Source organism: Musa acuminata, chromosome BXJ1-10 (genome assembly GCF_036884655.1).
Source record: "Musa acuminata AAA Group cultivar baxijiao chromosome BXJ1-10, Cavendish_Baxijiao_AAA, whole genome shotgun sequence".
NCBI lineage: Eukaryota > Viridiplantae > Streptophyta > Magnoliopsida > Zingiberales > Musaceae > Musa > Musa acuminata.
Genome location: NC_088336.1, coordinates 14,953,586 through 15,096,791, shown reverse-complemented (window position 1 = coordinate 15,096,791; position 143,206 = coordinate 14,953,586). Strand labels below are relative to the sequence as shown.

The 143,206-nt window shown below is 38.9% G+C and overlaps 12 protein-coding genes across 19 annotated transcripts; 5 read left to right on the top strand and 7 right to left on the bottom strand.

Moving 5' to 3' along the window:
* The first annotated feature begins 28,252 nt into the window (after positions 1-28,252).
* On the top strand, positions 28,253-35,933 carry LOC135595213 (RHOMBOID-like protein 1). The gene is made up of 5 exons (XM_065085838.1): positions 28,253-32,630; positions 34,203-34,366; positions 34,461-34,720; positions 35,019-35,145; positions 35,574-35,933. Exons 1-5 carry the CDS (start codon positions 32,477-32,479, stop codon positions 35,694-35,696), a joined length of 828 nt encoding a protein of 275 aa, XP_064941910.1. The 5' UTR covers positions 28,253-32,476; the 3' UTR covers positions 35,697-35,933.
* A 352-nt stretch (positions 35,934-36,285) lies between these two features.
* LOC135595212 (elicitor-responsive protein 1-like) lies at positions 36,286-38,294 on the bottom strand. Of its 2 annotated transcripts, none has more exons than XM_065085836.1 (5): positions 37,738-38,294; positions 37,601-37,666; positions 37,282-37,441; positions 36,618-36,753; positions 36,286-36,518 (listed from the first exon to the last, which is right to left on the bottom strand). In XM_065085836.1, the coding sequence occupies exons 1-5, from the start codon at positions 37,802-37,804 to the stop codon at positions 36,462-36,464; spliced, it is 486 nt and encodes a 161-aa protein (XP_064941908.1). In that variant the 5' UTR covers positions 37,805-38,294; the 3' UTR covers positions 36,286-36,461. The 2 variants fall into 2 exon arrangements, with proteins under 2 accessions (XP_064941908.1, XP_064941909.1); XM_065085837.1 differs by having other exon boundaries at positions 37,282-37,426; positions 37,738-38,286.
* A 1,043-nt stretch (positions 38,295-39,337) lies between these two features.
* On the bottom strand, positions 39,338-41,672 carry LOC103999927 (uncharacterized). Its single transcript, XM_009421830.3, has 2 exons — positions 40,674-41,672; positions 39,338-40,497 (listed from the first exon to the last, which is right to left on the bottom strand). Exon 2 carries the CDS (start codon positions 40,457-40,459, stop codon positions 39,776-39,778), a length of 684 nt encoding a protein of 227 aa, XP_009420105.2. The 5' UTR covers positions 40,460-40,497; positions 40,674-41,672; the 3' UTR covers positions 39,338-39,775.
* Positions 41,673-41,821: 149 nt separating this feature from the next.
* LOC103999920 (CAX-interacting protein 4-like) lies at positions 41,822-43,275 on the bottom strand. The gene has a single exon (XM_009421823.3). The coding sequence runs from the start codon at positions 43,073-43,075 to the stop codon at positions 42,074-42,076; it is 1,002 nt and encodes a 333-aa protein (XP_009420098.1). The 5' UTR covers positions 43,076-43,275; the 3' UTR covers positions 41,822-42,073.
* A 136-nt stretch (positions 43,276-43,411) lies between these two features.
* On the bottom strand, positions 43,412-46,459 carry LOC135595211 (mitochondrial import inner membrane translocase subunit Tim9-like). Its single transcript, XM_065085835.1, has 2 exons — positions 46,250-46,459; positions 43,412-43,826 (listed from the first exon to the last, which is right to left on the bottom strand). The coding sequence occupies exons 1-2, from the start codon at positions 46,342-46,344 to the stop codon at positions 43,640-43,642; spliced, it is 282 nt and encodes a 93-aa protein (XP_064941907.1). The 5' UTR covers positions 46,345-46,459; the 3' UTR covers positions 43,412-43,639.
* An 809-nt stretch (positions 46,460-47,268) lies between these two features.
* Positions 47,269-53,661, top strand: LOC135595210 (uncharacterized). Its single transcript, XM_065085834.1, has 11 exons — positions 47,269-47,397; positions 47,534-47,604; positions 47,702-47,759; positions 49,159-49,265; positions 49,525-49,570; positions 51,049-51,183; positions 51,399-51,488; positions 51,577-51,699; positions 51,774-51,857; positions 52,014-52,078; positions 53,158-53,661. The coding sequence occupies exons 1-11, from the start codon at positions 47,347-47,349 to the stop codon at positions 53,342-53,344; spliced, it is 1,017 nt and encodes a 338-aa protein (XP_064941906.1). The 5' UTR covers positions 47,269-47,346; the 3' UTR covers positions 53,345-53,661.
* A 4,293-nt stretch (positions 53,662-57,954) lies between these two features.
* LOC135595209 (protein ESMERALDA 1-like) lies at positions 57,955-79,063 on the top strand. Of its 3 annotated transcripts, none has more exons than XM_065085832.1 (10): positions 57,955-58,759; positions 69,746-69,815; positions 70,769-70,836; positions 70,949-71,037; positions 74,054-74,251; positions 75,329-75,533; positions 75,620-75,787; positions 77,195-77,362; positions 77,455-77,645; positions 77,725-78,319. In XM_065085832.1, exons 1-10 carry the CDS (start codon positions 57,962-57,964, stop codon positions 77,726-77,728), a joined length of 1,959 nt encoding a protein of 652 aa, XP_064941904.1. In that variant the 5' UTR covers positions 57,955-57,961; the 3' UTR covers positions 77,729-78,319. The 3 variants fall into 3 exon arrangements, with proteins under 3 accessions (XP_064941904.1, XP_064941903.1, XP_064941905.1); XM_065085831.1 differs by lacking the exon at positions 77,725-78,319 and adding an exon at positions 78,338-79,063 and having other exon boundaries at positions 57,963-58,759; XM_065085833.1 differs by lacking the exons at positions 57,955-58,759; positions 77,725-78,319 and adding exons at positions 67,613-68,261; positions 78,338-79,063.
* Positions 79,064-81,803: 2,740 nt separating this feature from the next.
* LOC135595208 (probable protein phosphatase 2C 23) lies at positions 81,804-85,748 on the top strand. The gene is made up of 4 exons (XM_065085829.1): positions 81,804-83,597; positions 83,711-83,824; positions 85,027-85,291; positions 85,378-85,748. Exons 1-4 carry the CDS (start codon positions 82,023-82,025, stop codon positions 85,497-85,499), a joined length of 2,076 nt encoding a protein of 691 aa, XP_064941901.1. The 5' UTR covers positions 81,804-82,022; the 3' UTR covers positions 85,500-85,748.
* Positions 85,749-88,883: 3,135 nt separating this feature from the next.
* Positions 88,884-93,267, top strand: LOC135581513 (large ribosomal subunit protein eL36x-like). 2 transcript variants are annotated; one of them, XM_065085827.1, is made up of 4 exons: positions 88,884-88,968; positions 89,249-89,383; positions 90,197-90,396; positions 93,043-93,267. In XM_065085827.1, exons 2-4 carry the CDS (start codon positions 89,282-89,284, stop codon positions 93,071-93,073), a joined length of 333 nt encoding a protein of 110 aa, XP_064941899.1. In that variant the 5' UTR covers positions 88,884-88,968; positions 89,249-89,281; the 3' UTR covers positions 93,074-93,267. The 2 variants fall into 2 exon arrangements, with proteins under 2 accessions (XP_064941899.1, XP_064941900.1); XM_065085828.1 differs by having other exon boundaries at positions 88,888-88,968; positions 89,246-89,383.
* A 3,745-nt stretch (positions 93,268-97,012) lies between these two features.
* LOC135595206 (dof zinc finger protein DOF5.1-like) lies at positions 97,013-99,069 on the bottom strand. 3 transcript variants are annotated; one of them, XM_065085824.1, is made up of 2 exons: positions 98,467-99,069; positions 97,013-98,276 (listed from the first exon to the last, which is right to left on the bottom strand). In XM_065085824.1, exons 1-2 carry the CDS (start codon positions 98,515-98,517, stop codon positions 97,326-97,328), a joined length of 1,002 nt encoding a protein of 333 aa, XP_064941896.1. In that variant the 5' UTR covers positions 98,518-99,069; the 3' UTR covers positions 97,013-97,325. The 3 variants fall into 3 exon arrangements, with proteins under 3 accessions (XP_064941896.1, XP_064941897.1, XP_064941898.1); XM_065085825.1 differs by having other exon boundaries at positions 97,013-98,270; XM_065085826.1 differs by having other exon boundaries at positions 97,013-98,245.
* Positions 99,070-102,529: 3,460 nt separating this feature from the next.
* LOC103999913 (uncharacterized) lies at positions 102,530-104,535 on the bottom strand. Of its 2 annotated transcripts, XM_065085823.1 has the most exons (2): positions 102,959-104,535; positions 102,530-102,864 (listed from the first exon to the last, which is right to left on the bottom strand). In XM_065085823.1, the coding sequence occupies exons 1-2, from the start codon at positions 103,772-103,774 to the stop codon at positions 102,826-102,828; spliced, it is 855 nt and encodes a 284-aa protein (XP_064941895.1). In that variant the 5' UTR covers positions 103,775-104,535; the 3' UTR covers positions 102,530-102,825. The 2 variants fall into 2 exon arrangements, with proteins under 2 accessions (XP_064941895.1, XP_018674310.1); XM_018818765.2 differs by having other exon boundaries at positions 102,530-104,533.
* An 18,264-nt stretch (positions 104,536-122,799) lies between these two features.
* LOC103999912 (actin-depolymerizing factor 7) lies at positions 122,800-124,195 on the bottom strand. The gene is made up of 3 exons (XM_009421813.2): positions 124,056-124,195; positions 123,342-123,607; positions 122,800-123,252 (listed from the first exon to the last, which is right to left on the bottom strand). The coding sequence occupies exons 1-3, from the start codon at positions 124,056-124,058 to the stop codon at positions 123,102-123,104; spliced, it is 420 nt and encodes a 139-aa protein (XP_009420088.1). The 5' UTR covers positions 124,059-124,195; the 3' UTR covers positions 122,800-123,101.
* Between the last annotated feature and the right edge of the window lie 19,011 nt (positions 124,196-143,206).

Here is a 143,206-nt window from a genome sequence, read left to right as displayed (position 1 = left end):
GTTCAGCGAGTCTTTGGCAAGTAGCCGAACCTTCTCGGTAATCTCCGCAAACCTCCGACGATCTCTCCGGTGGTCTTCCAAAAACTTCAGCAAGTCCCCGATTTCTTCTCGGTTGGTTCTGGCAGCACTTCCGATGAATCTTTGGACTCTCGGCGGACTCTCGAACACCCATCGAACTTAGCTCCGGTAAACTTGCTTTATGTCTTCAAGCTATTGTAGTTAATCCTGCATATGTAAAACATACTTCGATCTAGACAATTAATCCTAAGCATCTAATCAAGTTATCCAGCATGTCATTGGTCCCTCGACGCTTCATCCGATTCTTCGGTGCATCGTCCTCTCCTATGGCCTATTGCCCAATCGGCCAGTTGACTCTGCAACTCCAATATCCTTAGTGCAATGTCCGCTCTTCTTAGCTCGATGCCTGAATCCACGGCTCGAAGCCTTCTATCGATACGTCGACCGATCCACTGGCCCGACGTCCAATCTTCTGACATGTTCCTCCGGCCCAATATGATTTTCCTGCTTTAGTTGTCTCATCCTAATTGAAGCATCCTGCGTCACTTAAAACGTGGATTAAAACATAAACACATATTGATTGGTTTCATCATCAAAATCCGAGATTCAACAATCTCCCCCTTTTTGATGATGACAACCAATCGACGACGGAGTTAATCTTAACTCCCGGAGTTTAAACAAACTCCCCCTATCAATATACCATATTGATAGAAACTCTTGGATTCAAAAATTCAAGCAACATGTCATGATAAAATTATGACATATAATCAACATACTTCTCCCCCTTTGTCATCAACAAAAGGGAGAAGTATCATAATCAAGTGTTTGTAATATACAAATTCAACTCATTGCATGAAAAACATAATATCCATTTTTATAATCATGTAAGTTTGCTATCATCATAGATATACATGATAGTACGATAGTAAGTTTACAATATACAAGCTAGAAAAAAAAATTTCAACATTTTAAGACACGCAAGCTAGCAATTTTGATATGTTCAAGAAAGCAACTCTTGCTTCTTGAAATATAAGTTTTGCTAGATGTGCAAGTTAACTTTTGTTTCGTAAGATAAGTAAGATAGCACTCCTTGGTGATGTTCAAGATAGCAATTTCTTCTCTTTTGAGAAGTATAATTTTTACTTTTTTTTTTAATTGTGAGAGCTAGCAAATTAGCTTTCTAGCATGTTTTGCTCCCCCTTTTTCATTGTCAAAAAGAAAGGAAGACCCTTTACGTTAATTTCTAAATTATGACAAAGGTAAATAGCATAGATAAAAATTTAAGTCTTGAATGTCAAAACAATTATTTTATCATGAATATTTTATTGCGTGCATCATTATCATACGTTAAAGTATTATATACATAATACCAAATCATCATATATATTTTCAAAATATATAAACTCATCATTATATGCATGATTCCAAATCATCATTCATATTATTTCAATCATTGTTTCAATCATCACTATAACTCATCATGCGCAAAATGTAAAATCATCTAACATGATACAAACATTTATTTTCAAAATATTTATCACTATTTTCATATATGATAATAAAGTATTCATGATACCGAACATTAAATCAGCATTTTTAAGTATTTATCACTTCATGATTGTTGGTACCAAACATTTATCATTTAAAGCATTCATGATACACATCATATGCAATACATCACATACATCATCATAATAAAAATCATATGCATCATTCCAAATCATTATGGTATTAATCTGTCAAATTGCATCCTACCATGATCATAACTTTTCCCCATTTTATCATTATAAACAATAAAGAATAAGGGTAGAATAAAATAGTATAAAATATTTCAATTATTTCAAGGCATGCAAGCCATAAATCCAACGGCATCATGTCATGAAAGATAAGACCTCTTAAATTATAAAAGGCATGATTCATTTTATCAAATCTCTTTTTTTTATAAATAACAAAAATTGTAGGTGTACAAAGAAGAGATCGTGATTAAAAAAAATCTCAAGTAGTAAATCCAAGAAATCAAGATCATGATTTGAATACAAACTCATTCAAATTCAAATCATCAAATTCATCAAAATCTCAACATTACTTTCAAGAGATTCAAAATGGTATACATAAATTTATCATAATAATCATCAAGATCAATAAGATAGAGAAAAATAATTTTTAAAAAAATATTTTTCTCTTTTTAGTTGTTTTAATTCATATGCTTTTATTTCATTTATGCCAAATAAAAATATGTATCATGTTTAAAACTGAAAGTGTAAGATTTATTATGACAAAGATCAATAAGGCACTTTCATTATGGTAAAAATCAATAATCCATAAATCGTAAGATTCATCATGTATATTTTTAAATTATAAAATCATTAAACATGATTTTAAATCAATATGCTCAAGTTTTTTTTTGTATGAAAACATACATCATATTTAAAACCGAAAATGTAACGGTTCATCATGATAAAAATCGATAATCCATAAATTACTTAAAAATCACCATGCATAATTTTGAAATTTATTAAACATGATCATTATGCATGACATTAAAACATGGTTTCAAAATTTTTAATATTTTCATTACATAATTTCATCATTACGCATCATCATATTTTCAAATTCGGACATGCACAATTTCAAAATCATACATTTCATTTTTCATGCATGATACAAATAAATCAATCATCATTATGAGCATATCATACATGATATTCAAGCATTCATGATACATTATTTTGGCAACATGATCATAGCTTTTCAATTTATGGTATCTAAATGTCAAAGTTTATTACATCCTATCATGCATGATCATTAACTTCTCATTTGTATTTCATTTATAATTTCATTTCATCACATTAGGAATATCAAGAAGAATTAATTGGGTGATGAGATAAATATTTCATGAATACACGAAATTATATAAAAATCATATCATGAGTGTTTCATGCATTCATATCATCATATAGAGAATATCAAAAAGAATTTTGGTGATGAGATACATAAATAGTAAACATAAATTTTGAATATCAAGAGATATATTATGATTCTTTTTTAATAACTCAAATAGTGAAAAGAAAGAATCATAATAGATAATCTTGATTTATAAAATAAATTTTCAAGTTATAATTTTCAAAAATCAAGATAAAAATCGTGGTTAGATGAAACTCATTCAAATCAACAAAATCATCAAAATCACTTTTAAGATGATCAAATAGATTCATTAAAGTCAATAAGATAGAGAAAAAAGAATTTTTAAGAAAAATACTTTTCTCTTTTTAGTTGTTTCAATTTATGTGATTGATTTTATATTAGCATGCTCAAATATTTGTTCTTATGTTAAAACCATGCCTCAACGTTTAAGATCGAAAAATAAATTTCATCATGAAAGCCATCAAGATCAATAAATTACAAAAATTATCATGTATAACTTTAAAATCTCATGCATAAAATCGTCAAATCATAGTATCAAAATTTCAATATTTTCATTACAACTTTATGCATCATTAAGTATACAATCGTCAAGCATGACACTTACATTATTTCATATAAGCATGCCTATTTCATTTATGTCAAATCAAAACATACATCATCAACTTTTTTTAACCAAAAAAAGCCACTTTTATAATCGTGAAAATCGATAATCCATAAATCATAAAAATCAATATACATCATTTCGAAAGAAAACTCATTAAGCATGATCATTATGCATTATTTTAAATCAAACATGATGTCATTTATTTTTAAAATATTCATCATGATAGGACATACAAGGTAAAGAAATCATTAAACATAAAAGATATTTATCAATCATGGTTTCATTGAGCATAAGGTATTTTCAACCAAAATCATTTTGTTATTTGTTGTAGTCATGCATTTTTCTTTTTAGGTGAATCTATCTTTTCATGCTTAGTTTTCCATACAAAAGTCATGCATCATCATTAAGCATCATATTAAATTTCTTAATATTTTCATTAAGACATCAAGCATGGTTTCAATCAAAATCGAAAATCATCAATGTACACATTTTTTCTTCTTAAGAAAAACATACATATAATCATTAGATTTAAATTTAATATTTTATTTCATTAACACAAAACATGTAATTTAAAAAAAAATTATTCAAAAAAAATAAAATGCATCATGGAAAACATCAAGTAATTTCAAAATAAATTAAGGGGGTTTCGATTACCTCATCATTGAATGTCGTTGAGGTGTAGTTTGCCACCTAGCCTTTCTTGATTTTCTCCTCGTCTTTAGAGGAGCTTGATTCATCCCAATTTTTGTTCTTTTCTTACGTTCAAAACAAGTAGTTTCGTTCTTTTTGTTCTTTAATTTTTGTTTCATTTGTAGTTTAAGTTCACCATCACTTGAGCTTATGCTCGAGTGGTCTTCAAATGTTCTATTTCCCAAATTCTTTCTGTCCTTTAGAAAGTTGTTCTCGAGTTTCTTTTTTGCTACATTGTTCATTTCGTAGGTCATTAGAGACCCAATAAGTACTTCGAGAGGAAATGTTTTAAGGTCCTTGGCCTCTTGAATGACCGTAACTTTTGGATCCTAACTCTTTAAAAGGGATCTTAAAATTTTAGTTACTAGTTCAAAGTTATAAATACTTTTACCAAGAGCTTTGAGTCCATTGATGACATCCGTGAAACGGGTGTACATGTCTCCGATGGACTCACTTAGTTTCATCCGGAAAAGTTCATAAGAATGCACAAAAATGTTGATTTTGGACTCTTTCACTCGACTAGTGCCTTCATGAGTGACCTCAAGAGTTCTCCAAATATCAAAAGCTGAATCACAAATCAAAACACGATTAAATTAATTTTTGTCAAGTGCATAATATAAGGCATTCATAGCCTTTGCATTTAGAGAAAACATCTTCTTCTCCAAATTATTCCAATGGTTTATTGGAAGAGAAGACATTTCAAATCCATTTTCGACTATATCCCATAAATTTAAATTCAAAGAAAGTAAGAAAACTCTCATTCGAGTTTTCTAATAAGTGTAGTCCGTCCCATTGAAAAAGAGAGTGCAAATGAGAGAGTACCCCTCTTGAAGGTCGTAAAGAGTCATTTCTCTTAGGTGTTCAACCAACTGAGAAATAACGAAGCTCTAATACCAATTGTTAGGATCGGAGCGGCACTAAGAGGGGGGGGGGTGAATTAGTGTAGCAAATTAAAACTTATAAGTTTGAAAATGATTTCGTAAATGCGTAGAGATTTCGATTTGATAAAGAATGACTTGGTAAAAGTAGCTCGAGTAAAGTAAGAAGATAAAAACCAAAAGCTTACTACTATGTAAATAATGATTTCAGAAAGGTAAGTACTCACACATTCAAGGAACATATCAATTTAAAGTGGTTTGGTCAAATGACCTATATCCACTTGCGAAGCCTTCTTCGATGAGGCTTCCAACTTCCACTAGCAAATCACTTTGAAGGGAAAGGACAAATACCCCTCTTACAACCTTTTACAAGTGGTTCACACTCTTACAAATTTTCAAAGAGAAAGAGGGAGGTGAACACTTAAGACATTGAAAACAAGACTTGCTAAAGACTTTGCTAAGGCTTTATCTCAATCTCTAACTTCTCAAAAGTTGTTCTCTTTGCTAAGAATTGAGGGGTATTTACAGGCCCCAAGAGGATTCAAATTTGGGTCCAAATTTGAATTACTTTTGGGTTTCCTAGAGCTGGCGGTGCCACCACCTGTCAGTGGTGGTGCCACCGCCTATCAGTGACAGTGTACTGACGGTGCCACCACCCAGTCCGGCGGTGCCACCATCGGACCTCTCGGGTGCTGGGCGATGCCACCCCCCAATCTAGCAGTTTGCTGGCGGTGCCACCGTTGGAACTCTCAGGTTCTGGGCGGTGCCACCGTCTAGACTATTTCAGCTCACTAGTTGGACTCCAAACTTGGGCTCAATTGGCCCCTAACCGGGTTATAGGATTAACCCTTAATCCTAACCCTAATTACATGCAAACTACGAAATTAATATATAGTCCTAAGCAAGTTTTTAACTGACAACGTCGAGTTTCCCTCCGACGAGCTTTTCGGTGAACTTCCGACGGACTTCCGATACACCCTCAGATTTCTTCCGACGGACTCCCGGTCTTGTGGCAAGTTCAGCGAGTCTTTGGCAAGTAGTCGAACCTTCTCGGTGATCTCCGCGAACCTCATACGATCTCTCTGGTGGACTTTCGAAAACTTCGATAAGTCCCCGATTTCTTCTCGGTTGGTTCCAGCAGCACTTCAAACGAATCTTCGAACTCTCGACAGACTCTTGAACACCCATCGAACTTGACTCTAGTAAATTTGCTTTATGCCTTCAAGCTATCATAGTTAATCTTGCACATGTAAAACACACTTCGATCTAGACAATTAATCCTAAGCATCTGATCAAGTTGTTCGGCATGTCATTGGTCCCTCGACGCTTCGTCCGATTCTTCGGCGCATCATCCTCTCCTATGGCCTATTGCCCAATCGGCTAGTTGACTCCGCAACTCCGATATCCTTAGCGCAATGTCCGCTCTTCTTGGCCTGATGCCCAAATCCACGGCTCGAAGCCTTCTGTCGATACGTCGACCGATCCACCGGCCCGACGTCCAATCTTCTGACATGTTCCTCCAGCCCAACATGATTTTCCTGCTTTAATTGTCTCATCCTGATCGAAGCATCCTGCGTCACTCAAAACGCGAATTAAAACATAAACATATATTTATTGGCTTCATCATCAAAATCCGAGATTCAATAGACTCGACCACAGAGGCAGAGTATATTGTTGCGGTAGAGACAGCAAAGGAGGAAGTTTTAATGAAAAAATTCATCATAGATCTATGAGTTGTGCTAGGTAGTGAGGAGTTGATTCTCTTGTACTGCAACAACTATGGGGTGATTACTAAAATGAAGGAACCCGGGTCTCATTAGAAATGTTCTGAGGAGGTTCTAGCTTATTAGAGATATAGTGGCCCGAGGAGATCTAGTAGTGGAAAGAGTTCTATCTGAAGATAGCATCGCAGATCCACTGACAAAATTGTTTTCTTATATTGTCTTTGAGCATCACAGGGGTCTGATCGGGATCAGACACATAAGTGATTGACTTTAGGTCAAGTAAGAGATTGCTAGTCATAGGTGCCCTGTAAACCAATCACATGAGTGATGGCATGTGTGACATGACACACAATCTTTTTGCTTATTATTATTATGATATTTTCTCACTTTATATTGCATAAATATATTATGATGTCCATGGATCTATGCAATGAGAATCAAATCGTAATGAGATCACAATAATAAGACTGATTTGTCTTTAAACATAGATCTTAAATAATTCTGATCATAGGTTAGTCAAGAGGGATATCAAGATAATCAGATAGATTGGTGTGCTGTATACCCGTCCATATGATGGAGGCGATTAGTCTCATAGTTGCTCATGTAGGGACACTAGGGCTACAGTGCGGGTGCTCATTGGAGAACGAGTTCACTGATTGATATGCTCATAGAATGTTGGATGGTTGATGATACCTTATTGTCAGATAGTGATTCCATCATCTCAATAATTCAGGGGCTTATTGGATATCCATTAAGATAGGGGCTTCGACGAATATCTCATATCCGAAACTTTACTTGTCATAACACCTACTATATATATGACCCTCTCGGCCCAATATCGAGCCGGTCGTGAATCATGCCTATCAGAATTTCTTCTAGCTTAGTGAATTATTATATCCATAATAATTCACTCGACTCATCGACTATGAACGTACCAGGCAACTATGTCGTAGTTCCCAAACGATGCAGGAGAATCCAATCCTTTAGACCTATTTGTCCTTAGTTACCACATACCTATAATCCCTCATCCATCTAATCTCCCAAAGACCATAAACGGGACATATTGTTGTCAGGCTCATATAGTTTCTTCTCGAGTCTCGCTCTAATCGGATTCTCTTGGAGAACTCTTTCTCTCTCAATTCGAATAACCTTGGCCAAGTATTTGTCTGAGCAAGAACACATGAGATATTTCTCTCAAAATACCAAGAGTGGATGATCCTCTATCGACACTCAATAATCCTCATAAGATTGACTAACACTCCTGATGATCGACTATACTAGATCTAGAACTTCCAAACATACAAGTATGGTATTAAAGAGTAGAGTACTCATATAGGACATCCTTGGTGTCTCAAGTCTAAGAACCAAGTACATCACTAGGATGATGGAATCAATGTCTAACAATGAGGTATCATCAGCCATCCAACATTTCATGAATGGATCAATCAATGAACTCATTCTCCAATGAGCATATACACTATAGCCCTACTTTCCTCACACAAGCAACTATGAGACCGATCGTCTCCATCATATGGAGCGGTATACATCACACCTGTTTGTCTAGTTATTTCGATGTCCCTCTCAAGTAACCTATGACTAGGATTATTTAGGGTTTGTGTTTAAAGGTGAATCAGTCTCATTATTGTGATCTCATCACGATCCCTTTCTCATTGCAAAAATCCATATATATATATATATATATATATATATATATATATATATGCAACAAGCAATATAAAATAAAAAAATATAATAATAATAGTAAGTAAAAATATTGTATATTATGTTACACATGTCATCACTCACATGATTGGCTTGCAGGACACCTATGGCTAGCATGAAGACTCGAGGGTAGCACATCGAATGAGTGGAGTTAAAAAAGACTCGCTCTTGAGCCAAGCACCTCGACGTGAAGCCTTGAGTATTGCACCTAAGTAGAGCCCATGTACTCTCTAGCCACGCACCTAGACATGAAGACCTGAGGGCTACATGTAGGCTGAGCCTATGTGCTCCCTAGGCATCCACCTCAGCATGAAGACACAAGAGTAGCACCCAAGATGAGTGGAGTTAAAAAGGACTCGCTCCTGAGCTAAGCACCTCGGCTTGAAGCCCCGAGGGCTGCACCTAGATTGAGCCTATGCACTCCCTAGCCATGCACATTGGCATAAAGACCCAAGGGATGCACTTAGGCTGAGTTGACATGCTTCCAAGCCATACACTTGGCATGAAGACCCAGGACCGTAACTCGATTGGACCAATGCGCTCCCAACACCCTAGCCAACAAACTTCCATCAGAGCAAGTACCTAACAAAAGAGCATGCAAGTGCACCCTCCAGAGAAAGGCCCCGAAGGACGCCCTTCCGAGGGGGTGCAAATGATAGGGATGATTTTACCCTATGCCAACTCATCTACTACAAAGGCCGACACCTAAGCAGGGCTCCAAGTCACCAGCCCCAAAATGGCACTGTAGTGCATCCCAATGTGTCCCACATCAATGATTGGTAATAACCGCTCTACCTTATCAAGATCAAAAACCAAAATGATTAAGTGATTAACCTGATCATATCCTAAGCCAACCAGTAAGAAAGCCCAGGGATCATGTATAAAAAGGAACCTATCAAATCATGCCGAGGGGGGCTTTCTATACATTGACTCAATCATATAGCTTATATTGTTATCTTCTCCCCTTCGCTGACTTAAGTATCGGAGGGGTCGCACTAGGCAACCCTCGACGCTAGCCTATCATGTAGGATCATCGATCATCGAAAGACACTTAGATGACCCAACTCTCAAGGAAGAATATTGCAACCAAGAAGATCCCAGTCCGCCTACCCAACCATCCTAAATCAGGTCTTCATCAACAGAATGGCTTCTGACCAGACAACCTATGTATTCTCACCTCATCAAGTCTCGCAAGTAAATCAAGAGGAGGTGAACCAACACTTTAAACAAGAACAATACTCAAAGCACCCTGTCGGTCCATCCATCGACCAAGAACACTTCACCGAGTGAGAACGTGCCCAAAAGAAACCCGTTCAATTCGGAGGAATAAATGGGAGTTCAACCAGAACGGCCTAAGCAGGGAGAAAGAGAAGAGGGAAACCTTCGCCACCGTTGCCGACCTCTACCACCGTCCTGGGGTTTCCGTTTCGTCTGCATTCTCACTGCAACTCCCTGCCTCATGCGCTAATATTACAGAAAACCCTTTTCATTGTTTATTACATTATGCCAGGAGAACATCCGATCCCAACGTTTGGTCCAAACTGAATCAGATTTATCAGATCAGACCATATAACAGCAAATGATCCGAAATAAATAAATATATATATATATAGGATTATTTTTATGAAAAATTATTTTTCATTTTTTCTACCAAAGATGGCCATGCCCATATTTTTTTTATCCCAAATGGTACCTCTATTTTTAATAATATTAAAAAATACCCTCATTAGCTCATAATTTTTCCGTCAATTTTGGAGACACCTTATGGCCTGATCTATATGGTGAATTGATCTAAATCGTTAGACTGTCATAGTGTTTTTATTTTGTTGATTTACAGTATTTTTTTAATAGTGTCAAAGTATTTTTAATGAGATATTGAAAAGATTATAAAATTATTAAAAAAATATTATAAGTAACATTGTATTGTATCTCCTTAGTTGTGATTATTCGAAGACCATTATGATATTATATTTTTAGGTTTGTAGTTGGTTTAATTGAGGTTATGAATTTATTTAGGTTATTTATAGTATTTTTATTGTTATGATCAAAATATGATAATATGTTATTTTTTATCCCTGTTTAGGTGATGTTGTTTGTAGACTATTATAAATACCTATTTTGAATCTTAGTCTGATATATTTTATAATATCTTTTGATGTTATTTGACTCCATTACAGCATTTTTTAATAGTATTATAATATTTTTATTAAGATACTAAAAATATGGTAAAAAAATTTAAAAACATGATAAATGACACATATTGTGTCTTTTTTGTTGTTATTACTCATAGACCATTCCAAATTTTTAGGCTTAAAGTTACCTTGAATGAGGTTATGAGTTCATTTATATCATTTATAATGTTTTCAAATATGTTTCTAAATATTTTTATTATGTTGATCAAAATATATCTTTTTTTTTTTAACTCATCCACAAAAGGTAATTTCGGTATTATTTGAAACAAATGCACCTTTTGAACAAATTTAAAAATTCAGAAAAATCGCCCTAATTAATAGTGAATTTTTGATTAAAAAACCATGTTAGTTTTAATAAGTTATAATGAATAAAATTGAATGAAGTTTTAATAAGATTAATTATAAACATTGTAACTACTCCAATCTTAAGTAATTTTGCCCAAAATATGCCAAGAAAACGTTCTTATTTGCTCCAATTTTAAGTATTTTTTATCCAAAATATATTTACTATTATTTATCTGTGCATTATTATTATCATCATTTAAATGGGGATTAACCCTTTTTTAACAGTTCCAGAATAATCGATAATTAAGCACCGCTATTATTATTGTTAAAATCCTTCACTAAGGCTTTGTTTTCTCAGTTTCGGAAGTAGTAATACTTGAATTATGTCTAAAATAACTATTAATGTCACAGGATTTCTCCTATATTTATACTGTTGCAATCTCTTCATTTACAACATAATCCAATAATTACAAAATAGGTTATAGCTGATGTGGGCTCACTAATTAAAGCAATAGCATATAACCTTTCAGTTGCTTATTGTTATTTGAAGCCCGTCAATTAATGAGTACTTAGAATTAACCACTTAATTATCAAGTAATTAACTAATTAATCGGTACTGCCTTCATTGCAGCCGTTCAAGGACGTGGTCTTTGTACCCGTCCCATGTTGATGGCAGGATGGAGATCACCTGTATAGCCCTCCGCAGAAAACATGAGCTAACTTCCAGCAAAAAGGCCCTTGTGTGGTAGGGACTGCACAAGCGTTGCGCCCCATCTGAATCAGTAGAACAGGGAGTCTGTGTTCGCTGGCTCGGTGGAGACATGTCTTCTTCTTTCTTCAAGAACCCCTTCGCTTCCCTCCCGCCCGGCCGTCTATCTCTCTACCCCTTTCTTCTCCCCACCGTCGCAGCGAACGATTGGATGAACGGTTGATCGGTCCTTTCCGACTATCTTCCTTCCCTCGAATTTAGCAGATTCGATAATTCTGAGAGACATGGGGAGGGAGGCCGCCTCGTCGGAGATCGACAACACCGTAGGCCACCTGGAGCCGAACCCGGATGTGACGCCGGACCCTCCTCCGACGCCGCTAACGCGGCCGCCGTACCGGAGGTGGACCCCCTGGCTGGTGCCGGCGATCGTCGTGGCTAACCTGGCCCTGTTCGCCGTCACCATGTACGTGAACGATTGCCCCAAGAAGAACAACTACTTGGGGAACTGCGTCGGTCTCTTCCTCGGGAGGTTCGCCTTCCAGCCTCTGAAGGAGAATCCCCTCTTCGGGCCGTCGTCCTCAACGTGAGTGCTTTTGTTCTATTCTTCTTGTATTGCGTTTGACATCATTAATTGCGTTGCAATTGTGGTTTGCCATGCTCGAACGGAGGTAAATTTGGGTTTTTGAGCGCTATGGCATTGTATGTTCGTGATGGATGGAAATCTCTCTCCATTTCATGTCTATTATTTTAATTTCATAAAGTCGTTGATTGCGCATGTTATGATTTCCATTTGTTTAGATTTAATTAAAGCTGTGGTTCATGTAGACATGATTTGATTTTGATACCTAGAAGAGAAAAGAATGTCTTTGATGTAATTTTCCGAGAGGGGTGGAAGGAATACATAAGCTGGAGCTATAGCTCTCTGGCGAGGAAATGTGATGATTACACTGATTTGGAAGTTGGAAATGGCAAAATCGCTCACTTTGGATTCTGCAGCAGTTGGTTGAAGGTGCAAAAATCTCTAACATCCTTTTGGAAATTGTGCAATCGACACTGGAATTGAGACCTTTGCTTGTAAATAAGAATCTTACGCTTGTTTGCTTGTGATAGTGCCATGAATACCGTCGATTGATGAATCGATCAAGTTGGTTCACTACAGACTTATCCTAATGTCTCCTCCTCGCTGATGTGGAGTGCTGACATAGTAGATCAACAAGGGAGGTCCGCTAAGGGGATGATTCGCCAGGGGTGATTTGGCCTTGGAACGTAGAGGCCGGGTTGAGGAGCAAGGATCTCCCTTACTATGGGGTCATCTCCTGGCTATCGGTAGTCCTACACAACAGGTCTATGCCAAGGGCTTCCCGACTCTACCCCTCTGATACTTAAGTCAATGCAAGGCGGAGGAGGAGAAAGACAATAGTGTAAGTTGTGTAAATGAAGAAGTAGAGAGAAGAAAGGCTATTGCCTACCTACCTTAACTTGGCCTGGGGTGTGGCTTTTATACTTGAGCACGGAGTGGTCTAGTCATGCGTTAGCCAAGACCCCCCTTACTCTGAATGTGGAAGCATTAATGGGGGCAGCTTATTATCAATCGTTAATACAGACGCATGGCTCAAGATATCAACCAAGAGGTGTCTAGGGAAGTTGAGGCGTACTGTCATTAATGATCGTCGGTTCCCATGTCTTTATTATTTGTTAGTCCACGTGGTGAAGGGAGCTAGAGGGTGCCAATATTATCCTTATCATTTGTCCCCCTTGGAAGGTGTGTTTCGGGGCTCCACAAGGGGTCTCGAAGTATGTCATTTTGCCTGTATTATTGCTTGCTTACATGAGCACTATTTTTGCTATGAGTTCTTTGGTGAGCCTGTGGTGGTTGGTGTGAGGTCCGTTGAGGCGGATGGCACTCTGGGGGCATTTGTAGGAGTGACGAATGTTGACCTAAGGGGTTTGGCTCGGTCGCTTTTGAGCAGGAGGATGGATTCGCTATAGGGCTTGGCTCGACCGCATTTAAGTGGGAGGTTAGACTTGTCATGAGGTTTGGTTCAACCGCTTTTAAGCGGGAGGATGGATCCGTCATGGGGTTCAGCTCGATCACTTTTAAGTTGGAGGATGGATCCATCATGGGGTTCGACTTGATCGCTTTTGAGCGAGATGATGGATCCGCTATAGGGCTTGAATTAATCGCGTTTAAGCAGGAGGTTTGGCTCAATCACTTTTAAGTGGGAGGTTGGACATGTCATGGGGTTTAGCTCGACCACTTTTAAGCAGGAGGATGGATCCATCATAGGGTTTGGCTTGATCGCTTTTGAGCGGGAGGATGGATCCGCTATGGGGCTTGGCTCATCCGCGTTTAAGTTGGAGGTTGGACCTGTCATAAGGTTTAGCTCGACCACTTTTAAGCGAGAGGATGGACCCTCTATAAGGTTTGGCTTAACCATCATAGCGGGTCTTTTGGCCAAGGTTTACGACTCAAGAGCGGGTCTGCTATAGCGGGTCTTCTGGCCGAGGTGCATGACTCGATAGCGGGTCTGCTGTAGCAGGTTTTCTAGCCTAGATGCATGACTCGGGAGCGGGTTTGCTCGGTTGAGGTGTAGGCCTCGGTTCTTCTTGCCAAGGTGCATGGCTCGGGAGCAGGTTTGCTCAGTCGAGGTGCAGGCATCGGGACTTCTTTCCAAGGTGCATGGCTTGAGAGTGGGTTTGCTCGGCCAAGGTACATGACTCGGGTGTTCATTCGCCTTAGCGAGTTTTCTAACCGAGGTGCATGAGTCGAGAGCGGGTTTGCTAAATCGAAGAGCGGGCCTTGGGTCTTCTTGTTGAGGTGCATGGCTTAGGAGCGGGTTTGCTCGACTGAGGTGCATGACTCGGGTGCTCATCCGCCATAGTGGGTTTTCTAGCTGAGGTGCATGTCTCGGGAGTGGGTTTGCTCAACTGAGGTGCAGGCCTCAGGTCTTCTTGCCGAGGTTCATGGCTCGGTAGCAGGTTTCCTCGACCAAGGTGCATGGCTCAAGAGCGGGTTTGTCAACTAAGGTGCAGGCCTCGGGTCTTCTTACCGAGTTATACAGCTCGGGAGTGGGTTTACTCAGTCGAGATGCAGGCCTTGAGTCTTCTTGCTGAAGTGCATGGCTCGGGAGTGGGTTTGCTTAGCCGAGGTGCAGGCCTTAGGTCTTCTTGCCAAGGTGCACGGCTCGGGAGTGAGTTTGCTCGGCCAAGGTGTAGGCCTCGGGTCTTCTTACTGAGGTGCACAGTTCGAGAGCGGTTTTGCTCTGTTGAGGTGCATGACTTGGGAGCTCGTCCGCCATAGTGGGTTTTCTAGCCAAGGTGCAAGGCTCGAGAGCTAGTTTGCTTGGCCAAGGTGTGGGCCTCGTGTCTTCTTACTAAGGTTCACAACTTGGGAGAGGGTTTGCTCGACTAAGGTGCAGGCCTCGAGTCTTCTTATCGAGGTGCACGGCTCGGAAGCAAGTTTGCTCGGTTGAGGTTGAGGCCTCGGGTCTTCTTATCAAGGTGCATGACTCGAGAGCGGGTTTGCTCGGCTGAGGTGTAGGCCTCGGGTCTTTTGGCTAAGGTGCATGGCTCGAGAGTGGGTTTACTCGGCCAAGGTGCAGGCCTAAGAACTTCTTGCTAAGGTGCGTGGCTCGGGAGTGGGTTTGCTTAATTGAGTGCAGGCCTCAAATCTTCTTGCCAAGGTGCATAACTCAGGAGTTGGTTTGCTTAACCGAGGTGCAAGCCTTGGGTCTTTTGGCCGAGGTGCATGGCTCAGGAGCAAGTCTGCTCAGTCGAGGTGCATGACTCAGTTACATGTTCGTCGTAGCTAGAGTATCTTCTTTTGGGCCTGCCCCTCCTACTACTTTCAGAGGTAGGCACTTGATTCAACCGTCGTAGCGGGAGGTTAGATCCACCATGATACCTGACCGGTGGTGGATAATGCTGCAGCAGGTGTCATTTGTTGCTACTAAGGCACTTCGCCTAGGACATGATGCACCGTCTTGCCTTCAGGATTTGTATTGCATGCGGTACTCATTCATAGAGGGATCTTTCTACTACCTTGAGGCTTGATGTGCTTAGGGGGTCATGCTCCTCTTTAGGTTCCGCTTGCGTATGGCGATTGGAGGCACAACTTCCATGGCGGGTCTGTATTCAGCCACCTTAGGCTGGGAAATGGATCAGCCTTAGTGGCTTCTACCACTGCATTTTGTTAACAGTGGACACCGAGGTGCAGGGCTGTTGAGGTTCGAGTCGCTGAGCTACTCCTGGAGTTGGTGCTGGCTCATCTGTAAGCAAAGGAGGTCGAGCAAATGCTCAAGGGGGCGCTACTGAGGATGAGGTGGGGGCGCATGGCTGTTGAGGCTTGGGTCTGGCTTCACCTATGAGCAAAGGAAGTCAAGCAATGGCTTGTGAGACCCGAAGGGCGTTGTTGAGGATGAGGCGATGGCGCACAACTGCTGAGGCCTGGGTCTGGCTCACTTGTGAGTAAAGAAAGTCAAGTAGAGGCTTGCGGAGGTCCGGAGGGCATTGCTGAGGATGAGGCGGTGGCGTAGGGCCGCTGAGGCTAAGCAAAGAAGGCCGAGTGGAGGCTCGCAGAGGCCTGAAGGGCACTATCGAGGATGAGGTGGTGGCACAGGGTTGCTGAGGCGGAGCAAAGGAGGCCGGGTGGAGGGTCGCGGAGGCCTAGAGAGCATTGTCGAGGAGGCCAGGTGGAGGCTTACGGAGGCTCAGAGGGCGCTGCTAAGGATGGGGCGATGGTGCAGGGCTGCTGAGGCTTAGGTTCCTAAGCTGTCCCTAGTGCTGGAGCTAGCTCACCTATAAGCAAAGGAAGCCAACCAGAGGCTCGGAGGGCACTATCGAGGTTGAGGCAGGGGTGCAGCATTGCTGAGGCTTGGGTCCCTAGGGTATCCCTAGTGTTGGAGTTGGCTCACTTGTGAGCAAAGGAAGTCAAGAAGAGGCTCGCGGAGGCCTGGAGGGTGCTACCGAGGTTGAGGCGAGTACGTAGGGTCACTGAGGCCTGGGTCTTAGGGTTGTACCTAGCACTAGAGCTAGCTCACCTGTGAGCAAAGGAAGCCGAGCAGAGGCTTGAGGAGGCCCAGTGTGCACTGCCGAGGACGAGGTGACACACCATAGTAAGGGGGTTGAGGAGCTTGTTGGGAAATCTTTGGGGCGACATCACAAACGCAGCGGAAGAACAAGAAAAACAAAATCCCCTATTCCCAAAGAGATGTTCGTCATCGTGCAAAGATTGGTGCGCAAAATCCGTGAAACTTAAAACTGCGTATAGAGTAGATTGTGTTACCTAGGGAGATCGTATATCCTTGTTTCCTTATAGATCTTTAGGAGAGGGTGAAGGAGGTCAAGCGTCCTCCTCTCTAGCGATGATCCACACAGTAGGGCTACGACGACGCTTCTCAAAACTCTAGGCCTGCTCTAAGATGGAGAGGGGGAGGAGAATAGGAGAGGCAAGCAAACACTCTAGCCTATGAGGCTCTGAATCCCTCTTATTTATAGAGGTCCCCTATTAAAACCTAATGGATCCTCCCCTAGTGGGTATTGGATCTGCATCCAATTACCCAAGCCTTTTAGATTAGTGGATCTCTATCTAATAATCTCTCATGGGCTCTTATTGGATCTCGTCCATGGGATCCAATAATTCAGGGGCTTATTGGATATCCAATAAGATAGAGGCTCCGGCGGATATCTCATATCCGAACCTCTACTCATCGCAATGCCTACCATATGTGTGTGACCCTATAGGCCCAATATCAAGCTGGTCGTGAGTCATACCTGTCAGAACTCATTCTAACTTAGTGAATTATTATCTCTGTAATAATTCACTTGACTCATCGACTACGGACGTACTAGGCCACTATGCCAAAGTCCCCAGACGATACAGGGGAATCCAATCCATTGGACTTGTCTGTCCTCAGTTACCATATATCTATAGTCCTTCATCCATCTAATATCCTAAAGATCGTATATCGAGCATGGTGCTGTCAGACCCATACGATTTCTACTCGAGTCTCGCTCTAATCAGATTCTCTTAGAGAACTCTTTCTCTCTTAACTCGAATGACCCTGGTTAGGGATTTTTCTGAGCAAGAACACATGAGATATTCCTCTCATGATGTCGAGAGTGGATGATCCTTTATCGATACTCAATAGCCCTCGTAAGGTCGACTGCCACTCCCAATGACTAGTTGTACTATATCTAGGACATCCAAACCTATAAATCTAGTATCAAAGAGCGGAGCACTCATACAAGACATCCTTGGTGTCTCAAGTCTAAGGACCAAATATACCACTAGGACTATGGAATCGTTATTTGATAATAAGGCATCAGCAACCATCCAACATTCCAAAAGTGAATCAATTAGTGAACTCATTCTCCAATTAGCACCTGTACTGTATCCCTAGTGTCCACACACAAGCAGCTATGAGACCAACTGTATCCATCATATGGATGGGTATACAACATACTAGTATGTCCGGTTATCACGATGTCCCTCTCGAGTAACCTATGACTGAGATTATTTAGGATCTACGTTTAAAGGTGAATCGGTCTCATTATTGTGATATCATCACGATCCGATTCTCATTGCATGGATCCAAGAACATCACAATATATACATGCATATATGCAATAATCAATATAAAGTGATAAATGTCAAAATATAATAAGCAAAAAGATTCTGTGTCAAGTCACACGTGTCATCACTCACGTGATTGGCTTCTTGGGCATCTATGACTAGCAATCTCCCACTTGACCTCAAGTCAATCACCTATGTGTCTGATCCCCATCAGACCTCTATGACGCTCAAAGACAATCTGAGACAACGACTTTGTTAGTGGATCTGCAATGTTATCTTCGGATGGAACTCTTTCCACTGCTACATCTCATCAGGTTACGATCTCTCTGATAAGGTGGAACCTCCTCAAAACATGCTTAGATTTTTTATTAGACCTGTGTTCCTTCGTTTGAGCAATCGCCTCATTATTGTCGCAATATAAGGAAATTGGCTCCTCGCTATCTGGCACGACTCCCAAATCTGTGATGAACTTCTTCACCCAGACTCCCTCCTTTGCTGCATCTGATGCAGCAATGTACTCTACCTCTGTGGTCGAGTCAGCAGTAGTATCTTGCTTGGAACTCTTCTAGCACACTACTCCTCCATTCAATGTGTACACATACCCCGAATTCGACTTGCTATCATCGACATCAGACTAAAAACTCGAGTCTGTGTAGCATTCAACCTTAAGGCTACTACCTCCATATACTAGTAAAAGATCCTTAGTCCTTCTCAAGTACTTAAGAATACACTCTACTGCTTTCTAGTGCTCCAAGCCTAGATCCACTTGATACCTGCTTATGACACTAAGAGCATGCTCTATATTAGGCCTAGTACATAGCATGACATACATAATAGACTCTATCGCTAAGGCATAAGGTATCATATCTATGTTTACCCTTTCTTCTGGAGTCTTTTGGGGACATACTCCTAGAAAGCGATATCCCATGTCTCATCGGTATGAGACCTTTCTTGGAGTTATCCATGCCAAACCTTTTGACAATGGTTTCTATGTACCTAGACTGGGATAAGTCAAGCATCCTCTTGGATCTGTCTCTATAGATTCGAATCCCCAAGATATAGGATGCTTACTCTAAGTCCTTCATTGAGAAGTGTCTAGATAACCAAGCCTTTACTGCGAATAGCATTCTTACATCATTCCCAATTATCAGAATGTCATCCACATATAACACCAAAAAGGTGATAGAGCTCCCACTTACCTTCTTGTACATACAAGGCTCATCTTCGTTCTTAACGAAGTTATAAAATCTGATTGCCTCATCAAATCTTATGTTCCAACTTCGGGAAGCTTGCTTTAGTCCATAAATGGATCTAAGCAACCTGCATATCTTATTTGGGCAGTTCTTGGACACGAATCTCTCAGGTTATATAATATACACCTCCTCCTCGAGGTTGCCATTGAGGAATGCAGTTTTCACATCCATCTGCCAGATCTCATAATCATAGTGTGCTACAATAGCCAATAAAATTCGGATGGATTTTAGTATTGCTACTAGTGAGAAGGATTTGTTATAGTCAACACATTATCTTTAACGATACCCCTTAGTATCTAGCTTTGCTTTATAGGTCTCTACCTTTCCATCTACTTCGATCTTTTTCTTAAAAATCCACTTACAATCGATGGGTACAATACCCTCGGGCGCATCAACTAGGTTCCAAACCTTGTTGGAGTACATGGAATCCATCTCAGAATTCATGGCTTCTTGCCACTTCCCGGAGTCTATACTTATAATAGCCTCCTCATAGGTCTGAGGATCAATATCCTCAACATCCTCTCCTCTAATATGTCCCACATATCTCTCAGGAGGATGGGATACTCTGCCAGACCTACGTAAAGTTGAAACTTGTGTATTAGATACCTGAATAGACTCGGGCTATAGAGTGGTGCTTGAGCTTGGTTCTCTAACCTCGCTCAACTCTTTCATACTCCCACTATCTCCGCCAAGAATATATTCCTTCTCAAGGAACACTGCTCTCTTAGCTACAAAAACCTTTTGGTCCTCGAGATGATAGAAATAATACCCACAAGTTTCCTTGGGGTATCCCACAAACTTGCACTGCTTTGTCCTCGATTCTAACTTATCAGGGTTGTCTTTTAATGTGAGTAGGGCAGCCCCAAATCTTAACAACCTTAAGATTATGCTTCTTTCCTTTTCATATCTTATATGGTGTAGACACTACCGACTTAGTTGGAACTCTGTTCAGAAGGTAAGCTGTGGTCTCTAGGGCATATCCCCAGAATGAGATGGGTAGGTCAGCAAAACTCATCATGGACCATACCATGTCTAATAGCATACAATTTCTCCTTTCAGAGACACCATTGAGCTGAGGTGTATAAGGAGGTGCCCATTGGGATAATATCTCATAGACCTTGAGGAACTGAGTAAACTCTGTACTTAAGTACTCACCTCCTCGATCTGATCGAAGAGTCTTGATACTCTTTCCAGTCTAGTTCTCCACCTCATTCTTATACTCTCTGAATTTCTCAAAGGCCTCGGACTTGTACTTCATTAAGTACACATATCCATACCTTGAGAAATCATTAATAAAGGTAATGAAGTAGGAGTAACCACTAATGGCATGAGTTGACATAGATCCACATACATCACTATGTATGCGTTCCAATAGCTTAGTGGCTCTCTCTCCAATTCCACTAAATGGAGAGTTGGTCAGTTTCCACGAAGGCAAGACTCGCAAGTTGCATATAACTCATAGTCAAATGGATCTAGATATCCATCATTTAGCAACTTTTGAATCATTTCTTCATGGATGTGACCTAGCCTATAATGCCACAGGTATGCACTATTCATCTCATCTCGTTTTCTCTTGGACGTACTTACATTAATGATATGTGGAGTAGTGTCTAGCATAAATAAACCATTATTCAATGTTCCTTTCGTGATGATCTCATCATCTAATAATATCGAACAACCATTATTCTCATAAACTAATTTATATCCACTAACTGTCAAACATGAAATGGAGATAATATTTTTGATAATAGAAGGAATAAAATAACATGCATGTAATGCAATAAAAGCTTCACCAGGCAGATGTAGGGCGACCTCGCCAATAGCTACTACAGCAACTTTTGCTCCATTACCTATCTTGAGGTCCATCTCGCCACTCTCTAGTCGCCTAGGCCTTGCCAGAACCTGCAATGAATTGCATATATGATAAGCAATATCGGTATCCAATACCTATGTGTTATCATAAGAGTCTGACAAATGGAGACTGATCATGAATGTACCTGAAGCTTCACCAAGCTTTTGTTTCGCCCTTTCTGCAAGGTACTCTTTGCAGTTCCTTTTCTAGTGCCCGTCTTTGCCACAGTGGAAGCACTGGCCTTTGTCCTTTGCTGGGTCTTTCTTAGCAACCTTTGTTTTACCTGGTTTGCCTTTGCCCTTTCCCTTCTTAAGGGACTTTTCTGCTTTCCTTTTTTTTCTGGTCTCACTAGTGTATAAAACTGGCTTCTCTTTCTTAATAGTACTCTCTGCCTCCCTCAACATATTGAGGAGCTTTGGGAGAGTCACCTCAAGCTTGTTCATATTAAAATTCATTATGAATTGTGAAAAGGAATCTGGTAGGGACTGAAGCATAATGTCCACACACATGTTATTCTCTAGGACCATTCCTAGACCTGTGAGTTTCTCCATCTACTTAATCATCTTTAGGACATGGTTCTGAACCGATGTCCTCTTAGTCATCCTAGTGTGGAAGAGGCTCTTGGATATCTCATATCGCTGAGTCCTTCCCTGTTCCTCAAACAATTTACGGACATGTAGGAGAATGGATCTAGCATCCATCTTTTCATGTTGTCTCTGTAACTCAGGAGTCATAGAGCCCAACATATAGCATGGAGCAAGAGTGGAGTCATCAATGTACTTCACGTAGTGAGCGATCTCATCCTCGCTTGCCCCTTCCTCGGGCGTAGGCATCACTGTATCAAGGACGTAGTGTCACGAACTTAGCTAGTTTTGCCTAAGTCGTGCAGCACCCTTGCATGTCCATTTGCAAAGGTCAGCCTCCTCGAAGCCTCCCATGGTCCCTTAGGACCTATGAAAGAGAAAACGAGTTAGAGAGAACGCCTCACTCGGGATCCATAAGCAAACATTTCAAGAAACACTTCTTAGACAATGCAAATTACAAACAGACTTTACAAGCTCTGAACAGTTGCACAACAAAGGGTCAAAATGATCCATTACAGATCGAAAATCTCTCACAAGTGTTCACATGACACAACCTTTATTTACAAGCCTAAAGCGACCACCAAACCCAACTAAAATGAGACTATTAAGCCTTCGGTCATCCCTCTACATACTGTGCAAAGCATGAACATACCAAAAGACATGGACATATATAAGCATTACATCAAATATCCTGTTTCGAAGTTTGTCCATGATATTCTCCCCCACTTATTCCTTCGATGTCCTTATCGAAACCTTTGGGAACACTGCAACTCCTCGCCTTTGTTGAGTCTTCAATCTTCTGCTCCAGCTGCAATGCGCCTCTTGGCTCCCAACTGCTCTCCACTATTGTTTTTTAGTAGTCGAACCTTTGATCTGCTATGCTGCTTCAACTCACCAATGACTCTAACTCTGGTGTGGGGTTGGCTGAGTTGTGTTGATCCTTGTTAATTCCTGCGGATCCTCCAGATGAAGGAAAAGACCATCCTTACTATGCGCTAGTCTCTCAAATGCCTCATGCTGCTTGAACTGGGTGGATGCTTGTTGGAGCTTTAACGAGCATCGCCTCACAAACTTTCAAAGTTTTTTGTCCTTCCTCTATAAAATTTGCTCATCGACTCTTCTTTCACTTAGTTGTCACTTCCAAGTAGATTCGCATCACTTCCGCTTTTGATTGGCATTCTGTTGGGAAATGAGGCAGATACTCTACTCTCAGTAGCACTGATCACTAATGGTGAGGATTTGATAACTATTATCTTCTAATATCTTCGAAGGGTCTTTGAACCTATGCAGAGCTCCTTTGCTGGATAGATAAGAGAATTAAGGTACTCGGTTTTGCCCATTCTCTTAAGGGTTGAGAAGGCAAAGGTTACTTGACTTCGCTCGCCTCCTCGAGGTTGTACTCCATGTATCGAGCTAGTTACTGGCCTTCGCCTACTCTTTGCTCACACTTCTGAAGCACTTGAAGTGTTTGCACTCCTTGCGTTGAGTTAGTTACTGTGATTCACCTTCTCAATGCCATCGAACTTCTGGAATACAAAAAGTTTTCACCCCAACTTCGAGTAAATCTCTAATAGATTTGGTCGCCTCTGGGATTGTACCGTCTTCTCCATCAACCCGGCTGCCTACTTCACTGAGTAGCAAAGGTACAGCACCGCATACTGCCTGCCTCGTTCCTTGGTCGTGCACTCCTGCATGACCCGAAGTCCTTCACTTTCAGCTATCTTGATGAGAAGCTCGTTGACACCGGTCTTACGAAGTTCCTTGGCCTCTGCCCTTCAGCCTTGTCTCGGTACTTAGAGTTTGCCTCTACATGCTCCACCTCCTCAGCCCCTTACATGACCAAGCCCTCTCCCTCCATGAGAGCAAGGGATCAATGACTTTCACGAAAGTTCCACCTCTACGGTACCATGGTGCTGCCATACCCATGGCCCTACTATCCGTTACCTCACATCTGCATCCCTTTTCTTCACGATCAGTAGATATGTCTCTGTGGTACTCCTCTGAGTCCACCTCCATTCTAACTAATGCTTAATTTTGGGTAGCTAAGTCCCTCTAGACTCATCGTCGCTTCCTCGCCCCTTTCAACCCCTTGCTTCAACACCTCCGTGTTCTCCAAGCAGCTCCCTTTGGTCGATGGAAAAACAAATTGCAACTCCCATGCATGGCCTCTGCCATCACATTATAGGGTTTGCGCCAATTCTGTTCTCCTTAGCTTCCTTGGTAGTAATGTTCGCTTACTCGACCTTGTCCTCTGACTTACCGGGCTCCCTTAAGCGAATATGGGCTCTGGAGCAGTTCAACTCTCCAACTGCTTCGATCATACCTCTGCATGATCAAGTCCCTCCCATGGGACTCACTAGTACTTGCATTCGAACTTTTCTCTTGGTGGAACACAGCCCCCATATGCTGATGACCAAGGCTTTCATCCGATGCAAAATTCGATACACGCACGGAAGACTCACCTCTACGGTACCATGACCTTCACTCCTTGAATCCTTAGCTCTTCTTGCCATCGTGTTGTTCACCGAAGTGGAACTTCCAGTAGCTCTCAATCATACCTCCGTATGATCTAGTCCCTCACGGGACTATGTCGTGTGTATTGCATTGCCACGAACTGTTCCACCACGATCCACTGCACCATGTCGCCTCCTGGTGACATCTCTATTTCATTCTGATCCTTGTGGGATGAACTCGAATTGTGATCCCTCCATGTGTGGCCTCTGTCAATGCATCGCAAGGTCTCTTCCACCTTTGATTTTGTTCACTCCTTTAGCAATCAACCTTCATCCACCCACTCTTGGGTCACACCTAGATGAAGCATTGCTCTAGGATAGTCTGTCGCCTAGTAGCTCCTGAAGTCCACCGACTTTGCTGAAAATGGTGCACCATTGTCTGGATCCTAGGCCTCTGCCCCTACCAGCACAATCTCCATTGTGCACCGCTTCCTGCCTAGCAACTTGACTGGCAACACTGCGGCATATTCTTCAAAAGTACCCGCCTCTGCATCCTCTTGCCCCGTGCCAAGGCCTTCTGAACCCAACTTCACCTCCGCAAGTTGAGTCGCCTTAGTTCCTCCATCAAATGCTTCTCTGAGATAAGGTGCATGTGCCCAGAAGCTCCCTTCGTCTTTGGCACCATGCAAGATGAGTCTGTTCCGTCAGAATGAAGGACCCATGAAACAACATGATCTTGCCTTTTGCCTCTGCAAGAATTCATGTCCTTGACCTCTGTCCAAGGAAAGCACTATGCCTCCGCTCCATGTTTCATCTTTTATGTTGGCTCCCTTCATGCAGCTTGGGTACTTCGCCAAGTTACACCCAAGTTGCTCCGCTCCTCGTTTTGCATTGAGTTGATGGTGGCCCTCGCGCCCACCATTCCACGGGTCAGCCCTCCCTTGAATCTGATCTCCATATCGACTCCAAGTATGCCTTCATTTGTGTTGCTTTGGGTCGCTCCCCCACTTGACTCGTAATGCATTCTCTCAAGCGAGATTATGCGATGACTCCTTGTCGCTTGCTCGGTCCATTGAGCTTTGTGGAGTTGTTGTTGTTGAGGTACTCCTCCTTAACATGTGCGGTCCGTCCCACATGATTCTCCCTCTGGAGAAATCGGGATCTATCCCACCTGGATAACTGTCTCATTGGTGCAACATCTCTCTTCGTTTCGGAGATCACCATCCCCTTGGACTACTCTGATTTGCTGAACAAACTGTGCATTATTCTGCCTCCTGCAAACGCACTTGCTAGATTGTGACTCCACGTTAATATAGCCCCCGCTGCACCACTCAAGGCCTAGCAACATGCTGAACTCGTTGCACACTTCAGCCTCCTACAGACGTATCCTTCATATGCCGAAAAGAAAGTTTCAATGCTCCATGGCGCTAAGTTTTGGTCACCTTGGGATGGTCGCGAACATTCCATCGTCCGTATACAAGCCCATGCATGAGTACCGAATTCTTCGAGTTAGCAATTCCCCTCACCTCTGTAAGCTTTGCACAACTCTTTTGGTCGCTGAGCAACTCATTCCTCCACCTTGCATGGTCTCATCCTTTACCAAGCGCCTCGCTTGCCTTGAGCACCATCAAGTATAGTTGTCAACATTGAGCCGTAGCTCAAACTCAGCCATCCTAACCTTTGTACGCTCCGCATTCTTCCAAGATTGCCTGTTCTCGTGGTGCCTCTTACGCGAAGGGTTGGCTATTCCTCTGAATGTCAATCTCAGATGCCCGTAACTCGAAGCGACTCCTTTTCCCTACATCTTCATGCTTGTTTTCTCCCAAACGGTCGCACGTGTACTAACTGCCCTCAACGTAGCCCCGCTAGGTCCCCCATGTTTGCATGCTAAGTGTTTCTATGAGTGCTTGTCCCACTCTGATACCATCTGTCATGGACTTAGCTGGTTTTGCCTGAGTCGTGCGGCACCCTTGCGTGTCCATCCGTAAAGGTCAGCCTCCCCGAAACCTCCCATGGTCCCGTAGGACCTATGAAAGAGAAAATGAGTTAGAGAGAACGTTTCACTCGGGATCCACAAGCAAACATTCCAGAAAACACTTCATAGACAATATAAATTACAAACAATTTTATAAGCTCTGAACAGTTGCACAACAAATGGTCAAAATGGTCCATTACAGACCGAAAATCTCTCACAAGTGTCCACATGACACAACCTTTATTTACAAGCCTAAAGCGACCATCAAACCCAACTAAAATGGGACTATTAAGCCTTCGGTCGTCCCTCTACATGTTGTGCAAAGCATGAACATACCAAAAGACACGGACATACATAAGCATTACATCAAATATCTTGTTTCGAAGTTTATCCGTGATAGTACGCGATTTTCTCTGTCATGAGAATAATTATCAAGTTGTGAAGCCAATCCGTATAATTTGGACCAGTGAGGTGGTTGACATCAAGTATGTCACATAAGGGATTTAAAAGCGATATTTTCTGAAAATAAAGATGCAGCAGAAATGAATAACATACAGATTTTACAAGAAATAAACTATCAAGATATGGACTTCTATCTTAATATGCTCCCACTATTTTACTAGCGAGTCACGCGACACCCTTAGCACGTGAAACGAAAGTCTCCAACAGACTTCTAGTGGGGATCAGGATCCAATCAGCGTCTTAGTGTAACCTCGAGGGACTCGACCAATCACACTAAGCCCAAAAGGTAGGCAACTCTTGCCGATCACAACTCCTTGTGATTCCCGTCCTGTTCGGCTTCCGAATCACCATGGTCTCGAGGGACTCAACCAACCATGATGTTCAGTTAAGTCAACACCTTCGTTACAAGATGAGTCTAATTTGATGATATACCCTCGAGGGACTCGACCAAGCATACCATGTCCTCATGTCATCGGTGACATCTCTATGTCGTAAGCAAGATAGCGAGTCGCGATATAAGTGAGCCTTAAGGGACTCGACCAACTCAACCTATACCGGGAATCGGTTCCTACCTATAACGATGGAAGGCCACATGGGTTAATCTAATTATCTCACATTTACCGACTTAATATTATAAAGAGAGAGGTTTGTATGATTTGGTCTCCTAATATAACATGTCACATATATACATATTTAATATATATCTACAACGCATGCAAATATATATACATATCTAGTATGTTTATAAGCAATCACACCAGATAATCATGGACCATAACCTAATGTGATCAGACCCAAGCCAGTAGGCCTGATCACTCACATCAAGATCTATGTGCGCAACGATGCATATTCATGCCCTGTGATTGTCCATCTCATCCTCGTCGGTTCCGTCGACATCTCGATGCATCTTCATGCATCGCAATCGTCCGTCTCGTGGGTCTCGCTATCGCATCCACGTTCCCGCTAATGTCTTATCATATGATTATAACTTAATCATAAGCACGCAGACCTGACAATAAATAATAAATATAATGGAGACTCGCAGACCCCAATAATAATAATCACAAGTACACACATCACACGGTCCATGATCATCCGTCCACGCATTATACATCACATGTATAAATAATCATCATCATGTAGGACTACTAGATAATGATAAAAATAATAATCAACTAAACTTTTTAATAAATTAATATTTTCTGAAATAAGAGATATATAAAAAATTTCGAAATTTTTGGGGGGTATTTTCGTAATTTGGATAAAAGGGACAGAACTGAAATTCCAAAAAAATTCACAGGGCAAAACTATCCTTTTTGCCTAAAACCCTAAGCCCCTCTTCCTCGCCCCTGCTGCTGCCGCCGCCGCCGCCATACTGCCGGCGGCGGCCTGTGCGGCGGGGGGCAGGGCGCTGCCCTCGCCTGCGGGGGGCACGCCCACTGGCGGCGCTGCCCCTGCAGGTGGGCTCCCCCACGGGCGCCGCCGCCTCCGCGGGCGGTTCGGCCAGCGGGGCAACGCCCGCAGGCGGTGCTACCCCGCCGGGCAGCCGCCCCTGGGGGGGTTTCGCCCGCGGGAGCAGCGGAGGCCCTGCGGCGCCTCACCCCGCGGTAGAAGCGGCCGCAGGCGCCTTTGCCCGTGGGTTCAGCACAAACGGCAGCAAGGGCAGCAACAGTTGTTGTCCTTTCTCGCTCTTGCGTCAACGATTTTGACGTCAAAAGCTTCTCCAAAACACAACACACGCAGTTCAAAACCAATCTTTCGCACGAACAACTTGGCTCTGATACCACTGTTGGGAAATCTTGGGGGCGACATCACATGCGCAGCGGAAGAACAAGAAAAATAAAATCTCCTATTCCCAAAGAGATGTTCGTCATCGTGCAAAGATTGATGCACAAAATCCGTGAAACTTAAAACTGCGTATAGAGTAGATTGTGTTACCTAGGGAGATCGTATATCCCTGTTTCCTTATAGATCTTTAGGAGAGGATGAAGGAGGTTAAGCGTCCTCCTCTCTAGCGGTGATCTACACGGCAGGGCTGCTACGACGCTCCTCAAAACTCCAGGCCTGCTCTAAGATAGAGAGGGGGAGGAGAATAGGAGAGGCAAGCAAAGGCTCTAGCCTATGAGGCTCTGAATCCCTCCTATTTATAAAGATCCCCTATCAAAACCTAATGGATCCTCCCCTAGTGGGTATTGGATCTGCATCCAATTACCCAAGCCTTTTAGATTAGTGGATCTTTATCCAATAATCTCTCATGGGCTCTTATTGGATCTCGTCCATGAGATCCAATAATTCAGGGACTTATTAGATATCCAATAAAGACAGGGGTTCCGACGGATATCTCTTATCCGAACCTCTACTCATCGTAATGCCTACCATATGTGTGTGACTCTCTAGGCCCAATATCAAGCTGACCGTGAGTCATACCTGTCAGAACTCCTTCTAACTTAGTGAATTATTATCTTTGTAATAATTCACTCGACTCATCGACTACGGACATACTAGGCCACTACGCCGTAGTCTCCAGACGATACAGGAGAATCCAATCCATTAGACCTGTCTGTCCTCAGTTACCATGTACCTATAGTCCCTCATCCATCTAATATCCCAGAGACCGTATATCGAGCATGGTGCTGTCAGACCCATACGGTTTCTACTCGAGTCTCGCTTTAATCGGATTCTCCCGGAGAACTCTTTCTCTCTCAACCCGAATGACCCTGGCTAGGGATTTGTCTAAGCAAGAACACATGGGATATTCCTCTCATGACGTCGAGAGTGGATGATCCTCTATCGACACTCAATAGCCCTCGTAAGGTCGACTGCCACTCCCAATGACCAGCTATACTAGATCTGGGACATCCAAACCTATAAGTCTAGTATCAAAGAGTGGAGCATTCATACAGGACATCCTTGGTGTCTCAAGTCTAAGGACCAAAGACACCACTAGGACTATGGAATCGTTGTCTGACAATAAGACATCATTAACCATCCAGCATTCCAAAAGCGGATCAATTAGTGAACTCATTCTCCAATGAACACCTGTATTGTATCCTTAGTGTCCCCACACGAGCAGCTGTGAGACCAGCTGCATCCATCATATGGACGGGTATACAGCACACCAGTCTGTCCGGTTATCACGATTTTCCTCTCGAGTAACCTATGACCGGGATTATTTAGGATATGTGTTTAAAGGTGAATTAGTCTCATTATTGTGATATCATCACGATCCGATTCTCATTGCACGGATCCAAGGATATCACAATATATACATGCATATATGCAATAATCAAGATAAAGTGATAAATGCCAAAATATAATAAGAAAAAAGATTCCGTGTCAAGTCACACGTGCCATCACTCACGTGATTGGCTTGCTGGGCACCTATGACTAGTAGAGCCATCGCGGGCTATTGTTGATGCTCCGATAACACTAGGAGAGAGCTCGTTGGGGCCGCCGTGAGGGCCTCGGGGGGTTACTGGCAGGTGAGGCCTAGGAGGGCCTTAGATGAGACGAGTAGGTGTCTAAGAGGGGTGGTCATGAGTCATCAAACATACGCCAACAGCGTTCAGGGGGTTGGTGCTCCACCGTGGGAGGTTTTGGACCATAAGTAATGCCTCCTTGCTGGAGCGTTCGTTGAGAGGAGTAGTAGAAGGATGTTCCTATGGCATTTGGCCATCCTTCTAGCACTAAAATGATAGTGCCACGAATACTGTCGACTGATGAGTCGGCCCAATTGGTTCACTACTGAAGGTGCATGCTCATCTTGGTGTCTCCTCCTCGCTGATGTGAGGTGCTGACGTGGCGAATCGACGAGGGAGGTTCGCTAAGGGGGTGGTTCGTCGGGGGTGATCTGGCCTTGGAACGAAGAGGTCAGGTTAAGGAGTGGGGATCTCCCTTACTGCGGGGTCATCTCCTAATGGCGGGGTCGTCTCCTGACCACTGGTAGTCCTGCACAACAGGTCTGCGCTTGCGGTTTTCCTGTCTCGACCCCTCTGATGCCTTAAGTCAGCGCAAAGCAAAGGGAGAGAAAGACAGCAGCATTAGCTGTATAAATAAAAAAGTAGAAAATAGAGAGGCTATTACCTACCTGCCCTAGCTTGGCTTGGGGCGTGGCTTTTATACTTAGGCATCAAGCGGTCTAGTCATGCTTTAGCTAAAGTCCCCCTTACTTTGAATGGCGGAAGCATTAATGAGGGCGGCTTGCTGTCAGTCATTAATGCAGATGCATGGCTCGAGATGTCAACCAAGAGGTGTCTAGGAAAGTTGAGGCGTGCTATCATTAATGATCGCTGGTTTCCATGCCTTTATTGTTTGTCAGTCCATGTGGTGGAGGGAGCTGGAGGGTGCCAATATTATCCCTATCAGCTTGTAAGTAAGAATCTTGATAGGAACCCTGTTTGGTGGCAAGATGGTTACTGCTGCATGTGGAAAACTACCAAAAAATAGGAAAGTTATTGCACAAGAAAAAGATACTTCTTGTGATTCAGTGAGATCGTGGTAGGAAAGTAGGATTCCATTTTGATATGTTGCTAATAAAGCCAACTTATGGTTTGTTACTTCTGCCCTACTCTAAACTATTGCATTCTTCCAGTTTCAAACCACCTGGGTTTTCTTTAGCTCATGATCTATCTGAAGATGTTTCTTCTTTGTCGAGAAGAATGTTTACAATTTAGCTGGAGAATAGAATCTGGGATTGACCATTATGTATCAGTTTCATTTTAGCTCTGCCGTTCTTGTCTAGTTTCATTTTTTAACTTTTTCAAGCTGTCACCATTGTATAGATGTCTTGGAGACACCTGTAACTTTGTGGAATTAGAGACATTGATAAGAATGTTGAATTTCAGTTTCATTTTCAACATCAAAACATTAACTGCTACAAACAATAATGCACCTAGTTTCAGGAATTCAGAACTCTCTCACATATATCCTGTATTTAAGACTATATCTTCCAACCCCCATTATTACATTGATTTTGATATATCTCATTGCTAATTACTGGGCATGGTATTGATATTTTGGTCAATGCATATTGTGTTAAAAATAACACAATATAATTCCTTGTACTCTATTGTAAAGAATAACGATTTGTGATCCTTTCTGCCTATAATTCTTTTCATAGTGTATACTGGTAGCACAACCATAATTGGATAGCATGAGAGAATCTAAATTGCTTCTTTTCCTTCATATTGTTTTCTGTCATCCTAACAAGTCATTGTTTATGTGGATTGTTTGGTTGCTGGCTCCATGATTTATAATATGTAAATATGCCAAACTAGAACATGCTTGATATGCTACTAGGTGCTACCTTTGCTTTTAGTTTGTATGATCAATCTTGTTTCTTCCTAAAATAGATGCTTTTGTAGATCATTCCTATCTGATAAATGATGAACACTGATGAAGCTAACTCTGTCATATTGTTATCTTTTCAACTCATTCATATTTCACCATGAAGGATCATCATTCTATTTGTTAAGTGAATTAAGTGGTTAGACATCCATAGCTTCTCTTATGACATTTTATGGCAAAACAAGGATATGTAATTAACAATAATATGCTCAATTGTCAGGTTGGAGAAGATGGGGGCTTTAGAAGTCCATAAATTGGTTAATGAGCACCAAGGGTGGCGCCTTCTTTCTTGCATTTGGCTACATGCTGGATTGATCCATGTAATTACCAATATGTTGAGTCTTCTCTTTGTTGGAATTCAACTTGAGCGAGAATTTGGATTTGGTATGTTGCAATTTAGCCATAATATCAGTTTTTCATTCTGACATGCAAACAATAATAAATCACATATGGCTTAAAACACCAATCAGATTGGGTATGTACTGGCTAGTACTTACCGGTCCGATCAAGTACCAGTAATTGTACGGATCGTTATGTACCACTATCTAAGCCATTATTCTTTATGGTGATACTAGACATAGGCCAGTATACTCTTAAGTACTATTTGATAAGGTATCAGAATCATTATCAGTGTGGAATTTAAAATCAATTATATCACATATTGGTGATTCTACAATTATGCATTTTTCTGATGCCTTTCTGACTTGAGCAGAATCAGCCGCAACAATCTGTAATTTAGAACTTTCTCAGTTTTTACTTTCTTATGGAGGTTGTATGCATTAATTTGCATCATCTGCCATTCTAACATGGCCAAGTCATAAGAAGTTTCAACCTTCGATTTTGTTAGCCTTGTTTCACTATTTAGCAGTATTCATGCGTGCAGGTTTCATGTTGCATTTAGGAGCTTGTTATTGAGATAATGATCAAGATATTTCATTAAATTTGACAGCCACCTAGGTCCCCAAAATGGCATCTGTGATACCTGTAAGCAACATCTCTTTACCTATATCATCAAAACAACAGCGTGGTTTTCACAATAGAAGAATGGCAGTTTTGCTTTTCATATAATGTTATGCAATGCCAATTTTTATGAAAACAATATGAAAATGCATGAACTTATTTATCAGTTATGTAATTTGTCCTAAAGAGAAGGTCTTTGCTAATCGCTAGAGCTACATGTTTCTTTTTGAAATTGCATCCTGTAGATGCCAATTAATTTAGCATTTGCAGGCCTTACTCCTAGTGGCCACTGAACAGGTGGTAGGTAATTTTAAAGATGATGATTGGAGATGATAGATTTTTGATGTAAAGAAGTAAAGAACATCCAGATTCCATCTTTGTTTGTAGAACTTGCTGTCTCAGGTTATTCCTAATTGTTGCCACATAAGTTTCAAGATATGGAGGAGCTTTTAGAAGATAAGCTGGTTAAATTTGAAATTAGCAATACTAATTGTCCTCTAGCATTGTCAGCTTTCTACCTTTAGTTTCTTTTCCTTATACCAGGAATTTGGTAAAGATGGTATAAACAATGCTCTTGAAGGTACAATGAAGACATTGAAACTGATACCGAGCATACACCTAATATTTGTCTTTTGATCAGACTTTGGAGATGAGCAGGCAATAAATATTGTTGCTGCTTAGTTTATTCATTCTACGACATACGGAAATATTTTTATACGTAATCTACATGTTCACTTATAGATTGCTGAACATTTCATCTTGATAGATGAGAAAGAACAAAGGCCTCCGAAAACTATACCACAAATATCATATCTGATCTCCTCTTATTGTAACTGCCAATGTTGCAAAATTTTTTAGTGGCTTGAATTGTTTTCCTGTGTTACTATGCATCTATATCTTCACTTTGAGTTTTGCTTTCAGGATCATTTTATTCTTGCATTCTGCTTTGAACTCTTTGAATGGAGGACACCTTAATTTTTCTTTATCATTTTGCAGCAAGAATTGGCCTGTTATACATCATGTCTGGATTTGGCGGGAGTCTGTTGTCTTCTCTGTTTACTGCATCAAGGATCTCTGTTGGTGCCTCTGGTGCCCTGTTTGGATTGCTTGGTGGCATGCTTTCTGAACTTTTAACTAACTGGACAATCTATGCTAATAAGGTGATCTTGGAGATTTGTCATTTAAATAAATAGAAGCAATGATGCTGATACAATTTGGATCATATTTCTAATCCTCTTTGAATTTCATCTTCAGTTTGCAGCATTGTTGACCCTTATATTTATTATTGTAATTAATTTGGCTGTTGGACTCCTCCCGGATGTGGACAACTTTGCGCATATTGGAGGATTTGTTTCTGGGTTTCTTCTTGGATTTATGCTTCTAATTCGACCCCAGTTCGGGTGGGTTAGCCGAGAGAATGCTCTACCTATGTATCATTCAACCCCAGTCAAACACAAGCACAAGATATACCAATACATACTATGGATCACTGCAGCCCTCCTTCTGGTTGTTGGGTAAGTGATAGAGCTATGCTTTTCTTAATGCTGGGTGTTTTCTTGTACATTACTGTAAACCTTTTGACTAAACTTATTGTCTGCATTAGTTTATCGGTGGGCTATCAGTGTATGTCTTCAATATATGCACCTTATAAGTAAGTAAGTAGTAGGCCAGATGCAAAACTGTACCAAAATTACATGTTGTCTTGTTTGTCAAAATTAAAATGAGAGCTCATAATCTAACTTTGACATGACAGACATGTTGAAACTTAGTATGTTGAAGCTTAAAACTGAGGCCAAACTACTAAATATACAGGTTCACCATCGGCCTCGTCATGCTGTTTCGAGGGGTTAATGCAAATGATTATTGTCCTTGGTGCCGTTATCTAAGTTGCATTCCTACGTCAAAAAAGAGTTGTTCATCATCGCCCATTTATTGCTCGGTATGATGTTCTAACCTTTTTTGTTGCTTATTTATGTCTTCTTTCCAAACGGTGGCTACTCTTTGAATTTAATTCTGCCCAAAATTCTTGATCTCGGTGATAACTTGTAGCTCAATGCTATTCTTACTACCTGAAAACAGACACTCATGTCCCTGCATGGACCATGAAAACCCAGATTGGTCGAATGTAGTACCATTGTAGTTTTGAGTTTGAAAGAGCTGCAGATATTCTTTTAAATGCATTCCTATCTTTTTGGGAGAATCATACAGAGGTTTTATTGCCGAAAAATCAAGTCAGGATATTTCAGGGAGGTTCTTTGGTGCCAGTAATGCTATCTTCATAAGTAGCTTTAGGAGTACTTCAAATTATCAGCTCGGCTTATTGATGTTGGTTCTATTTGTGCTCAAGCCTTTCGACTGTTTCTGCAGTCATCTCAAGAAGGGAGCAACGTGAACTTGTCATGCGAAGGCAGCAGCAGAACCCACAGCTACTTCTTGCCGGACGCAACGGAAGCTCGATTACGAGAACTGTGCTCCCAGCTATGCAGTTGACGATGCATTTTTCGTTTCTATTCCTCCATTATTTGTAGTCCATTTTAGATTCTTTGTACACATGGGAAGCAATGCTTTCTTTCTATTATAGGGTGTTGCTTTGTGTGGCCCCATTAATTTACGGGTCGCTTCAATCCAATTAGATACCTGTAAACATCGAATAGCTGTGATGGAAACAATGCTCTTTGCGTGATCGACAATTAAACGAATGAAAGGAACTATAAAGCTTTGAACTTATCTACTCTTTCATGCAATCTTTTGTTCTCTTCTGGTAAAGAGATCGGTACCCTACTAATAACACTAGCAAGAACATTAATTGTTGAATCAGCAGGTTTTCTTGCTAATTTACTTTACCTTGATGCTGGTAGCTACACTTTATAATCCAAAGTGTGACATTCTAGAACATTATAAAGAAATTTTCAGTGAAACTAATTATGAATTGCTCCGATCAAGTTATGATAAGAGAGCTTTATGGAAAAAGTTCATTCAACAACCAAAAAAAAAAAAGATACATGTAATTATTGATGTTCTCGGATAGTTGGAACTTCATGGCCTAACGCTACAGATTAAGAAACCAGTCAAGATGGTCTACTGGCAAAGTAGTAAACTTGTTTAGAGAAATGCGAAGCACATTAATGTAGATTACATCAACTCATTGACCACAAAACCATCACACTTTACAAAATCACAAACAAAAGCATTGCTTTTTGAGGTTTTGATGGATACACGGCAATCCAATGACTGAATGATGAGAAGTGAGCCAACCTAGCCATGAAAGCTGTGGCTCCATCCACCAAACTCTTCTGTGTTCTCTTCTTCCATCTGAGCAATCCGACAAAAGACCCAGTCGTTAACTCTGCCCGCGTTGTAGAAGAAAGTACTATGGAAATTAGCATCAGAGATGGCATAATGTCGCCTTACCTTCGCGGTAAAAGTAACACCAACACGGATCTCTCCGCAATAGCTTCGGTCAGAAAGAACCACACTGTACTTGGTGGGGCGCAGCTCTCCGGTTCCATTCTCCATGCCCTGAGTAATCAGGTCTCCAACATGGATCCTGCAATGCGAAACACAACCAGTTTGAACCAAAACTTACTTGCTGAATCCAAGACACTATCGTACACGTTTTGTTCTTCAAAGAGAATCATGTTATTTTCCTCTTTTAAGAATACAAATTAGTTAATGTCTTGTCTATTGACTTAAATCTTTTAGATAGAATGACATTAAGAGTCGAAAGTCTTGTGTTCAAATCTCATCTAGACCACACATTAATATATATGTATTCACTTAGAGAATTGTCATTAAGAATATATATCAGCTAATATCTTTCATCTACTAACTTAAGCTCTTAGATAGAATGACATTGATAAAAGAAAAAAAAAAAATTAAGATGGTATCAAAACAGAAGGTTTTATGTTCAAATCTTATGCAAAATCGTACATCAGATAATATATATATATATATCTCTGATCAATTCAAGTTTCACTTGGTGGGTTTTAGATGTGATCATGTCTCATCTTCTAGCTTCAACTTCTAAACGAAATGACAGTGATCAATAATTCAAGATGATCGATGGCCTACTTACGTGCTCTCACCGAGGAAATCATCAGCTGTGAACGTATCATGGTCCATGACCCTCATGGTGATCTTGTGCTGCTGATGATTGCCTGCGGCCGCCGAGTTGACCAAGAACTTGAACGTCTCGTTCCAAGATGGATTACTTCCCTGGCCTGCACCACCAGAATCTGATGTCTTACATAAGAATTGGTCAAAAGAAATCGTCACTCCCTCTTTAATTCATGGAATCAAGAGATTATTTTGTTTGTCGAGGAGGAAGAAGAAACAAGCAACTCATGTCACCAATTGGCAGCTCTACTTCTGCCACACAGGAGGCGTCGACTGACCTCGCGCAGTTTTGCTCTTGCGCTCTTGGCCTCTGTATTGAATCACCACGTACGGGTCGATCTTGCCTGCGGCCACCTCATGCCAATTAGACCAACGAGATATAGAGATCCGACGGTAGCACTGGATTGAGAGTTACCTATTAGATCGGTGTCCTTCAGCCCCTTGGCATCGATCAGCTGCACCTCCAATATGCCTTTCGCCATCTCTGCCTTGTTCCTCCTCAGATCTTTTTCCCCTCTCGGAAACTATCGGAAGAGAAGGAATGGCATCTTAAGACCAGTCCAAGTCTGAACAAGTCGTCCCCTCCATTTTCCAGGTCAATCATGCACGCCCTCTTGGTGCTTCGAGATTCACATGCGGTGGATCTTGACGTAGGTGGACCGGATGCGGAGACTGACTTTGTCTCAAACCACTGACCAGGGATTCCACCAACCTCTTAGCAAATGACGGAGAGCCATGTCGAGAACTCACACGAGCAATCCGAGAGTCGCGTTCCAACAACTTTCTCCCTCGATGAAAGGAATCGATCGGGACGGGATTGGCGTGTCATCGACGGAACTCCCTTCTTGGTCATTTCGTCGAACGACTCGAAGGCGAGGGCTCGCATCTTGGTTCATGCAGCACCCGGATACCACGGCGTCGTGGGATTCTCCTCCGTCCGGTCGTACAGCTCGAACTCGTTACCAGCGAACCCAAACGCATCTCCCCCATCCGATCGAACGGGCGCCTCGCTGTGTCAAAGCTGGCTCTTTTACCGGTAGAGTGGTGGGGAAGGCGTCTTTGGAATCGAGTGGCGGCGTCGTTGGCGACTCGATGTGACATTGACAGCTGTAGTGACCATATCTGACATCATTTTCGGAACCGATGTTTTTTATTTTCTAAATTACGAATAAAATCGAATTGACAAAAGTCGAGTTTCTGATTCGGACGATTTTTTATATTTTTATATTTTAAATTAAAAAAAGCTTATAAATTTATTTTTAATAATAATAATAATAATAATTTAAAATTATGAAACCAAAATCAATTTCAGCTCAGCTAAGTCGGTTTGATTTCGATTCTTCTTTTGACCTAATTCGATTTCGATTCGAATCATCACAAAGATCCAACATGTCTTATGTTACATCATCATTAGTAGTTAATATATAAATCAAATATTAATTAAATTTTTAAGAAGTTGAATTTTTAAAAAATAACTTCTCCTTTATTTTTTTTTATTCTCAATAGTATCTCTCATTTTTTGCATGTGTCCAAAAATACTTCTAATAGGACAATTAAAAAAGTTCACATCCATTATATTGGACCGTTGATCGATTATAATATATTTGAATAGGATTATAATATTTTTATACATATCAAAATAATAATTTTATTAAAAAACATTGTAATCGATATATAAGTCATTTTTTTATGTTTTATTTTTAAATAAAAATATATCAAAGTTGGTAAGTTGGTTTGTATTAGATTCTGAATCAATTATAATGTGTTTATATAAGCTTAAAATATTTTATGAAGGTATTAAAAATATTTTATTTAGTAATAAACTGATTCACTTATGGACCTGTCTTCTAATAAAAGGGGGGACGAGAGTTTGTTCGTTTGGTCTATCTTATTAGGGATATTTTAGAATTAAAAAATGATATACGGATGAAAAAAATATTTTAATCATTTCAAAGCTCGTACGACGATCTAATTAGTAAATTAAACCGGTCTGATCCGTGATTTATAACTACGCTATGCTTTTGATGCCTGTTGGGGTCGACAAGATCTTCATGCTGCATTGAATGGCGCTGGGGAACACTTGAATGACGAATCCACTGCGTGTTGTCACTTCCAAAAGGAGGCGTAGATTGGGTCCATTGAGCATGAGTAAAGCAACAAGTGGTGTCGTCGTCCCTTTTGGTTAGGGTGAGAGTTGCAGGACGACATGTCCCTTCTTTTACCTCTGCAAAGTGAAAGGCCACCTTCCTTTGCCTCCTGAAGCATCCATCTTCTCTTACCTACATTTCATGGATGACTGCTCATCTTCTCCTTGGAACTCAGCTGCCATTACAACAGTTGGAAAGCTTAAAAGAAAGCTTGTAGATGCAGTCTACTTACTGATCTCTCTGCCTCTGAGAGAGACCCACGATTCTGGTTTCTGTAATGAGAACAATGAATGGAACACAGTGAACTCAGTGTGTCACTGCGACTTGGTCGACGGGGAGGGTGATGCTTCGATGGCTGGGGAGGGCGAGCACGGCGGTGTGGTCCAGGAAATCTTTGAGGGCCACGACGGCCTCGAGAATTGTCCGCAGATCGTCGGCGCAGGAAAAGCCGGCCGCGCCATGCCGCCGCGCGGCGTAGACGTAGAACGTGAGGCATCCCTTCCGGAACTTGAACCGCGACATCTCGCAGCCGGCGAGCCCCCGGATGAGCTTCCGGTTGACGTCGCCCAGGGGGATCACGCGCGGCCACAGCCGGCCCGCCGCCGCCTTCGTGCTCTCGGAGTCGAAGACGAAGATGATCGCCTTGGACTTGGCGGTGCCGAGGCCGAGGGTGAGAGTGTGCCAGGCGTGGTGGGCGAGGATGGTGAAGTTGGTGGGCACGTAGGTAAGGGTGGAAGGGAGAGAGAGGGCCTGGCACTGGCCGACGCAGGGAGGAGGGAGGTCCAGAAGCTGTAGTAGCTCAAGCGGCGCCGCCTGCCGGACGGTGAAGGACTTGACCACAAACTGGCCGCCGAAGCGGAGGCCTTTGACGTCGGCGCTCGACTTGAAGTGGGGCTGATCCGCTGCCGGCTTGTTCTTGGGACCCTTTTGCTGATCCTTCTCCTTGTGTTTGTGTTTCTTCCTCTTCTGCTGCTCCTCCTCCTCTGCCATGTTGGCTGCTTCAACGGGTCACTGGCCGCAGCTTGAAGCTTAGGGAGAGGCAAGGTGGTGATCAAACACCAAGTTCGCCGAAAGCAGGCGAACCGAGATCGTCACATGAACAGACGACTTTTGTCAGCCATCGTAAATGGAGCAGAGATGAAGGAAACATGCAGTGGAATAATGCACATTAAGCCAATTCATACAACATAACTTTCATGCTTACTTTTTAGTGAGTAATGTGGCACCACCATAATGATCCATCATAATTTGCACAAACCATTTGCCCATATCTTTTGTGGAGCAGCAAGACAATTATAGAACGGCAATATATATCACAAACTGAGCCATTGATTTCCCAAAACTATCATCATTCTGTACATCTGATAGATTTTTCTCCAGTTGAACAGGATAAATGCATCAAACTGAGCCAATGGTTGCCAATTAACTTTCCTCCACTTGTTTGTGGTGATGCACTAAGGGGGCACCTTGAAAAAGGATGAACTAAGATGTACATGGTATTCTGTCCACCACATTCTAAAGATTCTTACCTTCCATCATGTTTTCATGTTGACTGCAAGATGTATGAGAATTTAAATAGAAACTCCTACAAGTCTCAGGTATCTCACATCCATTAAAGTCAAAAAGCACACCTTCATCCCAAATATTCTTTAATCTCTTGTTTCCAAAGACCATGTATATGTCTTGCAAGATGACATAGAATCACATGAATTAGAAGTTTGACAAGGGTCTTCTCCGAGTCCTGCATTAAAAAATAGTTCATGATGCACAAGCAACAGAGCACATCACCACATGTTTGATTCACTATGCTTGACCCAGCTGAGCAGCATCATCATCTTTTTGAAAGCTCCTTTAGACATCAATGAATCCAGTAAATGATGATAAATGTCTCCAAAAATGCCTAGTCAATTCTACCTGGAGAAGACCCACCACAGATCAACCTAATCTAATAAAGCCAAATCGAATCCATCAGGAGTTTCAGATAAAATTAATCACAGGTAGACAACACTAATATCCAGTCAACACTATCTTCATAATTCTTCATAATTGCTACTTCTTTTGTTCATAACTCAGTCCTTACACATTGTGATAGAGTCACAATTAATTGATCAAGGAAAAAACATTGACAAAAGACCAATGGCTTAAACTACAACTAAAATATACTTTCTAGGTACAAGAGGAGACAATTTCATACGAATATGTCCAAGTGCATCAAAATTAGTTCTACATCATGCTTCAGCAATCCATACAAGAAATCTGAAGCACAGTGGAGCTTCTTCAATTCTACTTCCAATGACAGACCCTAGTTAAACAATAAGTAGGTTATTGTATGCATCAAGAAGACTTGCATCGTATTGTAAAACCATGTTTAAAATCCCTGTTTAAGACACTATTAAGAACATAGAGGTTTTTGCATTTACCTAATACATAGCATATTTGCAGCAAATCCTATACACCAGTCACCCTTAGAGACAATCGAATAAGTTGTCCTCCTTTTATCCTCATCAAGTGATTCGTCATTGTTATCAATATCAACAGAGTTGCACTGTTTTCCTTTGCTCGATGTCGCAACCTTTGAAAGATTAGGTGAGTCCAGACACTTTGTCAATTTCTCTTCTTGCGCTGGTGGTTCCTGCATCTATGCTTGGAAGATTTCTTCCCCTTTCTCAAGTGCAAGTCATCTGATCCATTGCTCTCTGAACCATTCTCGGAATATGCCCTCTTCTTCCTAGTTTGTTCATGCTCATCAGAGTCGCTCTCAGAGTCATTCCTCTGCGAATTCTTCCGTTTATGGTGGTGGCGGTGATGCCTATCAGACTTCCCTTCTGACTCATCATCAGAATCATCTTTCCTATGCCTCCTCGTCTTCTTATCCTTCCTACTCTTCCTACTATGCTTATGCCGTGGTTTCTCCTCCCCGTCATCATCAGAACGCCTATGCCTCCTCCTCTTCTCCCTCTTCTCGTCCTCTTCTTCGCTATCGGGGTCGTTGCCCCCACCTGAGTTCTTATTGTCACTCCTCTTCTTGGATCTCCGTTGCCACCACTGACTCCCCTTCTTCTCTTCAGAATTGTCCTCCATCCTCTTCCTCGACTTCTTACTGAATCGTGCAGCGATGATCTTCTCAATATCTGGATCAATGTCGGAGTCCGAGCTATCGCTCTCCTCTTCCTCTTCCTCGCTGCTTTCGGGCTCGAGTCCGCTGGACTTCTTGATCTGCTCGAAGGCGGTGTGGGCAGCGGCCTGAATGGCGTCGGCGTCCTTGTCCTTGTCGAAAACAGCGGAATCCTTGGCGCTGAGAAAGTTGCGGCACTGGAAGGTGAGGTGGCCGACGCGGCCGCACTTCCTGCAGGAGCCCCGGGCCTCGTTGGATCCGGAGCCGGTGACGCGGGCGAGGGCGAGGAGTCCCTGGAAGCTGGCATAAGCGTTCTCGGCGGCGGAGCCATCCTCGCCGGGGAGTGCGGATTCCTTGGCCGAGTCCTTGTTGGCGGGGGCGTAAGGGTCGTACCCGATGGCACTCTGCCATATGCCGTGGGTCTGCAGAGCGGCGCTGCTGTGCACCCGGTTGTTCGCCGGCATCCGGACGCGCCCCGCGGTCGCCGGCATCTTCCCAGATGGAAGCTAGGGTTTCCTCTGAAGGAGAGAAGATGAAGGGGGTGTGCGACGATTGAGACAGATGAAATCGGGGAAGAAAGACGACCCATTCATAGAGAGACCGAACAAACCGGTTCTATCAGAGCACCTCTTGAATCCGAACCCGAACCCGAACCCGAACCCGAATCCGAATCCGAATCCGAATCGAACTATATGATTACACGGATTGGAAGAGACGGATGTGCAATACGCTGTGATTTGACAACCGCGTGAACATATCTTAACCCACTCCATGGGCACAAACTGCGAACGAGAAGACGCCTCTGAAACCTCGAGAACTAACTGAAGTGAACACAACAATACTCAGATATCACATAATGTAATCATAATTTGTTACATATGACCAAATTTATTTGGCAATGACATGATGCAAGCGGAAAGCTAATGCTAGAAGCAAAGCAAGTCGAAATTGTTTACCACGCATTTAGAGGGTTCAATCATCAGCAAATAATAGAATTGATGCTAACTGATCTTGAATTCAGTGGCTGAACTGAGTTGTGACGGGTTCTAGAACGCTTAATCTGGAGTGGGAGCACCCTGATTCAGCTCTGCAAATCTCATGCCGACCCTCATCGAATGCTTCAGAAATTTCTCGGCACACCTGCGAACGCATGTTTCTTCTTGCTTATCAAGAGATTTGCGACGGAAGGTGTCCACGCATTCGGAAAAGCACCTCTCCACTAGTGTATTGTACATTCTTAAACTGCAAGACCGATGGAGACACAAGAATCAGACACAAGGTCCATCGAATGAATATAGCTAAAACAATTGGAAGTAAAATTTATTGATGAACCTATCCACAGATTAAGTAGAAAGTGATACCACAATGCTAAATCAACAGCTTCTAGTAAATAAATAAAACCTATACTTGAATATAACTAAAACACAAAAATGGCAATCATTATCCTGGGAACTATATGGAACACCAGCAGGAAATTAAGATTACAATCACATATGCCACACAAATTTGATTCATAAGAGAAAAGTACAAACTGATGCATCATCCTGAGTTTTTAGTATATTGAAAAATGTAGACAGATGCCTCATACTATATCCATTGCATAAACCAGTCAGACATCTTATATGGCTTAGTCAATACAAACTCTAAGGACTAACAATAATGAATAAACCAGTAACTTATCCAATGTAAGGTTCCAGTCATAGATGGAGTGTGACTCCTATACACAAATGTATATCTCCCAACTACAAATACAGTAACTGCTGAAGCTCAACTAGAATAATGCTAGAGGTACATGCAATTCCTCCAAAAATACTAAAAAGAATTGTAACAATCATCAATTCCCTTCAAACTACAGAAACGAAAATATAATACAGAGAACGAATCATTACTGAAGAAAGGAGGTATATGCATTAGAGTTTCAAATAGTCCTACAATTATCAGTTAATTGTCGTAAGACAGCGACTACAGTATTTTCAAATGGTTGTCTAGATTTAAAGGTAGTTCAGAAACAACAACATGATACAGAGAATGAATCCTTACTGAAGAAATGAGGTAAACACATCAGAGTTTCCAAATACCTCACTACTATCGGGTAAATTTCATAAGCAAGCAACTACAGTTTTTTCCAAATGGCTGTCGAGACAAAAAAAGGTACTTCTAGTCTAACTAAGCTCTAGTATGATTCCATATGAAATAAATGTTAAACTTCATGTAACAAGAAAGATTATATTAAGCACATCTGCAAAAAAACAAAAAAGTAGTTGGCCATCGATGAGAATAATTGTCCAAACTATCTTGAAGCAGACAATTCAGGATATGTTTGTTTTACGATTTCTAGAACAATATGCTGCTTGCATATCTAGTCTCTGATTGGAAGCTCAAGTAGTTTTAAGTTAACCACAGAATCAAACCTAAGCACATAACATTTCAATCAGGGGTTACAAACTTGAAGCAGCTAGACTCAGACATGACCTGGAGCCGATTTCTGGACAACATAGTACATGATAAAATCTCAATCCCCTTTTTTTCAGACAACCAAGACCTAACTCAAGTTGATCAGGATTCCCTACAGCAACAACATAACTAATCATTAATCATACATTCATGTAAGCTAACAAACAGATGCGCTAAATTCATACTATAGGCAAAAACCACCCTTTTACTATAGTGATGACATGTAAAGCTGTGAATCAAGGGCCAGAGTAAAAAACATCCTATATAGGTGTAAGTATGCACATATTGACCCTCCACAATCCTTGCATCAGCAGGAGCCTTGTGCACTACACTGTCTAAAATATTCATACGAATTACAGAGACAACCAAAATATTCATCCACACAAAGTGTAGTTGAACCACAGCAACCCATAATTCCACCACTCGTTTCTAGAAGAGGATGAGCATTTGCATCATGTTAAGGTTGCTCATACATGACCTATGTAACCTATGCCTCTCTGTGTGCACTAGACCTTGCATCAGCACAAGCCTTCTCCATCAGACTTGCTCTTTTATGTTCTAGGAAGACACAGTACAAAGAAAAACAAAAACCAAGGCTTCTTGATTCCTACTACAACAACCCAAATAAATGCCTTACTATGTTTGCTGCATCTGACAATATCACATTCGCATAGGAAATCACAATAGCCAGCAAATAAAACTTTGTTGGTTCCTCTTTTCATCAAATATATCCACCTGACAAATTTGTTTCTTTTCCTTGATTCGTTCTACAACAACCCAAATAAATGCCTTACTATGTTTGCTGCATCTGACAATATCACATTCGCATAGGAAATCACAATAGCCAGTAAATAAAACTTTGTTGGTTCCTCTTTTCACCAAATATATCCATGTAACAAAATTGTTTCTTTTGCTTGGTAATGTCACCATACACTTTTTACCATATTCTAGCAACATCGTGAGGCAGACAATCATGAAGCAGCAGCAAATTAACAGAAACAAGGGTCTTTAACTGTGCTCTTCATTTGCCTCTTTAACTCGGTTTGCAGCAGATCTAATAATCAAGTAACTGAACTAATGATTCGTTGGATATTATCGATCATCCGATAAATTGCCTGACGTTAAGAACACTCGACGCGTCCAAAAAAGACCGAAAATAAACAAAGGACGAAGAAGCAAATATCTGATGGTGAAAGCGGAGTTGGAAAGACCTGTCCCGAATCTGGAGCTGATCTATCATGGCGGACATCCTGATCTTGTCCTCCTCAGGGAGAGACTCGAGATCTCCGAGCATGCTCTTGTCCATCGCTGCGCGTCGCCTCTTCTTCCAGCCCTCACTCCAGAGGCTTAGGGGCCGACGGACGGGAGCTTGGCGAGAAAAACCCTAGTCGAGCGAGCGACCGTTTGGTCTAAAAACGGATCGAACATTGCTCGTACACCCGTACCCGCTTTAAATTGGTAACCATGAATACCCCCATATAACGGACGCTCTAAAAACGGGTCGGGCATAGATCATATACCCGTACCCGCTTTAAATTAGTAACTGAGTCATTGTTATTTCACCCGCTTTAAACTTTGGGTAATTAAGAAAAAAAAAAAACCTCAGCAATGGGGATTTATTTACCTCTGAAATATCTAAAAATATCTAAAAAAACGTTGAATCATTTATTTTAAAATATCTAAAATATATATTTTTAAAAATGATAAAAATATCCTTACTAACAACTGACAGTTTTATTTTTTTGAATTTTGGTGTTAAACCAAATCTGTTTTTGAATATGATTATACCAATCTAATTATTTTTTTACTTTAACTAAAAATATTTTAATAATCTTATCATATTTATTAATTTTTTTATAAAAAATTAAAATTTTAAATATATTATAATTTTAATAATCTTATCATGTTTATTAAAATTTCATTAAAAAAATTAATTTTTTAAATATATATTTTTAAAACATGTTAGGGCTACAATATTTTTCTCACACCTACAAAAACATGATAAAAGGACTTGTCAAGTTACATACAGTATTTATATAAAAGCACTTAAATATTTTGTCAAAAGTAATTTTAAGACTAAGGAAAATAAAATATCGGGAAAAAACAAAAAATGAGATATTTTTCGAAAAAGTTCAAAATGAGGGGTTTTTTTATTTTTTGTTGCGGATCAAATTTCGAGTCTAATAACAATTTTGAGTCATAGAAACAAAAAAATTACAATTTGAAGTCAAACCCGCACCAGTCTTTATTGTTACAGCTCTACGATTCGCTGCCCCCATTTCCAACGACTTCGCGGCGACGGCGGGCGATGGGAACGCCGTGGACTCTCTTCGATCCGTATCTCCTCCTCTTTTCTCTGGTTCGTCTCCTCTCCCTCTCCCTCTCCCTCTCCCTCTCCCTCTCCGTCCCTTCTCTCGTTTCCACTTCCAAACCCTAATACCCTCCGGATTTGTTGCTTTACATGGATCTCCCCTTACGACCTAGTGCGATCGCAGGTGCTGGTCGCAGTGTTTGGCGTCGCCGCTTTCTTCCTCGAGCACATGAGAAGGATCGGTTGCAAACATTCGTAATCCGCCCTTTCCCAATCTCGACAGTCCTCGTCTTTTCTTTCGATGTTTCTTTCTACTTAGCGCGGCTGTTTAATTTCGGTTTCCTTTTTCCAGACTTGAAAGAACCGCTTCTTCGGATGATTTCTTCGAAGATCCGAACTCCCTGAAGAAGGTATTAGCGTCAATGACCGTTATCTTTCTTGAATTTGTACCTGAAATTTCCACTTAGACATCAGGGATTCTAGATGCATTAACTACTTGACACTGAGAAATATTGGATTATTCGTCACGATATCATCATCACACAATGAAGTTAGTCACACAGAATTAGACGAGGAAGATTCATATAGAATTTGCACTTAGTTGAACTTTGTGGTTGTTGGTTCGAATACGTTTTGTGTCGGTATATCTGATCGAGTGGGTACATGCAGCATTGTCTATGGCGCAACATTGTAGTATGATATTATGTCATAGAAATTCGAGAATGATGTTTCAGGCCTATTGCTAGCTTGAATGAAAAATCTCTGATTTGTCTGTCAATCCTTTTATTTTTGTTAGTTAGCTGGAACGTGCTTTCCTCTTGCGTTTTTAGTGACCAATAAGTCAATTAGTTCCTTTGAAGTGTAAGAAAGATGATGTCAAGAACAATTGATTGATTAAAAAAAATGTGTTCCCTGCACATGGAATTGCATCATGAGATTATTCATAAGTTTCTTAACTGCTTTAATTTGGCACTGTGTAGCTTGTCATGTGTTTCTCAGTATTTGATAACATTTCAAAGTGCTTCCTTTCCTGAGAACATGGTGTCTTGTTTTATTGTGTTGTTACAATGAAGCTTTGCTATACCATCAAACTTTGTCACCTTGGCTTTGTACTGTCTAGTTTTTTAGCTGACTGCTTGCAGAACTACCTGCTATATTTTGAATATGGGTTTCTAGTTTCATTTCAATTTTTACATTGACTGACTATTTCTTTGTCACCGTATTGTTCTTGTTATACATTTGAATTTGCAACATGGAAGGGTAATAATTAAATGGAAGCATTACACTTTGATGGCATGTATGCTGAAGAAGAGAGACAATAAGCAGAAAAAGGAAAAGAACAAGGGAAACAAGATGTTGCGAGTTACTGAACACATAAATATGGTTATTTGCTTATATCTGTTATTAATCCTTGATAATTTGTTAAAAGTGCATGAATATGCATGAAATTTATTTGTAAAGTTTGACTGGAAACACAGAGAGTTAAATGAGGAAAATGATAAAATGAGCACAAGGTTGATATAAGAAATATATCTGTGATAATTGTGATATTTTACGATGTTGTTGGCTTGTGGCCTTAGTTTTACCAACCACACAGCTTCAAATTTTCCTATTGTTTCATATGTCTTGATGTATAGTTATCGATGATGAATTTTTCCTATCTAGGGAGTATTACTTTGCTACGGAAAATAGTAATCTCCAGATGATCTGCTAACTTCCAGTTGGGGACCTCATTGTTACTATTGGTATCTTATGATGGCTGCTTCAAATAGTTCTACAGAAATCCTAACCTTCAATTGTCTATGGCAGGTCCGTTGTCCCTCTGTATTTGATCAAGCTGAAAAGTACATATCTCTGATTATTCCTGCATTCAACGAGGAGCATAGGCTTCCTGGAGCTTTCGCTGAGACCATTAAGTAAGTGGACGAATGTCTTGTTCAGTGCACATTGGCTAAGCTGCTGAAAATTTTCTAAATCTTCATCAGTTACACAATTTTTCATTAATTCAATGGAAATATCATGTTAATCGTTATGGTAATATATTGAAACAACACTTCCAGCAAAGGACCTTATGAGATCATCATTAAAGCTTGGTTTTCAATGATTCTTTGGTTAAATAATGTCATCTACCTCTGATAATTTTGCTGCTTATGTACTTCTATAACTGTTTTGTAGCTATCTCCAAAAACGTTCAGCCTCAGACAAGTCCTTTTCGTATGAGGTATGCAAAAGGACAATAATGGTTCTGTCGTCTCATTTGCTTCACAGTCAGTGATCTTGATATCTATATGCCACTAACATTTTCCCTAAATATACCACTAATTGATATGCCAACCTTAAATAGTTGGGACTTACAGCCTTATTGTTGTTGTTGTATACCATTAATTGATATGTTGGGAACATATACTCTTATAAGTTTCATCTTATTAATCTTTCTTTCTGGGATTTGCATTTTGTAGAATTACATATCGCTGGCTAAGCCAAAACTTTTCCAGTACCAAGAACTATGCCTTGTTTATATCATTTATTTTAGCAAACATTCATCCAGGGAAACAAGCAATGATTTTAATAATTTTAACGTTTGACTGGTTATGGAAAGGGGGAAGGGGATTTCATTATAGTCACATCTTTTATTTTTGGAATGCATGCTGTAGTTTGCTATTTTACAGAAGCCGGTAGATTTTCTAATCTTGCATGGTAAGACTTTAGACCCTGTTAATCTTCTTAATCTCAAATCAACTTCATGGTAGATTTATCTAGCACTTGACCATATAACATAAAGTAACCTTCATCACTAAAAAATGTCTAATTGTCTACCTAGAATAGCAGCACCATGGAATATTGAGAAGCTAATAATTATATCTAAACATTTTTGCAGAATAGTTACGTTCTTCATGTTTACTTTTCTTTGTTGATAGATCAGGTAATAATCTTGGGATACCATTAATTTAGAGGTAGCTGCATGGCAACCACAAACATTTTCGATTAGAGGCTGTGATGGTCCTGTAAAGCAGAATTTAAAGCAGATATTTGGATACTGAAGTTGCACCTTGAGCTTAGAACATTAAACAATACCATTGTAGCTGACATGTTAACCCCTCAAAAGCAACGTATTTTTATGTAGAAAGCATCCCAAAGGGATAGAACTTTTAGAAGTAATCTCAACTGTTGCTTGCGCAGCCATTTGTCAGATGTGGACAATATACACTTAATTAATTAAGGAAGGAGAAAAAGAATGAATAAGGTTACTGGAAAAAGAATAACAGGATAGAATGCAATGATTAAGTTGGTTTTGGATCAGTTTTAGCAAAGATTAAGTTCAAGAGATGCACCATAGTGAAGTGCTTATGCTTCCTTGTTTTGAAAAAACAAATGCAATGCCGAAGATATGCTCTTATCGGTTGTGCTAAGTTAAATTGTATAACATAGTTTGATCAGTGTGTCAAGGTGATATTTTATTTTTTTGTTCCTTGTGATGGCATGTGTTGCATGAAGAGCAATGCTAAAGTAATTACTCAACTTCGCATGATCAGAGTACTATATCGGTGATAATATCTGTATCTTCTGTTCCTAGGCTGTCTTATGCATCACCCTATTACTTTTAGTCACTCTTCACTTCTCATAAGTCACTTGAACGGCTTTTCTGAAAAAGGATGATGGGTTCATCGATTCTGTTTCCTTGAATCTGCTTCTTCACAGGTGTTGATTGTTGATGATGGGAGCAGTGATCGGACATCAAATGTAGCTTTTGATTTTGTTAGGAAATACAAGATTGAAAATGTAAGGGTTTTAATTCTTGGGAGAAATCATGGAAAAGGTGAAGCTATAAGAAAGGTGAGTCATATATGTCCTGCTTGTCTCTTTTGCTCATGGTAGTGAACAATTTTGTTTTTGACTTCTAGTATTGTACTTGTAGTCATGGATATATAATTCATGATGTTTGAGCATTTTGTGATAATCATTTGTGATGCTAGGTAGCTAAGTTGTTGTACCTTTTTCAACACTGACCAGTTGCTGCTTCACAACTCTGTGAAAGCATTGTTAAACAGGGAATGCTACATTCACGTGGTGAATTACTCCTTATGCTTGATGCTGATGGAGCAACCAAAATAACTGACCTGGAAAAGCTCGAATGTCAGGTTGTCTAAGCACTAGGGTGAAGTATCATCACTGGATGATGTTTTCACTTACCATGGGAATGATGACAGCTTTTATTTTTACTGTTAGATTTGCACATTAGCCGAGAAGGTTAAAGAATTGAATCCCGATGATCAGAGTTTGAAGTTATCTGATATTGAAGTTGCTGCATTTGGTTCTCGCGCTCATCTGGAGAAACAGGCTCTTGCCACGGTTCATTTCCTTTTCCTCTTAATTTTTTGTTAACCTTTCCTTTTCTTTTCCTCAGCTGTTCTATATTGTTCTAGAGGAAGTGGTACAGGAATCTTCTCATGAAGGGCTTCCATCTAGTTGTTCTGTTGACTGCCGGTCCTGGAATCCGTGATACTCAGGTACTTTTCTTTACATCAACCTCAACACACAAAAGGATTTTCTGCCTAAAATGATGTTAATGCTATGACTGCTGACATTGTGGACCCTTCTATAAACGTGAGAAAATTTTGTTAGTGGTCTTTCCTATTTTACTTAGATCCTCATGTCTGTTGCAGTGTGGCTTTAAGATGTTCACACGAACTGCTGCCAGGAGATTGTTCACAAATATGAGGCTAAAAAGGTACTTAATTCCTAGAAGTGTTCTTGCTTTTGTTGATATTCTGTACACTTTTTTTAATGCGGTTCTTTTTTCTTGAAAAGTTGGTAGCATTGAGCTGCAGATAACATATACCAAATTTTTGCTAATTGGACGAGAATTCAAAACCCATAAAGGATTAGAAGAGCGGTGAAAATCAATCAGAAGTTAGATAACAGTATAACCCTGAAGTTATGAGAAGTATACTGATCACCAACAGGCATGGTGTCCATGTCTGCTTTTGTTGGTTAAACATTTAAACTGGATTATAGCAGTACTATGTCCGTGATTGTCCAATCCGGCTTTACAATCATATTACAGAGGAAACTCATTGCTTAAAATGTCTTTGGGAGTTCACAAATATTTTGATCAGTTTCATCTTGGAAGTGATTGCTAAGCATTCAATTGTGTATAATCATTTTTCTCGATAAGATAACTCGGGATATAACCTTGTTCAGTATGTACTTGATATTGATGACTTAATCACCATGGTCTCTATAACCTAGGGGTTTCTGGTGATTGAGCAACCTGGACAAATAACAAGAGAACTTCTGACTGTGCTGAGTTCTATCAACTTGCATCTATTTTGGTTTCCAGGTTTCCCAAATGTTCTAGATCGAGTTTATATTTATATGGCTCTTTATTTTAGATTACAAGGCATGGCATGAATGAAGCCATTAGAGGGATATGTTGGCTGAGTCAATCTGAAAATCTATTTCTGCCTTACTGAATTCTTTAGAGTTATGTTTGATGCTTATTAGCATGGAATGTTTTGCCAGTCGTCCAGGGCAAGTGCCTTACACAGCTATGGCATGACAGTCTACGGTGGCATATAGGTATCGGCATATGCTCCTATGCCATGAAATGACAACCTTTGATCTAACTATCTCATAGTTGTTATGATGAAACTTTCATTTTTCTATTATTTGGTGATTCATCATATTATATACTGTTTGAGTTTGTTTGCCCTTCTTACTTCATGAAATTGATAAATTTCATTCAGTTGAGCAGTGTACTAAGAGAGTATATGGTATTTGTATGAAATGCATTTTCATCTCATGCAGGTGGTGCTTTGATGTTGAGCTGGTCTACTTATGCAAGCATCTCAGCATACCAATGATTGAGGTCTCTGTTAACTGGTCTGAGATTCCAGGATCCAAAGTGCGCTTGACTAGTATCATTCACATGCTTTTTGAGCTTATTCTGATTCGACTGGGTTATGGGTTAGGCATATGGAAAATACACACCTGATATGTGTATCATCTCTTGAAAGGAGGGTAGGATATCTTCCAATTCTCTTGGTGAAAACACAGATGGAGTTAGCAGGAATGAAGAACTTGTGACATGGTGCCTGCGCCATTTTGTCAACCTGGCACTCCAAATGAATCTGTTAACACTAACTTTTTGCGGCTATTTTACGCATCTGAGCATCTGTTCTTTTGAGGGATTCTTTCTGAATCATGACTTTCTACATCAAGAAATTTTAACTTGAAAGAGCAGCATAATTTCAGTATAATGCACTTGATTTATGTTGATGCTTTATGGTAATAAAGTTCTGTTTGTTTTAAGGTGGTCATCTGTTAAGAGAAAATATCATTGACATTTTGGTCAGTTCGACATGATTCGGACCCGTGCGCAGGATTGTCTAAAGTGTCACCGAGGTAAAAATATTATACTCTTGATGTGTCACCTGCATGAAGATGGAGGTCGGGGGAGGTTTCTCGACCTGATTCTTTTGACACTTAAGTTAGTAATCCCAGATCCTTAGGTTCTAATAGTTCAAAATGAGTTATTTACATTGGGTTTAAGATTTTTTTTATATCTTAGGAGAAGGGAGTTTATGATTGTCTTTCTCGTGATAATAGGTGAGAAGGAAGTTTATAATTGTCTTCTTTGTCATAAAAGATGAAAAAAAAACTTGTGATTGTTTTTCTTATCATAATAGATAGGAAGAAAGTTTGTGATTGTCTTTCTTGTCTTAATGAAAAAGAGGGATGCTTATGTTTGTCTACTTTGAATTGGTAGATGAGTGGAGGGTGACTTGGATCTCATATGACAATCACGTGTCAGTCGACATTATATTCTTTATCATTTGTCTCCTTCAAAAGTGTGCTTCAGAGCTCTTGTGGGAGGAGTTTGAAGCGTATCATTTAGTTCATTTGACATGGGAGCATTCAGGATCCTGTCTTACAGGTCGGATTTTCCCAATTCAAGTGTCTCGGGCACATTTGGGCTCGTGTTTTTGTTATAGTGCGTTTTTCTTGGCGCGGGTTGAATTTCTCGACTCATACATCTGAGGCACATTGGCCTTGTGCTTTTGTCATAGCGGATTTCTTCACACGGGTCATTTTTCTTTAACTCATGTGTCTTACATTAGCCTTGTGCTTTTGTCATAGCGGATTTCTTCACATGGGTCATTTTTCTTTAACTCATGTGTCTTTGGCATGTTTCACCTTGTGCTTCCGCTGTAGCGAATTTATATTAGCATAGGTCGGATTTTCCCAACTCATGCCTCGGGCACATTTTGCCTGGTTCCTTCGTCATAGTAAATTTCTTCACGTAGGTCAAGTTTTCCCGACTCATGCGTCTCGAGCACGTTGGCCTTGTGCTTCCGTCATAGTGGATTTCTCTTCACATGAGTTAATTTTTCCATACTCATGCATCTCGGGATGCATTTGGCCTTGCACCATCATCGTGGCAGATATACCTTGGCGCGGGTCGTGTTTCTTGACTCACACGTCTCTGGTGCATTTGGCCTTGTGCCTCTATCGTAACATATTTTTCTTCACGCAAGTCGAGTTTTTTCGACTCATATGTCTCACCTCTATCATAATATATTTTTCTTCACGCAAGTCGAGTTTTTTCGACTCATATGTCTCATGTGCATATGTCCTTGCGCCTTCATCATAGTGGATTTTTCTTCATGTGGGTCGGGTTTTCTCGGCTTATACGACACTGGTGCATTTGACATTGCGCCTCTATCGTAGCAAATTTCTCTTCACGTGGGTTGGGTTTTCTCGACTCATGTGTCTCGAGCGCATTTGGCCTTGCGTCTTCACCATAGTAGATTTACCTTCACGCAGGTCAAGTTTTCCCGACTCATGCATCTCAGGCGCATTTGGTCTTATGCCTCTGTCATGGAAAATTTCTCTTCATATGGGTCAAGTTTTCTTGATTCATGTATCTCAAGCACATTTGGCCTTACGTATTCGTCGTAGTGGATTTCTCTTCACGCGGGTCAGGTTTTTCTAACTCACGCGTCTTAAGCACATTTGGCCTTGCGCCTCTGCTGTAGCGGATTTATCTTCACGTGAGTCATGTTTTCTCGACTTACACGTCTTGGGGCACATTTGGCCTTGCACCTCTGTCGTGGCAAATATACATTAGTGTGGGTTGTGCTTCCCGACTCACGCGTCTCAATCGCATTTGGCCTTACGCCTCCGTCGTATCATATTTCTCTTCATGTGGATCAAAATTTTCCAACTCACGTGTTTGTCTCTGGCACATTTGCTCTTACTCCTCCGCTGTAGTGGAATTTTTTTCACGCAAGTTGGGTTTTCTCAACTCACGCGTCTTGGGCGCATTTTGTTGAATCTCGTATTTTGATGATGAAACTACTTGATATATGTTTATGATTTAATCTGCGTTTTGAGTGACGCAGGATGCCTCGATCAGGATGAGACAATTAAAGCAGGAAAATCATGTTGTGCCGGAGGAACATGTCAGAAGATTGGACGTCGGGCCGGTGGATCGGTCGACGTATCGACAGAAGGCTTCGGGCCGTGGACTCGGGCATCGGGCCAAGAAGAGCGGGTATTGTGCCAAGGATATCGGAGTTGCAGAGTCAACTGGCCGATTGGGCAATAGGCTACAGGAAAGGACGATGCGCCGAAGAATCGGACGAAGCGTCGAGGGACCAATGACATGCCGGACAACTTGGTTAATTGCTTAGGATTAATTGTCTCAATCGAAGTTTTTGTTTTGAGTGTGCAGGATTAACTACGATGAAAGTAAGACATGCAGCAGGAGTTGCGCCGGAGTCATGACAATGATCACGTTGGGAGTTCGAGAGCTCGACGGAAGTTCGGACAGTCGTCGGAGGTTCTGCGGGAACAAATCCGAGAAGTCCATAAGCTTGCCAAAGGAGCTCGTCGGAACTTGCCAAGTGGATCGTCGCAATCCAGGAGTTTGCCGGAAGTCCGTAGGAGCATCACCGAGGGTTCATCGGATGATCGACGGAAGTTCGCCGGAAGAAGCAAGTGACGCACCGAAGCAAGCTGCAGAATATGTCTTAGGAAATAATCGTAGTTAGCACTTTGATTAAGTTAGAAATGGGAGGTGATCCCATTAGCTTAATCCTGGGGCAATTGGGCCCCTGAAGAACTCAAATTGGGTCGAATGGTTCAACCCATTCGGACCCAGGTTGTTGTGGGAGGTGCAACCGCCCAGGCAGGGAGGTAGCACCGCCCAGGCTATGTCTCCCAGCGAGACTGGGCAGTGCAACCGCCCCAGCCAAGAGGTGCAACCGCCCAGGGCGCAGTCTCCGAGCGAGGCTGGGCGGTGCAACCTCCTCTGTCAGGAGGTAGCACCGCCAGAGCTCAAGTTTCGAGCTCTGCCAGGCGGTGCAACCTCTCCAGTCAGGCGGTGCAACCGCCTGAGCTCAATCTTCGAGCTCTGGCAGAGAGGTGCAACCGCCCCTGACAGAGGTAGCACCGCCCAGAGGCTCAGTCTTCGAGCTCTGCTAGGCGGTGCAACCGCCCCGATCAGGAGGTGCAACCGCCTGATCCCGGAATTCCGGGATTTGATCGTTTTGAGCTCCAAATTTGAACTGGGTTGGGGCCTATAAATACCCCACCCATTCAGCACTGAAAGCACAGCACACACACTCGAAATCTTGATGTCTTTCTGTGTTCCTTAGAGCTCAAAACTGATAGTTCTCCTCTTTCTATTCTTCAAGTTTGAGTTGTAAAGAGAGGAGAGAAAACTTCTGTAAGGGTTGTCTCCTGAGCCCGTCAAAAGGAGTGAAACGGTAAAAGGGCAGTTGGCCTTCGCCTATTGAAGGAAGGCCCCTAGTTGACGTCGGTGACCTCGTCGGTGGAGGAAGCCAAAAGTGGAGTAGGTCAAGACTGACCGAACCACTCTAAATCTCTGGTTTGCTTTTATTTTGAGCACTTTATCATTACTGCAAACCTCCTACATAGCTACTGCTCTCTACGCTTTTACGAACAAGTTTCTAAGTTCTGATCTTTCCGAATCTGCATTCAGACGTAAATCGGTGTTTTCGTACGATCTTTACATTGCAGTTTACATTTACGTTTTGATTCTATTTATAACTGCAAACTGTCTTCTGCGCTTTTACGAACGAGTTTCTTTGCAGTTTACGTTTACGTTTTGATTCCATTTATAACTGCAAACTGCGCTTAGACGCAATCTGCGCTTAGACGCTAACTGCGCTTAGACGCAATCTGAGCTTAGATGCAAACTGCGCTTAGATGCAAACTACGTTTAGACGCAATCTGCATTTAGACGCAAACTGCATTTAGACGCAAACTGCGTAAACTGCGCTTAGACGCAAACTGTGTTTAGACGTAAACTGCACTTAATCATAAGTAATCTTAGAATCGGCTTTTGCATCAAAATAGTTTTTATCGAACGAACGCAGCTTTCGTTTTTAATCGCTGAAAGATTTCCGCTGCACTAATTCACCCCCCCCCCCCTCTTAGTGCTCTCGATCCTAACAATTGGTATCAGAGCGGGGTATTTCTCATTTCGGATTTACACCCGAGAGAAATGGCTCTTCAAGAGGGCTTTTCGGTCTTTCGTCCACCGTTCTTTAACGGATTGGACTACACTTATTGGAAAACTCGAATGAGAGTTTTCTTGATTTCTCTAAATCTGGATTTATGGAATATCGTTGAAAACGGTTTTCAACTTCCCTCTAAACCGATGAACGAATGGTTGGATTTAGAGAAGAAGTATTTTTCTTTAAATGCAAAGGCTATGAATGCCTTATTTTGCGCTTTGGACAAAAATGAGTTCAATCGGGTTTCTTTGTGCGACACGGCTTTTGCTATTTGGCGCACTCTTGAAATCACGCACGAGGGAACTAGTAGAGTCAAAGACTCGAAAGTTAATATTTTACTGCATGATTTCGAGCTTTTTCATATGAAACCAAGTGAAATCGTTGTTGACATGTACACCCGTTTTACGGATGTCGTCAATGGTTTAAAATCACTTGGTAAAAGCTTTTCGGATTTTGAACTCGTTAACAAAGTTTTGCGCTCACTTTCTAAAACTTGGGATTCAAAAGTAACTACTATTCAAGAATCGAAAAACTTGAACCAATTTCCACTTGAAGAACTAATTGGTTCATTGATCACATATGAAATGACGTGCAATGCACGTGAAGAACTTGAGAACCACCTTCCAAAGAACAGGAAGGATTTGGGACATAGAACATTTGAAGACCACTCGAGCATAAGCTCAAGTGATGGTGAACTTAAACTACAAATGAAACAAAAATTAAAAAGTAAAAAGAACGGAACTACTTGCTTTGAACGCAAGAAGAAGAACAAAAATTGGGATAAATCGAGCTCCTCCAAAGACGAGGAGAAAATCAACAAAGGCGAGGTGGCAAACTACGCTTTTACGCCTTTCGACGCTGAGGTAATCAAAATGCCTTTAATTTACTTTGAAATTACATGATGCTTTTCATAAAGTATTTTTCTTTTTTATTTAATTTTCTTGAAAATTGCATGTTTAATAATTTTATAATGAAAATACAAACAATTAGGAATCATGCTTATCATTCTAGTAATTTTGAAAATAATCATGAAAATTGCATGTTTATGATAAACAAAATGATTTTGATTAAAAATACCATATGAAATCATGCTATATGTGGTTGAGAAGTAATAATGTGTATCATGTTGATTTCCATTGTTATTTCTCGATTTTGAGTATATGAAATCATGTTTAATTTGAAGTTATGATTAATGAGTATATATTTTTGAAATTATGTATGATGATTCTTGATATTTATGGATTATCGATTTTCATGATAATAACAATGGCTTTAAAAAAAAAATTGATGCATGTTTTCATAAATGAAAAGGCATGCTAACATGAAATCGACCACTTAAAATGAAACACTTAAAAAGGGGGAAAATATATTATCAATGAAATCATGAATCTGTTTATGTTTTGTGAGCCATAAAAATTATTTTGATGATTTAAATTTGAAATGAGTTTTATCAAAATCATGATCTTGATTTATCAAATTGAATGAATTGAAAATGAATGATAATTTTTCTCTTGAATTATTGTGACTTGTATTCCTTGTATTAATGATATGATTTTTATGCAATTCTTTGTATTCATGAAATATTTATCTCATCACCCAATTATTTCTTTTCAATATTCCTCAAGTGATTATATGAATGCATGAGATATTCATAAATTTATTTTGATGTATGCAAATGAGAAGTTTCGATCATCCATGGTAGGATGCAATGTGACAAATTAATACAATGATGATTTGAAATATTTATGATTTGGAATGATGCATATGCTTTTTATTATGATAATGTATGATGTATCATGAATGCTTAAAAAATTAATTAAATAAATGTTTATATCATGTTAGATGGTTTTACATATTATGCATGATAAGCTATAGTGATGAGTGAAACAATAATTGAAATAATGTGAATGATGAGTTTGGAATCATGCATATAATAATGAGTTTATATGTTTTGAAAATGTGCAAGTTTTAATTTGAAAATATAATGATGCACAAATGAGATTGATACTTCCTTTGTCATGATTTAGAAATTGATGTAAAGGGTTTTTCCCTTCTTTTTGACAATGACAAAGGGGGAGATAGATTACTAGCACAATTCAAGAAAAAGGCAAAAATTATAAAAGAGAAGAAAGAGCTTGTTATCTTGAACATCTCAAAATTGCTAGCTAACGGGCCTTAAAATGTAGAAATTTTTTGCTAGCTTGTATATGGTAAACTTGCTATTATACTACCATGATGATGAGCATGCCTTATCTTCATGATTATATTTGAAAAACTATGGCAAAAATATGTCCGAATGATTAAACGTGTTAAAATTATTTTTCGGACTTTTTTGATTAAATGATCAAATCACTTGATTGCCATAATGATTTTACACAATTACTTGCCATGATTACATGTTGGAAATTATGTGCTTGAATACAAAAAATTTCATGATAGTAAGCATGTTTTACCTTCATGATTGTAATTGAATATCTCTAGTAAAACCCTGTCCGAATGTATGAAAGTGTCAAATTTCATTTTTGGATTTTCTTGATCCTAACAATTGGATTTTCTTGATACATTATCCTCTTCCGAACTTAACAAGCATATGTCATATCAAGTTTAATTCACATCATTGATTTTTGACATATGAAATCATCTAGCAAATGCACTTATCATGTGAAAAATATTTTTCGAGAAACATATTTGATGATTCCCTCTTATAAAAGGAAGATATTTTTACATACAAGGATTTGACTCACTTACATATCTTAATCCTTGCAAAAATGAAGTGTGCTTTAATATCTTATCGATTTGAACTTCACATATGGCTTTCCTCCTTCATGTAAAAAGATAACAAATAAAAAGGAAGAAGCAATAAAAGCTATCTCCATGTCATGTTTTCCTCGAGATGTTTGCATTACTGGTATCCTATCACTCACTGTTGGAAAATGACATGAACCAACTTATGGCATCGCACTTATATTTAAAATTTGCTTATATCGTTCTCCTTGTTGTTGATGACAAAAGGGGAGAAATATATGAATTGATATGTTTGCTATCACTAATGATGATATGGTTGCTATTACTGATGTTGATATGTTTGCTATCACTGATGTCGATATGGTTGCTATCACTGATGCTATGATTAAGCCATACTTGCATCACCAAGAAATATATGATTGCTATCATTGCTATGATTAGGCCATACTTGCATCACCAAGTAATATATGATTGCTATCATTGCTATATGCCCTGTATCAAGATATCAAACAAAAATTTGCATCGTACGAGCTGATATCTTACCATGTGATGCAATGCTACACTTGCTAAAATATTCGAAATGTGTACATCATGAAATGATATCAAAATCTTACTTCACAGCTTTACATGTCGATATCATGCAATATGATGAAATGCTACAATTGATAAACACTTGAAATAGTTGCGTTACGATATCAAAAGCTAACACTGCAAAGGAAGCAAAAATTTGCTAGCTTACAACTTGCATATTTCAAGAAGCAAGAGTTGCCTTCTTGAATATCTCTAAACTGCTAGCTTGCAAGTTCTAAAATGTTGTAACATTGCTAGCTTGCATGTGCTATCTTGTATGCCGTAAAACTTGCATATCTAAAACTTGATAGCTTGAATGTTCTAAGCATGATGTAACAATTGCTAAATTTTCTGGCTTCAAACTTGCATGATGATAACAAAAGATATTATGTTTTTCATGCAATGAGTTAAACTTATATCACAAACACTTGATTGTGGTATTTCTCCTTTTTGTTGATGACAAAAGGGGAGAAGTATGTTGATGATATCACATGTTATGCATAAGATTATGATGACATGTTGCTTAGATTTTTGAATCTAAGAGTTTCTATCAATATGGCATATTGATAGGGGGAGTTTGTTTAAACTCCGGGAGTTAAGTTTAACTCCGTCATCAAGTGGTTGTCATCATCAAAAAGGGGGAGATTGTTGAATCTCGTATTTTGATGATGAAACTACTTGATATATGTTTATGATTTAATCTGCGTTTTGAGTGACGCAGGATGCCTCGATCAGGATGAGACAATTAAAGCAGGAAAATCATGTTGTGCCGGAGGAACATGTCAGAAGATTGGACGTCGGGCCGGTGGATCGGTCGACGTATCGACAGAAGGCTTCGGGCCGTGGACTCGGGCATCGGGCCAAGAAGAGCGGGTATTGTGCCAAGGATATCGGAGTTGCAGAGTCAACTGGCCGATTGGGCAATAGGCTGCAGGAAAGGACGATGCGCCGAAGAATCGGACGAAGCGTCGAGGGACCAATGACATGCCGGACAACTTGGTTAATTGTTTAGGATTAATTGTCTCGATCGAAGTTTTTATTTTGAGTGTGCAGGATTAACTACGATGAAAGTAAGACATGCAGCAGGAGTTGCGCCGGAGTCATGACAATGATCACGTTGGGAGTTCGAGAGCTCGACGGAAGTTCGGACAGTCGTCGAAGGTTCTGCGGGAACAAATCCGAGAAGTCCAAAAGCTTGCCAAAGGAGCTCGTCGGAACTTGCCAAGTGGATCGTCGCAGTCCAGGAGTTTGCCGGAAGTCCGCAGGAGCATCACCGAGGGTTCATCGGATGATCGACGGAAGTTCGTCGGAAACTCGTCGGAAGAAGCAAGTGACGCACCGAAGCAAGCTGCAGAATATGTCTTAGGAAATAATCGTAGTTAGCACTTTGATTAAGTTAGAAATGAGAGGTGATCCCATTAGCTTAATCCTAGGGCAATTGGGCCCCTGAAGAACTCAAATTGGGTCGAATGGTTCAACCCATTCGGACCCAGGTTGCTGTGGGAGGTGCAACCGCCCAGGCAGGGAGGTAGCGCCGCCCAAGCTATGTCTCCCAGCGAGACTGGGCGGTGCATCTGCCCCAGCAAAGAGGTGCAACCGCCCAGGGCTCAGTCTCCGAGCGAGGCTGGGCGGTGCAACCTCCTCTGTCAAGAGGTAGCATCGCCAGAGCTCAAGTTTCGAGCTCTGCCAGGCGGTGCAACCTCTCCAGTCAGGCGGTGCAACCACCTGAGCTCAGTCTTCGAGCTCTGGCAGAGAGGTGCAACCACCCCTGACAGAGGTAGCACCGCCCAGAGGCTCAGTCTTCGAGCTCTGCCAGGCGGTGCAACCGCCCCAGTCAGGAGGTGCAATCGCCTGATCCCGGAATTCCGGGATTTGATCGTTTTGAGCTCCAAATTTGAACTGGGTTGGGGCCTATAAATACCCCACCCATTCAGCACTGAAAGCACAGCACACACACTCGAAATCTTGCTGTCTTTTTGTGTTCCTTAGAGCTCAAAACTGATAGTTCTCCTCTTTCTATTCTTCAAGTTTGAGTTGTAAAGAGAGGAGAGAAAACTTCTGTAAGGGTTGTCTCCTGAGCCCGTCAAAATGAGTGAAACTGTAAAAGGGCAGTTGGCCTTCGCCTATTGAAGGAAGGCCCCTAGTTGACGTCGGTGACCTCGTCGGTAGAGGAAGCCAAAAGTGGAGTAGGTCAAGACTGACCGAACCACTCTAAATCTCTGGTTTGCTTTTATTTTGAGCACTTTATCATTACTGCAAACCTCCTACATAGCTACTGCTCTCTGCGCTTTTACGAACAAGTTTCTAAGTTCTGATCTTTCCGAATCTGCATTCAGACGTAAATCGGTGTTTTCGTACGATCTTTACATTGCAGTTTACATTTACGTTTTGATTCTATTTATAACTGTAAACTGTCTTCTGCGCTTTTACGAACGAGTTTCTTTGCAGTTTACGTTTACGTTTTGATTCCATTTATAACTGCAAACTGCGCTTAGACGCAATCTGCGCTTCTGCGCTTAGACGCTAACTGCGCTTAGACGCAATCTGAGCTTAGACGCAAACTGCGCTTAGATGCAAACTACGCTTAGACGCAATCTGCATTTAGACGCAAACTGCATTTAGACGCAAACTGCGTAAACTGCGCTTAGACGCAAACTATGTTTAGACGTAAACTGCACTTAATCATAAGTAATCTTAGAATCGGCTTTTGCATCAAAATAGTTTTTATCGAACGAACGTAGCTTTCGTTTTTAATCGCTGAAAGATTTCCGCTGCACTAATTCACCCCCCCCCCCCCCCCCCCCCTCTTAGTGCTCTCGATCCTAACACATTTGACCTTGTGCCTTCGTCGTAATGGATTTACCTTCATGCGATTTGGGTTTTCCTGACTCACACGTCTTAGGCGCATTTGGCTTTGCACCTCCACCATAGTGGATTCTTCTTCACGTAGGTCAGTTTTTCCAACTTATGCATCTCGGGCACATTTGGCCTTACACTTCCGTTGTAGCGGATTTCTATTCACACGAGTTGGGTTTTCCTAACTCGCGTCTCAAGCACATTTGGCCTTGTGCCTCCCCCGTAGTGGATTTACCTTCACACGACATATGTCTCGGGCACATTTGGTCTTGCATCTCCGCCACAGCGGATTTACCTTTACATAGGTTGGGTTTTCCCAACTCATGTGTCTTAGGCACATTTGGCTTTATGCCTCCGCCATAGCGGATTTACCTTCATGTAAGTCGAGTAATCTCGACTCACGCGTCTCGGGCGCATTTGGGTCCTCCCTTCGTCGTGATAAATTTCAGGTACTTCCGTTGTGGTAGGCTTCAAGTCATGGTAGATTTTGGGTCCTCCGGTCGTGGCAGGCTTCAAGTCCTCTCTCCATCGTGGCTGATTTCAGGTCCTCCTTTTGTTATGGTGGATTTCGAGTCCTCTTGCGATGGCGGGCTTCAAGTCCTCCCTTCGTTGTGATAGATTTTGGGTCCTCCTTCTGCCATAGTAGATTTCATATCCTCCCTTTGTCGTGATGGATTTTAGGTCCCCTCAAAGTGGCGGGCTTTAAGTCCTCCCTCTGTTGTGACGAATTCCGAGTCCTCCTGCTATGGTAGGCTTTATGTCCTCCCTCCGTCGTGGCGGGCTTCATGTCCTCCCTCCATCATGGCAGATTGCATGTTCTTCCACCATGGTGAATTTCAGGTCCTCCTGTTATGATGGTTTTCAAATCTTTTGTCCATCGAAGCGGATTTTGGGTCCTCTCGCCGTGGCAAGTTTTGGTTCCTCCCACCATGATAGGCTTCAAGTCCTCTCTCTGATGTGGTAGATTTCGAGTCCTCCTACCATGGTGGACTTCAAGTCCTCCCTCTGCTATAGCAAATTTTGGGTCCTCCCTTTATCATAGCAGATTTTTGGTCCTCTCATTATAGCGAGCTTCGAGTCCTCCCTTTGCCGTGGTGGATTTCGGATCCTCCCTCCACTATGACGGATTTTGGGTTCTCTCGCTGTGGTGGGCTTCAAATCCTCCCTCTACCGTGATGAATTTTGGTTCCTCTCATCATAGTGGGCTTCAAGTCCTCCCTCTATCATAGTAGATTTCGAGTCCTTCCGTCATGGCAGATTTCGGGTCCTCTTACTGAGGTGGGCTTTAAAGCTCCCTCAATCATAGCGGGTTTTGGGTCCTCCCTCTATCATGATAGATTTTTTTTCACATGGGGTAGGGTTTTCCTGACAGCGATAGCCGAAACTCCACGGAGAATATCAATGTCTCTTCCACGGTGAGCATAGGGTGCAGGAGGTCGTCCTGCATAATGTAAGTGGAGATCACCTCGAGGTGTCACCCCTCGAGCTTCTCATTGTTGAGGGGCGATGGGATCTTGCAGGCTCTCCCTTATGATGTGGTTCATGAGATCATCGATCAGGGTGGACTTGCCGGAGATTCACCCCTAGCACTATGAAGGTCTTCCCTTCCCTTGCCTCTCCAAAGATGGAATTCAATAGTATCTCGATCCTGGATATCACCTCTAGCAACTCGAGGCAATGGCAGGGTCGATGGTGAAAACGTTCTTGCATAAGAGTGATAGTTTTCGATGCTTGTTCATATTATATGAGAGATTGGTGAAGATGAGGACAAAAGGGATGGAGGCGGAAGGCTAAGTGGTTGTTGGCATCACCTCCGAGGGCAAAGTCATTGAGCTCGAGAACGTGGTGCTCCAAGGAGGCGTAACCATTGTTCTCAGCAACATCGCCATTGTGAGCATCATCGACGTGCTTGAAGAGCTAGCCGAGGGTGATAGACTTTCCGTTGCCGTCACCTCCGGAGTTCTAGTTGGCGTTAGCTTGGGGTTTATGGTAGTTAAGCAGGCTATCACAATCGATATCCTTGGCTTTTGATATTGGGAAGGATCGTCGATCGAACAAGAATATCTTATTCATGAGCAGGGGCATGGTATCATTTCACTATCCCTTTTTATCTTGTGGGGATCTCTTATTGGTTATCAATGCTCATGATGATTGAGCTAATGATTGCAATTGAGATGGTGGTGTTGCCTATTGGGCTAACTAAGGCACACGTGAAATAATAGTTTGCATCATGCCCATTAGCATCTGCACTTGCTAAGTGAAGTTTAAGAACACTCAGCAAGAATGAGCAGGTAGCTCGAGGTTGTCTCCGACGTTGAGAGACTTGGATCATTGAACAAGTGCCCATATCGTGTTGACGTTTGAGCCAATCGAGATGAATGCATCCACACGTGGAAATGGTGCCTGTTGCCCCCCTTGAGTGAAAGTATTGTGGGTCGAGGACAGGGTCTCTTCGCTAGAGTGTTTGCTGATAGGGTTGGTAGGCAAATATTTTTACGATATTAGACTCTCCTTCTAGTGCCAAAATATTAGGAGAAAATACTATTGATGTCTTGGTAAGCCCGACGTGGTCCGGACTCGTGTGCACAGGATTGTTCAAAGTGTTTATGATATGAAAATGTTATGCTTCTAAGGTATCACTTACTTGAAGACCGAGGTCAAGAAAGATTTCCCGATTCAATCCCTCGTATACTCAAGTTACTAATCCGAAAACCCCAAATATGAGTTCGAGTAGTTCAAAAAGAATCTTTTGCATTTGATTTAAAATATTTTTTTATATCTTAGAGAATGAGAATATAACTTATAATTAATTTTTTTTAAAATTTATAATTAATTTTTTTATATCATAATGGTAAGAATGAAGTTGGGGATTGTCTTCTTGTTAAAATAAAAAAAAAGGAAGCTTGTGATTGCTACGACATGTTTTGAATGTTGTCGGGTGACGAGCTGATGGTTTAATCTAAAAAATAGGTACTAAATAAGAAGATGTCACGAACATGTGTACTTCACGAGGCCAAAGACTCCTTTATTGGGTACAAAATGTGATGATGACATTTCGTTCTCGGCTTCTTGATGATAACATTCACGTCACTAGGAATATATTCTTAATTATTTAATGTTTTCATATGAGACAGCTTTCAAGATGGCCCGAAGAAGGGAAAGACTTGATAGTTATATATATATATATATATATATATATCCAAATAGACAGAATCCTGAAAATAATATAAAATGAAAAGAATTAGTCATTTTCATATTTAGCATTGTAATTAATATCAAATAATTTATTTATTTATTTTTTAGAGGGGGAAAAAATATTGTATTAAAAATTAAATCGAAGAGTACAAAATTCTTGTAAGATTGTAGTAACTAGTTTTTTTATGCAAAAAAAAAAAGTTTACATAATAAGCATAAAAAGAATAATGATTTATCTATAATAATTTTAATATATTTTTATAGTTAACCTGAAAAGGTTGATATGAAAGTAACCCAATACATGAGGGTTTCTCAATATATGGAGGGGTGCGTTGACCGCCTCTCCACCAATGAAGTCACGTGTGTCGCCTCGACACCTGCGTGGGGTCCCAACACCGCCTTCACGGGTGCAGTCACCGCCGCCCTCTCGCCCCGTCCCCGTCTCACCACCCTCTCCTCGCTTTCTCTGCTCCCAAGAAAAGAATACAACAACCGCGGGAGCCACGAGGCTCCCCCGCCCCACAAATCCATCCCCCCGAGTCGAACCATCGATCGAGAGAGGGCGAGCGAATCGGAGCGGAGCGACCCTCGTCCGTCGATGCTATGCAGTATCACGCCTACAACCGCCTGGGGAGCGGCGGGGGCGGGGGCGGCGGCGGAGGGGGGACGCCGTCTCCGCCGGCGTCACCGCGGAGGTCGCCGAGGATCCACCGGAGGGCGGGGAAGGGCGGAGGCGGGGGTAGGGCGGCGCAGGGGGCGCCGCGCACCATTGCGCAGCGGATGGCGTGGATGCTCCTCTCCTTCCTCCTCCGGCGTCAGGCCATCTTCCTCTTTGCGCCGCTATTGTACGTCGCCGCAATGCTCTTCTACATGGGCACCGTGCCCATCGACAGCGTGCCCCGCATCATCTCCCGCTCCGCCCCCGGCTCTGTCTACCGGAGCCCCAAGCTTTACGAGCGCCTCCGCCCCGTCATGGATGCCGATAACTCCTCCGACGGGGTCAGTCATTGAAGCCTAGTTAACGCTCTTCTGATTCTCCTACTCTGAATTGTTTTGGATCCGCGCCCCTTTTTCTTCTTGTATTTTCTTTGGGTTTGTCTCTTCTCGGGAGTAATAACGCTGCGGTTTCTATTTCGGATCATTTAGATTCGTGGTGTTGTCAGATTTTGCATCTTTCCTGCGAACCTAAGAGATGCCTAAGCATGAACTGATATGGAACGATCATAACCTCGCCGGTACAATTGCTTCATCGCATCTTCAATGCCCATAATTGAGTTGGAACTCTTGTCCAGATTGTAAAATGACAATGCAGCTACTCTAGATGTTTCCTGATAAAACCTAATTCATCAAGCATTGATTTCTCTCTCTCTCTCTCTCTCTCTCTCTCTCTCTCTTCTTTATCTATCTCTACTGTGCCAGGTTCAGCTCTATTAGATTTTTGTTCTGCCATTCATTATGCTTATGGTAGGATCCATGTGTTGTGGTACTTATGGCTATTAAAGTCGACTAGGGATCACCAGTAAAAGAATCATATGGTGTCCTTATGCAGCTGTAAAACTAGGAGCTAGAAGTTTTCACTTGAAGATGATGTTATCACGACAGTAGGCATGAAATAGCAGTTAATGTTGATGATGTATACAACATAGGCTGATCTAGGATTCCGTGATCTCCTTTCTCCACACCTGTCATCTCACCACAACAGGGACACACACACAATAGGTAAGATGCAAGAACAAAAGAACTCTAGTTAGACTTCTCTGCATCTGAAATAAAATAGTGTTGATAGTTTCTTTCTTTTGTATGCATGTTCACATACCAGAATTGAAAAAGTTTAGTTTATCTCATTGCATATCTTCAAAACTAAACATGACTTTCGTTCTCTGTCCTTTTAACTGAAGGTTGGGCTCCTGTCTACCATTTTAGCTCATCATAGTTCGATGCCAAAATTGTTGAATGGTGTCAATTTTTTTTAGTTACTAATATACTGGAGAGAAGTAATTGAGCTAAAGATTATAAATAATGCTAACTCTGTCAGAAAAACACATGATGCCAGCAAAATGAAAAACAACATGTGTTTAGGCATCCAATGGTCTACATGAAAATAATCCAAGACATTTGCAAATGAAGGGCATGTTCCAAAACGTATATTTCTAAATTGGAACCAATTGAAAGTGATGCGCTAGGAGAATAAGGATAATGTTATATCCCGGATGCACTTCAAAATACTTTTTAGGCATCGGAAGCAATTGGAAGTCAGATGTACTTGTGTTGGATTTAGCTGCACCTGTTAATACAAAGTTGATAATTATTCTCATGTCTCTCCCACCAAATAATGTCAATTCTGACAATTTAATTTTTTCATTTTCATTTATTAATACTAGTATGGATTATGATTTTTATTGAAACTATATCCCATTGTTGATGACGTAACTCTTGGTAAAAAATTTCAGCTAGTGACTAAAAAATATTGTATATTTTTGTAGTTAGCAACTGTGTGGAAGCACTCTTTCAAAGGTGGCGGGTGGCGACCCTGTATACACACATCTAATGATGGTACAGTTACTCATTGAATCTTTCTATTGCTCTTTTTTTCCTGGAGAATAATATCTAACTCGTTAAAGAAAATTCACTTGTGCTTTCAAAGAATAGCATAACAAATTTTATAACTCATTGATGCTCCTGATTCAGTACTTTATCTTGAAATATTATGTAGTAATTACTAAGAATTGTTTTTTAAAATGATCCTTTGATCTTAACTTTTAGATTAATATTAAAATACTTAATGGAGTTCCTTTATCCTTTAATGCCAAGATCTAATTTGAGAGATAATCATGATATTCTTTTAAGATCTATTGGTAAAGAAAAGGTGAAACTACAAAACCACTTGGAAGTATATCATTTTCTTGGACGTCTTGAGGTATTCTTTCTGGAACACATGCACTAGAAAGAGGATTATACTGTGGAATGCCCTATTGTATGAGCCATAAAAGTAATTGAACTGATTGTAACCACAAACTTATGACTTATTTAAGAACAGAAAAATATACTTGTAATCCCAGCTTAGCATTATCATGCTATGTTAACTATGTTAAGAAGTGTTAATTAGGGGCATACAATTCTTTACAAGTGTGTCCCCAATGAACTTGTACATGTGTCACTCAATAAGCACTTAAATAAAATCTTACTATTGCTTCAAAAATTAATTATTTGATTTAGAACTGGAAAAGAAACTAAACTTAAAACCCATACGTAGAGATTGTGAACATTATGAGTTAACTTTATAAATGCTATGAATAAACTTTCAGCTTAATTTATATGTCACCTTCAATTAATCTCTTCCTTCATGGTATTCATCTGATTGATTATCGGAAGTCTTGACTTGTATAGCAATCAGTTTTTTCTTTCCTCAAGATCTTGGTTGATTTTTACAATCTTTAACAACATTTTTCCTGATTTATGTATAATTGGTTACTTTACTGAAGACATCTTTTGTTTATTTTATGCAGCTTTGCCTGATTCAAATGGCTACATATATGTTGAGGCAAATGGTGGCTTGAATCAACAGAGGACTTCTGTTGGTCCCTTCTTCTCCATGATGAATACTCTATTTTTCTTATCTTCCGTTCCTGGTTATGTCATTTTGCAGTTTTTGGCTCCTATTTATACCTTTTTATAATCTTTTGCAGATATGCAATGCGGTTGCGGTAGCAGGATATCTGAATGCAACACTTGTTATTCCTTATTTCCACTATCACAGCATTTGGAGAGATCCTAGGTTATCACCAATATCTTTGTCTCATAGTTTTCGTTTGTCATTACATTTATGACCATTCATTATTCTGAGAAAAGAGTTTTCATTCTTTCATAAACACCCTCCATCCTATTTTGTTTTAACAACTTGGCTATCCTGGATGTAAAGGTTGCATTTTTGCCACAAATTGATCCACTGTATACATCTTTACCCTGAATCTTGGCTTTTTTTTTTTCTGACCAAGACACAAGAACCCAACTATTTGAGGTTGGCTCCGTACATCTTTTACCACCATTGAGTGAACCCATGTTCATATGAGATCTGATAATTTTATACTAGTTATAAGTTATCAGATGCGACCTTCAATCTAACCTTAGATCGAAAAAGATATAACAATATTGACACACAGGTAGGTGGATGACAATGAATCACAAGTATGATTGGCATTTATTGAATGGTTTACTGCTTGGTTTGATAATGGATGTTTGTCGCTGTGTGCTACCAAATTTAATTCGTTGTTGGATTTGTTAACTAAGTTACAAATAATAAGTTTCTGTTATTCATGCATACTTGTGATGCTTCTATTTGGGATTCTCTTTCTGGTAGTTAAATACTGCTACCTAGTGTTTATCTTGTCCTGATATGGCTACATCTTTCTTTCACTTTAGCTTTTTGGACATGCCTATTGTCCTGCTGGTTTTGATAACATCGTCTTCTTTGAGAAATGTCAATCCCATACATGTTTTTATTTCAAAGTGACACTATGTATTTGTGATCGAGGAGGAAAAACTAAAAGATCTTGTATTTTGTAAATAAATGATGTAAGGCGTTAATATGTCTATATCTAGAGTCTAGGAGGAAAACCCAAAAGGTCCATTGTATTTTTGTATATAAATGATGTAGACATTAACAATTTGGTATCAAACAAATGGCTCAGAACTACTGAATTAAGTAAATAGAAACCAGTCATAAAACGATCTTCATGTGGTATTTAAGACCAAAATCTAGTGAAGGGGCTTGACTTTGGGCTGAGAATTCAACCATCTTTATTAACATGTTAACATGTGTCCTTACAAAATTTTCCCATACGAAGTGGTTTTGTGGAGGGTTCAGTCAATCTCATTTTTTTCTCTTGGCATTCTTGACAATAGGTCCTCAGTTTAGTTTGTTGGTGCAGAATGTTTTGGCTATGATTCCTGTCGCAATCAAGCTGCAAGTTATATTGGCTACTAGAACATTGAACAAATATCAACTTCATAAATTGCCCAAGGATCCATAATTATGGACAGATTCTAGATTCTAGGCATTTGGTCAACATTTTTCATTCTTCATTGCAGATATATTGGTGGCAAGCTTTTTCAGTTTAGTATAGTTTTAGGAAAGATGCAAGGGCACCTTAAGCAGCATTGTACAACTGTGTTAATGGCTCGTCTTAGTTCTTTATTGGTAACTAATTATAAGGTTGATTCCAAATTGTGAACAGTGATTACAATCGGCGCTCGGGCGAGGCGAGGTGAGGTGAGGCCCGAGCACCTCGCTTCATTTCCAGGCGGTGCGCTTCAAAGAGGCGTCGCCTGGGCGCTCGCCCGAGCCCAGGCGTTGGGCACTTCGGGCGAGCGCCTAGGTTAAACCAGGCAATCGAACTAGATTTTTAGGTCTGGTTGGTCTCCGATGCTTTAGTTGGTTCAATCGAACCAACTAAATCATCGATATCAGGCTCCCTCTCGCGATTTCCCCGACTTCCCTAACCCTAACACTTGCGATTTTGTCGTCAAGATTTCTTCTCCGTTGTCGCTACTCTCTGTTGCCGCCGCCACTATCGTTGCTCGCCGCTACTGTCGCTACTCGCTGCTGCCACAATCTCGCTCGCCGCTGCTATTGCCGCTCCCGCTGTCGCCACCACTCGCCGCTGCTGCTGTCGCTTGCCGCTCTCGCTCCAGCTACAGCTGTCGCTTGCCGCTCTCGCTCCAGCTACAGCTGTCGCTTGCTACCGCTGTCGTTGCCTCAGCAGCCTCGGTCTTCTCACACTCTTCTCACTATATAATTAACATTATATTAACAGTATACTGCTAACTGTATACTAATATTAGTATTTTATTTATTAGATTAATAATATGTTATTTTGATTTTAATACTATTAATTTTTATTTATTTAAAATTATTGTTAGGTTTCAGAATAAATGGCAAGTGTACAGAGCAACTCAATAGATTTGATGTAAAATTTTATTGTTTTGATTTTTGAGACTTTTTATTAATATGACATTGTGATTTTGTACCCAATTTTCTTAATTTAATAATATTTTTATTTAAATAATTATATTTTTTAATTATATTATATATTTTTATATTTTAGCATCTCGCTTCGCTCGGGTGAGCGCCTCGGGCGTTTTTGGACCTTAGTGCCTTTTAGCGCTTAGCGCTTTTTAAATCACTGATTATGAAAAAAAAAAAAAATTTGCTTATCCAGATTATGGACTGTCATGTTGATAGACAGGGATTCGACATGTGCCATGCTATTGACACATGACCAAACCAATTTTTGGCTTGTGCCAGCTAGCATGGCATGGCACTTACACAGCCAGAAAGGTATTAATGGGCTACTGTACTACAAGATTGCAAAAACATGATCCAGATGATTTTGGTTGTTGTCAACATTCAAGTGCAATTTTTTATGCTAAGTGATTTGCATAGGGAAGAGGAACAGGGTCAGATTTGAGGATTGGTGCATTGTTTCATTCTAAACCTCTAACATTTTGTTCCAGAAACAGAGTCCTGTTATAAATATTCCAGCATCCTCACATATATTTGCCTAAACCTATGTAGTTCTTTTAACTGTTCTATTATGACGTACTTTCTTGCCTTTGTTTTGTATTCTAATCATGTTTCTTGTCCTTTTAAATATTGCTTGATCTAGAAGTTTTGTATATTCATGTATTAGTTACATGAATAATCAGGCTATCATTGAAACTGCTTGTCTGTGCCTCATTCATTTGTCAAAAGATTTAAGATGTTTTGTCTGACATATTTGACAATGGTTCAGCAAATTCAATGACATCTACGATGAGGATCACTTCGTCAATACTTTGAAAAGTGAGGTGCAGGTAGTTCATCAGGTTCCTGAATATATAATGGAGCGATTTGGTCACAACTTGAGCAATGTGTTTAACTTCAAGATAAAAGCTTGGTCCTCTATTCAGTACTATAAGGATGCTGTTCTTCCTAAGTTGGTAGAGGAAAAGTTAGTACTTTATTATTTTTATCATTTTCTCGTAATTTACAGTTCGAAGGATTACCTAGACATTTGCATTCTATTGTGGTTTTCCCCCTTTATTTTATATTTTCTATGTTAGTGTTCTTTATCATATTTGATTTGTTCATATATTTTTTATAACTCAGTTGTATAATGTATTGCTGCATTTTCAGTTTTAGGAAAGTTATGTGATAGTAGCAAGTTGGTCGTTTTATTTTTTATAAGTATGATATTTGAAGTTATGCTATCTAATGTTTACATTTGTATTTGTTTAATATTGTTTACAAGTTATATAGAAAACATTTTTAGACATCACAATTTTGGAGTATAAAATAATAATCAAATTTAAAACCATAAATTTGTCCAAACATTAGGGTAAATGAGGCATTAGAAAAAACCATAAAGAGGATGAAAATGGTAAGAGTATAGGTCTTAATCGTATTCCTTTTGAAGTTTGGAGGATTTTATGAGATCAACAAGTAGTTCACTTCGAGGTCAAACCTGAAACATCTTGATTCTAGACTGAAATCAAACACAAGGACTAAATTTGGTTTAGTATTGGACTGCTACATTTCTGGTATACCAGTCCATACCACTCGGGATCACCTGAAGAAGATAAAAAGCTGATCAGTGCAATGTGTATTAATCGATATTTGGATCTATGGGTATTGTTATATTTGAAAGTTACACCAACTTGTACTTCCCGATATCACTGAAAAACATAAATGTTGATCAGTATTTAGCCATATATTTCAGTATTGATCGTTGGTTGCATTGGTACATAGTGGTTGTACACACTGGTCAGATGGTCAGATCTGTATGTAAAACCTTGGTTTCTATTTACTAGTTTACTTAATAAATATCTAATATCTAAAAGAACCCTGATGATTGCATAGATGGCAGTATTGATGACATAAGTTGCAATATGTATTGCCTGCATGAAAGCTAATACTTTTATAATTTGAATTCTTATAATGCATAAAGATACATGTAGTTCTGCTGTTATGACATACAACCATGATAATTCTGTTATCGCTTAACAAATTTGTCTTTAATATGGATCAGGTTTATCAGGATATCTCCTTTTGCAAATCGGTTGTCATTTGATGCCCCTTCCACGGTACAGCGCCTAAGATGCTTGGCAAATTTTGAAGCATTACAGTTTTCAAATCCTATAGCAACTTTGGCTGAAAACTTGGTTTCTCGAATGAAAGAGCACAGTAAAGATAATGATGGGAAATATATTGCAGTGCATCTTCGTTTTGAAGAGGTAAACATGAATTCAAAATAGCTTTGTTTTTGCTGAATCTTATGTCATTCGGTTGATATGATTGGTGTATTTTACATCTTTTCCAGGATATGGTTGCCTTCTCTTGTTGTGTATTTGATGGTGGTGAAGAAGAGAAACAGGAGATGAATGCTGCAAGAGAGAGAGGTTGGAGAGGAAAATTCACTAAACGTGGTCGTGTCATTCGACCTGGGACAATTAGGATAAATGGAAAATGTCCGTTAACACCTTTAGAGGTATAGCTTTCTTTCTAATTAAGTCAAGGGCTGGTTACTTTTGACATTTGAATGATCTGGTTGATGGTCGTTTAGTATCCTATAAAAACATTACTGCCATTAAGGTTCACTGAATGGCATGAACCTAACTTAGGAAGGAAATACGAAAAAACTCACTAAAATTAAAGAATTTATACGCACAAGACTAGTTTTATGATGATTATTGTAGGTGATCAAATTGATACATCACATGGCTCATACAAACATGAAACAGTAATGGCTTACTTATTTCATCGTAGATTTTCATCTTGTTGGTTTCCTCTCTATATTTCCTCTCATTCTGGCTATGTAACTATGATTCTTGTCATTGCCTCTAGAGCTCCCTTGGCTACAGATCAGGTGTGTATGACCTGAATTGTTGAACCGCATAAGGCACATGTATTTGAGATCCAATTTCTTTATGGGAGAACTTTCAAATATTTCTATACTAATATTGGGATATACCTAGTTGCTATTTGTTAACTTATTTCATGTCATTCTTTTGAGATGTCATATTGGTCAAAATATACTACTGTCAGGGACATAGCCTGAAATGGACAACAACTATTCTCCGGTTCTTGCTGCATTATTGATTTGATAATATGGCGAGATCTTTTCATTATATGGCCTCTCATGGTTAGATCATTGGAATTGACTGCAAGAGTGTTCATTGCATGATGAAGTCTTTTCAGCACACCTTTTACTCTTGCCACTTAAGATCTTTTCTGTTTTTTTGACAAACTTCAATGGAAGACATCATTTTCTGAATAATTACCATCTGTAGAAGCAATTGATTAAATTCCTCGTCTTTCTAGTCAAAATTCTACTCATCCATTAGTTTGGTAGTTGAAGAACAAGACTTTATATAGTCTATCATGCAGAACTTGAAACATATATCAATGAGGATTTAACTAGTCAACCTTATCTTCTGCACAAATATTCTAACAAGTGAAGTTTATGATTTTACTTCTAGATAATTATTTGCATAAACAAGGTAGGTTCCTGCAGGATTCTATTACGGTAGTAGGTTGGAGATACAAGCAAATATAATGGAGTTGGAATGGCATTCCATGACATGCTAAACATTATGCATAGACAGCTGGCTATCATGCCTTGTGCCATGGGCAAAGCTTCAGTCTTCAGGTTGACATGGATATGTGAGCCTAAAGTAATTCTAGTTTTAAAAGTAATATTAGATGGATTGGTTTTTAGTCTGCTTCATGAACATTAAGCGGCTAAAATCACTTACTGCTTTCACAAACTTCAATTTGTTATTTTCTTTTCTCCATGAATTAGCAAAGATGCTCAAAGATGTAGTTTTATTTGGTCATCCTAAGCATTATAATATGCTTGACTATCTTCCAATTATCACTTCATATATGTCATCAGGTTGGTTTGATGCTCCGCGGCATGGGCTTCGGTAACAATACTGCAATTTATTTGGCTTCTGGAAAAATTTACAAAGCCGAGAAGACTATGGTTCCGCTTCTTGAAATGTTCCCCCTTCTACAAACTAAAGAAACATTAGCATCAACAGAGGAACTTGCTCCATTCAAGGTGTTTAGATTCTGTTCCTTGTTCTCTAAGATCGTATGTAGTTTTATCTATTCTTTTCACCATAGTTTGCTTTAAATTGACAATGCTTGCAGAACTATTCCTCCAGGATGGCTGCAATAGACTACAGCGTGTGCCTTCACAGTGAAGTATTTGTGACTACTCAAGGTGGAAACTTCCCTCATTTTCTGATTGGCCACAGGAGATACTTGTATGGTGGGCACTCTAAGACTATCAAACCTGACAAGAGGAAGCTAGCATTATTGTTTGACAATCCAAATATAGGGTATGTCTGTTCATCTTCCTAACATTGTTTCATTAGATTTTATCAAGTCTGCTCTTAGTATTTGTCATTTTCAACTCAGGTAGTTATGATATGACTGTGTAGAAACTTGATGGACACACAAAGAGACAATACAACAAATGCATGTGCATTGCAACACCCTTTCTTGTGTCCAGATGGTGTAGGGGTATCAAGAGCAAGTTTGTATCGTAGATTCTGACAATCAGGTGTTTTTTTCCATTTAAAAGTTAAATGGCAGCATAAATTTTGTAGCCTGTAGCCAGTTTCTACCTAGAGTCTGGAAACCAGGTGTTTCATGCCTTTCCATTGAGATCCGGCAGTCTAATATCCTGTAGCCCGTAGCCACACCCACATTTGGGATTCGTTTTGCTTGTGAAAGTTTTCTACCTAATGATAGTATTTGGGATTATAAAAAGAAAGGTTCTTTGCCAGGCATTTTTTTGAGAGAAGTTTCAAGTAGCACTCAATTGTTTAAAATATTCATACGGTGCTTTTATTCATCTTCGACTTCCAATAATGACTTAGAAAGGCAACCATGATGACTGTTTTTAATCCTCATTATCTTTTGACTTAGTAGTTTCGTTCCTTGCACATCTGTTTATCATTCGTAACATTCCCTCCATAAACTTTTGCACCTTATATGATGTAATACCTTCTACCTACTTGTTGAACAGATGGAAGTCCTTGAAGCGGCAATTACTAAATATGCGAGCTCACAGTGATGCGAAGGGAATGGAGATGAAAAGACCAAGTGACTCATTATACACATTCCCGTGCCCTGACTGCATGTGCCGCTTAAACAAAACAGAAGTTTCAAAGTCTTCCTCGGCTCGATAGTATCGGTTCAGGAAATTTTGGCTAAACATTTGAAATGATTCACCTGATATTGAAATTGGTGCATCATCCATTCTTTCATTGGATTCTTAAGAAAGCACAACGTCATTCCAAGTTGGCAGCCTCCATTATTTTGAGCGCGTAGTTGCTAATCTTTACAGCCTGGGATTACTAGATTTTGTATAGTTGATTTGTTGATTGAAGGGAACCTCGTCATTGTTTCCCGGGCGCTGACTGACACTTGGACTTGCATCCACAACCTCTGGTACCGAAGCCTGGAAGCCGTATTGGTGCTCAGCGTCAGCAGAGGCTTGTACATTACTCGAATTCTTATTCACTTAATATGCAAATATTTGCATAGAGGGCAAATCTGGAGTCATCCAACATGTGGGACAGCAAAACCTTTTGTCTTTCTCTGTTGTAGCTTGATCTTATTCTTTGAACACTTGGATGTCATCCTTGTTTTGTCTAGCTTTAGGATACTCACCTCACGTGGAGGAGGAGGTAAGAAGAAAAATCACTGTATGGGCATGTGAGGTTATTCAAAGTTTTCCTCATTGTTTTCAGTTTTTGGTTATGTAATTAATGACAAAACATTTGGCTGCTAACTGATGAGAATGCTTCGAGCAGAGGAGTCGGGCGATTGGAAGTTAGGATGTTCTCAAGGAGTTGTTGGTTTTAGGAAGCCCAAGCCCTTATTGATGATGACCATTGAGACGGATGGATGGATGGGTAGAAGAGCTTGTTACTTGTCAAAAGCAGACTTTGGCTACTGTTATTGGTGTCTTGTGATGCTGATCTCCAAGTGGACGACCATCCACAGGCAGGCACGTGTGAAGACTTATTCCACGTGCGTGCGTGTAAAGTAAGGAGAGGTCAGTCAGGGCAGTGGAATGGAAAGGTGGCAGTGGCCGATGGACTTATTCCACTTGGACCTAAATGCTTATAAGGTGGAGTTGAAAAGCCTCATAATGCGTTTCGCAATTGAGCCTCCGTCCCTCCTTTTTCTTGATCTTACAACAACAGATTTAGGTTTTCCATTGGCTCCTTCCAACTCTTGTTGATGTTGGTTGGTGGGTCACCACCACTCTCTCTTTCACTCAGCTTGGGTGTTGGATTGTCATCATCATGTTTCCACCCACTTCTACCCGCGACCCAACCTGCCTGGGTGTGACGAAAGATCCACCAGATGCAATACATTATTTATTTATTACATGAAATGTTTTATTTATATATATGTATATATATGTATATATATTTCAAAACAAAACAAAACAAAGCAAAGAAACAAGGAAAGAAATCCACGTGGTTTGAAAATTCAAAGATTGGAAGCAGTAAAAGAGAAAAGACTTTTCCCCGTTTTTCTCGTTGCCTTTTGACTCGAACAAAATTCAACCTCAGCTACCGTTGACAAACAATATGATTATTGGACGTTGTTCGGATTCACATAAAAGTCAAAAGTGTCTCATGCCGGGATTCTTCGTCTCACCCACCCCTGTCCTGTCCTTAATCTCACTTGGCAAAACGTTTCACGTTGTAAACTGGCATATTTTAGTCTCCCTGTGGAACATTAAATAATATGATATTCTGCCACCGACGAGTCATTTGAATGTGTATATGGAGATTATTCTTACTGAGAAATCGATAAAAATCTGCTTGAGATATTATTCACTCAAAATTACAAAGTTGTCAACGCGTGCTAGTATTATATTTTTCTTTTGTCCATCTTGTGAATTTTATAAAATCGAATAACCTATTATAGGTTGAATACATTCAAGTCAATATCATGTAATATTAAAATATTTATACATACATACATATATATATATAAATATACTCGATGCAAGTTCGATGCATAAGAGTGGTACCGACTCTTTATCAAGTACTTTTAAATTTTTTAATATTTATTTAAACTCGATACATGATGATCTATTGAGAATGGATACATTGGCATGGATGTATCGACGTGATAACATTAGGAACTCTCACTCATATAATATCGATATACGAAATTACTAATCCTTACTGATACTGGTATAAAAATCTGATACACATATTATGTAATTCTGAAATCAAATGATTAAAATAAAATAAAAAAAAGGAGGCGATCGTAAGTCTACCAGCTTGAAGATCACCATGAAATGAAATTATGTGAGAACAAATATGAAATTAAGAACCACATTGCTGAATTCAGTAGGCTCTTTGACATTCGACCTCATGCAGAATTCCCACACAGGAGAAGAAATTAATGAATACATACCAAAGTCTGCGATCATGACGACTCAATTGCATTAATGGCAATGATCAAAAACTTCCAAGAAGAGTGACGCTGATGTGAGTCCCCCACCCACCTCCTCCTTTCCCCACCATGAGATGATACACCTTCAACTCTCCATCGGGATGAAAGGCCAGCAATGATTCATTGCATCCCACCATCATTTCATGGTGCCGCTGTATCATCTCTCTCTCTCTCTCTACTAAACTTGGCAAACCCCAATCAAACTTATTTATTTCTAATAATTTAATTAATTTATGTAGAAAAATATAATTTCCTTTTTTTCAATTGATAGAGATAAAACGAATACGTATACCACAGTCAGTATATTGTTTTAGGTGCAAATATTCTTAATTTGAGATCCGTGACTATCATCTCCTTAATGTTTTAGATATAATTTTTCATCATTTTGATGATAATACTGACTTAAGAAAGAAGCCCAAAGAAATTTTTTTGAATATATATATATATATATATATATATATATATATAATTTTAGTTATATATAAATAAAAAAGAAAGTATATATGTACTATAAAGAAATAAGATTCATAATACATAATATTCGGATGGCCGCTCGTGGTAGGCTCAAATAATGAGTCAGAGAAGGCATAGAACATCAGCTGGTTCACCTCCGACGCAAGGCAGCAATACTGACGATGGACACACTCTACGTGCCGACTAAACTGGGAACCAGACGACGTGTCGACGTCTGGTTTGACAAAGAGGCTTTCGGTGCTCCGGGAGTGACGAAGGGTCTATAGTTCACCGAACACGTGTTGCATTGACTTTTGATCACGCGGCTCGCCTGAATACGAAGCCTCGTCGCGTCGGATGGCGGCTGTCGAGTTGAGTCCCGCGGGAAGCAGCCGAAATGGACCCTCGATGGATCTCCGTGATCTTGTTTAGATTACTCTAATCCAAAGACTAATAGCCGCGGACTTTGGTTCTCAAAACACACGCCCGTGGTCAACGCCATTATTACGATCACCCCCTACCCCTCCCCCTCCCCCTCCCCCGCCACCACCACCACCACCACCCGGCCCGAGAGTTTTTTCAACCACCTGTCTCACTCTCGAAGGTCAACGCCCCCTCCTTCCACCTATTTTCTCTCTGTTTCCTTTCCTTTCTCCTTTCCCCACTCCTTCCACTTATCTTTCCCTTTGCCATTAGGACTTCCACTCTCTCTCCTTTGCTTCACGTAGAAAAGGACTCACCTTTGTCTATCTCCAGCTTCGGCTTCGCCTTCGATGGGCAACGGGCTCGCGGGGCTCGCCCACTGCTACTCCGGTGGCGGACGCCGCCATGGCTCAGCCGCTGTGTCTTGGGACCCGTGCGACGAGGGGCTAGGCCACTCCTTCTGCTACCTCAGGCCTGACGCTGCCTGCGGCGTCTCCGGTCGCCCCTCCGCCACCGCCGTCGCCAAGGTCCACAACTTGGAGGAGACCACCACCTTTCGGTCCATCTCCGGGGCCGCGGTGAGCGCCAACGCCTCCACCCCGCTGTCGACGTCCCTCCTCGACTTCGCCGGCCCTACCGCGGCTTCCGCCTTCGAGAGCTCCACCTCTTTCTCCTCTGTCGCACTCCAGCCTGTCCCGCGCTTCTCCGGGCCGCTCTCCGGTCCGCTTGCCGCCGCCGACCGGGGGTTCATGTCGGGCCCCATCGAGAGGGGTTTCATGTCCGGGCCGATCGAGAACCAATCCGCTCTCTTCTCTGCCCCCTTCGAGAAGCCCCCGTTCTTCTCCGACCAGCTCCGGCGCAGCCTCTCGCGCCGCCTCCCGAAATCCGGCCGGGCCGCCGCGCGCTCTATCTTTCGTGGGCTTACCAAGGCCATCGCGAGGACCATGTCCACCACCGCCTACGGCCACGGATCCATCGTCGCGCCCGTAAAGGGGTCGAAATATTCCCACTCGGCCGACGGCGGAATAACGAATCCGCGCGGGTGCAGCGGCCGTAGCATCGTGGAGGCGACACAGTGGTCGGATTCGCTCGACTCCTTAAGCGGCAGTCTCCATTGGGCGCAGGGGAAAGCCGGGGAGGACCGCGTCCAAGTCGTCGTCTCGGAGGACCATGGTTGGGTCTTCGTCGGCATCTACGACGGCTTCAATGGCCCCGACGCCACAGATTACCTCCTTTCCAATCTCTACTCGGCTGTACAGCGAGAGCTCAAAGGACTACTTTGGGACGACAAAGATGACACCTTTTGCCATGAGGCTTTTGATGATTCGGTCGCTCTTGCGGCCGCCGACGAATTTAATCCCACTGTTGCAGCGAATTGGACATCAAACACTCGCTGCTGCAAAGAAGGCAGACATCACAGGAGGAAGCTAAGAGGTGCTGCCAAGAAGTGGGAGGAGAAACACCGGAGACAGAGGTGCGAGTTTGAGAAGGAAAGGTTGGAGTTTGAAAGGAGGTTGAAGGAGCAACTAAGCAGGGCGAGTCCCGATCACGCTGTGAACCACTCACAAGTGTTGAAAGCTCTCTCTCGATCTCTCAGGAACACAGAAGACTCCTTTTTGGACATTGCAGACAAGATTGGTTCCGAGAATCCTGAGCTTGCGCTCATGGGTTCGTGCGTCTTGGTGATGCTAATGAAGGGGGAAGATGTATATCTGATGAGTGTGGGTGATAGCCGTGCAATTCTGGCACGGAAGGAAGAACGTTATTTGTGGACCTCGATAGGAAAGGCTAGGCAGGATCTTGAAAGAATTAATGAAGAAACACTCTTTGATCTTGAAGGTCTCAGTGATGGCCATCCATCCAATGAACTGTCAAATTTATCAGCCTTGCAGCTGACTTCTGATCATAGCACTTCGATTGAAGAGGTAAGCAGCTGATACCGGCATTTATTCGGCATCCTTTGTGCTGCAATTTTATGTGGTATCTCCTTTCCTGAGACTAACCTGAATTGTATGATTTGGTTTGCTTTGCTATTCAGGAAGTTCGAAGAATTAGGAATGAGCACCCTGATGATGCTTCTGCCATTTCAAATGAACGCGTTAAGGGCTCACTGAAGGTCACAAGAGCTTTTGGTGCTGGCTTCCTGAAACAAGTATGTATTCAATATTCCTAACTGCTGCCTAACATTCTGACATCTGATCTTAATGCTTGTAACCTTTCTTCCATTCATTTATTTGTGGGCTGTAATTTAAGATGATGATGGGGCCCTACCTTGTTCGATATAGTCTAAATGTTACCACAACTCGAGAAAACTAAAGTTATTAGAATCAAATTGGCAATTAATTATAAGCAAAATCATCGGATGCAAAATTAGTTTGGGGAATGGTGGCGTGTGCTAACAGCCTAACTGTCTATATGGCAATGAAAGGGGTTAATGTTATGTACAAAGATCTTCAACACAATGTGGTGTGGATCCATAATCCGCTGAAAAAAGTGTGTAGTTGTGTGGAACATATGATTATCTGCCAAAAATGTGTCGTCTGCCATGCGGAGTTTTGATCTAAATGTCGCTTATTATGAATATAAGTTGGGATGGTGGGTGTTCTTTTATGATGACTTATGCAACCTGACACTGTAAGGGATTCATATCGTATACAAAAATCTGTGTTGCAATGTGGTGTAAGTCCATAATCCACTGAAAAAAGGTGTGCAGTGTTGTATAGGACATTAGATTATTATTTTTGACACTGATGATTTCTTAGGTTTTACCAAGTGCTGCCCGACCGTGATTAAGTTTCTGTGATTGTTTCCAGATAACCCTAGTTGAGTCAATTATGCTGGCACCATCTGCAAAGCCTTTATAGCTTTTATTTCTTTCTTTAGGTGTTTCCTTTTTTACTTTCTTTCTTTTTTCTTCTCCTTCATGTTCTTTTAAACTTTCTGATAAATTGATGCATTAACTATATAGGCTTTTTAAGAAAATTAATTTCTTACAACTTCAAAAAGTTTGGGTCATTTTCTGGATCAAAAAAGTATATCGATGTCAGGTTGCTTGCCTTGTAAAAAAATCACATGCCTTCTAAACTCTTGGAGTACGAGTTTGAATCAACTTTTTGACAACCATTTGCCTTTAAAATATTGATATAAGCTTTGCGAAATCATTGAACAGCCTTGTGGTCACGGAGATGTTGACTTTCTAAGATTGTGCTTAGTATGGAGAATCACGTTAACATAACTTCGGTTGTTATTCTATCCACTGAGTTGCAAGGATTTTTTGCATCTTGATGAAAATTTGTGACTAGTAGAATGCAATTGCTTTTCATTCAAATATGATATATTGATTTCGCTTTGCAGCCCAAATGGAACAATGCTCTTCTAGAGATGTTCAGAATCGATTACGTTGGGACCTCACCATACATCACATGCAACCCATCTCTGTATCACCACAAGCTCGGCCCAAAAGATAGATTTCTGATACTATCATCTGATGGGCTCTACCAATACTTCACTAACGAAGAAGCAGTTGCTCAAGTTGAAATGTTCATCGCAGCAACACCTGAAGGTGATCCTGCTCAACATCTTGCGGAAGAAGTACTCATCCGTGCAGCTAAGCGTGCCGGTAAATTCCAAATTCTCAACAACACAATTGACATTGTTTGGATGCTTAATTTAAGCTAATTAACATCTCCACATATGTTGTTCCAGGTATGGACTTCCATGATCTGCTTGAGATCCCACAAGGTGACAGACGACGATATCATGATGATATCTCCATCATCATCATATCTTTAGAAGGACGAATATGGAGATCTTGTACGCAAACATGAGTACAAAGTTTAAACAAGTCTTAGAGATCCACCAAAAACAGCTCTCAGGTTGTGCTCATGCCATTCCAGTTGAGATTTTGAGGAGACTCAATGCCATGTATAGTCAAGTATTAGGTGCTGTGAAGTTACGAAAGCTGCTTTGAGCAGATCCAGACAGCGATAGTGAGAACACTTCATCTGTATGGTTGTCAACAAGAGTAATTATTTCAAATAATTAGTGTGACCAATTGGTCCATGTAATTCTTTTAAGATGTTTTCTAATTTTCACGTTTTTGCATCGATATTACTCACTTACATTGATGAAATTATTGTTATCATTTATTTAAAATCTTGTCCATGTAATATATATTATGAAATAGCTCATTCGCATGCGATTAAATACTAAAGAAATAATGAACAGTCATAGTCATAATAAAACATTGAAACAGAAGACAAATTAGGATGGATAGGCATTTTATTTGTATGTTTTTTGCTATCTAATCTTGTGTTTCAATCATCTGCAGTTGTCATATCAGAAGTAGAAATAGTTTGTGATCATCTATAGCCTCCTTTGCACTCACCAGATAGCCATCGAACACAAGCATTGCCAGGTGACTTCTTCTATCTTAATTGGATCAAACACAGTGTAAACAAGTTCATCATTCTCTGGTGCACGCCATAACATGAAACAGTCCTTTTTGTTTGTTGTGATGCAGCATCCTATCCCCATTACAGAAAAAGCATTCCCTTCTTAAACAGGGAACAGTGTGTCTTGTTCACTGCCAACCCTTCACACCTTACTGGTCTGTGATATGATCCTCAATCAATGATAATTGCTATAGTATTGATTTCAAATTGTCAAAACTAGGTTATTCTCCTTCAGTTGTCATCATTCTCCTGCCCAGCTTTCATCACCTCCGTTTTGGTTGATGCTTCCACTGGATGCCTGTGGGATATGTTCCCTTCTTTGTTCACAATAATACAATACAAAGATGCCTTTCGTTTGCTTTGCTCTTCAGTCTGCATGCAGCCTTGTTTGAGTTCATGAACAACAAACCCATGTTGTCAAAAGTAGAAGCATCCTAATTGAAGGATTAGAGTTCATGAAGAGAGGGGAAAGAAGAAGCCTGTGATAAGAATCATCCATGCTGAAAACCCACCAAGAACACCTATGATTGTGTCTAGAGAAATTAACCAGAATAAGTCCCACCATTGTTTGCATTTGAACTGCAAAGCCACGACTGCCAGAGATGATGATAGCTTAAGATGGGAGCATCATCATGAGGGGAATGGGGAAGGCATGAGCTGCAATGATGTCTCCATGTAGTGATGCTGTGGGGGACTTGTTCTCTGTGCTTTGCCTTGTAAAGTAACAGCAATTCCTCATCTCAATCCTGGCGAGAAGCATGTGCAGATCTTCTTCTCCCCCTCTGAATCCTTGGCATCAGACCAAGATCAAAGAATGTTTGAACATGGAAACTGCTGATTTCTGAGGTAGATGTAGTTTTTGATAGGTCTTAATGGGAGATACATATGGGGAAGATGTTGACTTGGGAGTTGAAACAAGACAGATGCAATTATTACAAAGCATCCCATCTCTAACTAAAAACAACAGCTAATAATAATCCCTATTATCAGTAATTAAACATAAATAAATAAATAAAAAATAAAAATCAGACGTAAGATTAATATGATTCGATATTATTTATCGAAATATCAAATTTGATCATATTATAATATTTTTAATAAATTTTAAATCAAACACATCGAGATAAAAAGATATATACTATAACATAATCAAAACTTGATTTGTTTCTTTATAAAGAAATCTTTGTATACCAAAATTTCCTATTCTTTAGTGGACATTGATTTCAAAAGTTCAAAAATACTTGCCATACTTGTATGAATCCATCTTGCATTTAATCAAACAAAGAGATAAAGCCAACAGCCAAATGAGTCATTAGCTCACTGTTTTTTGTGGGTGCAAAGGGCATTTGTGGATCAGCAAACCTTTCCACAAACACCTCTTTTCCAAACAACCAAACGTCAGAGACCACAACGTACTTTCAACTCTTTGGTTGGTTTCTGCAGCAAGCTTTCCTTTCCAAGTACCAAGTTTCCCACTCTCTCTCTCTGGTCGCTTCGTTCCCTGTGAACTTTCTTTCCCCCCTCTCTTCTATTGCGACGTACAGCTCTTTGTGTTTGGGATCGCATGTACTTCAGTCTAAGCCTTAGAAGCAGAGGAAGAGATGGAATCCGAAGGAGGAGAAACATGTCCTACGCCTCTGATTCCTTCTTCTTCTTCTTCTGTTGTTTCATCTGAGGAGAGTAGGAACAAAGCGGAGGTGAAGTTGACGGGAAAGTTGGAGCAAGAAGAAGAAGTAAACCAAAGCAAAGGTGATGATGGCGCTGCTGCTGCAAATGACGATGACGAAGGTTACCACACGCCGACATCTCCAAGACATAGAATTCCGGTGCCACTCGAGTGCCCGCCGGCCCCAAGGAAGCCTTCTTCCATGCTGTGCTCGAAGCGGAAGGTGAAGAGCAGTCGAACTCAGGGCCAAGCCGGTGGTGGCCTCGGCGACTTGAGCCTGCAGGTGTTCGAGGAAATTGCTCCGGTGGCTAAGAAGGCTAGAGGAGACGCTGCCACCGCAGAGCGATGATGATGCTATGTTACATATCCAAGATATATATATATATATACATACAAGATGAACCCTACAAGCATCTTTTTTCGTCTCTTTTCTTTCTTGGATTAGATTTCTGGATGATGAACAAGGATCATTCAATTCTCTTCTACTCCGTGGAGCTCCTTCAAGCTATAATTATCGTGCTCTTGATTGATACAGATTTGGGCTCTGTTTCCCACTTCCTGCAAACAGATGTAGAGATGTTTCCCCCTAAGATTTCTCATCAGCTCATTAGGCACATAAGCTCATTCATGCAGAAGGTAAAGTGTGCACGGTCTGCTGTTTCCAGCTTTGGATCTCTACAGTGTGCATTCATTTGCATGTAAGGCATTCAGAATTCACCTTGTCATTTCATTAGATCGGATACATAGTCATTTCAATTAATGTGTATACGTTTCATTAGATCTTACACAAATAATATTATTATATTCATGCTTTCCAGACCCTACGATTGTAAGTGTATATTCAATTTATACACTCTAACAATCTCATATTTCCAACGCATGCTTTAAGATTGTCCAACACTTGAACAGTGTCTCTTCGATGTGGCCCAAGTGCAGCACTTGCTTTGGCCCACAATACAATATTGGGCCGACCTTACGTACGAACCCCCTCCCGACAGCCAATCGCAGCCGTGCATCGGCTGATATGGTCGATCAGACGTCCATGGTGGTTGAAGGGTAGTTTAGTAAATAAGATGCACTGGAACCCCTGTTTTGCTATTTAAAGGTTGGTTCGTTTCCGCCGTTGGGGTTCCAGACGTCGTCTGCCGCTAGGGTTTCTTGCTGTCGGAGTAGGGGGTAAGTATAGATCGGCTTCCAGCCACACTTGTCTCGTTGAATTGGATGTGCATATGCTTGCAAGTCATCTCATTCATTTATCGAATCTATGATCTTCATTTTCGTCCTTCTTCCACTCGTAGATGCGATGAATATGTACTTATACTTCTTCATCGATAGCGGTTTTGATCTGCAAGTGCTTCGATCGATTGTTCTTGCGCTTTTTTAGATGACAATGTTGTGGTTCCTTGATTCGTTGGAGAGCTTGGCTGATTCGTCTCTTTTCCTTTGTTCTTAGTAGGAAGCGGACGGTGTGCTTCATCCGGGCCTAGTGATGACCCCTTCTCAGCCGAACACCGGTCTCTTTGTCGGGCTCAACAAAGGGCACATTATTACCAAGAGGGAGTTGCCTCCTCGTCCTTGCAGCAGAAAAGGGGTATGAATCCGAAGTTTTTGAAAATTGATGGTTTAGATCCATTTTGGCTAGTAATTTCTTATTTTAGCTGAAAAATGCAGATATTTGTTTTTTCACTGTTATTAAATGGTTATCGGGGTATTACGGTCAGGTGGCTAATTTATGATCAGGTCAAAGTATGCTTTTAGTGAAATAAGGAGTGCATGCTGATTGATTTCTGTGTTTTATTTGATGAGCATAACATTCAATTACTCAAGTTGGAGAGAGTTATCTCTCGTTCTTGTTGTTGGGTCGGTATCACGGAAACAATTAAGATTCTATATGATTTGTGCAGGAATAATTTGCTATATACTTTGCTTAGGGTTAACCCTATCTGAGTTTATTGTCATGGGTGGTTGGTCTTCTCTGACATCGAACATCCCTTCTGCTTCTAGAGCAACTTGAGAGGAACATGTAGTTATATTTCAAAATGGTGAATGTTTGTCTCCTTAATTTCATAGTTTCAAGTAGTTACACATGAGGAACATGTTTAGCTTAAACATTAATATCTTTTTATTACTTAAATAAGTTTCATTTTGCAATGCATGCATGCCCATTCAACTGGAATGCCTATGCTTTTTCTTCTCATTCATAAATATAGTTGTTTTCTTTTGACTGTATGTTGATTTTCTGCAGAAGTCAGGTCTTGTGACAGATATGGTGTTTTCTGAATATATTCAATGGGAGAAAGCTTATGTTTATGTTTATTTCATTTTTCTTCCATAAGCTTTAAAATTCTATTAGTTGGAGGTTTTATGCTGTATAATTTATAATCTTTGGACAATCAAATGTCAGAAAACTAGCAAGAGGGTTCATTTCGTAAGGAACTTGATCAGGGAAGTAGCTGGTTTTGCTCCTTATGAGAAGAGGATTACTGAGCTCCTGAAAGTTGGAAAGGATAAGCGTGCACTGAAAGTTGCGAAAAGAAAGCTGGGCACCCACAAGAGAGCCAAAAAGAAGAGAGAGGAGATGGCTAATGTTCTTCGGAAGATGAGGTAAGCGGCTTTTTGTAATTTAAATCCATATGCTACTGGTTTCTATCGGATAATGGCGTAAATTAATTTTACATTTACAAAGTGTAACATGAGGTCTAAATCTAATTAGTTTGACTGATTCGTAAGCTATTAGTTCTAAAGTTGAAACTGATTAATCGTTTTCAAAATGTCACTTGTTATTATAATAGGGCAGTAAATAAAACCGTAGGAAATTTTGTGTTGATGATTTTACCAAGTTCATTGGTGATTGATGAAGTTTTGTTGATAGTTCCTCATGTAATATCTATCTGTTCATCACCTTTCAATCCATTTCACTTTATGGAACATTCATCCATTGGTTGTTTGATAGGTCCTCTCACTTTGACAGTTTGAAATTTTATTAGTGCATTTTCACTGCAATTGCTAAAGATGGAAAAGGCAATTGGATTAAAATGTAACTGTTGCTCACCCCCCGATGCTGCAATGTGTTGCAAACAATGATATGGATGCATGACTTGTTCTGCATCATTGTAAATATTTTGTTTGGATCTCTATTGTTGTCAATTTATATGTAAAAAGTAAACAAATTATCTGTCCAAACATGCAGCACTACATGTTTGTGGTTGGCATATGATAATTCACTTGTTGAGTATGTTACAACTCTTTAAAGAAAACTTCAACTGTCTTTAAGGTACTTAGTGATCTTAGACTGGCAGCTCATATGTTCGTTAATTGCATGAAGGATACTGAGTGCATCTCTGGTAGAGATTTGGCCACTGATTTAAGTTGAAAGATTGTCGATGTACGATGGTTAAGATATTCTAGCACATACAGAGGATTCAGTCAGACTAGCTGCTCTTTGATGTTTGGATCAAAGATTTGAAAAATGGAATTATCTATTGAGAACTAAATTTTGGATTGATTCATTCGGATTGGATTTTTGGATCAGTTGTAATTAATTGATTTCAACAGCTCAAAATCCAGAATTTCCCAGATCTGCTGAGATTTACAGGTTTTATGTGATCCCTTGAATTTTCAAAGATTATGATGTCTTTCTAGGATTAGACTTGGGGCAAGATTACCGAATTATTGTTCAGTTCTGCAAGACATGGTTGGCATCCTTTTCAACTGGTTTGCAGTTGCAGTAATATTGGAACTGGGTGGATGAGCAAAAGCGGATTAAATATGTTTTTCCAGGGCTCAATTGGTAGCTTGATAATTGGATCAAGATGTTCATGGATGCCTCAAGCTCAGTTGATTTCGTGCTCGATGAGCTTAAAACAACAATGATGACAACAAGAACAATAACAATGATGCCAACAATGATGACTTGGGGCAAGATTACCTAATTATTGTTCAGTTCTGCAAGACATGGTTGGCATCCTTTTCAACTGGTTTGCAGTTGCAGTAATCTTGGAACTGCGTGGATGAGCAAAAGCGGATTAAATATGTTTTTCCAGGGTTCAATTGCTAGCTTGATAATTGGATCAAGATGTTCATGGATGCCTCAAGCTCGGTTATTTCGTGCTCGATGAGCTTAAAACAATAATGATGACAACAAGAACAATAACAAGCTGTATTGTCCAAACTATTTGGGGTTGATACTTGCTCGATTAGTTTGGCCGATATATAGGTGAACCACACTTGTAGTAGTAGCATTTTTTTTTAAACTACTCTAAACTTAGTTTAACTTTGATCAGGCTCGGGCTTGGCTTAAATGTCGGATGGCGTGCAACGACCTTGTCCTTATGTGCTTATTCCTCTTCCCCGCATCTGCTGCCTCTATGCCTCATCATCTCATGAAACTTTGGTGCCATTGTTGCCTTGCTATTTAACAGCCTCATGTCCTCTGTCTCGTGACTGCTCATATACAAGTATTGAAGATTGATCATATGTATGTAGGCTTGAAACTAAATTCGGACTAGACTGAACATGACTGTCTTAAGCTTCCTTGTGTCCATATCAACGAGGTCTATGACTGAGGGATTGGTTAAATTTCTTTTTTCTGAAGAATGATTGGTTAAATAATAGAGGGGGAGTTTTGCATATGCAAGTTTCCAGCGATGTTCAGTTTCAGAAGTCAAAAGCTTGTACGGAATGTCACTAGATAAGTTGTTAACCAGACTGACTTGGATGGCTTCAATTCCTTTGGATCATTACATGTATACATAGATGGTTTCGGTTCATAACTTTGTTCCAGTAGGCATATGGTTGATTTTCTTTTCCGTCCTTTATGATCCTTACATTCCTATTGTAATTCTTTTCATAATTGCATATGTTTTTAGTTTGCAGTTGTTTACGTTTAAACTTTAGTATTTTCATAGACAACTTTTGCAAAGGAGCTTATTTCATATGTAACTTGTGCCCTTATTCTCAAAAAAACCAACGAGCATAAGGTGTTCCAAAAAGAAAGGAAAAAGTATATATATATATATATATATATATATATATATATATATATATATATATATATATATTCTATAAAATGAGCAGCAGTTCCTATAAGTGATTGTGGGTCCTGTTGTTAGATTGTTCTTCGATAAATACCTTAATTTTCATCTTATACTCAATGAGTTGAAAGTATGGTTGTAATAGAATATGTATGCTTGCAAGCAATAATTATTAGTCATATTCTAATTTCTCACGTGGTGTTTACATGTTCTTCAGGTCTGCTGGAGTGAGTGATAAGAAGAAATAATGTTATCCCCTGCAGTCGTTGGAGGATTAATTTCAATGAAGGCTTTAAACTTTTGATAATTCAGCAAGTAATTTTGACCCGCAGAATCTTTTAGGTGATTGGGTTTATGTGGTGTTTGATTTTTCAGGAATTTGTCAAAAGTAACAACCTTACAATAAATATTTAAGTCGAATAATATCGATATCTTTATGGTCTCCCCCCGATCAGCTAATTATCTAAGAGCGTGTTTATATGGGATAGTTTGTCCGGTGAAATTATTCGTCTCACAGCAAATGGATGTCTAACGGACAATGAAAGGGGCTGGGCTGTCTGCTTACGGACAATGAAACAAGTCACTCTTAAGGGAAATTTAACGATTTAACCATGCACATGAAGTAACTCGAAAGACCTGACCGCGGTTTCGGTTTCTCCAAATCAGAATTGCGATTCGAATCATTATTATTGTTATTATTATTATTATTTATTTTTAAATTAAAAAATAATTTAAAATATGAAAATAATTATAATTTTATTTTTAAAATTTTAAAAATAAATGTATAACTATGTGACGGGCAAAGTTGAAATAAAGAAATAAAATTATTAAATGTCACTAAATACAACTTTCGAAAAAAATGAAATAAAATAAAATCTTTAATCAAACAAAAAAAACCTCTCTTAAGATTCAAACCCACTTTCATTAATTTAAATCTCATTATTATTTATTATTTTATATACGTGTTTTATATTTATTTTTAAATATATTTAAATGATTTGAAATCGAAACAAATGTATTTTGATTTTCTAAAATAAAAGAGAATTCCGAAACCTAATCATCCCGGATCGATTCGATTCCCATTACGAGAAACTGCTGCACCCACTCTTCTTCTTTAGCCAGTAGGCGGAAATGCTGCAGCCACTGTCTTTAGCGAACACTGGTCGACGATTGTAATGCGACCGAGGAAGCCATGGTGGAGAACAGCAGCGAGTGGCACACCCGTGAGCAAGCAACTCTGCAATTAGTAGCACAAAACGCATGTCCACTTCAGGAAAGACGGTTCCACGCTGCAAATGATTGACACCCCACCTGCGCATCCTATCGCCTCCGATCTATCGAGCGTCTCCGATGTTCCCAGAGCACACACGTGCATGGCCGTCGACGTAGAATCCATCTTCCCTGTGCGCTGGGAATCTCGTGTCAGATATCTGATGCATCAATCACTGGTACTCACAACATGCTCAGCAAAATTTTTGTTTGATGGTCGTCTTATGCTTCCATAGAAAGAGTATTAATAATGTGCCCATAAAAAAGTTATTTTTGTCTACTTTACAGTATTAGTTATGTCAAGTAAACCATCTTTTTATGATCATATTATCTGTTAAAGTCCACAACCTGTGCACATCAAAGCTTGTTCATCAATTGCCATACTCAGTATCACCTTTATACCAAGTGATACTAAATGCTAAATTAAGATTTACATAGTTTGACTCTCCATTTCTAATAAAAATATAAAATGATAGATATCATGCGAGAATAATTGCTACACTCTAAATATTACCTTTATACCAAGTGATACTAAATGCTAAATTATGATTTACATAGTTCGACTCTCCATTCCTAATAAAAACATAAAATGATGGATATGATACGAGAATAATTGCCACACTCTAAGTATCACCTTTATGCCGAGTGATACTAAATGCTAAATTAAGATTTACATAGTTCGACTTTCCATTCCTAATAAAAACATAAAATGATAGATATCATAAGTTTGACTTTTATATCTCTCCTGGCAAAAATTGAGATAGATTGGATATTTATCAAATAGACAAATTCTTAACTCCAAGGGTTTATTTTTCAAGATTGAATTTATTAATTGAACTCGAAGTAATCCGATTCTACAAACAATCTGATTGAAATAAAAAAAGCTCATCAACCTCGACACTGACGATTAGTTTAGGCAGTCCACAATTATTTTTTTGATTTAAAGAACTATTAATTCCGTACATGTATTTAGTGGATGCAGCCGTCAAAGAGATCAGACTCTTGAAGCAATGGAGAACAATGAGATCAGACTCTTGCAGCAAAGAAGAACAACCTGCAATCTCATGGTAGAAGATAAGCATGACTTTTTGTAAGATGATGATCTCATGTATCATTCCCTCTCTCTCTCTCTCTCTCTCTGTACACTGAAATGGACAGGAAGGCCTTCCTTACCACAGGCATTATCATACAATAACTTACATGCTGCAGCATCTTCGAATCTGATACCATGAGGTGTCAAACAATTTGGCACACACCTATATCCATGATTGGGCTCATGTGAGGCAACGTGAGCCGACATGGAATCTTACGCCCACGGCATTTACCCTTTCCTCCTTTACTTGTCATTTGAAGGAGGCCCCAACATAAAAGATTCTTAGGAGACCCCCCCCACCCTTTACTCAAAAGATAAAGCTGCATCTCTCTCTCTCTCTCTCTCTCTCTCTCTCTCTCTCTCTCTCTCTCCATCCGTCTATCTATCTATCACCCCTACTGATTCATTTCAGCTTCCATTTCGTTCATTATGCAGTCACCTGCAAAGGATAAACCAAGAAGGGCCATCTCTCCCACTTTGCTCAGAATTTACATGGACTGGGTTGGCTGCTTTATTCCCTCGAGACAGACTGCATTGGACTTGTTGAAAGCAGACGAAAACTCAGATTCCCTTCGACAGAGACACGTAAAGAAAGAGATGGGTTTTCTGTGGCCTTCACCTTTTCCTTTTTCCCCTTCATCTCCTCCTCCTCCTCCTCTTTTACACTGTTTCAGTGCATGTTTGTCCTTTCATGATTTGCCCTTTGGTCTTCGGTTGTTCTAACCATCCAGTTCTTGGTGGCTGCATGGATTTTGGCGACACACAAACACTCTCTCTCTCTCTAGTCTTTCGGAAGTTGCATGGAAGTTACATGAATATGTGTGCAGTATTAGATTGTGTGCGCATTGAGGACAGAATGATTATGCAGTTCATTCGATTCGATGCATAACTAATGACCAAATCTGGCAGCATATGCCCAAATAAAGTGCTTGTCTCCTTGTCTCTCACATGCTTTGCAAACACTGTGTGCAAAATGAGAAAATATTATGTGGACTACATAACAATTCTCGGATGGGAGTTTGTATTCCCAATGCATGCAAATACAATGTGCTGATTGCTCTCTCTCCGGATTCCCCGTTCCAGTAGAATATGTCGTAGGCTGATGTGTGACAGGAAATGTATGCAATGCAATGCAATGCAATGCAATCATCTGACAGATGGATTACATGATTGATATAATTTGGAGGGGGGGCAAAAGACCAAAAAAGATGCTGCAGCAGTCAAGGATAGGCTCCAAAGTTCTAGAAATCCAAAAGACACCTCGACATGCATGATGGCCAAATCTTTGACTGCCACTGCAGATATTGGCACTGCACTTTCGTTTCCCAGAAGTGCATCCTTCGATGTAGGAGCATGGTGTTGATGCAAGATCCAGAAGGATTATGCTCTACATGCTTCGTCTATCAGGTATTCAGAAGGCTTTATACTAGCAATATGATAGCTTCCATACCTAGTTGCAGCTCAAGAGAGAGAGAGAGAGAGAGAGAGAGAGAGAGAGAGAGAGAGAGAGAGAGAGAGAGAGAGCTGCTGCAACAGCAATATTCATATTGATCCCTAAAGCCACATTGAATGATCCTATAGCTACAGCCAGAGGACATAAAATTATCAGGGGGAAATCTAAAGGCACACTATTATCTGATGCAAGTGTCAGGTTTGCTTCTGATGCTGATTACAGCTACTGTAGGAAGAATTGAGAGCAGCAAATATGATAAGCCGAGGTACCAAATACTTCAGCACGCACACTGAGAATTTGGTTCCAATTTCTATATGTTGTCTACTCTTCAGGAAGGAAACAAAAGAACAAGTTCATATCAGATGGCAGTACTGAGAGTAATGATGTGTAGATAAGATTCGACTCAATCCAATGAAGAGCATTATAGTTCATTACTAACAACCAACCTCATGTCAGAGATCTGATCCTCCATGAGTTTGTGCGGCAGCTCGATTTAGACATCCACTGAAGTTAAGATGGGAAGCAACAAACACAAAAGTAGATCCAAGATGAGACACTGACCTCATTTTTCTGAGGGGAAGATGGTAATCGAGATCTTCTTCTTCTTCTTCCTTGATTACTTCAGTACGTAGTTCATCCTCCGAGCGATGCGGTCACAGCAAAAGCTCGGGCCATGAACTGAGAGTTACAAGATGTTGCCGGATGAGGAAGAGTTGAAGAAATCTGTCGTCCAACCTCCGCCGCTGGTGCTGCCAGCTTCACCGGCACTGCTCCAATATTGGTCGTTTGCAGTGAGACCTGAATACTGCCTTGGTCGATTGAGTCCCTGAGAGTTGTCTTCCATCTTCACGGAAGCCAGCTGCGTGATTAGGGAAGAGGCAGGAAGCTTCGGAAGGACTCGGTTCATAGTGCTGTCGCCTCCGCCTTCTCCGGTGAAGTGGTATAGCTCGGACAATGATTGCACCGCAGGCGGCTGCTGTGGTGGCTCCAAAATCCCCAAGAAAGGGAATGGCTGGATCTGCGGCAGCTTCCACTGCTCGATCCCGACGCCCGAGATGCTTCCCATCTGGTACTCGTCCGCATCGATGGTTGGGATGCCCGTGAAGTTTAAGCTGGGATTTGAGGCACCGTAGTCAGCGAAAGTGTGCATGGAGGCAAGGAAAGGCAACTGGCCCGGCTGGGGTATGTTAGGTGGGAGAGCGCCGCCGCGGCCCGTGGCAGTTGAAGACGAAGATGAGTTGCCTGCCTGGCGGTCAGCGGTGGTCGACTTGGAGGAGCTTCCAGAGGATTTACTCCGCTTGTTGCGACGGCAGCCTCCACCCACGGGAACGTTTCGGAGGGCGCCGCCTCGGGTCCAGTAGCGTCGACAGGTCTTGCAGAAGTGGCGAGGCTGCGAGAGAGAGTAGTTGTTGAAGTAGCAGAACTTGGTGTTCGTGGAGTCGCACCGCGGGCACTTGAGCGGTTGTTCCGGCTGCGGGATCTTCGCGAGGCGGGCTCGTTCTGCCATGGAGATCGGTCTGGCCAAGCCTGCAGCTACCGTACCGCCTTCTGGTCGCTGTGCAGCTGCCAATCCCGGAAGGAGCTGAGGAGCCTCACTGCCTCCACCTGCAGCGGCCGGAAGCTGAAGCGGCTGTTGCTATGAACATGGCATGGAGTGAGAGAGAGAGAGGGAGAGAGCGAGAGACCAAAAAATTCAAGATGTGGTATATTCAAGATGAGATAAGGAAAAGGATGCGAATATCTTCTGCTTTCAGATTTCCTTTTTGATGAAGAAGCCAAAGAAAGCTTAGAAGGAAGGGAAGAAGAGGAAGGTAGTGAGCACTCACCTGATTCCAGTTGGGTGGATCCATATAGGCTGGAACCGACGAAAAAACCATGTTTGTTTCTTCTTCTTTTTCTTTGTTTCTTCTTCTTCTTCTTCTTCTTCTTCTTCTTCTTCTTCTTCTTCTTCTTCTTCTCCTCCTCCTCCTCCTTCTCCTTCTTCTTCTTCTTCTTCTCTTCCTCCTCCTCCTCCTTCTTCTTTCCCTATGATGATAGGGTTTGAGAGAAGGTGGATAATCAAATATCCATAAGTAGCAGCAGAGAGAAAGAGAGAGAGAGAGAGAGAGGAAAGGGAGGGCACTTATATTATATGTGGTAGGGTTGGCTGAACAGATGTGGGTGAAGAGGGAGTTTCTTAGCCTTGAAGGATCTAAGTGTTGATGAGAGGAGCACTGGACTCTTAAGGCTAGCTAGTGGTTTAGTTCAGAAACAGGAAAGAAGAAGAGGGTGGAAACCCTAATGGCATGATAATTTGGAAGGGACATGCTAAGATTCCAACTACTCTTGGTAGCCAAAACATTCTCCATCTACATCTACATGAACCAATGGAAAAGTTAGGCCATAGTGGTGTAAAATGACGAGATGGCCTCTCTCTCTCTCTCTCTCTCTCTCTCTACAGTTGTGATCTTGCATGTAGCTAAATGGATGGGTCTTTCCAAATGCCGTGTTGTGTATGGTACCTGAGCACAGTATCAATTTTATAGACATGCTGCTATAGGCCAAATCTGTGTTTCCTTTGGGGATCAAATAGTACATGAAGAAGCTTAAAAACCTATGTGATCGATGCACATCCATGTGAGAAAAAGAAACCTAGTGACTGTATCAGACACAGACTGGCAATAAAGGAAACATCAAGAAAACTAACTGCATCCAATGCATATATATATATGCTGTGACCAATAATAGAAAAGATGATCCATATATTCAGCAAGCATATCTCCTCAAATCTACCTATGGATTCACTTGTTCTTGTCTATCGAGGTCAAGGCAAGTAGATCATTTTCCAATGGCTTATTATGTGTACTGAGTGTTTACTGGTCGATCAATCTGCTTGTAGGCTTTAATCCTTTGATAAGACATCAATCACATAGCCTCTCGATAAGCACATGCTGCAATTTGCTTGAATGCTTAGCTCGGACGCATACCAAGTGACAGGCAGCTTCAACCGTGCTTGCCTGCCTGCCTGCTTTGGATGCTGCTGCAGCAGAGAGATTGAAAGAACCACAGCTCATCCTACTTGTGATCTCTAATTAAGGAAGAAATAGATCGAGTGTCGGAGAGGTGGGTGGGCATTACGAGCTTCAAGAACATGATGCGTGGTGTGACCAAAAGCTTCTTCCAACCAAGGAAGGTCATGGTGAGCCACGTAAAAGGAAGGCGCAGTAGGACCCGTTGTCTTTGCCTCACACAGTTGTCGCCGTCAAGCTCCGGGGAGAAGGATGGGCAATACCACTCGTTTACGTCGTCGTCGTCGTCACGGTAGGACCAATGGCGGCTTGACATGTCGAGATCGCACTCTCCTTTGCATGGAAGTGGTCTGCACTCCAATCATCTTCCACATTTATGATGGAGAGGTGGTGGTAATTGTTCGGATAGGACCGGATTTGTGTACGCATTGCAGCAGCATTAGTAGCGGTATCTCAACAACAGGAGGGTTTTGTTCAGTTGGGTTAGGAGATGCTTCCCTTAGATTTGTATTTAGTGTTAGCCGAATTACCACACAGAAATAGGAATTGATTTTTTTTATAAATATCTCATATGTTGGGAATTAATACAAAATGTGAAATATTTTTTTTTCTTCAAAATTTATATAAGTGAATTTGTATCTAAATTTTGATACAATATTTTCACGTGAAGAAGAATATAATATTTTCGGTAGACAAGTGCCGATCGACTTAAATAGATCGTTTAACTTGTTAATTTAGTATCAAAATCTTGTTAAATCTTTTTGGAAAGATAAATAGTGACGACAGATGAGACTTAATCCATGATAATGCTACCAGCGATCGATAATCAATATTTTTGAACCCTCAAGTAATTTTATTATCGGATCAATATTTTTTTGTGTAAAAATATTTTATCAAATAAACTTTTTAAATCTTTAATACTTAATAAGCATATTTAATCTTACATTGATTTCTTATAAATGTTGTTTTTGGGCTTACCCCTAAAGGGTAAGATCGTGTGAGCTCATCCAAAATGAACAGATGATAAATAAATATTATATGTGCAAAAAATTATTATCTTTATTCTATTAAAGCATTCAACGAATACTTAAACCAAGTGAGAATTACGCTTTGGAAAGATAAGACATGGCTTCCTTTTTATCACCTCATTGTATGCTTTTGAAAAGAAAAAGAAGAGTCCTCCTATATGGGCCAACATATTTGCATAACTACTATGCCTTGGAGACTACCGATACAATTCATCGATGAACCACATGAGACTTTGATTGATGAACTACATGTCTCTTCAAAATGTATAAAGAAATTATCTTATTGTGAACGAACGAGATAGGGAGGAATTGTTCATATGTTAAGATATTAATTTTTTCCAACCTAAAAAGAGAATCTTTTGGTAAATTATCTTGATGAAGTGATGTGGATGGAACTTCTATCAATGGTTTCACGGGATTTAACCCTCGCTAATGAATGACGTACGTGATGATCAAACAAACATGTTGAGGTGAAAAGAAAGACCCAAATTTTGAGGTGCTTGAATAATTTATCTTGTGGAGTGATGAGATTTATATGTTTTTATATTGGAACTTAATAATAATAATAATAATAATAATAATAATAATAATAATAATAATAATAATAATAATAATAATAATAATAATAATAATAATAATTAAAAAAATAATAATAATAATAGTAATAATAATTAAAAATAATAAATGGACCCAAATTATAAAGAAAATTATGAAAATTTAAGCTTTGTTTGCAGAGGCTTTGGGTTTTCTAAAATTTCTTTTTAATATTTTAATTTTATCTCAAAGTGCAAATTAATGAGGTGAATGCAAAAAATAAATGTAATCAAGGATATCGTTTTGAAGGTGATATGATCGATACTCTCGACTAATCAAAACTTCACATGGATATTGTTTTGAAGGTGATATGATCGACACTCTCGATTAATAAAAACTTGACACATATAACATAGTTTGTTATACGTTATACCACGATAATACGTCGAACTAAGATTGTCATTTTTTTTAAGGGAAAGACAATAATAAGAGGCAACATTATATTTCAGAAAAGTTAGCACTACGAAGCTTTTCTCAACACTTGCCGGATATAAAATTTTAGTGGTAATTTTTACTTTTTTTTTTTTTTTTCCTTTTAGGCAAGTAAAAATAAAAGCCTTCGTCTTTACAATGGAACAGAAAGACTTGAGTGTTTAAATATTACATGGCAAACGAAAAAGAAAAAAAAACAGGAAATTTTGAAGAAAGGAAAACCTATGGACAAGAGGAGTGATTTGATTGAAGTGATAAGTTTTGGCACAATGGACCACATGATGAGTTGATGGGAGACAATTATAGTAGGCAACATGGAATGATCAACTAAAACTTTTGTCAAAGCTTGAAGGATGAACCCAACAAGGAAAGGTGTTTGCAAAGTGGTCTCCAGCTTCTTGATTCCTGTCATGCGTGTTGCAAATGTTTAACTTGCAACAAGAAGAAGGCATGTCTCTTGATGAAGCTTTAGGTTAAACAGGCAGTGAGGAAGAGCAGCAACACACACAGCAGTGTACCACTCACTCACTCACTCATTGGTGATCTGTCGAGCAGAATCACACCAAGCATTGAAATCTTTGACTCGAGAGTACAAAGAAGACAAGTGTGCTTGCGTTGGCATGGCATCTTCTTCGTAATCATCACAGCTGTGCTGCTGCCAAAGGTCGAGAGCCTGTCATCACATCATAGGAAGTAAAAAGGAGAACAAAGTGTGTTCCACCTACTACCACAAGGAGGAAGGATGTTGAGCTCCTGTTATCACTGTTGTCTCGAGGAACTTACATGCATTACTTGCTCCAGCCAAGCCATTCCCACCTTCACTCTGTACCAAGACCAAAGCAACAGTCTTCTTCCATCTTTCAAAGGTACAATCCAAGAGACATCTGGTAGCATTGGTTTTACCCGGATGTGAAGGAAGGAACAGGAAGGCCACACCACACCTACTACGGGAGTAATAATTACAAGCTCAGGCAGTCATGGTGAAGATGCAACTTTCTGATGCCTTGCCATGGCAGCAGGCTAATCCTACGTATCACCAGCAAATGGAGAACAGCTAAAGAGATGTGTCTGATGACTTCAGCAATCATACATACCACAGCTCCCTCATCAAGCCCAAGGGTTTTTAAAGCGAAGGCAACGATGCGGAGTCGGCGTAGAGAATCTAGATTACAGAAAGAAGTGATATGGATGATAGTGCGCATTCACTTCTTGTGCAGTGGTCCGACGCTTGAAGGAGAAGAAGGTAATGGGATCACCTGCGAGGCACTTGAATGGTGCTGCTGCCCTCTGTCTCTATTCTTTTCTATGACTATGGTGATGAAAGTTGCATCCTTCTCTTCTGGGCCTCTGGAATGTGAGGTAGAAGGATGAGAAGCACTTCTGTGAGCCTGCCTTGCTTCTTCCGTCAGCTTCTTCCTGTGTAGCTTTTCCTCGGCATCCTTCAGAAACTTGAATGTCGGAGGTGGTGACGACCACATCCTGACGAAATCTTCTTCCTTGGAGGATTCAAAGAGGGGGTTGAATCCACTTTGTCTGTAGCAATCTAGAGGAGTCAGAGGCGGGGTGAATAAAGAAGGGGAAGAGAGAGGTGTCAAGAATGGGGTATCCGAAGAGAGAAACAAATCGCTCAAACTCTTCCCTCTGGAACCTCTCCTGTTCCTTCCCTCTCCGCACCACCCATCCTCCGACTCCAAATCCTCCATTGTTTCCTCTTTGATGGTGAAGAGGAACCTCGGAGGGCCTGCAAGTCTGTGCAGCCGCATGAGCTCTGCCTCTATGGTGTCCTCTCCTTCGAATGGCTTCAGCGGAAGATCTTTGCCATCAGAACATGTAGCGACATCCACCGAAGCGGAGATCTCCTGGGGGTTGAGGGCTGTGGAACTCAGGGAAGATGGCTGGTTCCAGCAGAAGAGATGAAGAAGCTCTTTGGCCGGGCTTCCGTAGTTGTCCTCAATGTCTCTGCGGGCTCTCTTCTTCCACCAAAACATGTAGTATACCTCTGCAACAAGAGCCAGGAACAGGCAGCCTGAAACAAGGCTTAAACCGATGCCCAAACTGCTTAAATGTCCCATCTTTTCCCTCAAAATCACATGCCCACCAACACTTAAGACCGATAGCAGAGCTTCTCAATGATCACTACCCTCTCTCTGGTAGCCAAAACAAACCAAAGAGAAGAAACGACACCGAGAAGAATCTAAATGACCAAGAGGACGAAGAACAAAAAGATGGCAAGAAAAGGACAGCTAATTAATCACTGGCCATCGCTGAGACGAACTTAACGCTAATTGATCACCCGCACCAAATTCCAGCTTCCTTCCATAACCAAACCAAGGACCACAAATCTAGTAGGACTTTTCCAGGAAAAAACACACCTTTACCATCAAAAATCGCACTTTGGGAGCAAAACCAAAATCACAAGCTCCGGACACCGGACACCAGCCTCCAGCCTCACCCAACACAAATGCTTCCATCAAGTAACCAAAGATCAAGGTTTCGTATGTCACAAAAATCACATTTTGAGGAGACCCACGACTCCAAGAAAACTAACCAGCTTTTCTTTCCCGAAAGCTTATTACATGCAGGAGCTCCGCAATCCACCGCTGGCGCCCAAATCTCTCTGCTTTATGCTCCAAAACAAGGAACGCTCCACGGTGAGTCAAAACTCCCCGCCCCCTGTGGCTCCTCCGCGAGCTGGTTTGGTCGATGAGGTCGCGCTGTTCCCGAGAGCGGCTCACATGGGGGTGGCTAGTGAAAGCGCCGTGTCGTTTCTCCAACGCCAACGGATCGAAATATTCGGACACGGCAGAGAGGAAAAAAAAGGAGAAGAAAGACCATGGGATCGCTCTCGGTCTTCTCCTGCAATAAAGAAGGAGCGTTTGCGTTGCCTCGCGGTCCTATGTTATTCCCCTGTGTGCTACGTCTTTCTTTCGTTCTGGACCGTCCAATTATTGATTTTAGTGATATTCCGTTTTGTCTTGTCCTGCGGATTCCTTGTAATAGCTTGTTCCGCGAGGCGGGATTTAGGCACGTGTGCTGCCCCAAATACGCCGACCGGTGGATCTGACGGCGAATTGATGTCGAATAAGGAAATGCCATGTGTCATCTGCTTTTGAACATGCTGGCCTAACGGTCGTCTCCCTCGTAGGTCAGGTTGGACATCCGCAGCCATGATCTGATGATTTGAAGAGAGGTGCTTCCGTCACACTCAGCATTTTACAGAATATTTTAAATGACAAATATTATAATTCCAAGATATAAGTGATAGAATAACGTTGATGATTTCATTATAGAATTATAGGGTAATTACGACGTCTGCAATGTTAGAATTTTTCTGCGATAGAAATTAAATTTTCTTTTAGGGATGGTCTTAATAAGATTAATGCTTTCTGATGAATCCATTATGAGTTCCTTTTTTCTTTTCCACCTAATGGTCCAAGATGAATATATATGTATGCATATATACATATATACAGAAGCCGCCGCTGTCTCCCGTTGCTGAGGTAAGGTTAAGAAAACAAAACATACCGGACACAATGTCCAAAAATATTTTTTTTAGCGCTACCAGCGTCCGATTGGCATGCGGTAACCACACTTGCAGGTGACAGCATCAATTTTCTTTCTCGGAATCCGAACACCTTCGACTCCTTCAGCCTCATTGGTTCCCGCTCGCCCTGCGCAGCTACCGTCGATGCCACCGTGTGGGAATCTTGAAGCGCCACCATGGGCCAGTTTATAATGATGACAACCATCACTTTAAAGGGCGACATGGCAGAGGACTCTGTGGGCTCATTTGTAATAGATGCACGCGCAATGGCAGCAAGAGCAGGTGCTCGACATCTGAGTTGATTTGCAGTTATCACGATTCCTGTAGGTGGGGTCTTGGTGGTATAATGGTTGGTAAGATATTTGGGTAATGTACATTATGTTATAAATTGTTCAAATTAAAAAGAAAAAAAAATTCTTTTCAAAATATTTATTTGAAAAAAAAGTTTCTTTTTATAGTTATTTTTTAAAGGTGACATCTTTTGTGAAAATATCTATAAATATATATTTCAGAGTAAATTATCAAAACATCTCTTACATACTCTTCTTTTTTATTCTTGATTAAATTAGATATTCTTTAATTTTTTTTTTAAAATTTTTTATTGTTTGCTCAATACATATCTTCTAAAGGCTTGTTATATCCATTAAAACTATTTACATCAGACCCATAGTAATCTTATTGAGAAGAGGGTACAAATATCATTTTTAGAAAAGTGTTTATACACGTTTCAAGCCTAAATATTTCATATAGTATTCTTGATCTTGTGTTTATTATTTGTTTCAATAATGTTTTTCATCATCTTCTTTATCGTATTTTTCAACAATCTAAAAATGATATTTCGTGAGTTTATACAAATTCACCATTGAGACCACAAATATCATCAAATTATTGAATCAAGATTTTGTCCGTTTGAATCGTTTTGATGGAACGAATTTTACTCGTTGGCAAGACAAGATGAAGTTCATGTTGATTGCTTTGAAAATCTTCTATGTGCTTGATCCAAATCTTCAACCAATTCCTGATCCAACCGATGATGACACTGATGAAGTCAAGGCTGAACAAAAGAAGAGAATTGAAGATGAAGTCATGTGTAGAGGACACATTCTCAATACTCTTTCGGACTGACTTTATGATCTTTATACGGTGGAACCATATGCAAAAGCAATTTAGAATGTTTTGGAATTCAAGTATCATGCCGAGGAGGAAGGTACAAAGAAATTTTTAATTTTTAAATATTTTTATTACAAGTTTGTGGATGACAAATCAGTCAATCTTGGCATAAGTGCATGAGTTGCAGGTCATTGTTAATCAATTGAAGGCTGAAAAAATCGAACTTTCTGAACCTTTTCAAGAAGAGGTTATAATAGCCAAGTTGCCTTCATCTTGGAAAGGGTATAGGAAGAAGATTTTGCATGACTCCAAGGATATCACTTTGGAGTAAATTCAAAAACATCTTCGAATTGAGGAGAATCAAGGATGAGAGATAAGAGTGAGAACTCTTTTGGTAATATAAAAGCAAATACTATGAATCAGCCTAAGAATTCCAACAAAGACAAGCAAAATAAGGAGAATCATTTTGACCCCAAAAAGGATCAAAGAAAATTTAAGAAGCCAAAGAGTGGAGGCTATTTTATTTATGAAAAACCTAATTATTTTGCTAGGGATTGCAGATTTAAGAAAAGCTAGAAATCAAAAGTCAACTCCGTTGAGGGAGATGATAATATAATCGCTACGGTGAGCGAAGTGAATACCATATTTGGTAAGGTTTCTAGTTAGTGGTATGATACTTGTGCTACCATCCATGTTTGCTATGATAAGACACTCTTCAAGACTTATAAATAAGTCATAGAAGGGCAAGAGATTCAAATGAGAAATGAAGTTCGTTCTAAGGTGATTGGCAAGGGAAATGTGGAACTCACTTTCACTTTGGGAAAGAAAGTCACTCTTACTATTGTTCTTCATATATCAAATATAAGTAGAAATTTAGTGAATGAGAATCTCCTTGGCAAACCTAGAATTAAATCTGTATTTGAATCCAAGAAGTTAATTTTATCCCGTAATAGAACTTTTGTTAGAAAAGACTATTCCGCTAAGGGAATAGTCAAATTATCTCTTGTTGATAATGTTTTAAATTTAATAAAGATGTTACTTCTATTTATATTATTGATTCTTATTCATTATGGTATGATAGATTAGCACATATTTGAACTAGCACAATTAAAAAAATGATTAAGTATGACTTAATAAATTATTATTTTGATTATCTTAATAAATATAAAATTTGTGTTAAATCAAAGATAATGAAGAAACCCTTCAAAAGTGTTGAAAGGTATACTAATTTATTAGACTTAATACATTCTAATATATGTGAATTAAATGACATATTAACAAGATGAGGTAATAGATATTTCATTACTTTTATAGATGATATGTCTAGGTTCATATATGTTTATTTATTGAAACATAAAAGTGATGCTTTTATTGCTTTTAAGGCATATAAAGCAGAAGTTGAAAATCAATTAGGTAAGAAAATTAAAGTTTTAAGAATTAATAGAGGATGAGAATACTTTCCTAATGAATTTAACTTATTTTGTGAACAAAACATGGCATAATTCATGAATGTTCAGCACCTATAACACCTGAGCAAAATGGATTAGCAGAAAGAAAAAAATAGAATATATCTAGAGATGATTAATGTTATATTGTTGCATGCTAAATTATCTTATAATTTGTGGGTAGAAGCTTTATTGACTGTATATCATATCTTAAATAGAATTTCTTCTAAAAAGAATAAGATCTCTCTATATGAGTTATGGAAAGAAAGACAACCTAACATTGGTTATTTTAAAGTGTGGGGGTGTCTTGCATATTGTAAGAATAATGATCCTCAAAGGACAAAGTTGAGACCTAGAGGAATCGAATATGCATTTATAGGTTATGCCTCAAATAGCAAAGCTTATAAACTTCTTAATTTGGAGTCCAATATCATAATAGAATCTTAAGATGTAGAGTTCTTTGAACACTTAATGACTTCAAGTAATAATGTTTATCCTCCAACTAGTGAAGAGTCACTAGTGGAGATATCTCCAAAGGTTGGTGAGCAACCTAATATTCTTTTGATTGAACATCAATCAAGTTCACAAGAGGTTGGAGAGTAATCTCATGAATTAAAGAGAAGCACTCGTGTACGGAAAACAAAAATATTAAGATAGGATGAGATTGATTCTCAAAGTATTTTCTTTTACCTTGTAGAATGAACTAATGAGAGAGTCTTAAAAATAATTCCTCTTGTTTTATAAGTGAAAGATGATCCTAAAACGTTTAAAGAAGCTATGGCCTCTCGTGATGCTGCTTTTTGGAAAGATACTATTAATGATGAGATGGATTTTATTATGTCAGACCACACTTGGGAACTTGTCGATTTACCTTTTGCCTCTAAACCAATTAGTTGTAAATGAATATTTTGTAGGAATTATCATACAAATGGTACTCTCCAAATATTCAAAGCAAGATTAGTTGCTAAAGGATTTCGACAAAAGGAAGGAATAGATTATTTTGACACATATGCTCCTGTGGCTAGGATCATATCTATTAGAATTATTTTTGCTTTAGCATCAATTTTTGATCTTTATGTTCATCAAATGGATGTCAAAACGGTATTTCTAAATGGAGACCTCGATGAGGAGGTATATATAGAACAACCCAAAGGTTTTATTCTACCGGGAAATGAACATAAACTGTGTAAACTTATTAAGTCATTGTATTGTTTAAAGCAAGCTCGAAAACAGTGGCATGAGAAATTTGATGCAACAATTCTTTCTAATGGATTTGTTCATAATTTTACAGATAAATATATTTATCTCAAAACTTATAATGACTATATGGTGATAGTTTACCTTCATGTTGATGATATGCTAATAGTGAGCAACAACATGGAAGGTATTGTAGTAACAAAGAGGTTTCTATCTTTAACATTTAAGATAAAAGATCTTGGGCAAATTGATACCATGCTAGGTGTCAAGGTAAAAAGAAATAGTGGGGGATATGTTTTGAGTCAAACTCATTACATAGAGAAAGTACCGAAGAAATTCAGTCACTTAAAAAATCAAAGAATCAAATACCCCGTTTGACCCAAGTATCAAATTAGTCAAGAATGTTGGAAGAACAGTGGTTTAATTAGAATATTCAAGTGCTATAGGAAGTCTTATATATGTAACGCAGTGCACAAGACCTGATATATCATTTGCAGTTAGTAAATTGAGTAGATTTACTAGCAATTCAAGTGTAGAGCATTGGAAGGCTATCGAAAGAGTTCTTGGGTACCTTAAACGAACCAAAGATTATGACATTCAATACTCAAAATTTCCTACTATTTTAGAAGGATATACTGACGCAAGTTGGATATTGAGTTTTGGAGATAACAAATCCACTACTACTTGGGTGTTCACCTTGGGAGGTGGCGTTGTTTCTTGGAAGAGCAAGAAACAAACATGTATAACTCACTCAACTATGGAATCAGAATTTATTGCTCTAGCAGAAGTAGAAAAGGAGGCTGAATAGTTGCGGGACTTTCTATTAGAAATTCCACTGACTTCTAAGAGTGTGAATTTAATTTCTATACTTTGTGATAGTCAAGCTACTTTAGCTTATGCGTATAGTGAAATATATAATGGAAAGTTAAGACACATAAGTCTTAGGCATGCTTATGTAAGGAAATTAATCAAGAGTGAGATTATTTCACTCACATTTGTGAAAATAAGTGATAATTTGGCTGATCCGTTCACCAAACCTCTTACAATAGAAGTTGTAAGATCAACATCAAAATGGATGGGGCTAAAACTCCTTAAATAAAAGATCTACCAATAATAGAAACCCTACTCAATATTATGAAATGAGTAATAAAGAGTTCAAAGGGTAAGAACAAGTCATTAACATGTCGAGTGGTTCAGCACTTTGAAATATTTTACGAGTCCCATCTAAAGATGTTAAAGTGCTGATTGTCACCGAATGAGGGTTGAGTTAATTATACTCTTAATAAAGTTTAGTCAAGTTAGGATAAATATCTCAAAGAGTGATAAAAATACTATAAGAACTTCACCTATATGAACTTAGAAGTGGTGCCGCTTCGATTGAGAGTTGAAGTTTCTCTCATAAAAGTTCATGAACTTGGATGAGCCCAAGGCCATATTAGGGCTAAGCAAGAATTTATTAGGAATACAAGATGTTGTATTTATGTATGTGGTGTTACTAGTGTTGTCATTAAGAATAACAAATTTAAAGCTTTTATGCTATTTAAGATTTCGACTTCACTTTGTGATGCTTACACTAAGGTAATATTCAAATCGAAAGATATATTACTTTATTCATAAATACTATTTAATCACTTGGAGAAAATTTTAAAAAAATTTGTAGTTATTTTGGTAGTTATTCATAAAGTGGGTGATTGTTATAAATTGTTCCAATTAAAAAGATTTTTTTTTAAAGATTTATTTGAAAAGGTGGTTTCTTTTGTAGTTATTTTGGTAGTTATTTTTCAAAGGTTGTGTCTTTTTTGAAAATATCTATAAATATGTATTTGAGAGTAAATTATGAAAACATCTTTTTCATACTCTTCTTCTTTACTCTCCAAGTGATTGAATTAGACATTCTCTAATTCCTCTTTGAAGATTCTTTATTGTTTGCTCAATACAGATCTTCTAAAGGCTTATCATATCTACTAAAACTATTTGCATCAAACCCATAGTAATCTTATTGAAAAGATGGTGCAAATATCATTTTCAGGAAAGTATTTATAAATGTTTCAAGCTTAAATATTTCCTATAGTATTCTTGATCTTGTGTTTGTTATTTGTTTCCATAGTGTTTTTCATCCTCTTCTTTGTCGTATTTCCCAACAATAGTTGGGAAGATGCCTTTTAATCATGTATGATCACAGTTGATCTTTCATCCTTATGTCACAACTCTTTGGCGGTTGTGCAACGACGCTGTGTGCGATTATTGGAATAGTGCCATTGTCCGTGAGGCGATTACAACACTATTGTTGTCACAATGTTTGTTGAACAATGCACGTGCATAGTCATGTGCCATGACGATCATGAGATTATTGATCGCTATATGTGCACAACCACACGATAGCTCTTAGTTAGTGGTGCACGTATCGTAGTTGAGGTGTTCTATTCTTGCGCAGTATAGGCATGGTGACATGGCAAGACGATCGATGAGGTCATCGTTTGAATTGTATGAGGACAATTATCCCATCATGGGTGGTGAGCAGCATCTAGGCGCATAGGTGGTGATCGTGCGTTCCATAATGATCGTGGAAAAGAATGAGAATTAATTTTTTTTTTAAAAAATATTTTTACCCCTTAAAAAAAAATCTACACCCTAAAATTTATTTTTTCCTTTTATGCCCTTTAAAAATAAATAATTTTCATTATATATCTTGTGAAAATCATAGTTTTACCCTTCAAAAATTAAAATTTTCTAAATTATATCCTCAATTATAAAATTAACTAATTAAATTTATTTTAATGAAATATTTTTGATATTTTATTAACTATTTCGATATAAATTAGATTGAAAAAATTTGATGAATATTATTTGTAACTCATAGTTTTAATTTTTATTTGAATAATAGCTACCAAAGTGGCTTGGAATGGTAGGCTTATGAGATTTGAATCATAATAAAAGTCTTATCATTTTATAGAATATTTGAAATTATTATATTGGTCTTGTAGTTGTTATAGACTAATAATTTATAAAATTATATTAAGAAATTAATCCTAAATGATATTAAAAAATAATATTTATAATAGCACACATAATTCCAAATAAGAGTTAGATATTTTCGATGTAGAATCTACATCAAATAATTATGTGATGAGCTAGGATGATACTATTTTGAATATCCTTATAGTTTAGGGTTATATACTCAAATATATCAATACTATTATATAAGAATGATATCAATCATCCATAAATATTTTTATATAAATACTAGATATGTCAATATTTTACTCAAATATATAAAAATATTTTTTATAGGAAAGTGCTACTTCTATGGCAAGGAAAGTCATGTGAAAAAACTATAAGGTTTGATTTGAAAGGGAAATGAATAAGTCTAACATTTGTACGTTTCAAATCAAACATTACAAAAGTTCTTTTCTAATACTTGATGGATTGATTCTGACACTTCAACATATGTTACCAATAATAAAGATTTAATTTATCATGAAAACCAAAAGAGAATAAAATATTTATCATTACAAGAAATCATTTTAAAGCGAAAGTGATTGTAGTTGGTACTTATTGCTTATGCCTAGAGATGATTCATTTGATAAATCTCGAGGATGTATGTTATGTTCCAACAATTCTAGAAATTTAGGTTCATTATATGAAATTATCATGATATTATTTCTTTTTTGGTGGTTGTAAACTTAGTATATTTATGATTCAATAAGAGTTAACTTTTAAATTATGTATAATAGTCTATATAGAATTAATGTGAATCTTGAGTTTACAACAATCCGATAATCAAATATTCGAATGAAATATAATTTCATGAACTCCTTGAGATTATATATAATTACATCTACATGCCACTTTATGTTTCTTATTTTAGTGGAGAGAGATATTTTATCATCTTTATAGATTACTTGTTGAGATATAACTATCTAAGATCTTAGGCTATTTGTCACGCCCCTTGAATTTAATTCTTAATCAGGAGGTGTGAATCTAACTCAAAATTGATAATATTATGATTCAATAAATAATCCAGGATCAAAACATATATTTGAGGCTACTAAGAAAACATTCAAGTCAGAATTCACCTCTATAATCCACAATTCATAAAACTTGTGTAATTTAAAATTATATACTTCATCACTCGATGATTTATAAAATTTAAAGCCAACTCAATTATGTTGAATCTCGGATTTTGATGATAAAACCAATTGATAGTATTTATGATTTGATCTGCGTTTTAAGTGACGCAAGATGCTTTGATCAAGGAGAGACATTTAAAGCAGGAAGAATCATGTTGGGCTGGAGAAACATGTCAGAAGATTAGACGTCACACCAAAGGATCGATCGACGTATTGATAGAAGACTTCGGGCCATGGTTTCGGGCATCGGGCACACTCTCAAAATCACACACGAAAGCACGAGTAGAGTAAAAGATTCAAAAATTAACTTTTTAATGCATGCTTTTGAACTTTTTATTACATGCATCGTTCCAAATCATAAATACTATCAATTGGTTTCATCATCAAAATCTGAGATTCAACAATCTCTCCCTTTTTTATGATGACAACCAATTAATGACGGAGTTAACCTTAACTCCCGGAGTTTAAATAAACTCCCCATATCAATATGCCATAGTGATAGAATGCTTGCATTAAAAAATCTAAGCAACATGTTATCATAAACCTATGCATAACATCATCATACTTCTCCCCCTTTGTCATCAACAAAAAGGAGAAGTGCAACTTTTAAGTGTTTAAGATATAATTTCAAATCATTGTATAAAAAATATAATATCAAGTTTTATTATTATGCAATTTGTAAGCTAGAAAATTTAGCAAGTGTTACATCATGTAAGCTATCAAGTTTAGATATACAAAGTAGTAAGATAGCAAATTTACAACATACAAGCTAGCAAAAATTTCGAAAGCAAATGCAAGATAGCTTTCTTGTTGAAGTGCGTAAGCTAGAAAAATATTTATGGTTGTACATGTCAACAATAGTTTCACTTGGTTTTATTTGAAAAAGTTTAAAATCATGCATTAAAAAATTGAGTTTTGAATCTTTTACTCTACTCGTGCCTTCGTGTGTGATTTCGAGAGTATGCCATATTTTGAAAGCCGTTTCACAAGTAGAAACCTGATTAAACTCGGTTTTACCTAAAGCGTAAAATAGAACGTTCATAGCTCTAGCATTTAAGGAAAAAGTCTTCTTCTTCAAGTCATTCTAATGGTTCATTGGAAGAGAAGACCTTCGAAAACCGTTTTGACAATATCCCATAAATTAAAAAAATTTGAAAGCAAATGCAAGATAGCTTTCTTATTGAAGTGTGTAAGCTAGCGATTTTTGCTTCCTATTGCAATGTGCAAGTTACAAGTTTTGCTTCTTGAGATAGGCAAGATAGTGATGTTCAAGATAGCAAGCTCTTTCTTCTCTTTTGAGAAGTGCTATTTTTGCTTGCTTTGCAAAGTGCAAGCTAGCAAAATTTTACATTATTTTACAACATGCAAACTAGCAATTTGACAAGTGTTATTTCTCTTTGAAGTATGAAGGTTTGCAAGTTTTTGAAAAATAATGTAAAATAACAAGCTAGCAAGATACAATGTTTTACATGAAGCAAGCTAACAAGTTTTGCATTACGCAAGCTAGTGAGTTTTTTGCAAACTTTTTACACCTTTTGAAATATGCAATATAGCTTGTTTTTGCATCTATTTTGTATCTTTTTTTCTCTTTACAATAATTTTCAAATCATGCCAAGGATGAATGAAAAATCAAGTTATGAATGTCAAAATAATTTTTTATTATAAATATTTTATCATTGTATGCATCATTATCATAAGTTGAAGTATTGCATGCACAATATCAAATCATCATTCATAATTACATCAATGTTTCAATTATTATTTCAATATGCTTATGCATCATTAAAAATGAAAATTTGAGAAATCAAGAGAAACCATTTTAACAAATCTCCTCTTAAATAATTAACGAAAAGAATTCTTAGGAGATCATAATATAGATAAAATTTATTTAATCTTGTAGGAGAATAAGATCTCAATTTATGCGTATAAAATCTTATGATTCACATTATATGCAATACATCACATACATCATCATAATAAAAAGCATAAGTATAGCATGCAACATTCCAAATCATAAATATTTCACATCATGATGATATCAAATTACATCCTATCATGCATGATCATAACTTTTCCCCCTTTTATCATTGTAAACAAGAAAGAATAAGGGAAGAACATAATGGTGTAAAATATTTCAATCATTTCAAGGCATACAAGCCATAAATACAAATAGATCATATATAAGACCACTTAAATATCAAAAGACATGATTCATATAGTAATTCTCTTCTTTAAATAAAATACCAAGAAGAATCGTAGGAGAACGATTAATGAAGAATCTTTATTCATAATAAATTTTAATTTGTAAATATCAAGGAATCAAGATCATAATTTGGATAAAAATTTATTTAAATTTAAATCATCAAAATCATTTTCAAAGTCCAAGAGATTCATAAAAATGATACAAATAGATTCATCAAAATCAATAAGATAGAGAAAAAAAATTTTCAAGAAAAATATATTCTCTTTTTAGTTGTTTCAATTCATATGATTTATTTTATTTATGCCAAATAAAAAAATATATTATGTTTAAAACCGAAAGTGTAAGATTTATTATGACAAAGATCAATAGGGCATAAATCACCCAAAAATCATTATTACTTCAAATCCTCATGCATAAAATTATCAAGTATGATAAGAAAATTTATTTTCAAAACATTCATCATGATAAGGTATTTTTTTAATGAAAATTATTTTATTTGTTTATCATAAAACATGATTATTTTTAAAATCACTAGAAAGGTAAGCATGATCCAATTTTATTTTTACATTTTTATGCAATTAAAATATATATTTTTTTAAAAAATAATTTAAGAACAACTCATGAAAAGTATTATGTAATTTCGAAATAAATTAAAGAAGTTTCGTTTGAATTGTTTACCTCATTGTCGAGAGCCACCAAAGTGAAGTTCATAGTTTCTTCTTCATCGGTTTCCTCTTCATCTTCGGATGCACTCGATTTATCCCAAGTCGCTGTTGAATCTCGTATTTTGATGATGAAACCAATTGATAAGTGTTTATGATTTGATCTGTATTTTTAGTGACGCACGATGCTTCGATCAGGATGTGACAATTAAAGCAAGAAGAATTATGTTGGGCCGGTGGAACATGTCAGAAGATTGGACGTCGAGCCGGAGGATCGGTAGACGTATTAACAAAAGGCTTTGGACCATGGATTCGGGCATCGGGCCAAGAAGAGTGAATATTGTGCCAAGGATATCGGAGTTGCGGAGTCAATTGGCCGATTGGGCAATAGGCTGTAAGAGAGGATGATGCGCCGAAGAATTGGGCGAAGCGTCGATGGACCAATGACATAATGGACAACATTATTCAGGCTTAGTAATAATTGTCTAGATCGAAGTATATTTTTACATGTGCAGGATTAACTACGATAGTAAGGCATAAAACAAAATGAAGTCCCGGAGTCAAAAACGCGATTTCGTTGGGAGTTCGAGAGTTCGTCGGAAGTCCGGACGTTCGTCGAAAGTTTTATTGGAACTAACCGAGAAGTCTAGGAGCTTGCCAAAGAAGCTTGTCGGAACTCGCCAAGAAGATCATTATGAAGTCTAGGAGCTTTCTGGGAGTTCATTGGAACATTGTCGAGAGATCGTCGGAAGTTCGCCGGAAGATTGCCGGAAGAAACTAGACTTACGGACTTATTTAGCTTAGGAAATGTCTTAGAATTCATAGTTAGCACATACTTGGGATTGGAATTGGGCCAACATAATTAGGGGCCAATTGGACCCATGTAAGAACTGTGTTGGGCCTAATGAAAAGGCCCAAACAGTGCCCCAAGAGGTGACACCATCGTGGCACAGTCTCCGAAACTGTGTCAGGTGATGGTACCGCCGGTCTGGGCGGTGGTATCACCCAGACACAACCTCCAAGAGGCTACAGGCGGTGGTACCACTAGTCTGGGCGGTGGTACCGCCCAGCATAGCCTCCTAGGCGGTGGTACCGCCAGACTGGGCGGTGGTACTGCCTAGTACAGTGTTAGTATCAGATTGACACTAGCGGTGGTACCGCCCGGCACAGGCAGTGGTACCACCCGAACTTAGGAAACCCGGGATGAGATGTTTTTAGGCTCCAAGTTTGAATCGACTTGAGACCTATAAATTCCCCTCTCATCCCTGGTTAATAAACACAAGCACAGAGAGTTTAAAAGTGAAGAAACACTGTTGCAATCACTTGAGAAATCCCCTCCTCTAGTCTAAGTCTAGAATTCTGTTTAGGAGGAGTATGTGTGCTTGTAAAGGTTATCTCCTAAACCCGTGAAAAGGATAAGAAGAGTGTAAAAGGTGGTTGGTCTTTGCCTATTGAAGGAAGACTGATAGTGGATGCCAGTGGCCTCGACGGAAGAGGAATCGGCGAAGTGGATGTAGGTCACGACGACCAAACCACTCTAAAATCTAGTTTGCATTTCGTCTTGAGTAATTTACTTTACTGCAAACTATTTTACTTGCTTACTGTCTTCAATACATTTACAAACATACTTTCAAGTTAAGCATTTTCGAGTTCGGCTTTTATCGTATAAAAAGTTTTTGGAATCGACGTATTTTACCGTTGCACTAATTTACCCCCCCTCTTAGTGCCGACTCTATTCCTAATAGTCGCCTTCTTCTTCTTTTTAAGTTTATTTTTAATTTTCGATTCTTGTTTTAAAAATTTCATGAGGAGTTCAAGTTCACCGTCACTTGAGATTATGCTCGAGTGATCTTCAATTGTTCTAAGTCCGAAATCCTTCCTGTTCTTCAAAAGGTGGTTCTTAAGTTCTTTATGTGCATTGCACATCATTTCATAGGTCATCAAAGATCCTATAAGTTCTTCAATTGGTAAATGGTTCAAGTTTTTTTATTCTTGAATAGCTGTTATTTTTGAATCCCAACTCTTATTAAGAGAATGTAAAATCTTATTTACAAGTTCAAAATCTGAAAAACTTCTACTAAGTGCTTTTAAACCATTGACGCCATCCGTAAAACGGGTGTACATGTCAACAACAGTTTCACTTGGCTTCATTTGAAAAAGTTTAAAATCATGCATTAAAAAGTTGATTTTTGAATCTTTTATTCTACTCATGCCTTCGTGTGTGATTTCGAGAGTCTGCCATATTTCGAAAGCCGTTTCGCAAGTAGAAACCCGATTAAACTCAGTTTTATCCAAAGTGCAAAATAGAACATTCATAGCTCTAGCATTTAAGGAAAAAGTCTTATTCTCCAAATCATTCCAATGGTTCATTAGAAGAGAAGACCTTCGAAAACTACTTTCGATAATATTCCATAAATTTAAATCTAACGAAAGCAAGAAAACTATCTTGCATTTGCTTTCGAAATTTTTGCTAGCTTGTATGTTGTAAACTTGCTATCTTACTATCTTGCATATCTAAAACTTGATGGCTTGCATGATGTAACACTTGCTAAATTTTCTAGTTTACAAATTACATAATGATAAAATTTGATATTATGTTTTTTATACAATGATTTGAAATTATATCTTAAACACTTGATAGTTACACTTCTCCTTTTTTGTTGATGACAAAGGGGGAGAAGCATAATGATATTATGCATAAGTTTATGATAACATGTTGCTTGGATTTTTGAATCCAAGCGTTCTATCACTATGATATATTTTTGAATCCAAGTATGATGAAAAACTTTTACCAAGTACTTTTAAACCATCAACGACATTTGTAAAACGAGTGTATATGTCTCCAATGGTTTCACTTGGTTTCATATGAAATAATTTAAAATCATATATAAAAAAATTAACTTTAGAATCTTTAACCCTACTTGTGCCTTGTGTGTGATTTTAAGAGTATGTCAAATGTCATGTGAAGTTTCACAAGTCGAAATACGATTAAACTTATTTTTCTCCAAAGCGTAAAATAAGATATTCATAGCTTTCACATTTAAAGAAAACAATTTTTTCTTAAAGTAATTCCATTCATTCATAGGTTTATTAAGGGTTTAAAAACCAAGTTCAATGATATTCCATAAATCAAAATTTAAAGAAAGCAAGAAAACTCTTATCCGAATTTTCTAATAAGTATAGTCCGTCCTATTAAACATAGGAGGATGAGTAATAGAAAGACTCTTTTTATTGCTGGCAAAAGTCATCTCTCTTGGGTTTTAAACCAAATAGAGAGTAACCTCGCTCTGATACCAATTATTAGGTTCAAGTCGATACTAAGAGGGGGGTAAATTAGTACGTATGTAAAATTATGTCGATAATTCGAAACTTCATATGATAAAACCTATCAAAAAGTGTTTTAATTTTAAAAATATACGTAAGAGTATACAACTAAAGTAATAAGGAAGTAAAGCAGTTGCAAAGTAACTAAATGATAGTGAAGAAAGAAAGCACACCAATTTATAATGGTTCGGTGTTGTGACTTATATCCACTAGCGAGTCCTCTTCCGTCGAGGCCACCGGCATCCACTAATGGTCTTCCTTCAATGGGCAAGGACCAACTGCCCTTACAACTCTATTCTCTTTTTAACATACTCAAGAGAGAACCTTTACACCTCCATTCACTCCTCTCTTAAATAGAAATCAACACTTAGACTAGAGGAGGAGAATTCTCATAAGATTACAATAGAGTTTTCCCTTGTTTTTGTTCTCATTTCTTATGTTTGCTGAGCAGGGATGGGAGGGGTATTAATAGGCCCCAAAATCAATCTCATCCCGGGTCTTTGGGCTACTAGCGATAGGCGGTACTACCGCCTAACATTCTAACACTGGGCGATACTATCGCCTAGTCTAGCGGTACTACCACTTGACAAAACCTTGGAGATTGGGCTCTAGTGGTACCACCGACTGACAGGGCGGTACCATCGCCTAGACCTCCTAGGAGGTTGAGCCTCAAGCGGTTCCACCACCCACTCTAGGCGGTGCCACTGCTTGGCATGGCTCTAAGTGGTCGAGTGGGCTATCCATCCGACCCAACTCAACCCTAACTTAGGCCTAATGGGCTCCTAATTTAGTTGACCTAATTTTAACCTAATTACAACTTAAAACTACTTCGATCTACATAATTATTATAAAGCATTAATCACATGTTGTTCGGCATATCATTGGTTCATCGATGCTTCGTCCAATCTTTTGGTGCATCGTCCTCTTTTACGATTTTTTTTTCTAATCGACATGTTGACCTCCGCAATTCCGATCTCCTTAGTGCAATGTCCGCTCTTCTAGGCCCGATGTCTGAACTCATGACACGAAGCATTCTACCGACACGTCGACCGATCTTCCGGCTTGACGTCCAATCTTCTGACATGTTCCACTTCGGCCCAATATTAATTTTTCTTATTTTAATTGTCTGATCCAAGCTAGTCTTGCATTACTCAAAAGGTAGATTAGATCATAAACTCTATCAATTAGTTTCATCATCAAAATCCAAGATTTAAGTGTACTTGAATGTCTAACTTTATCCTTAATCTCATTAATCAAGAGATAGCTCAAGAGATTTGCACCTACTTGAATGTCTAACTTTATCCTTAATCTCATTAATCAAGAGATAGCTCAAGAGATTTGCACCTACTCTCTTAGGATTTAGCCATTTTCCCTAAATGTTTTGGTTGCCTTAGTATTAGGGACATCCATCTTACCAAGTTTACTCTTCAATCTAAATGCATTGCTTAATACCTCAATAGGAAAGATTCTATCAAGGGTAAATGTGGTTTCTGTCAAATATATAGGGTGACTCCTTGGGATGATAAGGTTTGCACCAACATTAATCGGAGATGGAGACTTTTTTTTTCGCATTTCTTGGATAATTTGAATTTTGAATTTTAAAATTTTATTAATAGTAAATCTAATTATGTATTGCATGATTTGTGGGTTTTTGATGTCCCTTTTTCTCTAAAACGGCTTCTTCTTTTTTTTAAAACTGTATGCTGGGTTTTTTGAATTTTCATATTAGATCTATAATTTCTGATTGGTTGCTGAAATTTACAATTGCTACATAATCGATTTAGACCCTCAGTGGCATAGGAAATCTGAAGGATCAATCTACCCATTGATCCTAGGGATGATGTCTGTTTATGGAGGTTTGATTGTCATGGTAGTAGGACCACTACCAAGTCCGCCTATCGATATCTACAATCCCAACGTGGTGGTGTGTATGGAGTCTTCCAATCTTATCTCGGATTAGGATTTTTCGCTAGAAACTCCTTCCCATCACAGTCTCCTGACGGCTACCAAGCTTGTTACAAATGGAATAAGCATCAATCCTGCATACCCCTGCCTAATTTTGAATCTTGAGAGGATGGGGGTTGGCTCATGATGGATATGCGCTTGAATCTGGACGTGCTTTTTTGCCTGATCTCTATTCGTTGTGATCCTATTTGTCTCAATTTAAATCTTAATCTTGGTCTTCTTTGGGAACAAAAAAAAAGAGAATTATCACAGTTAACTATCCCAATACAAATATATAACACTAGAAAAGGAAAGGGATTAAAAGAATATGGAGTTACGTTGGTTTAGTTGAAGATTATATCAATTCAATTTCATTGTTTCGTTATGTACAAAATGCAATTAGGAACTCTGAAATTATTGTACTCAAAGAAATGGTTTTGTGAACGACTGAAATGACCAATTAAAAATGAAACCGAGCGTAATAAACAAAGAAACAGTAAAACATAATCTTTCAGAAGAGTCGATACAGTATAACCAGTGATCCATTTAACAATGAGCATAACTTAATTTTATCCTAACAAGAACGGTGTGCTACAGAACACTATAAAATGTGTATCACCTTAAAATCTCCAACATGGAATTCATGGAAGCCTAAACACGTCAATTTGTGTTTATGTTGTTGTATTATGTGCAGACTGTAAACCATTAAAATTAACAGAGTTAAGAGAAAGAAACTGCAACATACAAAGATAATATATACAAACATAACAATGATAATGTTTCCATGCAATGTGTGGGCAAACTGCTGAAGAATCTAAGCCATCCAAACAACTTAAATTGTACAACTATCCCAACCAAATGGAGCATTTTTGTAAACATTTATTATCTAGTAGTACCACCACCTTTTCATCACAAGAGTTGTCTTCTGAGACATCCCATGACAATAGGCAAAAAACTCAGAATACAGGCAATCCATTACAGGAACATCGTAGACATTAGCATCCAGACTAAGGAAAAGATGTTTGAACAAATGACACCAAACATGAAGTCAAAAGAAATCTGATCGAGAGGAACAGCTAGTGAATTTCACATGTCTAAATCACAATACAACATGCCATATGGTTGTCTTCGGAAGATCAAAAAAAAAAAAAAAGACAAGTCAAATCAACAGTTCATGGTTTGCTAGCGATGAACGGTACATTAAAAAAAATTATAAATCTGGAACAAAATAATTCATGCAGTAAAAATTCTATGCAACATCAATCTAAATTGACAACTTTGACTTTTAGACCAGAACTTTATAATTGACCTCATCTCTCGTGTTTAATGTGCACAAAAACAGTACAAAACAAGTTGAGAAATTTGTCGTTATCTGCTTCAAAAAACCTCAGATGTCAAAAGACTAATATTCACACAAAATGACACTAAAATATTGATATAATTCGAAGCATTGTTTATGCTTAGGTTACAGAGCAATGCCTACTAAGGATATTGTGACATTCTGCAGTCAAAATTAGAGTAAGTCAAAAACCTATAGATGCCAATAAAGCTCATCCAATTGCAATTAGAACCAAATTGTCATCGAGAACAAATCCTCACAGCTCCATTACCTAGATTATGGACATCGCTCCACGACGATACACCTATCACATATGGCCAGTAAAATGAAAAATCATACCAAACGATGACGACGACAACCTGAATAAAAGGATGTAGTAAAACAACTTGAACAACAAGCTCACACAATATACGAAGCATATTCAAGATCCAATATGAAGCTATGAACGTCCCACTTGCGAACCAGCTAACTAAGAGGAAATCACCATTGCACAACTCATGCTCAATTTGCACGACCTCTGATGACATCGAGTCCCATTTCAGTAGGATCGGTCGCTTGCAGTTCCACCTGTATCCCGTCTAACTCTCTCTTAAACCTGTCTTTTGAGCTTGCATAGAGCATCTTGCTTCTCACCCTCGAGGTGTCGGGAGACCTACGTGAAACACCAGCAGCAGTGGATCTCATTCCCGAATAGCCAATGTATACTTGGTCACAGAAAGCGCAACGAAAAGATAAGGTTACCATGCAATGAAGAAGATCTTGCTCTTCTGGCAGTTCTCCTCGGTCACGAAATCGAAGTCGTAGATGGCATATCTGCACTCGTTGTTGGGAAGGCTAGCGGCAAAATCGTCGTAACCCAGAGTCGGCTCACCGACCTTCTCCACGATAACCTGCTTCAACTTCTCATCGATCTTGAACACTATGAAACGGTACGTCCGTTTCGCCTTCAGTTCCAAGAACTTCAGCTTGCAATCGTCATTGACGGCCATCCCTGACGCCGCGTTGGCCTGTAGGCATCGGAAGATGTTAGCCAAATCTGCAGGCAGCAGGTGAAGAATTCGATCATCTAACGAGGGAAATGCAAATCGGATTCTGCTGAAACTTGATCTGATTATTCTCCCCGACGCGAGGTTTCCATCTGACCAAAACCAAGAAAAATTCGCAACCCTAGGTACCAAAGCCGAAAGAAATTCCAAGAACATGCGCGAGAATCTACATCTAGAGAAACTTCTGTTGAATCTGACGACCGAGAACAAAGAGAAATAGAACGATTCGGTAGCACCGAGGCAGATCTGCCACTTACGGACGCCGATTGAGCAGAAAAACAGAGATCAATCAAACGGATCGCCAAATGGGTCGACGACCACGATCGCATAAAAGTAAAAGAAGCAACTCGAGAAACATCAAGCCCAAGGATCAAACGACACTGAAACGTAGCAGAGGAAAGGGTGGCACCATGTCGGAGGAGCGATTAACGAAAGAGACGGGCGCCGGAGAGTAGCAAGGCTGAGATAGAAAGCAACCGACAGAAGATGAGAGGAGCAGAGAGCAACGGAGAAGATGAAGCGTGGGCTGGGCTTTTTATTTGTTTTCATTTCTTTGGGTCATAAACAATATATAAATAAATACGGCAAATTCTTTCATCTTCCCCTCTCTACCCTTTATATTATAAACGAGATGAATCTCCGGGCCCACTGCGGGATCCATGGATTCTCGAATCGCAAGGCAGGTATACGAAGTGACGTTCAACTGATCCACACAAAAACATTTGTTGTGGAAAACACATGTTTGTTAAAACATAGCGCAGCTGCCAAAACAAGCTTCCTGCATTGAACTTTATACCAGTAAAGCTCCTAAGTAAATTTCATACCACTGTTATTAATCTACTTTTCCAAACACGACTTGTTACCATACTTTAATTTAATCCAAAATCTGATATATATTATTTTTTATTTCTAAATCTTACACTGAAATAATTTGTAAAATATTTTTATTTTGGACTTTTACTACAGCGCTAATGATTGTTATATCTCTTTTTCCTTTTTTTTTCTATAAAGAGTAAATAGTGAACATCCAAAGAAAATTTATCGAATAAATTTTTTAATTTTTAATTTTTAATAAATCGGTCTGATATATTAGAATCATACTAATGTTTTATGTCTTCCATTCTTTATCATTCATGTCTTTAAAATATTCTTCAAAAAAAATTTATTTTATTATTTGATATAGGATGATTTCTCAAAAATAATTCTTCTTCTTGGGTTTTGGCAGATGACGTCCCCTTTTCAGTTTAGAGATTACTATTCATAATTTATTTCTCAGCATTTATAATCTTATGTTAAGAACTTTAAATATTTCTAAGTTATCTCTTTGCAAATTAACATATATTTTTCTCAATTTATAACTTAATTTCAAATAAAATCATTTTACTTCTTACCTATGATTATCTTTCTTTTTTTTTCTTATTCTCTTTTTTTTTTAATCAATGAAAGTAATGTAAAATGATGAAAAAATGATAAATGATAAAATAGGACGAACATAAGATGGAAGAGGAGGTAAAAAATAGTTTTTAATATTTATTATCCAAAAGATATTATTTTTTAGTCAATTATATTAACACAGAAGATGTCATGTTTCAAATATTTACAAACTACATAATCGAATGTGTAGACGATGGGAAGAGCCGACCATAATAGGATAAAAAGAAAAAGAAAAAAAAGATAAACATAAAATTAGAGGAATTATGAATAATAAAATATTATATTATTATTTTTTAAAAGATTATCAATAATAAGAAAGAGACTTTAAATAGTAAACTCCTTTCAGTTTTTCTATTTGATATCCTCATTTTGTTTCTATAATTTCCTAAATGTTTCTCATCCCTTCTAATAAAATAGTTCTCACCCACACCCTAAAGACCAGTCCGCACTAATCTAACTCGATGGATCTGTCTATACAATACTATGATTCTATTCATTTCCCAAGTTAACCCATTACAATGATTAACTTGCACCATTGTTCCTCCTCACCTTCCACCTCTCCACTCTTCTCCTAAGATGTGGATGAAATCTGGTAGGGTTGCTTAGTGTTCATGCAAGTCCATAAATATAGTGATTTTGTTGGCCTTATAGAGTTTTTTGTTTTTAGCTGTTTGTTATTCTCCGCTCCCCTCCCATCGAAAGGGTCCTCATTGTGTTTGAGGACTTTACCCATATATACAGCCTAATATTCTAACCCTAATAAAAGTATTCCATGTTTTACGGTGTTTTTTGTTTTCTCTTTTAAGATTTTGTATGTAAAAGCCTACGGTGATATAGGTTGAATTATGGATTTTGATGATTAAAATAATTAATGAGTTTATTAGATTAAATATATTTTTAAAATAAATAATATGAAAAATACTCAATTATAGACTTGGATCATCGAAGGGCCAACTATCGAGTAAGAGAGTCGGGTGTTGTGTTGAAAAATTATTATGTCAAAAATTGGATATTGAATCAAAGGATTGGTCGATGTATCAAAAATCGTATTTCATGCTATAGGTTCGAGCATCATACTGGAAGGATCATATATTCTGTCGAAAGATTAGATATCATGGGAAAGCCGACATACCAATAGAATAGGCGATATGCCGAAGAAAATGATTATATGCCGGAGGTTCGGACGAAATGCTAGAAGAACGAACAACATGTTGAAAACTTCGTTAATATGTCATATGCATGGTTGATTTATCAAAAATCCTAATTGAGATCATTATAGATCAATTTTAGTTGGTATTGGATCGAGACCATGCCAACTTATCAAGGAAGCCATTGGGCTTAAACTAAAGCCGAATTGAACCTATTATAAGGTCAAATCAGTGGCCTAAACTAGACCTAGGCTATGACATCGTTAACCCCAAGCGGTAGTACTGCTTGAGTTAACCAAAAACACTATTTATGCTTTTCAACATTTCTAATAGTGATACTGTCTATACCAATGATAGTATCACCCAAAGCATGATAGTACCACCTAGGTTGGTGGCAGTACAGTTAGAACTACCTAGTTATGGTAGTAGTACCTCCCGATGCTAATGGTAGTACTGCTCGTATCTCAAAATTTAAGTATTTAAATTTTTGGCTCTATTCTTGAAGCCTTTTAGGGTTTATAAATACCCCACTTAGGCTTGGTTGATGGAGTATTTATTTTTGAGAAAAAAAGCATTGTAAACTCTTATTTTAAGCATAGTTGGAGTCTTCTCTTCCTCTTAAGTTTGTTATAATTCTAAGTTGTAGGAGATAGGAGATCTTGTGTAAAAGGAAAGTATGAAGGCTATCTCCTCAGCCTAAAATTGGATAAAGTTATAACAAAGATAATTGAACTTCACTAGAAAGAAAATTAATTTAAAAGCTAATGGCTTCAAGAGAAGAGGAATCGGGAGTGAATGTAGATCGAGAAGATAGAATCACTATAAATTGGTTTGTCTCTCTTTACTTGCGGTTTACTTGTATTCTTTTACTTGCAACTTTAACTTGATTAATTAAGTTTTTAAAATATGTTGATTTATCGATTAAGTTTTAAAATCAGCTAAAATATTATTATACTAATTTACCCTTCCTCTTAGTACTATTAAGATCATAATAATTAGTATGAAAGTAAGGTTATCTCTTTTGGATTAACACACAAGAGAGAATAAATGATATTTTCAAGAAAGACACCCTATCACACACCCTTCCATATTCAATGGGATACATTACATATATGAAAAACACGAATAAGAATTTTTTTTTGCATTCTACATATTTTGTTTTATGAAACATTGTTGAGTTTGGTTTTAAAAAATCTTTCAAACCAATAGAAGAATAAAATAATTCTAAAAAGAAAACAATATGAATGCTTTATTTTGTACTTTAGATAAAAATAGGTTTAATTGAGTTTCTACTTGTGACATACACATGATATATGACATACACTTGTAGTCATTAAAGAAGGTACAAGTAAAATAAAAGAATCCAAAATTAATCTTTTAGTTTATAGTTATGAATTATTTAAAAATGAGGCCAAGCAAATTTATTGGTAATATATATACCTATTTTATGGATATTGTTAATGGATTAAAAGCTTTTGATACTAATCTTGAATTAGTAAGTAAGATCTTAAGGTCTCTTCCTAAAAGTTAAGATCTAAAAGTAACAATAATCCAAGAAGTTTATAGTGAATGCAAAATTTAAAAATAAAAATAAATCACTTAATATGATTCTTATTAAATAAGATTGTGGATTTAGGAAGGAAGGTATTGGTTTCAAGTAATAGCACATATTCTATAATCCACACTACATATTCCTCTTAAAGATAAATGTAACTTTTATGAAAAGATCGATCACTTTGTCTACACATACTCTATTGAGAAATATAGTCAGGTTCGAAACCATAAAATAAAAATGTAAAAAAGATAGGTTTAATCATGAAGGACCCAAAATTAAATGTGTATCTAAAACAAATATTTCTTTCTTATAGGTATATCTTCAAACAAAAACTAGGAGTAAAAGATGGTATCTTGATAGTGAATGTTTAAGGCATATGATCGGAGATCTTACAAAATTTTCAAAGCTCACTAGCCGATCGTTATCTTTGGAAACAACAATAAAAGAAAAATAATTGATATTAAAAATATTGATAACAAATGAAATCTTTTGATTGAAGATGTACTTTGGATAGATGATTTGAAATATAACTTAATAAGTATTGGCCAACTTTGTGATAAGGGTTATAAAATTAAATTTGAATATAATAGTTGGATAATAAGAATACCAAATAAGAATAAATCTATTATAACCTTAAAAAGTGATAATGATTATACTATTAATCTTGATGATTTTGGTAATACAACTTATTTTTCGATTTTGAATGACGATACATAACTTTGACATAGGAAACTAGGATATATTAGTATGAAATCAATTTTACAAATTGAAACTAAAGAACTTATAAAAGAAATGCCTAAAATTAAATTTATTAAAGATAAAATTTATGATGTGTACTAATTAGGAAGACATATAAAGAGTAGCCTTAAACCTAAAAATGAAGTAAGTACCGTTAGACCATTACAACTAATTCCGGTTATCATTTTGATATGGGAGACAAACATCAAAAAAATTTATGTGATAATTGAGTTACCATTTAGATTAAGAAAAACTTATATGAGATAATTAATAGAAAATGAATTGATATAAAAATCATTTTTATTTATAAACAATTATGCATAGTTTTATTTAAAAAAAGAAAAAAATCATAATAAATGATATAAATATATGGTAAAGAGATCCTATGGATGCCATAGTTAAATTAGGTGAGGCAATTAAGAATAGATGCACTTAAAAGAGATAGTGTAGTCAAGGATATTATTATTTTACATAGATAGAGTTAACAGAAGAAAAGAAAAAGTGAAAGAAATGAAAAAGGGAGGGGGATTGAACTTCACAGAATCTAAGAAACAATTTCTTTTCTTATTTTTCTTAAACCAAACCAATCTAAATCCACCACCAAGATCACAATGTACAAAAGAATATTTAACCATTTATTAAAAAAAAAGGATGTTCCTTAAGTGAATTTTAAATACATTAGTGTGGTATGATAAAAACGATTTAGTATAGGATTTTCTAAATAAATTACCCAAGAATCAAACATGAAAGATGAGACTAAATATTTATTCTTATCTAAGCAATATGTACAATATATTAAAATTTTTAATTAGATTTATTTTCTGAAAATTACTTTTCTAAGTTACATCTCACAAATGAGAGTCAAAATATTTAATTATAGAATAATTAATTTTATTCAAAATATTATTATACTTTTATATTATATAAAACACTAAAAATTTAACAGAATATTTTATTTAATGAGAAGGCATCGCGCAATAGCTAAACATAACACATAAAGAAAGTAATATATTAATAAATAAAATAAAAAACTTACTTTGAAGCATCGATACAATTCATAAGAAGTCAGTTGTTATATTTTTGAGCTATTGTTATAATATTTTAGCTCATATACAGAAAACACTATAAAGGGGTTATGATTCAAATTTTTATAGATTTTTAATTACATACGCTGTCAAGAAGTTGATATGAACATAATTTACATTGGATTGTTTGATACAAGTTATAAGAAGTCAGTTATGTTATTTTGGAATATCATTATACTGTTTTAGCTCGTATACAGAAAATACTGGGAGCGTATTTAGAAATATATTTAAACTCTGCAATCATGAATTGATGCTTAACAATTTTTTTAAAAGTTATATTTGGCTGGGATGTTGCTGCAAATGCTCAAATATTGATACTATCTCATAATAATATTAATATTTTAATATTTACGATGTGCTAATATAATTTTTTAAATTCAAAATTATTAAGACCAAGTCGGCACTAAAAGAGGGTGAATTAGTGCTTTCGTAAAAACCTAAACGATTCGAAAATCTCGTTCGATAAAATTGTATCAGAAATATACTTGACTTAAAAGTGTGTTCGTAAGCGTAGTGACAATAATAAACAATAATAAGCAAGTAAATCAGTTTGTAATATAAATGAAAAGTATGAAAGAAATGTAAATCGAGTTTTATAGTAGTTCGGTCATCGTGACCTACGTCCACTCCTGATTCCTTTTCACTCAAGGCTACTGACTTCTATTACCGATCTTCTTTCAATGGGCGAATATCAATTACCCTTACAATTCTTTCTCCTTTTCACAGGTTCAAGAGATAACCTTTACACCCCTCAAGGTAACCCTGAGAACAACCTCTAAGCTCAAGGAGGAGAGAACTCAATCTTTTCAACACTTTTACAACTTAGAATTCTTTCCCCTTTCTGCTTATTCTTACATCTCCATGCAGAAATAGTGGGGTATTTATAGACCCCTAATGGCTTCAAAAATGAAGCCAAAAAAGGTCTTATCCCGGGTTTCCCTGGTCCTACAATACCACCGTATATGCTGGGCGATACTACCACCTACAACATTAACACTGAGCGGTACCACCACCTAGTCTAGTGGTACTACCGCCTGACACAATCTTGAAGATTGTGTCTGGGCAATATCATCGCTAGACCTTGTTATAGGACACTAAATGGACCAAACAACAGGCCTATTTCAACCCTGATTCAGGCCCAATTGGCCCCTAATTGAGTTAGCATTGTTTCATCCTAAAATCAACTCAATTAGTTCTAAACTAACTCGATCTAGACACACAATTATAAGTATGAATCCTATATTGTCCGGCATGTCATTGGTTCATCCGATGCTTCGTCTAATCCTTCGGTGCATCATCCTCTCCTTCAGCGTATTGCCTAATTGGTATGTTGACTCCCGTAATTTTTGATCTCCTTGGCGTAATGTCCGATTCTTCGGCTCGATACTCAAACTCATGACACAAAGCCTTCTGCCGATACGTCGACCGATCATTTGGCCCGACGTCCAATCTTCTGACAAGTTCCACTCCGGCAACCTTTACACCCCTTAAGGTAACCCTCACACATCTCGCTGAGAACAACCTCTAAGCTCAAGGAGGAGAGAACTCAATCTTTTCAACACTTTTACAACTTAGAATTCTTTCCCCTTTCTGCTTAATTATTACATCTCCATGCAGGAATAGCAGGGCATTTATAGACTCATAATGGCTTCAAAAATGGAGCCAAAAAAGGTCTTATCCCGAGTTTCCCTAGTCCTACGGTACCATCGCCTGTGTTGGGCGGTACTATTGCCTATAACATTAACACTAAGCGGTACCACCACTTAGTCTGATGGTACCATCGCTAGTACTCTTTGATATTGGGCGGTACCACCACCTAGTCTGGTGGTACCACCACCTGATACAGTCTTGAAGACTGTGTCTGGGCAATATCATCGCCAGACCTTGTTATAGGACACTGAATGGACCAAACAACAGGCCTAATTCAACTCTGATTCAAGCCCAATTGACCCCTAATTGAGTTGGCATTATTTCATCCTAAAATCGACTCAATTAGTCCTAAGCTAACTCGATCTAGACATACAATTACAAGTATGAATCCTATGTTGTCTGACATGTCATTGGTTCATCCGGTGCTTCGTCCGATCTTTTGGTGCATCGTCCTCTCCTTCAGCGTATTGTCTAATTGGCATGTTAACTCCCGTAATTTTTGATCTCATTGGCGTAATGTCCGATCCTTCGGCCCGATACTCAAACTCATGACACAAAGTCTTCTACCGATACGTCGACCGATCATCTGGCCCGACATTCAATCTTCTGACATATTCCACTCCGGCCCAACATCTGATTCCTTTTGCTTTAATTGATTTTCCTTTTCTAATCAAAGTTAGTCTCACGTCACTCAAAATGCAGATTAGATCATAAACTCTATCAATTGGTTTCATCATCAAGATCTGAGATTCAATAATCTCCCCCTTTTTTATGATGATAATCAATTGATGACGAAGTTTAAACCAAACTCCCCCTATTAATATGTCATATTGATAGAAACGTAAATTCAAAAATAAATTATGAATCCAAGCAACATATCATCATAAAATTATGCATAATCAAAATTTTAATACATCATTCCATGTATGATCGTCATCATAATTTGTTCACCTTTGTCAATAACAAAAAGGAGAAGTGCAACTAAGTTTTTAGATATGCAAGCTAGTAAGATAGTAAGTTTTGAACATGCAAGATAGCAAGTTTTTCACATATGAAAGTTAGCAAAATTTTACATCTTTTGAGATTTGCAAGATAGCCTATTTTTGCATCTTTTTGAAAAGTGCAAGCTACCAAACTTTGCTTCTCTTTTGAGATGATCAAACTAGTAATTTTAGCAAGTTTTATATCATGCAAGCTAGCAAATTTTACATTATTTTACAACATGTAAGTTAGCAAGTTTTTTCCTTGAAATGTGTAAGCTAACAATACTTTCTCCTTGAAATGTGTAGCAATACTTTCTCCTTGAAATGCAAGCTAACAATACTTTCTCCTTGAAATGCAAGCTAACAATACTTTCTCCTTGAAATGTGTAAGCTATTAATACTTTCTCCCCTTTTGTTATTACCAAAAAGAATGGAAGTTTATAATAGTGTAAAATTTTTTCCTTTCCATCGTTTTTCAAATCATCATGTGAAATATATCGAGAAAAATTAACTTGTTAATGAGATATACATGAATACAAAGGAATTATACATAATAAAACTCAAGTCATAAAGCTTAAAAAATCAAGTGACATCATGGTTAATTTGGATAAATGTTCTCTTTAGTAAACAACAAAAGAATTATGGGAGAACAAATAAAAAATGATCTTTATTCATGCATAAGAATTCTCAAGTCATCAAGATCATGTTTCATAAAATAAATTCTCAAATTAAAATTTTGAGAAATTAAGGAAAACCATGATTCATATAGATAATTCTCCTCTTTAGTAAATGACAAAAAGAAACATAGAAGATAAAATAGCAATGATACCAATCATTATTCATTTGGATAGCAGATAATAAAAAGAAACATAGAAGATAAAATATTTTGATTCATATAGAATAAATCTCAAGTTATAAATATCGAGAAATCAAGATAAAAATTATAATTAGATAAAACTTAATCAAATTCAAATCGTCAAATCATCAAAATCATGAGATTCAAAATGACATAAATAGATTTATTAACTTCTTATTAAAAAATCGATAAGATAGAGATAGAGAAATTTTCAGAATGTATTCCCTTTTTAGTTGTTTCAATTCATATGATTGATTTCATACAAGCATGTCCTTATCTTTTATGTCAAATTAAAATATGCATCATTATTTAAAACTGAAAGAGCATATTTTATTATAGAAATCATCAAGATCAATAAACCATAAATCATAAAAATTATCATTACTTTAAATCATCATGCATAATTAAATCATTAAATCATCAAGCATAATTTAAACATAAAGCGTTTTCAAAATTATTTTGTTTCAGCTAGTGAGCTTTGTGAAGTGTTTTGGATCTCCGATCATAAGCCTTGAACATCCACTGTCAAAATATTATTTTTGCTCTTAGCTTTTGATTTTAGAGAAGTTTATAAGAAGGGTGGATTTGTTCTAGGTACCCATTTAGCTTGGGTTCCGGTTTGATCTATCATTCTTAGATTTTGGCATTAAATCATTCATGGTTCCTTTAGGAACCAAACAAACTTATGTAAGTCATACTTTTTGAATGAATATTTATATGCAAAGTACTCATACCTACCACAAAAATTATATTTATTTTCATGGGAAAAATATAATGTGAGTCTTTTAACAAATAAAGTTGGTTTTTATTGAGTGTTACTACTTACAAAACTGATTCTTATTTTTCTATGTACATAACTTTTATTGGCAAGAATCATATTTAATGATTTGCTACCAATTTCAAAATTTTCTAACGTTTCTTTTAGTAATATATTTTCATTCTTAACTAAGTCTAACTCTTCACGTTTAGTACAATGAGTTAACATGCAATTATCATGCTTATTTTTTTAATTTTTCAAATTCACTAGCAATAGAAGCATTCTCCTTTTTTATAATAATTTATACTTTTTACTAACTAATTTAAAATCATAAAACAAATCATTAAAGGTATTGAATAATTCATCGTAAGATAAAGAAGATTTGTTTGAGTTGTTTATCTCATTGTCGAGAGCCATCAAAGCAAAGTTCACCACTTCATTTTCATCGGTTTGCTCCTTATCTTCGGATGCACTCATTTCGTCCCAAGTCATCTTGAGTGTTTTCTTATTCTTTGGCAGCTTTTTCTTTTTAAGTTTATTTTTATGCTTAGTTTCATGTTTTATAAATTTTATAAATTTATTTGTGAGGAGTTCAATGTCATCATCATTTGAGCTTTCGCTCGAGTGGTCTTCTTTTGTTCTAAGTGCCAAGTCTTTCCTATTTGTTTGAAGGTTATTCTCAAGTTCATTATGTTCATCATGTGCCTTGCAAGTCATTTCATATGTCATCAATAAACCAATAAGTTCTTCTAGTGGAAAATTGTTTAAGTTCTTTGCCTCTTGTATTGCAGTTACTTTCGGATCCCAACTCTTTGGAAGGGATCTTAGAATCTTGTTTATAAGTTCAATATTTAAAAAATATTTACCAGGAGCTTTTAAACTATTGATGACATCCGTAAAACGGGTGTACATGTCAACAATATTTTCGCTTGGCTTCATATAAAACAATTCAAAATCATGCATCAAAAGATTAATTTTCAAATCTTTAACTCTACTAGTACCTTCGTAGGTGATTTCAAGAGTGTGCCAAATGTCATGCGTAGTTTTGCAAATAGAAACCCGATTAAGTTCATTTTTATCTAGAGCACAAAATAAAGCATTCATCGCTTTAGCATTCAAAGAAAAAGTTTTCTTCTCTAAATCATTCCATTCGTTCATTAGATTAGAAGACTTTTGAAAACCATTTTCAATAATATTCCGTAAATTAAAATCTAAATAAAGTAAGAAAACTCTCATTCGAGTTTTTCAATACATGTAGTCCGTCCCATTGAACATAGAGGATGAGTTATAGAGTGACCCTCTTAAAATCCGAAAAAACCATCTCTTTTGGGTGTTAAACCAAACAGAGAGAAATTGGCTCTGATACTAACTATTATAACCAAGTCGGTACTAGGGAGGGGGGGGTGTGGGGGGGGGGGGGGGGGGGGAGGGAGGGGAGGGAATAAGTACTTTTGTAAAAATCTCAACGATTCAAAAATCTCATTCGATAAAATCGTATCGGAAAGATGCTTGACTTGAAAGTGTGTTCGTAAGTGTAGTGAAAGTAATAAGCAAGTAAATCAATTTGCAATATAAATGAAAAGAATGAAAGAAATACAAACCGAGTTTTATAGTGATTCGGTTGTCGTGACCTACATTCACTCCCAATTCCTCTTCACTCGAGGGCACTGGCTTCAACTAACGATCTTCTTTAAATGAGCGAAATCAACTACCCTTACAACTCTTTCTCGTTTTTACAGGTTCAGGAGATAACCTTTACACCCCTCAAGGTAACTCTCATACACCTCTCTTAGAACAACCTCTAAGCTCAAGGAGGAGGGAACTTAATCTTTTCAACACTTTTACAACTTAGAATTATTTCCCATTTCTGTTTAATTCTTGCATCTCCATGCAGGAATAGCTGAGGTATTTATAGACTCCAAATGGATTCAAAAATGGAGCAAAAAAAGGTCTCATACCGGGTTTCCTATGTCTTGGCAATACCACCACTTGTATTGGGTTGTACTACCGCATGCAACACTGATACAAGGTGGTACCACCGCCTGTACTCTCCGACACTAGGTGGTACCACCACCCAATCTGGCGGTACCACCACTTGACATAATATAGGAGGCTATGTCTGGGCGGTACCACCACCTAGTTTGGTGGTACCATCGCCTGACACAGTCTTGAAGATTGTGTATGGACAATATCATCGCCAGACTTTGTTACCAGACACTGAATAGGCCAAACAACAGGCCTAATTCAACCTTGATTCAGGCCCAATTGGCCCCTAATTGAGTTAGTATTATTTCATCCCAAAATTGACTTAATTAGTATTAAACTAACTCAATCTAGACACAATTATAAGCATGAATCCTATGTTGTCTGGTATGTCATAGGTTCATCCGGTGCTTTGTCCGATCCTTCGACACATCGTCCTCTCTTTCAGAGTATTGCTTAATCGACATGTTGACTCCCCTAACTTTCGATCTCCTTAGTGCAATGTCCGATCCTTCGGCCTGATGCCCGAACTAGCACGAAGCCTTCTACCGATATGTTGACCGATTCTCCGGCCTGACGTCCAATCTTCTAATATGTTCCACTCCGGCCCAATGTCTAATTCCTCCTACTTTAATTGATTTACCTTTCTTAATCGAAGCTATTCTTGCGTCACTCAAAATGCATATTAGATCATAAACTCTATCAGTTGGTTTCATCATCAAAATCCAAGATTCAACAAAAATATCATATGACATTATCCAAGATCACATGATTACCAACATGATTTAGTGATAAACCAATATGATTTATGTCTTCTAAGTTAAAATTTTATTTATTTATTTTTTATGTTTATTTTATATTTATTTATGTGATTATATTTTTTATTTATTATATAACTAAGCCATAATAAATTTTATTTAAGATTACATATATATTTATTAATTTAAATAAAAATCTGTATTCATTTTTGAATAAATATAAAAAATGTTAGAGTGGTAAATTTATCACATAATAATTAATGGACTTTTAAATATAAATTTACTATGTAATATTTATGTCAAGACATATTTAAAATATAACTTTCATCTATCGTTTATCGAACACTCAAAATATTCCAAACTACATATTCACTTAAGTCTTTTTCTGCAAATGCACACTAAAAATATAAATATATTCTCAAAACCTATATCTCGATAAAAAAACACTATAAAGAGATGATAGATCATCAATTGGTGAGTCGGCATAGTTGGTTTACTACCGAAGGTGCATGTTCATCCTTGTGTTCATGTGGGAGTGCTTGTTAGGATTAAGAGCAGCACTAGAAGGGGGGGTGTAAATTAGTGCAGTAGAAAAATTATGTCGATTCAAAAAACTTCGTATGATAAAATTTGATTCCGACGAAAACTATTTCGTTTTTCTTGAATGAGTAGAGAAGAGGGAATTGAACAATTTGTAATATAGTAAAGTTGAATGCAATAAAGAGATTAAGCAGTAAGGAATGAACACATTGAAATTTATAGTGGTTTAATCATTGTGACCGACATCCACTTCCGGTTCCTCCTCTATCGAGGTCACCGGCATTCACTAATGGTCTTCCTTCAATAGGCAAAGACCAACCACCTCTTTATAGTGCTTTCTCCTTTTCACAGGTTTAGGAGATAACCCTTACAAGCCTCACACCTCTTCTTGGATGATTACAAAGCTAAAGAGATGGAGGAGGACTTTCTCATTTTTACAACATTTTTAACACCCCAACACTTAGAGTTTTTTTTTCATACTTTGATTGCACTTTGTTATCCTTTTATGCAGAAAATGATTGATATTTATAGGCCCCAATAGCTTCAAAATTGGAGCAAAAAAGTGTCGCATCCTAGATTTCTGGGGTACTGACGGTACCATCACTTGAAACTCTAACACTGTGTGGTACCACCGCCCAGTTTGGTAGTACCACTGCCTGATAGAGTCTCAGATACCGAGCTCTAGTGGTACCACCACCTAACAGGGTAGTACCACTACTGTTGAATCTTGGATTTTGATAATAAAATCAATTGATGTATTTATAATCTGATCTGCATTTTGAATGACGTAGGAAGCTTCGATTAGGAAGAGACAATTAAAAGAAGGAAGAATCATATTGGGCCGGAGTGGAACATGTCAGAAGATTGAACGTTGAGCTGGAGGATCAGTCGATGTATCGGCAGAAGGCTTCGGGCTATGGGTTTGAGCATCGGGCCAAGAAGAGCGAAAATTACACCAAGGAAATCGGAGTTGCAGAGGTCAATTGGGCGATTGGGCAATAGGTCGTAAGAGAGGACGATGTGCTAAAGGATTGGATGAAGCGTCGATGAACCAATGACATGCCGGACAACATTTGATTTAAGCTTTATAATAATTGTCTAGATCGAAGTAGGTTTTAGACGTAATTGGGTTGGAATTGAGCCAACTCAACTGGGGGCCAATTGAGCCCAAGTCTAGACTATGTTGGGCCAAGTGAAAGGCCCAAACAGTGACTCAACAGATAGAACCATCGGTGGCACAGTCTCCGAGACTGTGTCAGTGGTGGTATCGCAAGTCTGGGCGGTGGTACCGCCCAGCACAAGCGGTGGTACTCTCAGGACTCAGGAAACATAGGATGAAACCTTTTTTAGCTTCATTTATAAGCCAATTGGAGTCTATAAATACCTCAGTTATTCTTGCATGGAATAGCAAGAAAGTTGAGCGAAACTCTGTGATTCTAAAGTTGTAAACCCTTTTCGAAAGTTGAGTTCCCTCCTCCTCCTAAAGCCTAGAGAGAGTTCTAAGGGAGATGTGTGAGGGATACCTTGTAAAAGAGGGTTATAAAAGGTTATCTCCTAAACCTATGAAAAGAAGAAGAGGGGTGTAAAAGGGTAGTTGATCTTTACCCGTTGAAATAAGATCGTTAGTGGATGCCGATAGCCTCGACGAAAGAGGAATCGGGAGTGGATGTAGGTCACGACAACCGAACCACTAAAAAAATCTGGTTTACATTTACTTCTTACTATTTACCTTTATTACAAAATGAATCCTTACTTACACTATGCTTCTCTACTCATTCAAGAAAAATGAAACGATTTTCGTCGGAATCAGAATTTTGTCGTATAAAGATTTTTAAACCGACGTAATTTTTTCGCTGCACTAATTCACCCCCCCTCTTAGTGTCGACTCGATCCTAACAACTGCTTGACAGGTAATAACTGTCGGCGGTACCACCGCCTAGTCTGGGCGGTACCACTACCCAAAACACCTAGGAGACCATTCCTTGGACGGTTCCATCGCCAAACAAGGTCCAGCAACCTAATTGAGCCTTGAGTCTGACCTAAACCAGTCCAATTATGGGCCTAGTTGACCCATAACATAGTTAGTGGGATTATCTTCCAAATCTAACCCTAATTACGTGCTAACTATGATTCTTAAGGCATATACTAAACAAATCAAGTTTGGTTAGTCTAGGTTTCTTCCGGCAAGTTTTCGGAGATCTTCCGGCGAACTTCCGACGATCTCCCGGTAATGTTCCAGCAGACTATCGGCAAGCTCCTAAACTTCACGATGATCTTCTTGGCGAGTTTCGATGAGCCTCTTTGGCAAGCTCCTGGACTTCTCAATTAATTCCGATATAACTTCCGACGAACGTTCGGACTTTCGATGAACTCTCAACGAAATCTCAATCTTGACTCCGACACTTCATTTTGCTTTATGCCTTGATTACTGTCGTAGTTAATCCTGCACACTTTTCTCAGCATATAGATTTGATCAAATAATTTACCAATTGATTTCATCATCAAAATCTAAGATTCAACAGTGCTAACTTGGCAAATCAGCATAGGAGGTCCTCAAGGGAGGTGGTTCACCGGAGTCGATCTGGTTTTGGAGTGGCGAGACCGAGTAGAGGAACCATGATCTGCTTGGTTGCGAGGTCCTCTCTTCGGACGGATGGGTTGTCCTTCGGTCGAAGGGTTGTCTCGTGATTGCAAGGTGGCATCTTGGTAGTAGAGTCATCTTTTGACCGCTAATGGTCCTGCACAATAGGTCTGCACTAGGGGTTTCTTGGCTAAACCCCTCTGATGCTTAAATCAGCGAAAGATAGAGAGGATGGAAGACAGCAATATCAGTTGTATGAATGAGAGAGTAGAGAGGTTATTACATGCTTGCCCCCCGCCCCACCCACAAACCACCCCCACCCCCCTTTGGTGTCTACTTGGAGGTAGTTTTTATACCTCTTCAGCGATTGACCGTTTGTAGGTTGTTAGCATCCATCGATATTTCAAGTGGATAGTTCATCTATTCTAGGGTGACTATTCTGATCCTGTGTTGTGCGGGGTTGTCTCCTCACTTCTAGGTGCCACTTTGTGTGATTTCGAGCAGCATGAATTATACTTTGCGTCACTTTTGAGCTAGGTGGCATTGCTTTGGGACAACTATTTTTTAGTAAGGCTATGCCATTTTGTACCACTTTGAGACGTGTGCATGACTTTGGCTGGGGGATGCCAAGTGGGGTCTGAGGTGGCTTACAACTAGGTGGTACCATAATATTCTCTATCATTTTCTCCCCCCCATAGAGGCATACCACATATCTCTCGTAGGGAAATTTGAGGTGCATCTTTTATGTGTCTCTCTTGGTAGCTTCCTTGTTGTCAAAAAAACATGTTAGCTTAGCTGAGGTGCAAACCTCAATTCTTCATGCCGAGTGCATAGTTAGGGAGCGCATAGGCTTGGTCTAGGTGCAAGCCTTGGGTTTTCACATTGAGTGCACAACTAGGGAGCGCATAGGCTTGACCTAGGTGTAGGCCTTGGGTCTTCATGTCGAGGTGCACGGCTCGAGAGCACGCATGCTCGGTCGAGGTGCAGGCCTTAGGTCTTCACATCGAGTGCATAGTTAGGGAGCGTATAGGCTCAACGTAGGTGCAACCCTTGGGTCTGCATGCCAAGGTGCTTACCTCGGGAGTACGTAGGCTCGGCCAAGGTATAGCCCTTGGGGCTTCACACGAGGTGCTTATCTTGGGAGCGAGTCCTTTTTAACTCTTACTCATCTGAGATGTTGGCCTCGGGTCTTCAAGTTAAGTACACAACTAGAGAGCATGTAGGCTAAACCTAGATGCAACCCTTGGGTCTTCATACTGAGTGCATGGGTAGGGAGCATGTAAGCTCGGCCTAGGTATTAGCCCTTGAGTCTTCATGTTGAGTGCACGACTAGGGAGCATGTAAGCTTGGCCTACGTGCAACTCTCCGGTCTTCATGCCAAGTGAATGGCTAAGGAGTATGTAAGCTCGGCCTCGGTGTAGCCCTCTGGTCTTGATATCGAGTGCACGGCTAGGGAGCACATAGGCTCGGCCTAGGTGCATCCCTCAGGTCTTTTTGTTGAGGCGCACGACTTGAGAGTTGGACCCCCCAAAGGGGTTTGATTGCATTGGAACAGTGGATTGGACTTGCCAAGGGGTTTGACTGCATTGAAGCAATAGATTGGACCCACGAAGGGGTTTGACTATGTTGAAGCGGTAGATTGGACCTACTAAGAGGTTTACTGCGTCGAAGCAATAGATTAGACCCGCCAAGGGGTTTGACCATGTCAAAGTAGTAGATTGAACTTGCTAATGGGTTTGACCATGACGAAGCTAGGTTGGACTCACCAAGGGGTTTGACCACGTCGAAGCAGTATATTAGACTCGCCATGGGGTTTGACCACGTCAAAGTAGTAGATTGGACTTGCCAAGGGGTTTGACTGCATCAAAGCAATAGGTTGGACTCGCCAAGGGGTTTGACCACGTTGAAGTGGTAGATTGGACCTGCCAATGGGTCTGACCATGTTGAAGCGATAGATTGGACCCGTTAAGGTGTTTGACCATGTTGAAGTGATAGATTGGACTCGCCAAGGGGTTTGACTACGTTGAAGCGATAGATTGGACCCACTAAGGGTTTTGATCATGTTGAAGCGGTAGGTTGGACCTGCTAAGGGGTTTGACTACATTAAAGCAGTAGATTGGACCTACTCTAATACCCGACCATTAGTGGTGGATGATGCTACGATGGGTGGCATTTGTAGTTGTTAAGGTGCTTTGCCTAGGATGTGATGCATCATTTTGCCCTTAGGATTTGTATTACCTACGATACTTATTTATGGGGAGAGCTTTCTAGTGCCCTAAGGTTTGATGTGATTAGGGAGTCATGCTCCTCTTTAGGTTCTGTTGGCGTGCAGTGATTGGAGGCACGACTTCTATGTTGGGTCTGAATTTGGCCATTGTGGGCTAGGGAATGGATTTGCCTTAGCGACTTCTATCATGGCATTTTGCTAATGGTGGATGCTGGGTTACAACATTGCTGAGGTTCGGGCTGCTGTGCTGCTCTTAGAGTTACAAACAAAGGAAGTTGAGCATAAGCTTATGAAGGCCTGAAGGAAGTTGTTGAGGACGAGGCGAAGGCATAGGGCTGCTGAGGCCTAGCAAAGAAGGTCGAGTAAAGGCTTGAGGAGGCCCGGTGGGTATTGTCAAGGATGAGGCAAAGGTGTAGGGTTGTTGAAGCCTAGTTCCTTGGGCTGTCCTTGGCACTATCAAGGATGAGGCGGAGGCGCTGGGCTGCTAAAGCTACTAGTTAAAAGTGCCCTACAAGCTAATCACGTGAGTGATGATACATGTGACACATTACACAGTCTTTTTTGGTTATTATTATTATTATTATTATTATTATTATTATTATTATATTTTTCTTACTTTGTATTGGATGATGAATATATTGTGATGTCTTTGGATTTATACAATGAGAATTGGATCATGATGAGATCATGATAATGAGACTAATTTACTTATAAACACATATTCTAAATATTTTCAATCATAGGTTATTCGAGAGGGATATCGAGATAAATGGAGAGACTAGTGTACTATATACCCATCCATATGATGGAGGCAACTGGTCTCATAGCTGCTTGTGTGAGAACACTAGGGATATAGTGTAGGTGCTCATTAGAAAATGAGTTTACTGAATGATTCGCTTATAGAATATTAGATTATTAATGATACCTCATCGTCAGGCAGTGATTCTATAGTCCCAGTTGTGTATTTGATCCTTAGACTTGAGACACCAAGGATATCCTGTATTAGTACTCTACTCTTTGATACCAAACTTATAGGTCTGGAAGTTCTAAATCTAACACAACTGGTCATCGAGGGTGATAGCCAATCTTACGAGGGCAATTGAGTGTCAATAGAATATCATCCGCTTTCGGTGTCATAAGAAAAATGTTTCGTATGTTCTAGGCAAATCCCTAGCTAGGGTCATTTAGATTGAGAGAGAAGGAATTCTTCGAGAGAATCCAATTAGAGCAATGCTCAAGTAGATTCTATATGGGCTTGACAGCAC

Bases quoted from the DNA above. Each gene is read 5' to 3' on its own strand.
- LOC135595210 (XM_065085834.1), top strand. From the start codon at position 47,347: ATGGGAACGCCGTGGACTCTCTTCGATCCGTATCTCCTCCTCTTTTCT. The intron at 47,760-49,158 runs GTATTAGCGTCA...TGTCTATGGCAG, and splicing joins ATCCGAACTCCCTGAAGAAG to GTCCGTTGTCCCTCTGTATT. The intron at 49,571-51,048 runs GTATGCAAAAGG...GCTTCTTCACAG, and splicing joins ACAAGTCCTTTTCGTATGAG to GTGTTGATTGTTGATGATGG.
- LOC135595213 (XM_065085838.1), top strand. From the start codon at position 32,477: ATGGGGGCTTTAGAAGTCCATAAATTGGTTAATGAGCACCAAGGGTGG. The intron at 32,631-34,202 runs GTATGTTGCAAT...ATCATTTTGCAG, and splicing joins TGAGCGAGAATTTGGATTTG to CAAGAATTGGCCTGTTATAC. The intron at 34,721-35,018 runs GTAAGTGATAGA...CTAAATATACAG, and splicing joins GCCCTCCTTCTGGTTGTTGG to GTTCACCATCGGCCTCGTCA.
- LOC135595208 (XM_065085829.1), top strand. From the start codon at position 82,023: ATGGGCAACGGGCTCGCGGGGCTCGCCCACTGCTACTCCGGTGGCGGA. The intron at 83,598-83,710 runs GTAAGCAGCTGA...TTTGCTATTCAG, and splicing joins ATAGCACTTCGATTGAAGAG to GAAGTTCGAAGAATTAGGAA. The intron at 83,825-85,026 runs GTATGTATTCAA...TTCGCTTTGCAG, and splicing joins GTGCTGGCTTCCTGAAACAA to CCCAAATGGAACAATGCTCT.
- LOC103999913 (XM_018818765.2), bottom strand. From the start codon at position 103,774: ATGGGACATTTAAGCAGTTTGGGCATCGGTTTAAGCCTTGTTTCAGGC.
- LOC135595212 (XM_065085836.1), bottom strand. From the start codon at position 37,804: ATGGCGAAAGGCATATTGGAGGTGCAGCTGATCGATGCCAAGGGGCTG. The intron at 37,667-37,737 runs GTAACTCTCAAT...AGGTGGCCGCAG, and splicing joins GAAGGACACCGATCTAATAG to GCAAGATCGACCCGTACGTG. The intron at 37,442-37,600 runs GTCAGTCGACGC...GTAAGACATCAG, and splicing joins CAAGAGCAAAACTGCGCGAG to ATTCTGGTGGTGCAGGCCAG.
- LOC103999927 (XM_009421830.3), bottom strand. From the start codon at position 40,459: ATGGCAGAGGAGGAGGAGCAGCAGAAGAGGAAGAAACACAAACACAAG.
- LOC135595206 (XM_065085824.1), bottom strand. From the start codon at position 98,517: ATGGTTTTTTCGTCGGTTCCAGCCTATATGGATCCACCCAACTGGAAT. The intron at 98,277-98,466 runs GTGAGTGCTCAC...CCATGTTCATAG, and splicing joins ATCCACCCAACTGGAATCAG to CAACAGCCGCTTCAGCTTCC.
- LOC103999920 (XM_009421823.3), bottom strand. From the start codon at position 43,075: ATGCCGGCGACCGCGGGGCGCGTCCGGATGCCGGCGAACAACCGGGTG.
- LOC135581513 (XM_065085827.1), top strand. From the start codon at position 89,282: ATGACCCCTTCTCAGCCGAACACCGGTCTCTTTGTCGGGCTCAACAAA. The intron at 89,384-90,196 runs GTATGAATCCGA...ATCAAATGTCAG, and splicing joins GTCCTTGCAGCAGAAAAGGG to AAAACTAGCAAGAGGGTTCA. The intron at 90,397-93,042 runs GTAAGCGGCTTT...CATGTTCTTCAG, and splicing joins AATGTTCTTCGGAAGATGAG to GTCTGCTGGAGTGAGTGATA.
- LOC135595209 (XM_065085831.1), top strand. From the start codon at position 58,040: ATGAACGAATGGTTGGATTTAGAGAAGAAGTATTTTTCTTTAAATGCA. The intron at 58,760-69,745 runs GTAATCAAAATG...ATATTTTTGTAG, and splicing joins TTACGCCTTTCGACGCTGAG to TTAGCAACTGTGTGGAAGCA. The intron at 74,252-75,328 runs GTTAGTACTTTA...AATATGGATCAG, and splicing joins CCTAAGTTGGTAGAGGAAAA to GTTTATCAGGATATCTCCTT.
- LOC135595211 (XM_065085835.1), bottom strand. From the start codon at position 46,344: ATGGACAAGAGCATGCTCGGAGATCTCGAGTCTCTCCCTGAGGAGGAC. The intron at 43,827-46,249 runs GTCTTTCCAACT...TCGGTCTTGCAG, and splicing joins CAGCTCCAGATTCGGGACAG to TTTAAGAATGTACAATACAC.
- LOC103999912 (XM_009421813.2), bottom strand. The intron at 123,253-123,341 runs GTAACCTTATCT...TGTTTCACGTAG, and splicing joins AAGATCTTCTTCATTGCATG to GTCTCCCGACACCTCGAGGG.